The sequence below is a fragment of the Centropristis striata genome, chromosome 19 (assembly GCF_030273125.1).
Source record: "Centropristis striata isolate RG_2023a ecotype Rhode Island chromosome 19, C.striata_1.0, whole genome shotgun sequence".
NCBI classification, from domain to species: Eukaryota; Metazoa; Chordata; class Actinopteri; order Perciformes; family Serranidae; genus Centropristis; species Centropristis striata.
In genome coordinates, this window is record NC_081535.1 from 17,577,489 (window position 1) to 17,721,667 (window position 144,179).

General features: G+C 39.3%; 2 protein-coding genes across 3 annotated transcripts in view; one reads left to right on the forward strand and one right to left on the reverse strand.

The window, feature by feature from the left end:
- Positions 1 to 30,157: 30,157 nt before the first annotated feature.
- Positions 30,158 to 91,933, forward strand: ctif (CBP80/20-dependent translation initiation factor). 2 transcript variants are annotated; one of them, XM_059357760.1, is made up of 14 exons: positions 30,158 to 30,348; positions 41,489 to 41,724; positions 42,072 to 42,143; positions 44,643 to 44,765; positions 45,107 to 45,180; positions 46,647 to 46,751; positions 48,091 to 48,169; positions 63,526 to 63,602; positions 68,340 to 68,420; positions 75,411 to 76,035; positions 77,345 to 77,638; positions 81,536 to 81,691; positions 90,234 to 90,287; positions 91,553 to 91,933. In XM_059357760.1, exons 2-14 carry the CDS (start codon positions 41,548 to 41,550, stop codon positions 91,772 to 91,774), a joined length of 2,139 nt encoding a protein of 712 aa, XP_059213743.1. In that variant the 5' UTR covers positions 30,158 to 30,348; positions 41,489 to 41,547; the 3' UTR covers positions 91,775 to 91,933. The 2 variants fall into 2 exon arrangements, with proteins under 2 accessions (XP_059213743.1, XP_059213742.1); XM_059357759.1 differs by having other exon boundaries at positions 30,158 to 30,322.
- A 50,739-nt stretch (positions 91,934 to 142,672) lies between these two features.
- The window catches only part of smad7 (SMAD family member 7), a 19,723-nt gene continuing 18,216 nt past the window's right edge, over positions 142,673 to 144,179 (reverse strand). The window contains exon 4 of the mRNA XM_059358117.1: positions 142,673 to 143,593. Coding sequence (XP_059214100.1) covers positions 143,055 to 143,593 — 539 coding nt within the window. The 3' untranslated portion in view covers positions 142,673 to 143,054. The remainder of the gene's footprint in view (positions 143,594 to 144,179) is intronic.

Genomic DNA, 144,179 nt, shown 5'->3' on the forward strand with positions numbered 1-144,179 from the left:
GAGGTGATCCTTCAACCTGAGCAGCATAGTTTAAGAAGCCTCACTAGTGCAGTTTTGTAACGGAGTCTGACCTTTAATTATTCCTGGAACAGATTATGCTTCAATAATGTACTGTATCGTGGTAATTACACTGAATTAGGGCCAATAAACAGCAAATATGTAGGCTGTACATTATAAGTACATGTTTATTGATCTTTTTCCATGCAAGATTTCTGCAGTGATTTTGATTTCTGCAGGTTGGGTGACATTGGACCCAGAGGTGGATGGGTACTCGGGCTTGATGCCCAAAACATACTAAAATATGTCATCCATGAGTCACGACAAAGATGGAATTCAGCAGGTGCAATGTCTCTCACACCTTTTAACAAACTTAGGCTCAAGTTTTAGTGTCCATCTTATGAAACAGGAAAACAGTACTAAAATTGTAATTAACTGTATTGCGATTGGTTTTGAAAATATATAATGGTTCAGGGCCTGGCATTAGATCATAGACTGTATAAATAATGGACGTAGTCACCGTGACGTCACCCATTGGTTTGTGGACTGCCCATTTGAGGCATCGAGTTCAGCATTACACTTGTCCCCATCGTGTTTCCGTTATGGGGAGCAGACCATATTTGGACTGTGGAATGTTAGATTTGGCTTGCAAAAAACAAAAGCAAAATGTACGTCACTTACCTAGAATAATTAACAGCGACTCCTTGGAGTGTCTATCAGTCCAACCAAACGCTGAACAAGACTTTTTTAAATGAACAAAATGTTGAAATAAATTAAGTGACTCTCATTAAGTGAGAGTGAGTGAGCCAAACCGGTAACCGGTTATATATATATATATATATATATATATATATATATATATATATATATCGATATATATATATATATATCGTTATAACTTTATTTTCTTCTGATGACGGCTTGCGTTGTTAGCCACCTGTCAATCAATGGTTGCCGCACCCCAAATCATTCGATTCTTTGTCTTCTATTTTCTTCTAACTGGGGCCATTATTTTTACTAGCAGTTGAGACCACAGTGTTGCCCTGAAAAAAATTCTGAGCTAATAAATCAAGTGAGAAGTTTTCTAATTTTGTATTGAAATGAATGGACCGAAATGCTTTTGCAGCCGTCGTCAGCGCCCCCTGTTTTAATTTTGGGTAGAGTGCAGCTGAAGGCCACACTGCTTAGACCCAGAGGTTGCCACTTGCATTAAATTCAGATAGACATTATATTTTATTTTAGCACCTTGCATTGATTGCATTTTTTAACTTAGCATTGGTCTCTTAGCTGCAGCTAATTTTACTGTAATATCACACTTATAAATACATTTCATTTATGTAATGAATATAGTTGCAAATGAATTAATCAAGTTTTGTTTTCATTTTCTCAGTGAAGCAATTTTTAATTAGAAAAACACACACACACACACACACACACACACACACACACACACACACACACACACACATGATATTTCCCCATGCTATAAAAAACCGAACCATGATCTGTAAACATCTCGACATTGTGCACAAGAGACATAATCAGTACTTCCGCGACAAACGCTGAGGTTGAGCCTCACTCATATCAGGTGACAACATCTTGAATAACAAACTGACAATGAGAGGACTCAATGATGCTCTTCTTCTGTGACTGTGACCTCAGACCGTTCTGATAATGTCATTATTGCAGCAGCATAAGCAATACATGCATACAGTGCACAAGGTGAATCGATGTTTCCTGACACACCATTTCCTCTGATTACAATGCAAGATAGGAGAAAACAGTTACATCGTTTTTTTCTTGTTCTCTCTGATATCAAGATCATTTTCATTGTACATTTGTATTCTGCTGTATTAGACTTTAGATATAGCAAGCTGTGGCTAATGCCTCGTTTACACTGCATGAAACGGATCGACTCACTTTTGGTACCAGGTCCTTTTCTCTACTTTATTTTCCACTGCGGATCGTCCCCCCTCAGTGTAGGTGGAAATTTCAGCAGCAACAGTAACACTGTGAAACTGAAGTGATATCATCTTTAGTTTGACTCTCGTTAAATCCTTTAAATGAAAAAATGTGTCACTACCTTGTCTGTTAAAAAATGTCAGGGTTTTTTGCAGTATGTCCACTATTAACAGTTCTGCTCCAGTGTTTTAGTAACTGCTCAACTCACTTGGAACCTCGGCCAAGGGAGACCGACTGGTTTCAGGGTCCGGGTGCCAAAGTATAATCCCATTCTCTGTCAAAACTAAAATACGAAAAACCGGAAACATTGCCCCGAAACGGAAAGACGGATTTTGCTCTCAGCATCAAAAAACGAAATAACCTTTTTTTCATTTTTTCATTTCTCATTAATTAATATGTCGGCGGATAGACCGGAAGCGGGAAAATAAAAGTCCCGTCAAAATAAAAGTAGTGTGCTAACTTATTATCAAGAATAATAAAGTTTCTAAAAAAACAAGTTATCATCATACACTATTATAGGCTACTATTCTCTTTCTACACCCATGCATATACTTTAACTGCGACCGCAATCATTCATTGGTATAAACTATGTGTTTAATGATACATTCAGCCATTTAATTTGGATGACTTACTGGATCTGGCAATAGGGATAAAGTTAGAATACACAGAATAGAGATCTTGGTATTTCCCAGGAATTCTTGTAAAATCTGTTCTTATCTCCAGGGATAAACACCTGCAGGATTTTTCGCTGTGTGTGTTTGGGTGCTCATACAATGAAACAAAGATGTTAAAAGTTTTTTAGTTTGTCAGTGTTGCTTCATGTCCCTGCTTTCCAGCAACCTAAATTATTCCCAAACTCTTTACCTCTTACTGGTTCCACTCCTGTTCACTAGCAGCTCTTCAGTTGATTCTGTTTGGACTTGCTACCCATGCCAGTAAGCTTTTGTATTTTCTTGTTTCTAGTAGATCACTGAGCTCTTCCTGTCTGCCTGCACTATCTGCATTTCCCTTGTGGCCTTGAGGAAACAAGCTATTCATGCTCTTGTCTAATATGTAAAACTACACATACTTTACATGTCAGACTTTTACAAACAGTGCATAGCATGTGTATGTTTCTGATCTCTTATCAATTCTACCCATTTAGCCAGATATATGAGTGCCAGGTAAGAGTTTAAAATGTTTAAAGAGCATTGCCTAAATATATACAATATTTAATGTTAAAAAATCTAGCAATCTACCAGTTAGTCCATATATATATATATATATATATATATGATACTGTTACACACATTTCCTCCATGCCTGCTCTGGTCATAGCTGCTGTCTTGTGTGGCGTGAACAAGCTCTAATCAGCTTACTTCCTTGGGCATCAGCCTCTGGCCGTCGGCACAAAAGGCCACACTGGGACCTTCCTGGGCCTCTCACTGCCCCATTAAATACCACAAACACATCAACCGACACACACACAGGGACCCATGATGATGCACACAAATACAAACACCTTCATACGCACACACACACATTTTGGGACAGCATACTACTGGATAGAGTTTGACAGGTTGGGTCATACTGTTTTTTTTTTTTAATTCTTTAAATAGAGAGTGTAAAGAAATGTATAGCCTTTCTTTTAAAGCTGTGATTGAATAATTTCATCAAATAAAGTTGATTTTACTTTTCTGTTTATCTTTTATGATCTAAATACATTTTTCAGCTGCATATTTTTCTCTTTCCTTTAGTTTGCTAATTGGCAAAGTTTACTATTAATAATGATTAATATTTATTCAAAAGTGCCTGTTTTTTAAGTGATCTAATTTGTATTATTTGGGTATTTTATTTTCCCTAAATTATTAATTATTTGGGGGCAATTATTATTTGTAATGCCTCAGTCAGTAAACAAACTTTTTTAATTTTAATTTTCTGGGCTCAGGAGATTCACAGTGAAAATGCCTGAATTTTACTTTTACTTTTTGTAAGCAGTCTGCAGTAATTTTACTTTAAATAAGTAAACTTTATGATAGCTACGAGTCCCATCACATCTGCTGACTGTTTAGCTCATGTTTGTTCGTGATAAGACCAACGCGATGCAAGACATGCGACTATTCTTGTTCAAACAATAGCAAAGACAGAGATTCGATCAGATTGGACAGATTTTTTTTCTTCTGTCCTGCACAAACTGCTGAAGTTATCGTCAGGAAGTTCAATAACCACCTGCAGATTTTGATGTTTTCATAAAACAGAAATAACGTTCTTTTTCCGAGAAGATCAGTAGAACAGCCAGTGTGAGTTTTGTTATCTGTCTGCGTTTTTGTAGATGGGTGTGAAAGGGCTAGAAGTTTTTGGGTCAGTCCTGTACATTGGTCGTGTCACACCATCATGAGGTGGGCCTTTCCACTTTGTGTCTGACTCACACACTGATGGCAAAGATGAGACAATGTGCGCTAACATGATGACCCCTTTAGATTAGAAAAGATGTACTGTGCAATGTGTGTATGTGTGCACTTTCCTTATTTCTTCATTCCTTTGGTGTGTAAGTTTGAAGTTACTATAACTAAGTTTTTAACTGGCTCAGTTTAATACTGATGCATCGATATGACCTACATAAGCCATAGATACAGCTATTTTTATATAAATATTCTTAATGCTGGAGTGAAAGGAGGCCTGGGAGAACCAAAACCGGGACTGAGCGGGGCTGACTGTCAGACCCTGCTGCAGTAAAATAAGAGGTTTTCTCAAGGGAGTCTGGTGCTTTTGTCCACAGGGGCCGTCAAAACCAACACAAAATAAAAGTTCCTTGTAGGAACTTTACAACATATTCTTAAGAATGGTTTGTATGATATCTTACAAAATATATCATAACGGTTGTCCCGTCGTTGTTGTAAAACTTTGGTTGTAAGATGGAACTTCTTGGCTGAGTTTTGGCAACAAAACTACTTGGTTATGGTTATGAAAAAAAAAAAACAGGGTTTGGGCTAAAACAGGGGTCAGCAACCTTTACTAACAAAAGAGCCATTGTTGGTGAAAATAAGAGAAAAATTGTCTGAATTGAGCCATGAACCTTATTTTGAATGAAAATAAAATATAGCTTCACATTTTTGCAATTGAAGAAAAGAAATTGCTTTGGGCCTACACCAATGATAAATTAAAAATTAAAAATGTAAATATTTTGGGGGTTTTTATGTCACAGCCACAGGAAGCCACTGCAGACAGCCTGGAGAGCCACATGTGGCTCTGTAGCTGCAGGTTGCCTACCCCTGGGCTAAAACAACTACATCAGTATATGACTACTGAACCCAGATACATTTGTGACAAAGAAAGTGACATAGATCGCGTCCTATTTATGTAAAGAAGTTTCCAACGGGACACCAACGCCATCCACCACCCTTCCTGCGCACCGTAAAAGGCCACATGATCTCGATTCAACAGAAGGTTGATTGTCAGTACCACCCTTAACGACCCATATGAGCGGTTTTAAAAATGACCCATTTTTTGCATTTTTGGGTATAGAGCGGAGCCTTCTAAAACTAATGCACACGTCATTTTTACATACATGGATGATTTGCTGTTGTAAAAAAGGCGTCAGTTTTGTTAAATTTAGGCAACAAAACCACTGATCTAGGTTAAGGGCAAAATACTTCCCGGTAATGTGCTTAAATGCCAGAAATCAGGTAGTTAAGAGGACAACCTGACAAACCTGATCGTATTTTGCTTCCTGTACAAATTACCTATGGGGTCGTTTTTCAGGGTTCTTTTAGGCTCCTAAAAAAGAAGTTTGCATTGATGATAGACGAGTGCATTACTTTTTGTAGGAACTTTGAATGACAAACAGCCTGAACTTTATAGTTAACTTCATCTTCAAAAACTTCTTCTTTACTTTTTTTTTTGCATCGATAGGACCCTTTCATAGAAAATTTGGTTCTGACATTTGGTTCTGTAATTTGACTGATGCAATATCTGAATAATGCTGGACAGAACAAACAGCATGTCCTCCCCACTGTCCACCACTCTGAATATCATTACACAGGCCCACTCGGAGTAATTGATTAAGAATTTCTGATTTGGCAGTGGGACATTTTACTGGTTGCCATGGTGCACATGGAAGATTTCATTTGTGCCATTGTGAGGGTGACACATAAGCGCTTCCCCTCTGTGTCCTGTAGCATGAAACCTCACAGTAGGCAACTGCATGAGTGTGTGCGTGTGTGTGTGTGTCCTCATGCAGGTACAGTATATCAGCAGCAGCAGCAGCACTCTCACACTCTAACCAGTTTCCCTTTCCATGTCCTCATCCCTCCACCCCTCCCCATCCGGTGCCTTTCCTGCCTGCCTGAGAAGCAGAGGCTCGGCCTGGTGGCTCTGACCTCACCCTGAGACCCCCCAGAGACACTGACCATTACTGCGCTTCCGGCTGTCTCACAGTCCAGCCAGTTATCCCTGCACAGACTAAAATAGCACCTCACCCTCACATCCTCTGCCTATTAGCAGTCACATATGCCCTCACTACTGTCCCTGTCATTGATTTATAGGAGAAGCGGTTGTAGAGAGTTAATGGCAGCACAGGCTTTACAAAAAGTATCCAGTCAAAATGAAACAGGAACGTGAAAGACAGAGGTGTGATGTCGTTGAAATTCTGCGCATATGGATCTAATTTTCCTCTCATTTTGTTATTCCCATGAAACACTTCAAGTCAATAGTCGTGTTGATGGAAACACCAAAATTCTATAGAATTTCAAAAATGCAAATAAAAGTTTTTCGCTTGCTTTAGTTGTTTTTTTGTTTTTTTTCAGAAAGTAGTTAATGTGCTAAAGATTAGGGATGGGTACCGTTCACATTTGAACCGATACGGTACCGATACCCGGTACCTGGGAATCGGTATCGGTACTCAACGGTACCAATTTTCGGTACTTTTGCGTTTGAAAATATAAACTTTAAAAAATATATCAAAACAATATAAAATCCAGGATGAGCAGTGCTTTATTGTTGAGTGAACGTGCATTTTGTAACATGAAGGTTGGAGTGTTATCAAAGAATGCAGAGGAGTGCTCTCAGGTGGCAAAGCACGGAGGAGAAAAAAAAAAAGGTTGGAAGTGCACGTGTGATTTGTTGTGATGACGTCGTAGCTGTGCGGCGCAGCACCGGTCAGACAGTATTGTGGGCATGGCATGGTTGGAATAAACAAAGTTGAGTCGGGCTGCTCTGGGCACATATCGAGGATGACGCAGGAGTCTGAGGGATTTAATTTCAGCGAGGCAGTTTGGAGTAAAGTGGCAGGTAATATTCCTGAGTTGAAGATCGGAGTTTTAGCGGAGGACCAGAGATGCAGCAGCTAGCTGCTAGCTGTTAATGACTGATCTACAGAAGAATGGAGAAAGCAAACGGAGTAAGGAAGGTCCAATCTGGAGGCAGACTAAGGCCAAGCCCGGGTAGACATTGGAGAGATAGCAGCTGGCGGCTAGCAGGCCGAGAGCCGGCTGTTCGTCTCTGCGCCGGGTTGGAAGACGGCAGCAGCTAGTGGCTAGTGGCCGCGGTGAGCAGACAGGACCAGACGAGGCGGTAAATAAAAAAAAATAGTGCGACCGTCAGCACGCTTGTTAATCAAGACGTCAAATGAAAACAGGTTGAAATCAATGATCAGTTTAAAGGTAACGCCGTTTAGGTACCGAAACATGGTACCGTTTGATTTTACTTGAATCGGTACTCGGTAGTACCGACGGAATTCGGTCGGTACCTATAAAAGTACCGAATTCGGTACCCATCCCTACTAAAGATCGAAATGTTTTTTCCGAATAAGTTCTGACGTACTAAACATTTAACTCGCATAACTGATCAGCTGTTTCCGCTCTGCCGGTCAAGACGAGCTGACATGAAAGAACAACTACAAGTTGTCCAATTTTATCCATTTCCTTTTTTTTTTCTTTCATGGGTGGCCAAAGTTGTCCGTTTAGCAACCTCTTTTTTGTTGTAGTTTTTTTCTCTCGCACAATCTTCTTCTTCTACTGTTTGTTGACAGATTAGCCTACAGCAAAACATTACACTGCCATCTTCTGGCAAAAGTAAGTTTTTGCAGCTTTGTTTATTCACTCTAAACCAGTTGACAGAAACGTCCCTTTGCATTTTCTTTCAAAATTTGGCTTCAAAAGTTGCTTCGATTTTAATTGAAACATGGCTAATGTCTTGTTAATAGTTGGAGATTCCTCTTGAGGTTTTACCAATGAGGGAAAGAAGCACTCAGATCATTTAAGTGCCAACACAACAATGTAAAAATAATACATTACAAGCAAAACTCCTGCATTAACAATCCAGTTTAATTAAAAGTACAGAAGTATTAACAGCAAAATATACTCAAGCGTTCTGCATAGATTGTTTGTGCAAGCAGCTTAAAGTGTTTACATTTTCACTTAAGTACATTACTAAATGTACTTAAGTGAAAATGTACACTTAGCTACTTCCCACCACTGGGTTTAACAAATAAAATGATGCACAACTGTGTTGAAATCATTTTCAGTATTGACGCAGTGGGCTGAGGTCATCTCTGAGTCTGATCTGCAGCTGATCTGTCACCCCTGGACTGTGTTTGTGGGGAGGAGGAGAATGTTATGAAGCGACATGAGGAAAGAACAGGGAGGCACAAGAAGCTTGTCTGGACAAAATGATTTCATGATGTGTCTCTAGCTTAGTATTTCAGAAATCTGTAAATTTCTGTTTGTCTGTCAGGGTATGACCACAGTGTAAGATATTCCCTTAGTCAGTCTGGACAAGTTCCCTCACTAAACAAGATACAAGCTCCATAATTGGCAAAAAGTGTGTTGTTCTTCAGGTGTTGGAACATGTCTTGGGTTTCAGCCAGCAGTATGCCCTGTCCAAGAGAAAAAATGCTGGGTTAAAGGAGATAAAGAACTTTGGTGTCAAAAAGTGGATGAACTGAAATGCTTGTTAAGCATCTGAATAGTCTTGTGGTCATGAAGGGTACGTTCATGATCTGCAATAAGAGTTTCTGTTGGTCGTCTCCAGATATTCTTGGCACAAGGTGTCAGAATCTATAGTTTCTGTGAAGAGCTGGTTATTTTACAGCAGCCGCAGGTGTGTAAAGATGCAGCATTATGAGCCTGGCAGAGAGGATCCAGATATTCATTATCAAGTCACCTCACAAGGCGTGAGTGTTAAATAAGCAATCAGGATATACATTTACTTTACAGATGCATCAGAACAGGCAGCCAGCTGTGAGAGTTAATTGAGAAAAAAGTGAGTGATTCCACTGCGATGTTTTGCCATATACAGTAGATGGAATATATGCAGGAAACGACAGTATTGTAAAAACATTTCTTGAGTGATATACAACACTGACTACTAACACGAGCGGTATTTTAAATCATTAAATTTTAGGACTGAAAATTGATGTGTTTCTAACCTCTCGCTGTTTTATAGTTTTTCTGCTTCCAGTAGCAAAACAGCAGTTTATTTTTAAGAGCAAACTAAATAAGAACCTAGTAGTTAGACTGAGCAGAGGAAACAAACAAGACAAAGGGGAAAAAACTACAGAAGCTTAATTAAAGGTATATTATGTAACATTTTTTGTATTTTGTCTTAAAATGACTAGAGCTATGTTGTCTTTTTTGTTGAGTTGTACACTTTCCAAGTGTTTCCAACAATGTGTAAACCTAGAGTAAATTTAATCAAGCTTATGATCCGTTACCATTAATTTAGTCACCTGTCAATGACGTTGTTTCCCTTTTGGACATCTGTGTCAGAATTATGGTTGTCTGCCAGATGGTTGTCTGTCATAAATATAATTTTTATTTTCTTAGATATTTAGGTTTGTTTTTACTTTATATTTTAACAGAATAAAGGATTTTAGTCATCTGGGATCTGGATCTTAACTCATCAGAGAAACAAGCTGAGTAAATGTTAGCATCTAGGTTGTCTGTTTTTTGCCAAACAGGAAACAATGTATAAAAAGTGTCCTCTCACTTATGTATGTCTACCGGTTTACTCATAATGCAGCTTTTCCTTTGCTTCATTTACCTTCTGTACTTGAAATCGAGAGGATTAACTTTTTATAAACAATTTTTTTTCTACAGTTTTTTGCGCTGGATCGCAGTTCGCACTCTTTCCGCTTGAATAACTGGCTGAATAATTGACTGACTGGTTTCCTCCTGGTAAACTATAACAAACATACATAACGATTTGAAACTGAACCATTAGATACTCAACGCTCCTAATGACAAATGCAGGAGAGAAATTTTGCTGCAGTTAGCGGGGCCCCTAAATCATTCAACGAGAGCCCTACACCCCGAACCCTCCCAAAAATGAATTTAACCAAATCTGTTTATGCATTCACTCCATATACTCTGTGGCACATTACATTCTGCATTGCAAATGGGGGTGCAGGTAATGAAGCTTATGCAGTGTGAAAAGGCCAATTACTCTAGTGTGTGGTGGCTGGGACTAGAGTGTGCTTGGGCTCCCTCCAGGCTAGAGACAGAACCTAGTAAACACCTCATCAGCTGATGAGACACACACACACACACTCACACACACACACACACACACACACACACATAGTCCTGAAGATCCTCATAGTATGGCGATTGTGAGAAACGAAAGCACACACAAAGAGTGCAGGAATGCACATTTATACATGTGCATGTAAACATAAATGCACGACAGGTATTAAAAACATGCATAGATCAGCACTGAAACATTGTCTATACAAATGACAAATTATTATCTCTATATTAACAACAGTAATCTTGCCAGTGGATGAGTTGGGAGGAGAGGAAAGAAGAGGCGGAGAAAGACGAGCCAAAGATCCCGTCTTTGTGCGTTCTAATACTTTAAATCTTTGCTGCCCATTTGTCATATCCTGCATGAGGACTTGTTGTGTCTTGTTTTATGTACATGCTCGCTGCAGTCAAGATTTTTCTTTTTTGCACCAGAGACACAATGAAATCTATCGTTGAGAAAAGCTAAGATTAGTGAAGATGAGAGGAAATTGAGAAGGCAGCAATAGAGGGCAGACGGAAGAGGAGAAAAACAGGAGAGACGGGCAGCAGGAGGCCACTTGTGTCACCAGTTGTAGAGGGTCATGGTGGGGGAGGTGAAAATTAAAGCACGCGGGCGGCGTCTTGCACCTCGGCCCAGACTGAACCCCCTCTCTTGCCCTTGGTGGTGTTGGTGGCCTGTGCATGCATGCATGTGTGTGTGTATCTGTGTGTGGAGGATGGGTTTGAGGCGGGGGGTCACGGGTGAGGGATGTCTCAGGGGCGTGGACATGCACAGGTGAGTCACAGGTGTAGCCGCTGACACACGCTGCATATTTCAGGAGTTTCATCATGGGGCGGAGGGGGCAGTTGAGCGTGGGGAGCGCCATGTGTCGGACAAATTATTCTGATGTCTCATTGTGTGGAGCAGGGAGTGTGGACTGGATTTTAGCATAGAAGGGAGACCTGTTGGTTGTGTGCTTATGAAATGAATTGTAATCATGCTTTAAAAGAAGAAGACCAGACTATTTTGCAGCAGCCAAGTTAAAATGCAAGTGAAAATGATGCCAGTATGTTGTGTTTTAGACCCAGCTCATGTGTGGTGAGGAAGAAAATATTGCATAGAAGAGGTTTCACCTTTAGATTATTATAAATTACATACAGTTTTTCTGGATATTTATGCTGCTGTATTTAATGCACACATATATAGATTGATATGCATAAAAAAGATTAAAGGTTTAATATGCTAGAGTTTCCAAAAAATATTGTATTAGATAGACTCATAGGAAAATAATCCCTCACAATAATCACTTACGACCCACTAGAAGTGTGTGACATGCCTCTATCTGCAGAGACACTGCTCTCTGCATGCATTTTCCTCTTTTCTTCTTATTTTGCTGTTTTGGTGTTTATGGGCGTCAGTGAAGAGTCTTTGCACACGTGGGTGTGTAACTCCCAGCCATCAACAGTGCGTGAGTGTGCAGCCTGTTCCCCAGTCGTCAAATATTGCCTTTGTATTTTTGCACCCTTGCCCTGCAGATACTGTGTCCTAAACCAAATATAAGTATTGGCAAAATTGAACATTTTGGCCTGATCATGGCACTAAATGAAAAGTCAGGTTACAGATATATGACTATAGCAACTTGACACACTGAGCTGCTTCAAACTAACCTTCAGGTCCTTAGCTTTCAGAAAGTGTAACACTTCTATGTGGCATCTACTATTAACTATATGTATATGTATATATATATATATATATATATATATATATATTTTTTTTTTTTTTTTTTTCTGATGAGCTTTTCACAAACATTAAAGGAAGGATTCTAATAAAAAAAGTCAACAAATTGCTTAATGAGACTAAGAAATTAATGTGTTCTTGGCATGTTTACAGCAAACAGGAAGGCTATAATCATGTGAGAAACGTAAAGTATTCCATGTTCATGTGATGAAATGATCATTGGGAACATTTCACTCTGCCCTCTAGCTGTGTGTGCGTGCGTGTGTGTGTGTGTGTGTGTGTGTATGTATGCGTGTGTGTGTCTGTGTGTGTCTGTCTGTCTGTGTGTGTGTGTGTGTGTGTGTGTGTGTGTGTGTGTGTATGTATGTTTGTTTCATTCACATCCTATCTTGACCTATGTGACTCAGCATGGGTTTCTGTGGTCATATAATCGGGATGCCCTAGCTCATAAACCATAATCATCTCCCTTTCCATCTCTCAACATTAAAGGCCACTCATTTTTTTCTACCATGTAATAATAGGGAACTTCCAATTCATGCCTTACAACGGCTTGTAACTTTGTACAAATCACATGCCCATCAAAAAGCTGGCGCTTCCCTGCTGGTGTTTATTTCACTTGCTGTGGAGGCTGCAAAAACTAAAAAAAAACTTGAACATAATTTTAATAGATTGTCTACAAATTTGTCAGTGAGCTGGTGTAGATATCAAAAGGAAGTGACACAGAAATGGAGGGGGAGAGGGAGAAAGGGACAGATAAAAACCAGAGAGGATGAAGGTCAGTGTTGCAGACAGAAGGAGTGACAGGACACGAATCTCTGAGAAACACTCCAAATAAAGCAGCAAGAGGAGAGGGAGGAGGGAGTAATCTCTCTGCCTCACCAGAGGAGAGGAGGGTGGGGAGAGCTTGGACCTCACTGCGCACACAAACACACATATGCACACACACACACAGACGCGTTTCCATGCAAACAACTTGGCCATGCCGGGCGGTTAGGTGGGAGGATGTAAGGGAGAGGGCTACACCCTTGTGCGAAGCTTTGTTGTGTGACACATAGACAGCCCACCCTAGCATTCCCACCCCTATATTTGGCCTTGAATACAATTGCAGGTTTGAGAGTGACAAATCGGACTGCAGGCAGGCAGACTCAGACGAGGACAAGGGCAAAATTACATGAGTAGAAGGGGAAGCCGCTATGGTGGGGAGGCTGTTTTGCAACAATATTATAGATAAGCAAGTATAGTGCTGCACACATAGTAAAAAAATCTATTTTTTAGGTTATTTAATAAGCTTTAAACTCAGAGATGAATGTGTCACTGGTCACTGTAATCAATAAGTGTGAATGAGAGAATTTTGCCATCTGTGGTCATCCGGTGATGGTGTTTTTTTTGTTTTTTTCCCCATTCTGGTAATCTGTGATCCACCCAGTGCATGCTGGGAAAGCTACAAATGCCTGAGAAACTCAGAAATGTAAAGTCAGTATAGAAAGAAATGCAGATTTAAAAAAAACAACAACTTTCTCATAAGATAAGCCTTTGTTCATCTCCAGAGGGGAAAAATTAGGATTTGCAGCTGCACAAAAACAGAAATAAGTACTGATAAATACAGAAGATTAAATAAAAAAAGAAATAGAATAAATAAAATAGGTGGTATATATAACTAGAATAGTAGAAGTAAATATATCAACAAACAAAGAGCAATTCATTTAACACATTGAGGTATATGATAAAAAAAAAAATTCAAACCATTAAACTTTGTGGCTCTAATACAAATGTGCTTATTTTGTATTTCTTTGTTTATTTCTGGGTCATCCGTACCCCAGATGTTCATGTTTGAATTGATATTTGCTGAATTTGCCCAAAAAAAGTATATTAGACTCGATTCACAGACTTAGCCTCTAAAGTTACGATCTGGATTCTGGAAATATAATATGTGTGTGTGTGTGTGTGTGTGTGTGTAAATATTTCACTGCTATAAAATCAGTAGTAGAATTTCAGTAAATTTTACATTTTGATATTCAGCTTTTTATAGGATTCAGATCCTCACAGCCTTTCTTTGCTTCTATATTTCACAAGTTATTTCTTGTTTTTATTAAATGAGAAATACATGTTTCGATTCAGAATATGGAACTAACTTCCACATTTCTGATTTGTTTTTTCCATAGACGGACATAGAAAAACACAATATTCTCTCTAACCAGATTTTAAAAATGAAAAGGCTAAAAATAATGAAATAGCTGAGCTATCTATTTGAATGCACACATACACAACAATGATTAAACCCTGTATGCAGAATTATAACAGAAAAACAACACATTTACACTGAGGATTTCAATTCTGCAGCCATGTTTGTTCATGCATTGTTTTTTGTTTATCTTTCTAGCCTTTGTTACACGTTTTATCCATGTGTGTACATATGAGTGTACAGTAAGTGCATGCTTGTGCTGTGTGACTGTGTGCGTAATTATGTGTGTGTGTGTGTGTGTGTGTGTGTGTGTGTATGTGTGCGTGTGTGTGTGTGTGTGTGTTGGGGTAATTATACAGTAGTGGACTGGTGGTGGGACAGTAAATCAACTGTAGAATGACTTGGATTGGTCTGCTTCGCCGGCAGCACTCCTCGCCCTAACCGGTCATCAGGGAGGGATACACTCTTAGAATAAATACTGTGTGTGTGTGTGTGTGTGTGTGTGTGTGTGTGTGTGTGTGTGTGTGTGTGTTAGGGTGCGGGCATGCATGCCTGTATGCATCTATGCATACACAGAATTCACCGTATGTTTTTGTGTGTGCATGAACACATGTGTCAGTATGAAGTGGTGTACTTGTGTATGCGTCATGCTGTGTGTGTGTGTGTGTGTATATATATATGCACATGCAGTATGGGCGTGTCCGTGCAGGGGTGTATTTGTATGTCGGTTGTGTGTCAGCAGAGTTCCTCACCCAAACAGGTCATGAAAAAGGGACTCTTGACTGCTGCCTTTCCACCGCAGTGGCCACTCGGCCTGCAGCCACACGGCTAGCTACAATTAAAAACACTCTCCACAAACCCTGAGTGAAAGAAATATTTCAGTGCGTCACTCACAATCTAAAAGCATTTTTCAAATTTTATGAGACGGCCCTGCCTGCAGAAGCATAATTTGTTACAGTATATTTTTGGGGGGTTATAATCTAAAAGAGTTACACAATTGGAAATGACAAGAGACAACATATTTCCAGCCATGCAGATAGTTTTAGTTTCATTTATCCAGGTGAGATATCTGTGTGCAGTGCTGGAAGTTCTTTTACTTGAGTAAAAGAAGCAAAACCACACTGTAAAATACTTTGTTACAAGTAAAAATCCTGCATTCACAACTATAGTAAAAAAAAAAAAAGTACAGAAATCAGCAATTTATTCATTCAGTCTTAGGGAATAATGCACATTGATCAACATCACTGTTAGTCAACAGCCTGATTTTCAACCACTGTCCCTCAGCATGTGTGCTGCATGTTAAACCATTAAAACATGGCCATTAAAACACACAACAAAGTTAGAACAAGACTTTGAAGAGGTATCAGCATCATGCAAAGATATTTAAAAAAGCAGCCAGTCAATAAAAACAGTGTTAAACCGTCGTAATTACTTCAGAAGTTAGTGTCACAACATAAAATCACATTATGAAAGACATAGCACCAACAGACAATCAGCACTTAAACTTAAAATATTAAAAGTAATTAGTATGCAGAAGAACGCCCCCTGTGTGTTATATAATTTATTATCGCTTAATTATTTCTGACACTCCAGCATCTTACAGTTGCATTTTGTAGAGTTGGAAGTCATTTGAACTATTTTATATAAAGTTTATTCTTTAATATCCATACATGTTTAAGTTGGTATTAAGTTGATATTTTTATATGGATATATGCAAAGGAAGTAAAGCTTTGAAATATTTGCAGTGGAATAAAAAAATACCCTATTGCTCTCTGAAATGAGGTTAGGCAGAAGTATAAAATATAGGGTTAGTAATGGGAAAACAAATAAAGTACAAGTACTTAAAGTTTTTTGCAGTACTTGAGTAAAGAAAGTTCAAGTCAATCTGATTACTTCACTGCTTATGTTTATAGTTTCAGTGAATCACTGTGTGTTAAAAGTAATTTTTTGAATACTCTGTATGTTGAGAATGGTTCATTGTTTAAACTCGCTGACTTTGTTTGTATGTTTGTTTGTTTGTGTGTGTGTGTGTGTGTGTGTGTGTGTGTGTGTGTGTGTGTGTGTGTGTGTGTGAGTATTCGTGATGATGATGAAACTTCCACTTCTGCCAACACACAGAACGTGACTGACTACAAAACTAAGAAATCTGAAACACAGGCATGTTCCAGCATGAGTCACGCACACACATACACACACACACACAGACTGTCCAAATGATTGGAATCAGTGATTATTGGCAATAAACACCAATCAGCTTGCTTGCATGTCGTGTCCGTGTGTGTATACCTCTTCCTTTACAAAGCATAAATGTGAAAATTGGATGCATGTTTCTGTCTCCCTCCACATTGTGTGTCTTTTTGTACCATTTGTTCATGATGAAAAGAAACCCACACCCCGTCCGTGCTGCACACACGACCCATAAAGCACCATGCCCTGCTGTATGGGGGTGGTTCACTGAAGCCACGGCTACACACACACACACACACACACACACACACACATATAGCACATATATATATATAAGCAAACAAAAATGTTGTGCTCTTGATCACGTCTTTAGCCACAGCCAAAGTGCAGCCCCCAACCTCCCCTCACCATGGCGACCACGGGCCAACCGCAGACACACACACACACACACACTTCTTGCACACTGTCTGTCCAGGGCTGTCATTAGGGGTGTGGGTTTAGGGTGACGCCTCACAGGTGCTTCAATACTTAGTTAATGCTTCGTCCAGACTTTGATAATAGCAGTCATGTCTCTTGTAAAAAAAAACAACCAAAGTCTCAATATTTAATGTATGAATAAGAAAGTATGACATTAATGCATAAATACATTATGTAAATTATATGAAGAAGAATACTTTGTGAAACTATTTCAGTATATATTAAGCTCTTCTCATTATAATATGATCTTTATGATAATATGTGTTGTTGTTTTCCCAAAAATCTGCTTTTCATTGATAAAGGAATTTTCCCCCAATAACACTTTTATTTTATATCCCTTTTGAAGAAAAAAATAGAGCAAGGGAGATTAACAACTTCTACCACGTTTAGCCAGTTAGCTCTTGTTAGCTAAAGCAACAACAAAGTTAAAGTAATCCTGTTATCTACACTGTAAAAAAAGATAAACAATAGCTACTCAATAAAATTGAGGCAACAGATCGCACGCAATGTTATTAATTAAATCTAACTACGTTACAAGTTGAGTTAATTACAACTTAACAGGAAGTGCCTGTCAATTAAAAACGGACTAATTCTATTGTGCTGGATTCATTCAAAATTCTCTTGATTTAGAATTACATACACATAAAGATTATATTTAATGTGGTCAAAATAAGTAGATTCTATCTCAAACATTTTTATATTAAAGTTGCTTAAACAACTGCCTCAAAATCAAGGACGCATTTATATTTAATACATTTTACCAAATATATTAAGTAAAATGAAATGACTACAGAATAATTTATTACAGTGTAGCTGCTGTAAATAAAGACAGTACATAGACAGAAAGTACTTGTATTCACTTAAGCCACAGAAGTTTAGGTACTGTCTGTGTTTATTTATAGCTTCGGTCTCTAGTTTGCTGATTCAGAATAACGTTGGTAGTTTTTTGCTAACTGGCCAGTCTTGTTATGAGTTGTTGAGCTTGCTATAGCTTAAAGGTATATAGTTTAGATGTTTTGAAGTGAGGTTAGATGTATCCATCGCCAGTTATTTTACCTTAATAAATAGCAGTCAGCAGGCCTCCAGTTTGTAGATGCAGTCAGGAGTACCGGCACGAAAACTAAGCAATGTACAGCTGGACAGGAGCAGCAGCAAAACCTATTTTCGCCACCTAGAAAAAGGCCTGCCTAAAGAAATCCACATCAGTTTTAGTGTTTGTTAGCCCATATTTAGAATATTTTCAACACTTTACCTTGCCGTCAGACAGTCCTTTACGCAAGGGGAACTGAAGCCGTCATATGCTCATTTCAAAACCACCAGACTCCATCGACAAAAACAGTGATTTTACCCTGCAGAGCACAGGGGCTGCTGGTCTAACACCGCATTGATTGGCTAGTAAGTTTGTGTTATTATGTGACTTTGGTGAATCTAAACTAACCCCCGCCCACAGCAGTACATGCTGAGCTTCTTTGCCAGTACTCCTGCCTGCTTCTCCAAACTGGAGACATGCCGACAGCCATCTACTGCAGGCAAAACACTGACTATGGATAAGTACCTCATTCAACCATACTTAATAATTACCAATCTAAACTATCCCTTAAAGAGAGGTTATCTCAGTATATCGCACTTCAATTATTTCACAAATTGGTGATTCCATATGTGTAATTAGTTATTTAATTACTTCATTTTTTATTGAATATTGAACACACCGTATACAGGGCTGGCATTCATTTTGAAAGATGTCAGGTTATGTTGTTGCTCCACTGAAACACAACAGAAATCAATGCATAAAGAAAATATAAAACAAATTAAACTCAATTTAAAACTCCTTGACACGTTTGAATTTAATTGCCTTTAAGGAGACATAAAAGCTTGTCGGCTGTTTCTTACAATGACGCATGGACGGTTTTAAAAATAACCCAGACTTCATTAACTAAAGTGAATACCATAGCAACTATCAGCCTTAAGAGCTCACCTGAGCAAGTTCAGTGTGCAAGTGAGCCATCTGATGCTGATGGTTATCTATAACTTTTATTTGCTTTACTTACAGTTCAGCCCACAATAATATATTGAGTGTTATGAAACAGTTGATGCCTGTTCTTAAAAAAGAAAAGTGAGAGAGCGAATAAGATTGATTGTAGCATTGTTTAAAGTTATGTTCAAGGCCTTGGCTGAAAGGATCCACTGAATTTTGAAAATGCAATTTTTTTAACAATATATATTATATAAATGTGTGTGTGTGTGTGTGTATTTTATTTTATTTTATTTTGTAAGTGTAACAATATTTCCTTTTGTTTTTTTGTTCAGTTCTACTAATTGTGTTACCTTCTGCACTTTTTGACCTGTCGAAAGTTTATTAGTTTAATCATAAAACATACTGTCTTTGTACAGTTTTTATTGCATTCTATTCCATGTACATTTTTACAAGCTCCATTTACAGCCTATCCTATGTAAACGGTTTAATCTGAGTTTACTGAATTTTTGTCATGTGACTGTTGGTCTCAGCTGAACCATTCATTGCTTCCCAATTGTGCTGAGGAGTGCAGAATTTAATGGGTTTTACAGAATCTGGTCAGTGCAAACAATTTATTTTTTAGCAAAATTCTAAGAGTAGAATAAAGTTATTTTGATGAAATAACACTATTTTAAGCTTAAATTTGGTTATATTTCATGATAGAAGCCTTTGTCACACACAATTTGTTCCAAGAATGTTGGAAATATGAAAATATGAGAATGATTTCTATTTTTCCAGTTTCTTTCTATGATAAATGGTTTGATTTTGACAATTCATTTTAATGAAACATGCTATTCAAACCCGCCAGTGGGTTGTGGGGTTCAGAGGGTTAATTTGGCAAGCACAACCATAATTACATCTGATTAAATAAACACATAGCAACAAGCTAAGCAACATTACTGTACTCTTTGGCTTTTTATCTATTCATAGTTTTACTAAAAATGAAAAGATTTGACTTCGTTAACACTGCAGTACAAATAACACTTACATGCCTACATTAGTGAAGTCTGGAATAAACATGTTTCAGTATCCGTGAGAACTGAATGCATTAAAATGTTTGCAGCCATGACACATACACATGCTCACGCACAAACACTGACACAGACACACACACACACACACACACACACACACACACATGCAGCAGAAAGTGAGGACTTTTAATTAAAAAAAGGTCCAGAGGAGCCCACAGTCTCTCAGCCTTGTGTGGGATGTAGTTTGGCTGGGCATGAACGCAGTATAACCAGACACACTCCTTTCATTTTCCCCCTCCCAGACAAGACACACACACACACACACACACACACACACACACACACACACACACACACACACACACACAGATGTTATGTTGGATAATTTTAACACCCTGCTCTGACCTGAAGGCACCTCTTGCTATCACTCCGTGCACTGTACAGTTCAGACAAGGTCAGTTAGTGGGCTGAGATTTCTGTTTTAACACCCCTAGTTGGAGTCCTTCTGCTCAACACACAATGGTCTTTATGAACACACAGACACATACACACCAGCAAAGAAGTCAATGTGAAACCATGTAGCACATCATGCAAGGTAATGTGCATGGGAAAGCAAGTTACTGGTGGTTAAAAGCTACTTTTTATCAGAACATACCAGACCTCATTCATATCAGTGAACAGGGAGTTGAAAATCCAAGAATGAGCAGACAGTGTGTGGGATCGCTTTATATGGATTTGAATTTGGAAACAGAGAAAAACTTTACGAGTTATTGCTGTTCATTTGTACGATGTGAAATTGTATTAAATTTAGGTTTAAGCAAAACAAACAAATTTTATAGCGTGCTTCCCCAAAAGAGGTCAAACACATTTAAATTGGAGTATTGTTACACAGGGCTGTAAATTTATTACCTTACATTTAAAAAAAAAACTTTCCTTTTGTCTCCAAATGGCTGAAATGACTCCAGCACTTACTCATGTCCAGACAGCATTAACACCACTACATAACTCATAAATGGGAAAGACTAGACTAGATTAAACTGCCAAAGTTCATTGACACGGGGGAGATGGTATAAAGAAAAGTCCCTGAAGGCTGACGCAAATGAACAGGAAACATGTCATTGACATCTGTCACGAATGCTCAGACTAAAAAGTTAGTGCAACACATGACATCGTATTGGGTAGTGTCTCTTCTGGAAAAGTGGTTACATGAGAATACAGATCTGGGAGGCTTTTATGGTGAAGTACACACTTGACAGCGAGGATGTAGCAGGGGACACTTGGTGGAGTTTTATTAAAGTCCTCTTCCGTTCAAAAACCTGAAATGCACATAAACTGAGAGTGAAATAGGATAGAAATCTTGAGATGAAAATATTCTTTGATATTCACAGATACTTGATTTTTCAATGAGGGAGAGTTAATGTAGTTTTAAGAATTGTTACGTATGGCTATATCCTCCACCAGACACATTTAAAGTGTATTAACATGGACACATAAGAAGTACAGAAAGAACTAAACTCCCTGGATTCTGGATCTGGCCTTGCATTCCGGCCACCACTGCTGCTCACACTGGGTTGACAAGTGAAAGTTTCTTTTATGGCTTTTGATTGGCTTTCGAAGTTGTGACATATCTAATCTAGCTTGGGTAGGGATCGTTTGAATGTTTGATTTCAGGGAAGTGCTCAAACGTCTCAGTCTTTAGTTGAGCAACATAAAAAAAATCCTCTGACACAACAACTTTACACAGATACAAGTCGTTAGAGTCAAGGTCAGACATATTAGGGGACATTAAAAGAAGAAAAACATCTTTGAGTGGATCAGAACCTGAATATTTTTTATGTTTGTGTTTTATTATGTCTGGGCCTGAAAATTTAAGTGTGAACTGATTAATAATATATTTGCACTTTTTATAAAGTACCTTATTTGATTGATTTATAGTCCAAATATATTGTACTGCAGGCACTTTTACGACCATCAATAACAAATAAAATGTTCTTTTTTAAAACATTTTTCTTCAACTCAAGACACCAGAACAGCTCACTAACAAGTTGTGGCCATTCCTTTTTTATGACTTAAATTTTTATTAATTTCCACATTTCAGAAACAAAACCACAACAGTGAAGGTCCACCACAAAGTCCAGTACAATGGAGCAAACTGAAAAAAAGCAAAATACCAGACTAATTGAAAATGAAGACACAAAAATAAATAAATTAAAACCAAGGTTCATCAATAATGGTATTGCCATGACATGTTAAATTCAGATGTCAGCTGTAGTTTTGGCCATTTCTTTATATATGTTTCACTCCAGTTTCCAGTTGCAGCTTTGCTATGATCTCCTCCATGGCGTCACTTAACTTAATCCTTTCTCTGCACTGTATAATATTTGGAGGATGTGGCTTCAACCAGGACACTCTGCTGCTGCTGCTGCTGCTGTTGCTGCTGTTGTTTGTTAAAAGCAAAATGAACAGATGACTTCAGTTATCATCTAGGAAGTTCTTAGGTTGGATATTAAAAACATTAAATCAATCTCCTTTTGAACAGTTTGACAATACTCTTATAAAAACTTTTGGGCAGTCTTAAATAAGTAAATCAGTCTCCTATCAGTACCAAGCAGTGGTGAAAAGTAACAGTACATTTACTTGAGTGTTTTTAATTACTTGAGGTACTTTGCAGATTAAGATATACTAAGTATATCTTAGTATTTTAAATACAATGAATTGTACAGTACATAAAACCACCCAACGGTATTAAAAATGAGTAAAATAAACTCTATTGCATCCACCAAAGAGCCCATTTAGCTGCATAGTCATTTTGCTTTTATATTTTAAGTCCATTTTCTTGATTAAATTTACATACTTATAAGAACTTTAGATGGGAACAGTTTCTTTTAAAAAAAAAATCATGGGATAGGTACTTTTCTTCAAATAAAATGTCTTAATACTTCTTCCACCTCTACTTCCCCTCCAACATAAGTCATGAATAATTATATTTTGGCACAAGACCACAAATACCATGTTTCTGTGTGAGAATATTTATTCTCACATAAAACTATCAAACTATTGTTGAAGGTCACAAAAGTGTCTTTCCCTGCTGTCCTTCCACCGTCCACCCATCCCTGAACCCTCCTGCACCTGATATCATTATCACCCCCCCAAACTCCAACTCCTCCACCCTCCATCCCTACCTGTCACCCTCCCGCCTACCCCTGCTGCTCATCACCTCTCCCTCTGGTACCTGACACATCTCTCACCTCTCCATCCTTCACTCTCCCTCATCCTCTTACCACCCGCCATGCTTTCTCTCTGCATATCTGTCCCCTCATTCTCTCAGTTTTGCCTCCTCTACCTATCACTGTCCCCGTGGCTCGGTCTGAACCCCTCCCTCTCCGTCTCTCTCTACTTTCTGACACTCTATGTGTCGTTGGTGAACTTCCTTCTGTGTTCCATCTGCCCTTTTCCCACCTCTCCCACTCCCTTCCAGCAGACCCACCTACTCAACGGGTGCTCACCATACAGGCAGGCGGGCACACACACGGCCCGGAGCTGTCAAAGCACTCCTCAGACGGTCCACACTCTACTGCAGTTCAACAGCAGGGGGAGTGTCAGGCTGCAGAGGAGAGGACGGAGGGGGGGCTGAGAGCAGAGCGGCCCCTTTGGCCCCTGGAGAGAGAAGCTGAAGGACAAAGTAGAGAGCAAATAAGTTGAGTTTCATCTTTGTTTTGACTGAGCTATTAAAAAATATTTTAAGATTAAGATTAAGATTTGACTTTATTAATCCCACAGCGGGGAAATTTCTTTGTTACAGCCGCAAAATTTTCACACAATTTTTAAGATAAAGATAAAAAATAAACAATCTAAGAAAAGACATTTAACAATATACCATATACTATATACAATTTAGTGCAAATTAATTGGAGAAAGTGCAGAGTGCAAATTATATGCAAAAATGTGCAGAAGAGAAAGAAAGAAAAAGAAAGAAATATCTTGAATAATCCCTGTTTTTACGTACTCTTTTACACACATTTTCACAGTAAATGTATTTTTTACATTAATTTAGAGCTGCAACAAATACTGTAGTCCACAGATTCTGGACCTTTACTACAAAGAGAATTAACCTCCTTGGATTATTTCAGCCTATTTTTTTATGCTTTTAATTTGAAGAGAATTTAAGAACACACATATCAAGAGAAAGTGTTTCACTCTTCGGCCAAACATAGGTGAAATAAATCACAAATTCGGATTATATTAAATAATATAGAATAAAAAATAAAGCATGTAAAAAATATACAATATATGTAGAAATAAATGAATTATAATGTTGAAAAAAATAGATAAACAAAAGAAAAAATCACATGCCTAGACTTGGACTTGAATATGATAGGCCCGTAAAATTGTTCATTATCATGAAATAAATACAAGCTATAACAAGCTTTGCATTCATAATCTTTTTTCATACATTAAATCTGAAATCTGACCTCTGGAGGTGCCTGAACCCCACTGAGAATCAATCGAGTAATCGATTAGTCTGCCTTAATCTGATCATTTTGATAATCAGTTTAAATCATAATACAAGCAAAAAATAAAAGGGCAAAAATGGTTTCATGTTCACAAATGACAGACACTGACTGTAAATTTATATGTTTGGGTTTAAGACAAAACCACCACAAAATCACCTTTTGCTCTCAGACATTATCGCCTTTTTCTTATTTTTCTTGACATCTCAGAGACCAAACGATAATTGATTAATCATGAAAAAACTAGTATATTAATCAAAAATATAAATAATTCTTAGTTGCAGCCTACACTGATGGTTGTGGTCTGTTCTCTCAAAGATAACACTTTGGGGTTTACTGCCTCAGCAATTTTTTTTATTTTATTGTTCTGCTGAAAAATGGGCGACTATGGTCATTGTAATATTGTGATCTTAAAATGGTCAACACACATAGCATGCTAGGCCTTGTGCTTTCATATGATGTGTATTTTTTTGTTTTTGATTTTGTTTTTTTACAGTTGAGTGAGGATTCAGGACATTTTTGTTCATGTTTTATTATTTTTACCACATAACTGTCTAGCCGTCTCAATAAAATGTGCTATATTACAGTACTTGCAGGGATATTGTGTTACAGTAGATTGCATGAGTTCATGATTTTCTATCCACCCCTGTACATGTAGGTTACAGTAGGTCTTACAGCACGTTATAATGGTACCGACTGCTCAGTGTTCAGCGGTCCTATGATCTGTCTACTGCCCCCACCTGCTGGTTAGAAATCATGTTTTTGTTACTCAACAGATTGAACCGTGGCCAATCTCAGTGTGTTTGTTTGTCTGAGTGTTAATGTGTGTGTGTATGTGTGCCTGTGTGTGTTTACACAAAGCAATGTTCAGTCACTTCCACCCACTTACTTTCTCTCTATCTAGTTCACAGTGATCTTTCTCCCACACCTATCTCCTGCACCCATTCGACCCGGCGATAAAAGAGCAGAACCACAGGGGGCCACTGAACCGGGGCCGCTGGCCTAATGAACTTCACATACTGACAAGCACAAATAATCAGCCGCCCTGTTATAAAACCCGCAAGTACAGTAATAACAGTTTTCTGGCCAGTGTTGTTTATATCACACCGTTACTCTCACAAGCCACAGGAGGGGAGAGTCTGTGACCTTAAGAGCTGTGGGTCCTGCACTGTCTAATTCCATGTTTATGGTTTTGCCTTTTATAACACACACAGACGGAGCTGCCCCGGCCACAAGCACACGGAAATATCATCATGCGCCCTCTCCACTGCTAATTGGTGCCTTGGTACCATCCCTCTGGTGAGCATTCAGCTTTGTGCAGGGCGACCTGAGGAGCAATGCCAATTTCAGCCCTTCCTTTCCTTCTCTTCCTCTTTCTTTTTCACTCCACAGACTGTACTGCAACGCCGTCAAACCAGCATTAAAATGGATATTAAGAGCAAAGTTCACAAACACATAAAGAAAACTGACAAAAGGACCTCTATGTAAATGCATATTTATTCATAAACTGTTTGCACTGCATACAAAGAAGAGAATTATACTTTAAAATGACATGACCTTGCTTGCTCACATACGTTTTTGAGTAAACACAGGAAATATTTAAATCATGTCCTCTTCGTGGGCGTTTCTAATATGATTAAATACGTTATTCTAACTGCATGAAGTAAAGATTTTTGTATGAAACATGTATTGCTTGCACCACAGTGTTGACATTTCTAGAATGATGTAATTATATAGCAATTCAACATTATGGTTCCTGTAGCAACAGTGTAAAGTACTGTGACTCTTATCAACTTTTACACCTTTGCTGTGCACAAGCCTCAAATCTGACATTTGAACATTAAACAGAGAGGGAGATATTTTACTGTATTACTGTCCTAGTTTTCAGCAGATTTCAGGATGGTGTGTCACCAGTGGTAGAATAAGTATTCAAATCATTAAATAAGGAAAAAAAGTGTTACTAAAACACTAAAGTACTCCACTACAAGTAAAAGTCCTAGATTCAAAATCTTGCTTAGACAAAAAAATTTTACCAGCTAATTTTGCTTAAAGTACTTAAAGTAGCAGCACGTTCTCTGTCAGTATTTTACTCTTATTTATGATGTTTATGGATTACTATTCCTGCATATGTGGTATTTTACTGATGTAGATGTTTACAGTTTTGCTCATTTTAATACCTTTATATACTGTTTGGTAGTTTAATCTACAGAAATGCATCATTTTCTATAAGATGTTTCTATAATATGTTTGCAGTTTCGCTGTCCTGCGAGAACCCTTGATCTCTAAAAAGTTTTCAAAAGTTTTCATGAGATCAGAAAATTGTGACGATGCATTTTCCAGCTGATCCAAGAGGGCTTTTAAAGAGTGTATTTCTCTTCAGAAGTAGGAGAAATTATAGAAGTTAGAAGTTTATCACAAACATTCAAAATAAACATATCATGAGATACTTGGTTTTCACTGGATGGGAAGGGTATTAAAAATTGGAATCTTAAAAAAAAATCTCAAATAATCAGACAAATAAAGTGAAATGAAAGTATGATTTTACCGCTCAGATGTAGTGGAGTAGAAGTATAAAGTTGCCTAAAATGGTAATTCTTAGGTTCTTGTACCTTTAATTTCTACCTAAGTACTAGGAGGATATGTACTCAGTTATTCCATCACTGCACATAGCACATTTCAAAAGAAGAAAAGCTGTAGGTGAGCTTGAATGAGAGGAGACGACAGGAAAAGGAGCATGTGCGCAGAGAGAACGTACAGCAGTATGGGAGGGAAATGGAGGGATGAATGGCTTGTGGTGCTGCGGGTGATGTGGAGAGGACAACAAAGTAATTATGGGACGACTAAGGATAGATATAGAACTGGGCGAGGGAGTGAGAAGGAAAGGGAGACAGAGTAGAAGAAGAGGAAGAAGGGGGTGGGGGGTGTAGTAACCTGCTGGAGTCTCCATCACGCCATGATAGTTAATTAGCCCCTGACTGTGGTGGCGAACATATTTCGTAGCCATCTGGAGCAGGGGGGAACCGTCTACCTTTCCACTTTCAGACATATCTGCCTGGCTTTAGTTCATCTGTCTATATTTTGTGTGATTCTATCTCTCTGTCTTCTGTGCAGCATGTTTATGTGCAAGTTGATCTGTCAGTCAATCTGTCTGGGCTCCATCTTCCAGCTGCCTACCATATTGACTAAGGACCCTGATAAATCCCTGTGGTGTTTTTTAATATATTCATAATATGTACACATTCACAGAATCACACACAAACCGAGACAGTGGATGGGGTCTTCCTCACACTGCACTTCTCTTATCATCCACTAGGGGTCATGATGACACTGACATGATTCTTCAGCAGGTTTTAACTGTCTCATTTGTGTTTGGAGCCGTACACCTCCATGTATACTGCTTGCATTGTGTTCAATTAACAGTTTCTTTTTCATTATATTGTTATTTCATTCTATTCCCCTTTTGCCTTATTCTTTTTGTCTGTACTTATCTTTGGGGACCAATAAAGGCCTATCTTATCTTAGATTTTTTAAATGTATTTATTTTAATACCTATTTATTTTTTTCTTCTTCTGTGGTTTGATATTTGGGTTAACATTTTTTATAACCTTGCAATTTAACTAACTAACTAAATAAATTAATAAATAAATAAATAAATAAATTATTTGATTAATAAAAAAAAACTTGGCTACCCAGTGGTGGAGGAAGTACTCAGGTCTTGTTCTTTAGTAAAAATAGCAAATATTAAGTGTAGAAATGCTCTGTACAAAATAAAAGTCCTGTTTTCAAATTTACCTCAGTAAAAGTTTTTCCCTCAAAAAATGATTTAAAGTCCCAAAGGCATCAAGCAAGTACTCATTATGCAGTATGGTCATTTCCAGTATTATGTTTATTATTATATTATTGGATTATAATAATTGATACATTAATGTCTACATCACTTAAATGTTAAAGGTCAAGTAACTACTTTACATAGTTTATATGCTTGGACATTTTTGGAAAGTTTCATCTTAATTAATAATAATAATAATAATAATAATACCTCACAATATATTTGTTGATTATATTTTGTATTATTATTATTATTATTATTATTATTATTATTATTATTATTATAACACATGTGACAAATGTAGCAGAGTAAAAAGTAAAAATCTCCCTCTGAAATTCACACTGCAAAGCTTAAATGTAATTTTACAGTGAAATCTGAACAGTATTCAACTGTAAAGTTTTACACTGAAATATAGATATTCAGCCATTTGACAAAACTGTGAACAGTATAGTCTTGAATTTACAAGAATACAGTAATATACTGCAAATGTATTTCTATGAATACATTGAATTTCTTAAATACAGTTAGAAACTGTAAACTGCAGTACTGTAATAAATACAGTACTGCAGGCATAGCTGCTGCCAGTTAATTACTATAAGTTTACACTGAAAAGTTTTACAGTGTAGAGTAGTAGAGTAGATTTATAAAGAAGACGAAACTGAGAATAAAGTAAGATAAGGCACATATAGTATATATATGTAACTTATATTGTAAGTTAACATAAAAAACATAACAGTAGGTGCAATATATTAAAACAAGATAACATAAAGTATAACAAAGGTACAAATAAAAAAACAACAACCTCAATGACATGAGGTGCAGTCCAAATATTTACAATGCCATAAACAGGTTAGCCAGGTATGCGTATACCAACAAATTGTACTTAAGTAGCCTCCAATATACTTAAGAGAATCTACTTTCCACAACTGGGATTATCATTAAGGATTATCATCACAGATCCATGTGATGCTTAATCTTTTCTTCTAGATTAAGATGGTGGATAAATAACATTGTGCTAATATTTATTTTAATTATAATTAATCACGTTGTGCTGTGTCAAAACTGTCTGCCAAGCAGGTAGGGAGGCACCAATACTGGATAGTGAGACAAGTCAAACAAGTTATTAACCCTCTGGAGTCCATGAAAGCGCTGGAGCATGACTTCTTCATGATGACACGACGTAAAAACGAAGCAGCATCAAGCCCTGCTGTCAGTTTTCCTCTAAAGTTCTGGCTTTTCTAGAAGTTTCCATGTCCAATTTAATGCATCAACCCTTTTCCCAGCGAATGTTTATTGTGTGATTTTTGTGTGTGTTTTTTGTGTTTTCTTTTTTTTTTTTTTTTTGGTGTTTTTGAAATTTTTGGTATGGTTTTTCTGTTTTGTTTTGTTTTTTTGGTGTAATTTTTGTGAGGTTTTTGTATTTTTTGTCTGTTTTTATGTATTTTCTTGTAATTTGTTGTGTTTTTTTGTAAAAAAATAAAAATAAAAATTGTGTTTTTTTGTTCACAATGTTGATCCAGTAAGTCAAAATGAATATCATATAGGGGAGGTTGTGCTGAAAAAAATGATACCAACATGGAATGTTGTATGTATGTTGTATGGAATGTACACTTTTTAAGTGTAATATACAGGCAGAATGAAAGAGTCAATAACCGACAAATTGGCCAAAAACTCCAAAGGCTTAATCAAGTATTCTTTCAAGCAACACTCATTTTAATACTAAACTCATTTTCCCACAATGCCTCACTCCTGAGTGCACGTGTCAACGCTGCCAGCAAACCGGACTGAACGTCACATTCCTGCATTCCCTTTTCCCTCAGTTCGGGACGTCGGAGTTCCTCTGTAGCTACCACTAGATAGCTAATCCTCTCCCCCACTTTTTCTTTTCTTGAGAAAAACACACCCATGACACGGCGGATTTGATCTCAGGAGGTGATCCCAGGTTCACCGGGAGTCAGAATCTCTCTTCGGGTGAGGATTTATCCCATTTTAAGCCGGTGAGGGTGTCTGTCGGTTGGCTTGCTAAAGCCAGATAACAGTTTTATAAGATGCGCTGGATTTGCTGCGAGTTGTCGCTGTGTGTTTGACCTGGTTATGGTTTGGCCTCCACTGGTAGACCTGTTGATACAGCACAGCTGACGGAAGGCGGTTTTAAATTCGTAATGTGCGTGGCCTGTTGTTTACACTTAATAGCTAGCTAACGTTAGCCCCGGCTGGTTAGCCGCAAAGCTTGCGTCACCATTGTTACCGGTGGTCCGCGGGCAGACCCACCAGGGTGTGGATGCACCTCCAGATGTGCCTTTGTTTCTTTGATATGGACATTACAATACAGTGAGCTGTTTCCATAAACGTCTTGTCAAGATACAGCACTCGGCTAACGCATACATACAGTGCTAGCATCCCAGACAGCATGGGCGTGGTTATAGGAGTGGGAATGTAAAAAATAATAATTAATAACTTCAATTCAATTCAACTTTATTTCACCATGTATACAGATACTAGGAATTAACATTGGCCTTTTCCATGCAGGCAACACATAAAAAAAAAAGAAAGACGAAGACAAAAAACCCAATACAAGGACAAAGAATACCATTATGAGCAATAAATTAATAGGAATGGAGATAGTGCAGTGTTAAATAAAATTAAAGTGCAACTGGAGGTGGCGTGATGTTTTGGACATAATAGCCCTGTACCGCTGTCCAGAGGGGAGAAGGTTAAACAGACTATTGGCAGGATGAGAGGCGTTAACTCAAAGTTAAAGTAATGATAGAATCGTTATGGTCAGCTGTTAAGGTCATCTTTAAAATCAGTTTGTTTTTGAATAATGCGAGATTGGCAGTACACGAGTATTCATTCAAAATTATAGATGTCAGTGTGCCCTGGTCAGGAGCTGAGCTTGCTGCAGATCACCAGCCTGTCTCAGCTGTTTACTCTAATAACAAAAAGTGGATCACAGCTGCTGCTCGTCTGTGGCAGGACAGGACAGAGGGAAATCACTCCTTGAAAAATAACATTACCAAAGCATCCTGCCATCTCTTATGAAAACTGAAGCTGATTCAAATAATTACGTAGGTAGTTAAGTTTGTATAATGTCTAATTAAATGTGTACTTCTCCTCAATAATAATCTATCTTCTAGCGAATAATCACGCTGTGTTGCTTTGAATTCTTAAAGAAGACTGTTTTTCTCGCATGCCTCCACGGTGAACAGAGAATCTGAAAACTGAGTAAATCCATGATGAACTGAAGTAACTGGGGGCAGTGTTTATCATCAACAAAACTATATCAAAACATCTGTTTAGAAACTCACACACAACACCTGCAGTATAATTCAAGTCTCATTTGTTTGCTACTCACTACCACAAAACTCATACTTGTTTGGATTTTGGTGGCGTGAGTGTTTTAAATAGGTTATAACAAAAAAACATGTGTTTTGGAAATAGTGAACATATGACTGGATATTGAGACTTGGATATACAAATGGTTCTTTTATGGAAGAAGTATTCCTTTAAAAGTCAGTCCATTTCTGTATCATTGATACTTTGTAAGGTAACACTGTAACTGTAAAAACAAGTGGTTTAGCATCCTATAGGAGTCTAGACTGTTATATAGCAGTTATACTTCAGTTTGCTCATAACATTCTTGAGATGCCTGCTGTTCAGAGGCTGATTGGATCAGAGTGACTTTAGTGAGGTAAAGGAATGTTTGCGTGCTATCACAAGTCACACAACACAATAGAGACCCTCCTGACTTGAATGTGACAGGATTTGTGACACTTTGATGCAGCAAGAGAAAGTTTGTGTGATTTATCTTAAACAGACAGCTTTATTTCAGTGAAGATTGGGTTGGTGAGCTGATAATCAAATGTATCAAATCCTGCTGAGAGGAAAATGTGTTCCTTTAAATGGCAGATATCTTCTCCGTGTATGATCTTTTCCCCAGTTTGCCCGCTTTACTGTGGTGCCACGGCTTGAGGCATATGCTAATAAGTAAGTCTTTCTAGTTGTAAGTCCAGTTCAGCCAGTGTCTGTATTCACTGGGAAGAGATATTTAATTTGGCTCAGTATCTGTCATCTAAAGTCTGCCCAGACTGATCAAGACATTTGTCTACCTTGTGTGAATGTGGTACAGTCAAACTCTATTTAAACATTTAAAATCTATGATTCATATATCAATAGATGGAATGCAATCATATCATAGCTCTGTTAAGGTCTAACATAGATATAGACATACTTGTTCCAGTATTGAAAGTGACATGTTTGTGGCTGAAAGTAAACATGAACTTGGGCTTATGCTTGCAGGTAATTGCAGTAAATGTGTATCCTTGTGGGGATGCAGCTTAATAGCCATCAACCTAATACAGAACGCTAGATAATGTTAACTGTGAGATTGTGCCATTAACTAACTGATAGTAACTGACACAGAATAAAACAGTTGCATCACGTTACATCTATTGTCAGTAATCAGCCCTGCTAATGTTGCATATGTGTTGCATGTTGTGACAGTGGCATGCACATTAAGATGTTATGGGTCTCATTTAGATTCACAAACTTGACTTTGTAACAATGCTTTTGCAACTGGCTGCACAATACATAGGACTTTTCTTATTATAGGGCTTAAGTTAGTTAGTAAGTTATTTCTTAAAATACTTGTTTTGTAAAAACTTTTTCCTCTCTCTCAGTATGCGTGTGGAACATGAATGGCAAATTGCAATCATGTTATCTTCCTCTGAAACTGTGAAAAACGTCCAAACTGGTGACAACATATTTGTCTCACTATTTTCTTTCTTACCTGTGTTTATTGGCAGACTGTGAACCAATTTTTAAAAGTGCAGACTGCCACCTAATTTCGCCAATTAAAGCAATTTGGCTGTATCATTGGCTCTTTTGATCAGCTATAATTTAATTATCCGAATAGTGCATAGTATTAGGAATTAACTATTGATCGTGCATCTCTAATCCCATTAATTTGATCTAATCTGTGATCTTATTCTCTGAAACAGATGGTAGTCTTGATCAATAGCTACATCCTTATAATCTACCTTTTCATTTCATTTCACTATCTCATTTACTCTTGCTGGTTCACAATTGAGCAATGAAAATACATAGACTATGATGGTAATGGTGACCCAGTCCTACATAATAAATAAGTATTGCTGATGTTGGCCTGAAATACAGCTTCATTTCACCATCGGGGCAAAGACAGTGCAGTGTCATCACCCCGATGATCTGCAGCCCCAGCACATATGATGGCTGCGCCCATGGGACGAGCGATTGAGACTGAACTCTGCCCTCAGAGGTCAAACAGTGTCAGAAAAGGAAAGAATAATCACAGAGTGACAGTAACAAATAATGATACCAGGGGTTTACATCAGTAGCAGCATGTTACTTCTTACCTGAATGAATGAACCCTTTATTGTCATTGCACAGAGTAACAAGTACAAGTACAACGAAATTAATTAAAAGTAAGAATTGGGTATGTTAAGAGATGTGACGCACACTCAGGTATATGCATGCAGTGTTTTGAAGAATGTGGAGGAGGAGCGCACACAGCTGCATGTTATGGAGAGAGTGGGAGTAGCCTGCAGTAAACTGGAACACCCTGACTCAGCCTGCGCAGCACACATCTAGCCTCATTTCAATGGGAACTGCTGCTCATTACATTGCCTGAAGTGTATGGATGAGTGAGTGGGAAAAGAGACAATGAGAAGAGGGAGCTCATGCAGGTGATTGAGGAAAACATACAGTTAGAGAGAAATATCTGCTGTTTGCTTAAATCTGCAAGGAGAAGGTATTTTAGATACATGTAGCTCTCTCTAGCAAATAGCATAGCCTTTTTTTGTTTGGAAACAAGCAATATGCAGGACTATTGTCACAGTGTTTCTATGGTCGACCTTTTTGTTCTCAGAGTTGCTTGTTTTGTCGTCATCTCGTGATAAACCCTTCAGCTCTGTTGTCGACTAACCTTTGTTGCCTCTCTTTTTACTTTTGTTGCCGTTCTGCTTTGAGGCCTCAGAACTTCTACCTACTCTCCATACATGTTGTGCAGCCTGTGAGCTGAGTTACACAACCTCACTTGTTTGCAAGGCCTCTGTATTTGTGTGTGTGGATCCGGACAGAATGGCATTGTTGGCCTACAGTCCCACAGTATTGCACATGCCCAATCCTCTCCCATTAGGTCACTACAGGGGCAAAGGGGGACAACAGGCCTATTGTTTTAAGTGTACACACACATACACATACTCTTGGACCCCCCTTTGTGTAGGCTTCTTCTAGTGGTCTGATCCTCTAGATTCAGGTCATTCAGCTCAAACTGTATGAGTAAACACATTTACTCACAGCAGCTTGTTACAGTGAATGGGACGCAGGAACTACAGCAGACTTCCTTTGAAGTTAGCATGTAATATTAGTTCAGACCTTGTACCCTAACTCTCCGTAACTTTCATTTTCTTGTTGACGACTCTTACTCTCCCGGGTGAGAACGCTTTATGTGTTTGTATTTTACATCTTGCATGTGTACCACCTGAGTTGCTACATGACTCTAATGTGCAGCTGTTGGTTGAAAGCTGCATTTGATTTAATTTATCGACTGCTAATGCTCAATGCATGTTGAGGATGAAAAATGCTTTCAGTAACCTGTTCATACCCTCCTGCCATGTCAGCTCCACAGTACAGTGACCCTCTGGTTGTCCCGAGACTTCACACAAGAGTAAGCTTGGGGTCAGTTAATGGATTTTTTTATTAATTGATTGGCTCTGGCTTTGAAAAAAACCTGATATTTTTCCACTGCATTGCAAATGAGTGAAGCAAGAAGTAAGACAAGCATAGTGAACGGAGCCACTTTTAGTTGAAAACTTTGCCACTATTGCAGCAACATTTTGTAGATGCACCACCTGTTTTGCTGAAAAAAGTGCAAATGTTTTGTTTATAATAAGAAAAGAGGCTACCAGATCTTGTCCAAAACAACCAAGTTATGCATCTGCAATAACACTGAAATTTAAGGATTCTTTTCATGCAGTGCCACTGAATTTTGCACACAAAGTGTAGTCATAACAAATTTTTCTGATATTCTACAAATTGCAAATGTTCACAGTTATGCTGCAAGATATGTTTATTGCTTCATCTAACCTCTTGAAATAGACTACTCCCAATTGTATAAAAACCCATGTGTGAGTTTGGTAAGCCAGCCAGTCAGTAGTAGACCAGATTAGGTGAATTAGCAGCTCTCGCTGCATGGGGTGAGAACATTGACTTGGACTCCCACTGGGGAGAGCGGGTCTCATGTTCTGCTCTGTTTGGGTTGTGTGGATTATACTTCATACTGTTTGCTTGTTGCATAACCATATCAAAGGCTGCAAATCACTGGTGGCTCAGAGCTTGGTTTACTTGGTTTATGATGTTGTTTTACAGTGCCAGTATGATTTGTTAGGAGATGTCTACTGTAGTGGTATTGTGTCTTTGCACTCAGGGGCTAATGGTTTACAGAGTTCTTATTATGCTTTATGTTGAGTTTCATGCAGAACTAACTTCTTTATTAGGCATGAACCCTGGGAATGTCCTTCTTGTATTCTACTTGAATCTGTGTGACCCATTAGATTGGAGCTTGATCTATGAAGAAATGTGAGATGAGATTAAGGGAAGCATATTCTTAACAGAGGAAAAAGTCCATTATGATTGAGGCCAAGAAACTTACTGGACATTGTATGCATTGCACTAACACTTTCTGATAAGCATTCAACACCCCTTATTCAGTGGGCCTGGGAATGTGTGAATCTACCACATTACCATCTGAGCTTCACTTTAGTTTAGTTTCAAAAGATAACTGCATTATCTGAAAGCTATCATCCACCTTTGTATGCACACATCTGTCTCCCTGTCATTTGAGCAGGGAGGGACACTGCAAGATGTATCATGATCACAATTGAAGTATGGATGGTGTCCATTGGCATTTCCTTCTGCTTCTCAAACAAAGACACAGTGTGCTGTCCAGTGCCACGCTGTGTCTGTCTGGCCAGTTCAGTATCAGCCTGGATGCTGCTGGGCTTTGGGCACTGTCTTCAGCTTGGTATACATTCTGCTTTGCATTTTACAGCCTTGATCTTTCTCTGCTGGCAGCCCGTAGTGTCACAGGCTGTGACAGGTATCCCTTCACCTCATTTTACTGCACCATTCAGTTGACTCTGTCGCCATTACAGTAGCTCAAATACACTCAGCTGCCAGTTTATTGGGTACACATAACTAAAAGCAATGCAGTCTAATCCAACTGCAATAAATCCTACGCACATGAAGTCAATCATGTTCAGTCTTTGTTGAAACTGTTGTAGAGAGGTGTTGACTCAAATATATGGTCATTATGGCTGCTTTAGTTATAGTGCTGTTTAATTGTATTATGTTCAGTTCACTACAACATGCATAAAGGTGTTTGAAGGCAATCACACTGTGATGTTGCTTGAACAAGATATTCTGGAAGGTAAGGTAAGAAGTAAACTTTTGGGAGGTGTTGCATGCTGAGATGCCATTCCTTCAGCTATAGTACAACAGTGAAGCTAAAAATGTGGCAGGCAGCTCTTTGTTGGAACAGCTGGTAGAATTGAGGGAGGGAAAGGGTGGAGACTAGAAAGAGCAGGGGAGGAGTCGGGGTGAGCGAGGCTGAAAGATGTAGTATGAGAAGAGGACAGAGTGGGACAGACGGACAAAGATAGAAAGGAGAGGGGGGATGTCTCATACTGACCCATGCTACTACAGACAGGCCAGTGCTGCAACCCACAGACAACCCACATGAAAATCTTCACAGTGCGATGCCCACTGCAACAAACTGCTGCATCAGACACAACCTTTGTCTGTCTGGCTCTCTTGGTCAGCAGCACTCCACAATTTGAGTTAGGCTTTGGTTCCCACTCACTCAAGACTTGCAACAATTAAATGCATAATCAAACAACATAAAATTAATCAAGGACTATTTTTAAATAATTGATTAAGCATGCAAATTATTTTCTTAAAAAGCTAAAATTCACTGGGTCCAGCTCTTCCAGGTGTGAATATTTGACGGTTTTCTCTGTCTTCTATAATAATATTGAACTTAATATTTTAAGGATTGACTGATGGTTCGACAAAACAAGGAATTGGTCATCTCTGATTTCTAATTGGCCAAATAAATGAATAAACCACCAATTAAGCATTGCACATTTGTAATATTTGTCAGACTCAAGCAGGGCAGTTAAAAAAAAAAAAAAAATCAATGCAGCAGAACCATCTTCTTTTTTACACCACATACACTTCTTTCTTGACTGACTACTGACAGTTTGCTCATAAATTTGAGTGTGTAGCCGTTCGCCTCAAGGCAGAGTTGAGGAGAGGCCTGGTAATCTCACTTCTTTAAAACTCCACACCAATAATTTGAAAACTTGTATTTTTCAGCCCCAACCCCTCAATGCGTCAAGTCATGTAACACAAAGAGCTTAAGATAGCTTTTTGCACATATCGTGTAGTACCATTCCAATAGCTGTAAACAGGAATTGATATGTAACATTGGTACACTTCCTTTTAATCAAGAAAATAATCAAGACATGATTCAATAATGCAAATAAGTTTGTTGCTGCCCCAACTTGTTCTCTCTTTTTGAGTTTGAGCCTAAGGTTAAGAGATTATTACTGCTAGATTAAAATGCAAACATTTACATCACATTTTTTATATCCCTTATCATTTGCATCAGGGTATTGTAATGTGAGAGCCCATATCTTTGATTTGTCTTGTGTATTAGCAAGACCTGTGTTTGTTGAATCTGAGATGCCTTGCGATGCTATTTGTGCTCTCGACCTTGCAGACTCAGTTTCTCTGTTTAGTCAAAGATCAGAGGGGCCTGCAGCCTGCTGTGCTTATTTGTGTTTGTTTTTCTCATGTACGCTTAATACAGTAGCCCTTTCTTCTTGCTTTAGTCCAAACCACAGCCTCAGCATCGCTCTTGAAGGAATGACGGTTTGGGTTGTTGACTCTCACATGATATTTGTGCCTCCCTGGAGCATAAAACTGATATAATGTTAGGAAGGCAAACTTGATTCTCCTCCACCTGAAGAACATGTTATTGTTTCTAAATTAAAAGATAAACCCAGTGTGGAGGCAAAGAAAACATCACCATCACTTATTTAAAAGTAGGTTTTTGAATGGTGTGTTATGAAACACAGCAGGATAGACACTGATGCTAAAATAAAAAGAAATCATAAATACTCAAGACAAAAAAAGAAGGACTAGATGAGAGTTGTGTTCATTGTCGGGTCAATATCTATTGGCAGCAGCTTCCCCTCAGGCAGTAATTCTATACTACATGTCAAGGGCGAGAGTAGGACGTCTGACTGTGCTGCAACACACTACCAATGCATCAAACAAGTGTTGCAAATATCCAGACTACTATTAATAAAGGCCATTCATTTAAACTGTATGAATAATTTCAGTTCTGCTAGTCAACATATGAAATTTGGGGTACAAAAAATATTTTAAAATCCTCTCCACCACTAAGTGCAGCATCAGAAATCACTTCAGTGAGTCAAATAAATAAATGAATGAATGAATGAAGTGAAATGAACAGGCAGTTCAGTCTGATGATCAGGCAAAATGAACTGGAGAGTGGCATGACCTGAATGACTGGGTGAGAGCTTTTTTTAGCTGAGCTGAGACAGATGTTGCGACATAAATGGTCTGATAATGGGGCAGCACATGATCCAGCAGGAATAGGACACAAAATCTGGGTCATTAGTTCAATTTGAAGTTTTCGTATGATTTCAAATCACCCTGAACATTGAAATGCTTTTTAGATTTGTCTATAAGTATCTCCAAGGCTTTATAACAAACAGTATGAATAAGTAAGTGTGTCACTGTGGATATATATGTAGCTGCAGCTGTTTTGTTGTTATACTTTCCTGAATGTTAAAATGTTTTCAATGCAGCTAGTCTAAGCCGTGAAGCTTCTTTAGCCTGCTAGCTGAAAATCACCAGGCTTATCGAATCCCTGGTATCACTGGTTGAATGGATTATGCTATTGTATTACATGAAATGTCTCACATACTGTTTTGGCACACACATACAAAAAGTGTGTAAGTGTGGAATTTTGGACACGGCCTATACTTTTATGTAGCCTAATTATTCTACAACCTGGATTCCATTCGATATCTTGTCTTTGTACTATTCAGTTCATGAAGGATTGGCAAATCATTGCATTCTGTTTTCATAACATTTTTCACATCGCCCCAATTGTTTTGGGAAATCAGTGTTGGATTTCAGTCTCTGATCATATAGTTCTGGCTGGTGTTGCACCAATAATATCATCTTCTCATTTTCCAGGTCGCCCATGTTGACCTTTATTCTCTGCTGACATCACCCACTGTTACCGTCCTGCTCTTGCCCATTAAAATTATATCCATTTTGCTGTTCACTGTCTGCCTTATTCATTGTGAATGAGGCTTTAGTCCTAAATGTACTAAGGAAAAGCTGCAGCAGGCCAAGGTAGTGAACAACAACAAGTATGGCTACTCACTGTCCTTGAGCAAGAGACTGGTTCAGGTTCAGGTCTCTTGCTCAACAGGGGTGCTGTCCTGTCGTTGACCCTGAGGTCTGATCCTCCATTAGAGTATTTCCCTCTTGGTACTTAGTAGTTGTTTATAGTATTTATGGTACTCAAAAAGCAATTTAAATTTTGTTGTTCTGTTAAGATAGATGGCATGATCTTTTTTTTTTTTTTTTTAAACTTTGTTTTTATTGTTGGCTAAGATACTTCATAGTGCAGCAGTTAGATGATGTAAAACATTTGACAAAACAGAGTTTTTAGGATATAGCATTCCTCATTTCCATGGCATGAGATAGCCCAAAACCAAAACAAAGGGTTTGAACTTTTTGTGGCTGACTTGTTGGCTGCAAACGCACAGGGCTCCCCAGCGAGTCCCCAGGGCTCAGCAGATACTATTCTGCGTGCTCCAGGGCCATAAATCCTCTTTGCATGGCTGGTGATCAAGCCATGATGTAAAGGAGCTTAGTAGCAATAGACAGCCAGGCAGGAAGCTGCTTCCCTGTTGGCCGTGAGTCAGGTGATCACACACACAACACTGACAGGATAGAGAGACAGCAGGGAAGAGGGGGAAAAACAAATAGACAAATGGGCATGGAGAGGTTTATGAATGGTGACACCAGAGGGAGTCTGGGCAGAGTTGTTAGCCGAGATGAATCAATGGTTTTTCATAAGATGGATTTGATGTGAATCTGAGTGAAAACACAACCTGGGCCTATTGCAGCTCTACACCAGGACAGTCTTGCAGTTGGACACTTTGGAAGCAAGCAGTGCACATGTTGTTTGTTGACAGCAGTGAGGTTATGTGGCTTCTTTAAGTGTTGGGAAGTTGAGGGGGACCAAGGTAAGAGAAATATCATTATTGAGGGTACTTAGGTGATGCAACTAATATTTCTCATTTTGTTCATATAATGTCAGAAAATCTGGAAAGATTTCTTGTCATTGAAAAAAAAAAATGTTTTATTTATTTATCCAACAGACATTTACTGTTATCTATGAAAAGTGAAAGTATAAAATCATAATATTTCAAAAGCTGGAACTGGAACATGAGATTAGGCTGTTACCAAAATGATTTCCAATAAATATTTGTCAATTAAGAAGCTGGTTGATCAGCTGTACTGGTACTGTATTCAGCAGATTGTTGACAATTGTGTCATTGTTGTTTTGATATTGGAGGTCTTACTTGACGATAGCATTGCTTTGCATTCAGGTTCAATAGCCATCTATATCTAGATGTGAACATTAGCTTTCTATAATTAGACGTCCAATAGCCGTCTAGGTGTAGACATCCAATAGCCTTCTACACCTAGATGTCCAACTGCTTTCTAGACGTAGACGTCCAATTGCTGTCTAGAAGTAGACATCCAATAACCATTTAGACGAAGACGTCCAATAGCCTTCCGTACCTAGCTGTCTAGGTGTAATAGAAAATAAGGTAGAAGACTTTCATCTTTTTTTTCATCATCATTCGTCTAACATGCTGTAAAAAAATTACTTTCTCAGCCAGATGCACTCTCAGTGCATCTGACCCAAGTCATGTTGAATTATTAGCTTACGTCTCTCTCTTTTTCTTGTTCTCTCCACAGCTCGCTTTCCTCCTTCCCTTCCCCTCCTCCCCTTTCCACCTGTCACAGTGCTGGTTGTCATGGAGAACTCTTCGGTGGCGTCTGCATCGTCTGAGGCTGGGAGCACACGCTCACAGGAGATAGAAGAGCTGGAGCGCTTCATCGACAGCTATGTGCTGGAATACCAGGTGCAGGGGCTTCTGGATCCCAAGGCAGATGGAGACTTGGACTTGGACAATGGTGGCAAAGTGCCGCAGGTCAGAACCGTATTACATGAGTGGAAGACATTCTCTCTTTAGTCCCAAATAAAGAGGGAATGAAGCAGTGATTATTTTTAGTAATGACTCTGTTTTTTGTCTTTCAACACACATTGGTGAATTCAGCCTGCATCCAACAGCTGCCCCTATTGTTGTTATGTACCAAAGAACAAATGTGACAAATGTTACATCCACAAAACAATGCAGCTGGAAGGAAAACACCAGATAAACTTATGTGTTTGTTACTTTAACTTTACCTTTTTCTTTATGTTTTTTGTTGACATGTAAACAACCCCCCTCCCTTTCAGAAATGATAGCATATTGTCCCTCTCTTATCTCTCCACCAGTGGACAGATGACTGTAATAACAAGAAAGATGGCAGCTGGACGTCTTCACGGGGGAGAGGCTCAACCAAGCCAGTAAGTGTCTGTGTCTGCTTTTTGCACAGCCTGGGAGGTGACCCTAATTAATGAATTGAATAATCATTTAAAAACTAGTTATGCATATCATAATTATGATTCTACTCAAGGGCTGTAGTGGCATAAAAAAGGTCAGTCAGCTCAGCTGTACCCTACCATCCCACAGGAGGGATGTTATGAATGTTAAGATGGACCTATCTGTGAATTATCCAAATATAGTCTGTATGGTCTTTATCATAGATCAGTATTTGGACAAAAACAAAATAATAAAAGTTAAGATAAGTTGCAGCACATTCATAAGGGGATATGTGTTTTGGTTTGTTTGTAGATTAAAAAAATGAGTTTGATTAAGATTCTGGCAGCGGAAAAATTAAGCAGAAAGTTTGTCAGTCTGGCAGTAGATGCACAATAGAGGTTACAGTCTGTCACTGACTAAACACTGCAGCTTCTCAAAACAAAATTGTGTCTGTTATTTCCAGCTGGAAATGTCAAATGTGTTATTTGACTTGGTTAGCAGCTAACCAGGCTGCATCAAGTATCATTGTGATGTTCCAAGGATTGCTCTTTGTAAAAAAAAAAAAAAAAAAGATAAATGTCTCTTATTATTCCATTTTCTGTTGTGGAAACAGTCACTGTTGCTGTTAGCCATCCATTAGCAATCACTACGTTGTCTTGTGTTTAAACTGTCGACCAATCAGAGGCGGTGTTCTTTACTGGGCATGTGTGAATATGCTCATTTCAAACACATTCCACAATGATATAACATGAGATCGACCCTATGAGAAACATTCCGGTGATGACCTTGGTAGCACCACATGACCATGGTGATGTGGTTATTGTCACACAGTATTTTCTCCGAGTGTCTCTTTGCCATGTCTGCTGTAACATCTTGCATTTGACCCTGTTGTTTGTCTGAAGAAACTATGAGAGTGCCATTTAGTTTTACCACATAAACAGGTGAAAAATATGTACTGAGACTATTTCAGAGTATTAAAGGTGAGGAAACACTGTTGACATGTGTTTACCGGCCAAAATTGCAAATTGTTGTTGTCTTCTTCTGTGCTCATCTGGACCATCTGGTCACTAGAGCTACGCTCTGATGTAAGCATAGGTTTGCTGTGCTCTCAGTCCTGTATGTTCCCGTTAGTCTTTCCCTCTTCATCAGCTGCTCAGCTGTATGATTAGAAGAGACTGTAACACCAGCCGTAAGCGGTCCACAGCGCCTCTGCTTGCTTGTGGTTGCTGGAGACAAAGTATGGTCTTAATGACTAACATGGGATACTGTGAGCCAGTAATTAAATAATCCTAAATGAATTATCAGTCAGTTAGTCTGCTAAATATATGTGTGCGCGTGAGTGTGCTTGTGTGTGTGCTGCTCTGCTCTGACTGTACAGTCTACAGTGCTGTAGAGTATTATTGCTCCCCAGAGATTCATTGGTATGATTCACCAGGAAGTGAGTGGTGAAGCAGCATTGCTGAGAGGTTCAGAGAGATTATAGTGATCCAAAATAAGAGGGAGGTAAAGAGAGGACCTAAAATTTAAATGTCAGTATCTAACAAAAATGGAACGAGTCTCTTTCTGTCCTTCGATTTCATTGAAAACTCTTAATCTGATCAACTTCAAACTTGGTGCATTGATGAGAACAGTCCAAGAAAGAGGTCTTGAGATCTATTGGACATATTAGATTATATTAGATTTGCAATGTAACTTTCAGAATGAACAAGTTTTTCCAGGTCCTAAATATGAGTCCTAAAACCTGGAAACGAGTTAGCATTGTTGTGCTTTCGGTTCCCTCGTCTCAAAGTCAATGGGTTTTTTGCCATTTGCCTGAAATGAGGTCTGTGGTGAACAATTTTAAGAGAGTCGTTGTGGACAGTAAGCTCAGTAGTGGTGATGTTGAAGACATGACTGTGGTGTAGTTCATTTATTGCCAAACGCTAGCTTTTTACTTCTGGCAATTGCATTTGCTCTTAAAAAATCCTAAGAATAGTTTAGATTATTTTGCAGAACCAAATGTGTATCCTGAACGTTTCTTTGCCTCCTGTTGATGCATTATCAGTGCAGCAAAAAACTTGGCAATGAAACAAGAGTTTTGACAACCCTCTTTGTATCTCCTCACTTGCAGAATATAGTAAAACTAAAAAAAAAAAAAAACCAACAGCAATCAGAAGCAATTCAGAGCACAGAAAACTAAGTTGGTGCTGAGAGAACACCTGATTAGTTTTTGTTATTTCTCAATTGTTTTGTTGAACAATTGAATACAATACACCAAACACTTCAACAGAGAGGCCAATGTTGACTAAAATTTGCATTGAGGATACATTTTACGGATAACCATTATAGACACACTTCTGCCCAGCTCCCAGTTTCACTTAAGATTGAACTGTTTTGGAGACTATTACTGTATTGTGGCTATGGTTTATTCTGTGGTCTCTACTGTGACAGAAAATAAAAACAGAAGTCTTCTCTAACCATCATCCCCTCTCTCATCTGTGCAGGACGAGTGGGAGCACAGCAGCAATGGCAGTACAGGTTCCAGGCCCAGTTCAGGGTCCAGACCTGGATCTGGCTCACGATCTGGCAGCAGAGGCAGAAACAACCAGTTCTCATGCCCTGCCAAGGTACACGTACATCTGTGTTTGTGTTTACGTAATGCTGTCTCATTCACTGATTTAGACCCATGCTATTTTTTTATCTCAAGTATGTAGAAAACTATTCATTTCTCCCCAAAAAATACCATGTGCATTGAGTGTCTTCTACTTGTACATATTTTAATAAAAAAATGAATGTGCTTTTTTAGAAGAGTAGTTGTTGTAGTAGTAGTAGTAGTAGTAGTTCCAGTGGTGCACCTGCATGTTGATGTTGAATACACACTAAGTAAGTTTGGCATATCATGGTTTGGGAAGAAATGTTTTTGTAAACCTAATGAAAATAATTTCCTTGTGTCCTGCTGTCTGGGCAGAACGGAAACAGAGACGGCTCCTTTGACATCCTGGGGACAGACATATGGGCTGCCAACACGATGGACTCACGCGGGTAGGTGCCTCGCTGTTTCACAAACCTAATATGTTGTACAGTCTACAGGGTCTGAATTCCAGCCATAGTTTCTCGAGGCTCTTATGACTGATTTAGACACACAGAGTCTGTTAGCTTTTTTTCTCTTTGGCTTTTAATACTTTGTCACAGTCTGCTCCCTGTGGTTTTCTTATTGACAGTCCTGTTTGTTAATGTGAAGTCGGCTGTCCCCTACATCTTGATTAGTTTTCTCGGGACAGTATTTCCCCGCTTTTGTTTTCATGACCAACATCACTGCCGGCATTTGTTTGAGGTATAAAATAATAGATATACATATTAAATGCAATAAGGGACATCATGTTCAAAAAGCTAAGTCAGCTCTGTCACTTCATCTCAAACGAAGTTACACTGTGGTGCTGAACTGTGGAGTTTGTGCTGAGGATGAAAAGTATTTTGTTTCAGTGTTTCTGCCGATAGCCACATTTATATTGCATTTAACCACTAAAGGCCTGACTGCTACCTCTAACAACATTAAACCTCAACACTTTAAAATCTTGTTCAAGTTCAAGTGTGTGTAAAAATACTTCTTAGCTTCTGTGTGAGTTAATAATTTTTCAAACAAGAGCTGGACCTGAAACTTGGGGGGGGGGGGTTGAGTGAGACAAAAATCAGTTTCACTAGAGGGAGGACTGGTTGCCATGGGAACAGCTGCATGGCAGCTTCGGCTACCTAACTTCCGGCCACGTTGGCACACAGTGAAGGAGCAGTGGATGATGTAAGCTGCTCTCCCTCCATGTGGATGGACAAGATGTATAATTGAATATTGAATGAAAAAGAAAGTGACATTGATTCTTCAATTATGAGTCATTTCTGCCATTTTACTTACAAAAACTTTACAATTGAAAGTGTTTTGCTGTAGTTTATAGTCTCGAAACAGAAAATGTAGTTTGAAGATTCAGTTTTAACAGTTTGTATTTATTCTTTATAGGGTAGGTGTTTTGACCACACATTATGAACTGTGAATAGGTAAAATAATGTCTCTTTTGGCAAGGATGTCAGTCAAATGAATGGGTTATTTTTAGGAACAGTTAATTATTTTTTTTCTTAACTTTCAAAGCTTCTAATGAGGTTTTAGAATAAATCTCTTTAATGTTTGTCATCATATTTTATGACTTCATCACCATGGAAGAAAAGAAGAATCCCTCAATAAAAATCTTCCATTTGAATAAAGTCATTAATCAGACTGTATTCTAGCCTCACCTAGTGAGACAAGACTATTGTAGCACCATGTGGTCACTGATTTTGATTAAATGTAGCTTGATTGTTGCGAGGGGTTTACAGCTTCCCACCTGAGGTTAACTTGTTTTTTTTCCTCCAGCAAGTAAACTGTACAAGCTGTCTTGTACTCTTTTACGTCTCCCTGCTCTTTCCTTGTGCATATTCTGGATGTGTCTAACCTGTTATCTGTCTTTGTCTGTTGGTTATAGAGGTGCAGGTTGGGACGTGCAGCCAGAGAAGCTGGACTTCAGCCATTTCCACAGGAAACACTTAAGAGGAACGCCAAAGCACCTGCCACACATTGACAGAGAGGGGTAAGACTTGGTTTGGGTGCTTTTTATTAACAGTACTGTGTGCTAGGGGTGTGCCATATCGTATCGTTCACAATTATACATGTATATTTTTTTATGGGTAAAAAAAAATGCATATCATGATATTGGCAACATTCCCTACTTCTTGACGTAGTGGCGTAAGGATTTCCTATTAATGACCTAGACTGTGGCGGCCCACTATAGTCTCATGTGCTGCGCTAACATCACATTTCAAGCTACTGAAAGTATATCTATAGTATTCATAACATAAAGTTATTTTGCGTTGTGTCACAGCTCAGCAGAGTGTCTGTCACCCAACAGTCAGTCAAACCCCCGACCCACAACTCTGTCCTCCCCGAGACATGCGCGCGCATTCACACACACGCACTGAATATACCTAACTGCCCTCCCTCGCTTCAAAACAAGTACCTACCTGTCTGTAATGTCTCAGTCCCGTCCCCAAGCTCTCTGTGTGTGTGTCTGCGTGCGCACGAGCCAAACTAAATCCTATCAGCCTGTACGGGTCGTCAGAAGTCCAAACACACTGTTGCATTATGCCGTTCGTTAGCCGCGAGCTAACATTAGCTAACAATAAAAGTTGTTTTAATCACAAAAAGCTATTACTTCCTGTCACTGTACAAATGCAGCTTTCAAAATAAGAGCACAGAATCCACCATAGAAATTACAAGAAGACTGTCAAAATAAGATGCCCTAAATAAAACATAGAAGAACCCTTATTCTCCTTTACAATAATTAATTAAAATAGGCAATGATTAAGATAAGTGTATATGATGGAATATGGCATTAGAATGTGTGAGAGGCACCAAATTTGGGCTTTTATGAAAAGGGGGGGGGATGCCCCCAGACCCCCCTAGCCAGCTATTTTTCAACACTGTCTGGATGCCCTGTTGACTGTGAAAAATGTTATCTGAGGTATATGTTCGTATTTAGCTCTCAAAGTGGATGAGATTGATCACATTGTACTATAAAATGTACAAAATTTTCTTCCGGGGGGGCCCCACGGACCCCCTAGATGGTTATTTTTTTTATTATTTGTTAATACTCAAGAGTCAAGAGTATTTTTTTTGTATTTGGCAACTGTTGAGATTTGCAATTTACACTACATTTAGATTTATGATTGATTTTTATTTTGTTGTACCATTTTTATTTATTTATACAGACTAAAAAATAATGATATGATAATCTTTTAGGGCCATATTGCCCACCCCTACTGTGTGCTCTGTCTTAGCTTACCATTTATTATCCCCTATTGCCTCAGTTATGTCTTCAGGATTCTCCCATGTCTGCCTGTCACCTCTGATGGTTATGTCCTCTTTCTCAGGATGAACAAAAACAAGTTTGAGGAAGATGACGGCATAGACATGAATGACATAGAGAGGTTTCTACCCCACCTGCGCTCTGTAAGTCACTGTTTTTCCTTTTTTTTTTTGTTAAACTAAATAATCTTCTTTAATTTTCTCACTGTGATAGGTCTTTATATATATTTTTTTTTATAGTACACCATTAACATCACATAGTTTTGTAAAACGTTTTTCTACACTGATTTGACTGAACAGCAGACAACATAAGAATCTTTAAGTTGTTAGAGAGCGACCTCTGTTGGCGTAAAGGGAGAATAACAGGTTTACCAACCACAGCAATTTTAAGCCTCACATTTAGCAACTTATAATTTTATACACACATACATCTTCTCACTACTGGCACTGGTATATGTTGTGTACTTGAAACGCCTGTGCCACTCTTGTAAATTAGATTTTTAATCTCATTGAGGCCTTTTCTGGTTAAATAACTTTTAATAAAACACTCTAAAATAATGCTGTAGTCAGGTCTATAAAAATAAAATCACCAGAATATAAAACATCTTTGTCAAAACTAAAGCAATAATTGTGCCTTTAAAAAAAATAAAATAATGTGGAGGCTTTTAATGTTCTGTAGATTAATACATGTAAAACCAGTCTGTATAGATTGAGTAAAAGATGAGAGGTTGTTTATAAATGAACATTTGGTGACACCTGCTGGTCAGAGCTTCAACTGACATGAAAAGTCCATGATAATGTTATACTGCCACCTGGTGGTCAAATGAATATACAACACTTACACATTGAGCCAATAATTTCCACAGAAAAGTAAAGTAGGTTGTCTGTTTGTGAGGCAGTGGCTGTTTGAAACCTATTCAACAGCTTTTGTGATAAACCTAAACAATAGATACACAACTTTTCTTTCTCAAAACATAACTGAAATGTTTATATTTACACTTCAACCAACAAAAAAAAACAACCAAGGACTAGTTTTTCATTTGCAGTCTGTTTGCCTGATGTTGTCTGGCATCCTAGAATAATAAAAATAATGCAATATGTAGAATAGGGAAAAATATGTCCTATAACAACATGAGTGCACAAAATCCAGATTGCAGTTGATATGAACACAGTTCAAGCACGCAGGTTAAAGGTGCCAGTTGCCTGAATCTTGACATAGTTTGTTCACCGCAAGCCGTTTCTTAACAGTAACCTCAAATTGCTTGTGGTACTCAAAGAGAATACAAAAATTCCATCTTTTTGTTACCGCAGACACTGTTTCCTTGCTGACCTTGTCTGGTCAGTTAGTAAAACAAAGGGCGAATTTTGTACTGAAAAGGCAAACTAGACTGTCTGAAGGATTGAAGTTGCAGAATTCTTCTCCAGTGAGGACATATGACCTGTCGGTACAAATAATTTATAGTCTAAAGCCTCATTACAACAACAATTGCCTCATTTCATTATAAGGTATTTCTGAACATGACATGTCTGGCGTCAACAAAGTGGGGAAAAAAAGTAGAATTAATTTAACAGCTGTGTGTACCATTCCAGGGTATTACACATTGTGTTTTCCAAGGTGATTTGTGTTTCAGTGGGGTGGCAGAGTTCACTCTAGGTCGCCGATGTCACCCTCCTCTCTTCCTTCCCTGCTCTCTGAGCCAAAATGTCTTCCATCTTTCATCGTGTTTGAGCTGCAGTGTCTTCCTCTTTCCTTCCCCTCTTGGCTTCTGTAGCCGAGCTGCCTCTCACAGTGTTTCACAGCCAAGATGGGCCTAGTTGCGCTACCAAGATGGCTTCCTCATTGTATAGCTCCCGAGCCAAGATTGCCGTTTCCGTTTATTCAGTAAAGGCCAAAAGAGAGATGGGGTCAACTGCGTTTGTCTGGTGAGCTTGGGATCGGATATGTGTGGGCACTGGGACACAGAAAGGTCAGAGACACAGAGCTGGGGAGTGATTGCCACATTTTCTCTTCCTCACATTCCTCAACACATTAAAGAGAGACCTTTAATACTTTAATACTGTGCTTTGTATCATGCCCTGGCATCTTAAAAGTTTATCCAAAAGTTCTGCCAGTCAGAGTCATGCAGCGGTGATGTCAGGCCCCTGTTTTTTTTCTTCTCATTCTAATGAGACCATCCATTGACAGTACCCTCCTTAGTCTGGGATAGCCCCTAAGACAACTGTGAGGGCACGCAAGTTTCCATTTTCCACTTCCAGGGCCAGACGAGAGACCATACTATAACATGAAACACTGAAATCATAACCACTGCAAACTCCAGTTGAAATGAAGTGGTTTACCATTAAGAGTATGGAGATGTTCTTTTTTGTGTCATGTAGAATGTCTAAGTTGTTAACCAGTATCAATCTCACATTTTTATTATATGTGCACTGTGCTGCAGTGTTATATAGGAAAATACTAGTAATGGATAGGTACTCTGTGTGGAGAGGTGGCTTGTGGTAAATGACTCAGATCAAAGATCAGATCATTCACATGCAAATCACACTTTACACAAATATAGAATATGCCATGGAATTTATTATAGATCTGTGAGTGTGTTTTAGAGAGCGAGAGTTTGTGTTGTCAAATGTTTGTGCTTTGGTTTGCTGCTTCGTATTGAGTGTGCTGCCTGTGTATGTTCAGTGTGGCTGTGAGGTTTTCTCCTTTCTGCTGCAACTTTCAGTTTTGTTACAAATCCGTCCTCCTTACTGTAACCAAAACAGTGTTGTTATATGGCTGGGGATTTTTATTTAGTTGCTATTAAGACATATGACTGGCTGTCATGTCTCACTTGTTTCTCAGCTTGAGGTTGTGGTGGAGTACATTTACTCAAGCATTCATTTATTTTTATTTCAATTTTATACTACTTTAGTACTACTAATACTAGTTATACTACTTTATTTATCTACTCAATTACATTTCAGGGACATTTTGCACTTTTAACTGGTTACAATCAACATTTACTTTCTTGATTAAGATTTTACATCACAAAACATATGTAACTCTTACCAAAAAAGCAGTTTTTAGATGGGGCCCATTGTTATGTTTCAGATGTCTGTGAGTTGTTAACAAATCCACTCTCAATTAAATTAATAAACTTAAGTAAAGTAAAATGGCCAAGGCAATAAGATGTGGTTAAATGATCCAATATCATATTATGACATATCAGACATGGGAAACTTTACTGCAGAACTTTTAATAGCATCCTTTCTGCTGCAACTTTCAGTTTTGTTACACATTCGTCCCCCTTACTGTAACCAAAACAGTGTTATTATGTGGCAGGGGATTTTTATTTTGTTACTATTAAAAACACAAGACTGGCTGTCATGTCATGTAATTCACACAAGAAAAAACACTAGAAGATTAAAAAGATTAGTGAAAACAATACACATTTGTGTATCAGGTCTTTTCCTCCTCAGCTTTATCGAGCTAAACTACCTAACTGTATATAAAATAGTTAAAAATAGATGCAGAGTACAACATATTTACACATTGATGAATCTGTATTAATAATCTAGTAATGCAATATATCATAATGTATCATACACAGGACATGTTACTACAGAACCACTACTTTAACCTTTGATACTTTAAGTATTCTTTACTTAAGATGATAGTTATCATAAAAATAATCATCTAACTAAAACCAACACCAACAACACGTCCTTTTCCCCCAGTCACCTCCTCCAGTTAGTGTACGTTCAGGCCACATCATCTCAATTCCCGGTCCACGTTCCACGCTTCCTGCCAACAGTCACCTCCCCTTTCCAGGAGTTGGAATAGATTTACAAATAGCCCTGGGATGTGGAAAACATCTCGTTTGTGTGTGTGGGCGTGTGAGCAGCTCTGTGAGAAAGGGCTTCCTCCTTTTGCCCTCAGACTCTGCTGCACCTCTGCCGGCCTCTCTGGATTGTTAACCTGCACATACAGTAACGCAGCCTTCACAGCCAGCGTCAGGTCAGAATGATGGAAGAATTCAGGGGTCAGAGAGCGAGCTTTTAATGTGGATCAATGCCAGATATGGCTCTTATTCTGAATAACATCAAACATAAACAGCTAGAGTGCACAATTTATTCATTCTAGTCAATAATTATACCAGTTTATTTGTGTGATGTGGTGCAAAACCAGTTAAACAGATATACACAGGGTTGGGAGATTTATTTTTAAAATGTGTTTCAATACAACTAAGTAACCTAATCCAGCTATCACAGTATTTCTTGGCATTGCTTGAACTGTTCTCATGTTTTGCTTTAAATACGAAATAATGGTGAAATTTCAACAAAGTAAAAGCATTTTTCTCACATTAGAGGTCATAATAATGAATTAGTAACTGTTAGTTATAGTTTCACAGGAGACGAGAGTGGTGTTGTGTGAGACTTGTGAAGTGTTAGAATGTGTGAGAATGTGCATGGTATTATAATCCTCCTTTATTTTAAATGCATTTTAAAATTGGAATCCCCCGAAAATAATCCACATTTTTACTTAATGTATCAGTAATCTGATTAAGCTTTTTTTTTCTGTAACTTGACCAGAATACAGTGACCTTTTTTTTGTATCAGAATTATGTAATGTCATTCCATTTATGCTGTTACACCCCAAATATGCATATAACAAGATGGGATCATGGATTAAAAAAAAATAGCATAGCAGAGCATTCCAGAGCAAAACTGGAAATAATTTTCTTTTAATTTAAACACCTCAATGTTACTACTACTACTAATACTCGGTAAGAGATTACAGATGATATTATTTGTTGAATGAATGAAGAATGCGTCCCAGAGAAATCCCCCTCTCAGTTTGCAATATAATAATACGAAAACTGTGTGTAACGAAAATCGCATAAAGTTACGTGTGTGTGTGTGTGTGTGTGTGTGTGTGTGTGTGTGTGTGTGTGTGTGTGTGTGTGTGTGCGTGTGCGTGTGCGTGTGTGCGTGTGCGTGCTTGAAGCATGTGTATCTGGAGGAGTGGTGATAATGTAAGCTTTTGGTATGACAATATAGACTGTAGTGTTGCAAGTAAAGATTATTTAAATTATTGATTCTTTTCCCGCTTTTTGTCAGTTAGCAGAATGTTTAGTCTATCAAACATGCCCATCATGACTTCCCAAAGCCCAAGGAGACTCAATCAAAAAGTTTTGCTGACCAACAGTCCCAAAGCCTACATACATATATTTTTAACGACCTTCTAGAGAGCTTTAAGCAATGTATTCCCCCTCGAGATGAGGATTTTCATATCCCCCTCACCGTTCCCTTCTCTATAACACATACTGCACAGCAATATGGACACTCGAGCTCACTCACGGTGTTTGGCATCATCATCATCATGATCATGTCAACATGATGCTTGCTGTTGTGACAGCCTCGTGTGCATATGTGTGGGTACATGTGGGTGCTCTTACTGTACCTGAAATAATATCAGCCAACGTCTGCTTATCTACTCATCAACAGCTTTTTGCGTGAGCATGTGTTAAAGGTGATGCGCACACATCTTTCTAGACCCATTTGGATAACATGTTGTATTTGATCATAAGACTCTCACCTGTGGGAGTTTTCTCATCTGAAACAGAGTGGGTGCTTCTGTTTCTGTATGACTGTTTTGACCTGATGTTCTTTCCCATGAGGTAATTTATTGGCTGCCAAGCTCATGTCAGCTCAGTGTTAGCAGGAGTCCAGGCAGTATCCACGAGGGACAGCCTCGACTCTGTTATAGCTGAAAGCAATGTTATTAACAGCATCTGGTGTGTTAAAGGAATACTAGAGCTGCACCGGATGTCTTTTTTTAAAATATACATATAAATATTTGAAGCATCTATTGAGGTTTTCAAATGAGGCTCTGAATGTCTGTTGCATGTTTTATTATTTCATCGACTGAAAAAAAATCTGATGGCAAGCAAATGCAGATACATAATTTAAAAAAAAAAGTAAACTTCAGTAACTTACTATACTAGTGTTTGAGCCTTAATATTTTTTTGTTATTGTTTTTATATATTTATATATACATATATATATATATATATATATATATATATATAAATATAAATGGTAGTTATAGTGCTTTAGATTGCTGCTAATACAGGTGCTTGCCTCCCCTTGTGTTAGGAAAGGGAGAGATAGCAAATTCAGTGAGTGTTTTTGAGCTACTTATATCAATTGAAGCAAAATATTTTGTTCGATAAATACATCTTATCAGTTTTGGAAATGATTACATCTATCACTTTTCAATGAATCTTGACTTATCGACTGTATAATGCTCTGGAATTATTGGCAACGTTTTGATCACAAGTCAGAAAAAATCTGATGCAGCAATCACTGGAATCTAATTCTCCAAATAGTATTATTATTATATATTATATTTTATTAGTGTAGGCTTATCTTTATCTGCAAATGTGCAAGGAATAGTTTGGGAAATATGCATATTTGCTTTCTTGCCAAGAGTTAGATGGAAATATTCCAAACACGGCAAACTATTCCTTTAGAACATGGCCATAATAAACCTTTTTTTTTTTTTAAATTTCAAAATGATTCACAGCAAGGAAGTGTTTTTTTCCACGCCGTCAGTGATAAAAATCAAAATATCTTTAAGAATGGAGGGCACCAGAGGAGGAAGAGAAGGTTAGGGTTAGACAGAGCAGAGAGGGAGAAAGCGGCGAGTCATTTGGGAGACATCCGGTCTCTGGTCGGTGAACAAAGCCGTCCAACGAGGGGAACAAAGCAGGAGTCTGGAGCTGAGATATCACAGACTGGTTGGCCCCTCCGTCTGGAAGTGTACGTGCCGCAGAGCAGGACTCCAGTTGAGAAGGGACATTGGAGGCGGGGTGGGCTTTTTGGGCTGTCTGTCTGTCAGCTGTCAGTTTGTCTGAGACCTGCATTCCTCACATTGTATTTACTCACAAACGTTTACTCTTCCTATTTGCTTCTGCTCACCTCGAACACACTCGTTTGTCTTCTGCACGTCTCCTCTATCCTCATTTACCTCGTCTCCCTTTGGTTCTTCCTATTTGCTGTTTCCTTTTTCCTATTCTCTTCTGGCTACCATCATTACGCTCCGTCCCCCACTCCCTTCTCTCCTCATGTTGTCCTTCACTCCTCCCCTCCATCCTTCAAATGTTGGTGGGCAGCAGAACAATATCCAGGGGGTCATGGTGACCGGCAGCCCCCTCCCTGTGGTCTCTTCCTGCTATTGTTCCTGGTCCCACTGCTGCTTGGCTCCTACACTCTATTAACCGCACACATACTGGCTTAATCACCACTGTACACTGTTCTGCTATGGCTTCAATCATGGGAGAAACACCGGAGACTTGAGAACATGCATGAAAGGAGGACACCTTGGGAAATTTGTAATTCCACAGAGGTTTTCAATAATGATGCACGAATGACTCGATCTGTAAACCTCTCACATTTGAATCACAGTTAATATGTACACACAAACAAGATTAACCAAATGTATTCTATTACAAGTGCATAATGATCAAATATGCATTGTAAAACTGTTGATTATGTAAAAAAAGAAGTTGATTATGGTACTAAAAGATAACTTCAGTACATGTCCCTTTTTTCTTCCCCCTCCCCTCTTTTAACTGATTTATATACTTGGAATATTACTGCTGTGCTAAATCCCAAGAAACAAGGTAACCTCCAGCCTGTGCCGTAATTAAATTAATTTTCTATCCCTTGTATGTGTTCATGATAGGTTGAGTGCTGCCCACGGTGTCAATTTATGGCATAATATAGCAGTAAAATCAGCTCTACGGAGCAGCAAAAATGTCCTCACAAGAATTGGGCGCATTAAATAATCAGTCTTTACAAGTTCAATGCAAACCCGGCCACACACACAAAGCATTACGTGATCCTGCTGAGAAGATGAGGTGACTGTCAATGTAATGTAACACAGAGACCACATATGATTTAATTCTTTTTTTCATGGTTGGCCATAATCGAGCTGTAAGCACGTGAAACCTGCTGCTGCAGCACTGGTTGTCGCATGATTACATTTCTATAGGGTACTACAGGTTTTTTCCCTCTTTTTCTCTGACACTTTGATCCCACAATGGCTCCATCTCCTCCTGTAGATAGACCCCAGAGTTCTTTGATGTGCCTGTCTATCTGTCTGTGCTCTGCTCTGGCCCTGGCCTCAGATCACTTATTAAATGAGACACGGATGTCAGGACCTCACATCTTTTCCTCTTATCACAGATCACCCACCATACCTGACTGTGGCAGCTTTAAACCTCTTCTGTTGGCATGCTTTGCAGGAAAGCTGCAGAGTTACATGAAAGGCCTAAAGTAAGGGATCATGAAACATGGAGCAAATCTTTTACTACAGGGATTTTGCAGAAAACAATTCTAAATCCAATGTTAACTTGATTTTTGACATAAGAAAGCCAGGCACGTCCGTGATCATGGCAGTAGCGTGTCACTGCCAATTTCGAATGGTGCAGCGCTTTATTCTCATTGTAGGAATCCATTAAGGTAAATTATTATTAATAAAAAAGAAAATGATCACCAAAAATATATGAACAGACTTGATTATAGTCCCCTGTAGCGCTTATGAATCCTAAGATGTCTCTTTTATATATATATATAAATTCAACATTGTTCAGATTTATTGGCCATAAAATCAGAGAGTGTAACTTAAAGGGTAATTCCACCTCTTGCAGAGGGGAAAATTGTGAAGAATCTTTACATTTTTTTTATTTTTTTTACCAATTTATTAGATATACCTTTCACAAGTATGTACAAGAAAGACTACAGTTTAAATTGATTACATTTTATGTTGGTGCAGCTTTAATTGCTGTTTAGTACAAAGAATAGGGCAGGTTTGGGCACTGTTTAAAAGATACATTGTGGATAAAATTGAGTATTCAGAGTGTATATTTACAAAAACAAAAGTTTATCAGTTTAAAATTATTATTATTATGTAAATATACTATACAATTTTAACCATTTTTTATGGTACATGACTTATTTCCAAGAAACTTAAGAGCAAAAATCTGGTAAACACATAACATAATAAGTGTTGCTTTTGCATTATTGTTTGTGGAGTACGAAATACAATAAACATCCCAATCCAGAATGGAACCTGGGGCTGTGCACTAATGGCATACGGTGTACCCACTCTGCCATCGAGGTGCTCCTAAATTGCCTATTAAAACCGTTGTAGTACCTGTGTCTAATAATAGATGAAAGCTATTTTGTTTCAAAACTCGCCAATATATAAATAGGAGAAAGGTAAATCCAATTTTCCTGTGGACACAGAAAATAGAAAAACAAATCTAAGGCTAGTGTTATTCATTCTGATTTGGTAAGTGGGCAAAATGTCAGAATTATTTCAGCCTATGTACTTCTGCTTCCCTCTTAGTATTTTACGCGCTTGCTATCTTGTATTTACAGTCTGTCTTGTTTTCATACTTGCTCTCTCTCTCTCACTTCTCTGCTCTCAACAACCTGTCCTGTAATGCCACCCCTGGGGCAGTTTTAAATTTATTGCTTTTGGCCGAGGGCCATCGCAACATAAATAAGCTGAGAGAAACAATGGACGGACTGAATGAGCATCATACCAGAATTGTTGCACACTAGAAGCGGCAGGAAGACGTGCACTTCACTTTCTATGCTATTGCAGAGAAAGTTCTATAATCGTTATTCTCCATTTCTATTCTTCACATTTCCATCCCCGTTGGCTTTTCTCATTTCCTTACTTTCCTTCCTTGTTACTTATACCCATTCCATGCTAAAGCAACGTCATTGTTATGAATGGATTGACAATGGTATCTGACCCAGGCCAATGACCCTTTTGGCAAAGTCCTCGGAAAAATAAAAAAACGTTTAAGATACTACTGGGGTAAGTCGTAAAACTAGCTTTCCAAATCTAAATCATGCACTGCTTTCAAAGAAGAGGTGGTGTTGGTGCTTGGGAGCTACGTGGCAGCGTGGAGTTGTTGTAAAAAGCTACATTTCCTCTCGGTTAGCATCACAGGTAGCCTCTCCCAGTGACCTGTGATTTTTCCTGGAATGCAGCACGGTGTGTCAACTTCCTTTCAAGGCAGACGTGCACTCCCAAGCACATAATACAATGCACACATAATACACTAAAACACACACACCCCAATCAGGGTTGTTAGATTCAAACTTGACAGCAAACCAATTTTTTTTCACGATGGTCAGGTGAACTGTTGGCGCACTGTGGCCTGCTGTTAATGCTCATGCTTTTTGTGTGGAGGACCACAAGTGTTGTGGAAATAATAATAAAGAATTAATAAAATTGTTTACAAACTAACGCATTAATCTATTAATATATAGACTAAATTACAAAGTAACTGATTATTTGATATTTTAAAAGCCAGTAAAAGAGGAAAACTAGTAAAACTAATTGATCCATCATTAAATAGTTAAAATAAAAATAAAAAAACATAATTTAAAAATCATTTAAAAATACCTTAATTCATTCATAAATTAAATATTGGAAAAGGAAAATCTAAAAATGCATTTTAAAAAGAGAAATACCTTGATTCACAAATTTAAGTAGGAATATAGATTTTAATCAGACATTTAAAAGATATGAGCATTGACATTCTTTTTTTTTATAATATAAATGTCATGACATAGATGGGTCCCAACCGATCAACTCTGTGTCAGCATTCGACATGCAAGTTTCAGGGCTGCTTTAAATAGTAGGTGGCAACATATTTAAATTTATTTAAATTTATTAAGGATGTAATGATCTGGATTAAACATATTAAACTGTCAAGAATCTGAAGTCGTCATCATTGGTTAATGAAACCCCTTAACAAGCTAAGCTTCTCCCTCTGTTATGACAGCTCCAGTCATCCTCCTGCATTTCCTTCAAATGTTCATTCATTTTCAAACTGTCTTTTTTCGTCAAAAAACATCCACATCCATGGTTTTCTTATTTTCTCCAACTTTTATCTCCTCTTTAATCTCCTCTATGGATTCCTCCTGGATCCTGCTTGGCCATGGCCAATCAAATGCATGCAGACACGAATTGATGGTAGATAACAAGGTAAATTCTAGTGTTTACCTTGTGATTGTTTAGATGGAAGATGAAATGTTTGCGGCTGTGACAGGTTGTTTTTTTTGCTTTAGCTCTATCCTCTGTAGCTGTAGCAACACATCATACACCAGTGAAGCCCCTTGTGTTTTTTATGTAGCTATTGTTTTAGTCTCTATATGACCTGAGACTAAATGTAGATCAAAAGTTAAAGAGACATTTTCCTGTCGTCCCCACATTCTGGATCACTCTTCTCATCATTTTTGCCAACTCAAACGCACTCATCTTGTTTAAGAAAGATCTCAGAAACACCTATACCGTTCTCTTGATAATCTCTACTCTTCCAAATACAAACAAACAAAATATATTTCTCTATCTGTTCCTATCTGCCCTCAGTCTCTCTTCCCACTTTTCACAGCCAGCCCCCCCTCGCCATCCTTGTCACGTCCACAGGGCTCGCTGCCTGCCGCGAGGTGAGGGGTCCCCTGGCTGGGGACCAGGACAGCACACACCTCTCTTTGATCTTTCCCGCACTGGCTGCTACCTGCAGATAGCATATTCACACACACACACACACACACACACACACACACACACACACACACACACACAGCGCTCTCTGCCTTTCAGCCACAGAGACAGCTCTACATCTCTTGCTTCCTCTTTCTCCGTTTCTGCTGGATGCATTGCAAACCATGCACATGGATCTGGCTCTACAGCTTTCCTTTAATGCACTGCAGCTATCCAAAATATGCTTTTGCTCATTTGGATGTAGCATTGAACAATTCAAAAGAGACATTTTTTTCTTATTTATATAGAAAATCTTAGAAATACTGATGGGGATATCCTTTAACTTCAATGGCTTTGGTAAAAATGTGTAGTGTGTGTGTGTGTGTGTGTGTGTGTGTTTGTGTATGTGTGCTCACTGTCATCTGGTTACCATTTGAAGGCAGAATTACAGCTAATGATATCCTAGAGGAAAACTACAGTAGCTAAACATGCAACAGTTCCTCTGTTTCTTTTTTTTTTTCTTCCTCCACCTACTTTTCCTCCCAACCGTTTTTCTTTCAGAGTCGTTGAAGTCTGTAAAAAAAAAAAAAGAGGCAGAATTTCATAGATATGAATACTTTTGTCTTTATGCGTAAATTCTCTGGTTTAAGTAAAGCTTTGTACTTACAGACAGTTTAAATGTGTTTATATCCCTTTTTTTCATATTACTTTGCCATACGAATACATACATTGCCCCCCCCCCCCCCCCCCCACTACACACACACACACACACACACACACACACACACACACACATACACACACACGCACACACTTTCTGCCTCTCGCATCTGGATTCAATCAGGATCCAACGATCCCCCAGCAGCCTTTCTAAGAGAGAAGTAGGTTACAGCAGCAGTGTCAAATATCAAGCAAACTCATTAGAACATTTACAGAATGTGTTTCTGGAAGTCTGAATGTGCAGTATGTTTGTGCAAAAGAGGAACATCAGAGAAATATATAGACACAGAAATATTAGTAGAGTTCCACTCTGCATGTTTGTGTACATGCAAAGCTGCTGTATGTAATGTGTGGTCTGTATGTAAACATGCATGCTGTCATTGTGGATTAGTAAAAGACTGCCTGAAGCAACTACAGCACCAGACCAGTCTCTATAACTCTTATTTTTCCTCATTTTTCTTTCTATATTTATCTGTAAGCCTCAGTAAAAAAACAAGAAAAAATATTTTTTTGTCTTGACTGTACAAAATCGACCGCATCCTCTTGTTACTTCTCTACCAATGGAAACCAAAAATTGCAAAGAAAAACAAAAAACAGAAGTGTGGAGGGATGCCTTCTTTCTTTTTAAATTGCAACTTCTTCTAGACCAAATGAAAAGAGGATTTGACAATTCTATCACAGTATGGTGATAGATGATTTACTAGGAAAATATGCACTAAAATTAAACTCTTTGGTTCATTTATTTTCTTTATACTTTTATCAAGAAAACAAAAAAAGGAAGAAGTGACCAATACTTGCATAAAGCAGTGCACCGAGCCCTGCCTCCCTCTTTACAGACTTTGGTCACCTTCTTGCACAATGCATTGGGTTGAGACTTTGGGGAAATTTGGGGCTTTTTTGCTTTGCCTAAGCCTGCAACTATTTGCTTCACAGTACACACACACAAACACACATGCACACACATGGACTTCTGATCTCCTACTGACAGTGATGCTAACCAGTACAAACTCCATCTTCCACTACTTATACAATGTACAGTACCTGCTGGTAAAATTATGTCTTGGGACTCACTCCGCATTTATGCAGCAACTACGACTGTAGGCTGTACATATAAACAGTGCTGGTCCTAGGCCAGCTGTAACCATGGTAACAGCTGCACATAGTGATGCTGAGCAAAGGGCCAATGTGCTGTTTGATTGACAGGGCTGATGTTTAATGGATGATGGCTGGTTATTTTTTCTTTTCATAGGAACTGAACTGTATACACTTTATTAGGTAAACCTTGCTAGTACCGGGTTGGACCCCCTTTGCCTTCAGCACTGCCATAATTCTTTGTGACACAGATTCAACAAGGTCCTGGAAACATCCCTCAGAGATCTTGGTTCATATTGGCATGACAGCATCAGGCTGCAAATCCATGCATGTCCATGATTTAAATCTCCCATTCCACCAGATCTGGTCACTGTGGAGGCCATTTGAGTAAAGTAAACTTGTTGTAATGTTCAAGACACCAGTTTGAGGTTATTTGAGCCTTGCGACATGGCATGTTATCCTGCTGGAAGTAGCCATTATAAGATGGGTACACTGTAGTTATAAAGGGATGGACATGGTCAGCAACAATACTGAGGTGTGGCCTTTAAACAATGGTTGATTGGTAGTGCCAAAGTGTGCCAATTTAATATGCCCCACACCATCACATCATAACCACCAGCCTGAACAGTTAAAGGCAGGATGAATCCACGCTTTTCTTGTGTTCTGACCCTACCATTTAAATGTGGAGACACATCAGATCAGGCAACGGTTTTCTGTTGTTAGCTGACAAGAGTGGCACCTGGTGTGGTCTTCTGCTGCTGTAGCCCATCTGCTCCAAGGTTGGACGTGTTGTGTGTTCAGAGTTCAGAGATTCTTCTGCATACCTTGGTTGTGGCTGCTCTGACCTCTGCCATCATCAAGACATTTTGGCTCATTGGATATGTTCTCTTTTTTGAACCATTCTCTAAACCCTAGAGATGGCTGTGAGTGAAAATCCCAGTAGATCAGCAGTTTGTTAAATACTCAAAGCAGCTCATCTGACACCAACAACCTTCAAAGTCACTTCTTCATTTTGATGCTTTCTTTGAACTTTAGCAGATCCTCTTAAACATGTCTACAAGCCTTAATGCATTGAGTTGCTGCAACATGATTGGCTGTCTAGATGTATGTGCTAATGAGTAGTGAACAGGTGTACTTAACAAACTAGGTGGTAGTGTAAGTACTTAAGTGATACATTCTATGATGATAACATACCTCAACCCCAGTCAACACATTTCTGTTGTTTATTTACCAGAATAACTTATTTTGATTATGCTTTTTCTAGTTTTTATATCATAACATTTCCCTGTTCCTAGGAATTCCTGTTGCTTACATTGTTTGGCAGCGTCCAGTTTAACAGGAAGCAGTACATTTCCCAAGGCTGTGCGTGCCAAGCGTTTTTAAATCCCGAGAAATGTTTAAATCAGGAGAAAAAGAAACATCACTGATTCCTTTAAGTCTTGAATAGAGAGCAGTGCTGCATCCTGTCACGCAATATCATTTAAACCGTTTTTTCCAGGAGAGATAACAGCACACAGCTTTCTCTCACACACACAGGCACGTTAGCGCTATATTATAGTTACAATAACTATTCAGTTTACAGGTGATAATCGATTAATTGTTAAAGTCATTAATTAAGTAAAGTTTCCTTTTTGCTTCTCCTATAATGTTGGTGCTTTTCCTCTATTTAATATGATCTAACTGAATATCTTTGGATTTGGGACAGTGGGTCGAACAAAACATGTATTGATGTTATCCTCTGGCAATTTCTGATTGGATTGTTTTTATTTGTTTCTGCCATTTAGAAATGAATTATTGTTTAAACAATTGAACGGAAAAGTTAAATAATCATTACTTGCAACCCTAATTACCACCTCTGTCTCTTTCTTTTTTATGTTATTTGATGCAACTTCTCTTAATCTCTTCACGGTTGCGGTTAATAAGACACAATTTTGTTTAATCATAGAAATGCTTCAGTTTTCTCATAAGGTCTGGCATTGATAAACAGCCTTCAAAAGAAAAGGGATGTTCTTTAAAAGCACTTTATCTGCTTTTGCATGTATATTGGTAAATAATTCAGTGGATTCTTTCCACAAAGTGATCTGTATTGCTGCTCTTGACAGGAGCTGTCTCTTATTCTATGATTTGTCCCTAACAGGTCTTCCCACCCCTTCCTAATGAGGCTGAGATCGCACACACCAAAAAGCTCTTCCGACGCAGGAGGAATGACCGACGGTAATGACGCATGCAAGCTCGCATGCACACACACACACACACACACACACACACACACACACACACACACACGTGTCTACCTCAGTGAGAGGGAATGTTTCTTCTGTTGATGTCAGATGTCAGTGCACAGCATAGCCTTAACATCTCTCCACAGCCAGAGTAATGTCAAGACAGGAATGCAGGCTCCACACTTCACTGCAGACAGGAAAAAGAAAAAAAAAAACTGAGGAGACATTCAAGGTTTTTTAATGTTTAATAGGCCACTCAACGAAATGTAAAAGTTATTCAGTCACCCCTGTTTGCCCACAATACTCAAGCTTTCTTTCTTCCTCTCATTATGTATTTTCTCGGCATGCTTTGTGACATTTAACCTATCGTCCTCTCCCTAAACTCTGCCACTAAATTTTATACTGACACATCTTCTCTAATTGTGCACACTCTGAAATCTAATTTCACCCAAGTCTGACTTCATTGAAACCACGTCCTTAAGAGAAAGAGAGAAAAAAATCTCTCTTTCTCTTGCTCCCTGCCCTGATGTCACTGGAAAACTGTTCTTGTGTTGCTAAGAGACAGGCAAAGAGAAAATATTTGGGTTGTATTTGTGGTTTAAAAAAGAGGAAATTTTAGCTATACCAAATGGACAAAAGCACTTTCATCCTTGTTTTTAAGAACAGAGAGTAATTGGTTCTATCCAGAGCTATTGTGTTTATGTGCGATGGGTGCAGTGCAGGACAGAGAAAAAGAAAAGAACAACAATATAAACTTGGACCAACAGCTGTTTGCTTATGTTTCAGTCTATTTGAATTGCGAACCAGAAATATTAACAAGATGCTATCATGCAAAGAACACTTCTGTTTGTATTTGTGTGCCATATGCATACATGTGTGTGTGTTGTGGTATAAGACCTGCAACAACTAGACAGAACCTGAACTCAAGAACCACTTACTCGAGTGTGGCCCGAAAGAGACTGCTGGTTGTTTTGATCATGTTATATGAAGTGAAACTCTGACATAACACCAAACAGACAAATAGGCTGGTGGAATATATTCACGTGGATGCTTCACTCATGTCAGAGGTGGTGACTTGCACAGGATTAGATACACATTGACAGAAGATTCCGAACTCTCTGTTTCACAGAGGAGCGGCTTACATCAAAGCATACCACTTTCCCGCCACAGCCCAACCTTTTGGAACGACTGAGAACAATTGAAAAGCAATAATGTGAAACTTGATTTCACATGATTTCACTGGATGCTCGAACAGTGCACAGGTTCTGTACTATCACATCACAAAACTGTGGCTAAGGCGTACCAAACTCTGACAAAGACCGATCTTAAAGGCAAATTCTTAAACTTGGAAATAGCTAATAGGCTTTAGAAGTGAGTTTTAGTATGGCATCCCTCCAGGCTATAATGTGACACCAACATGCGTACGAGCATCATCTCTTGCATGGCTAGATTTTGGGGTAACAAACAGCTGGGGAAATTCCTATTAACCTCATTCCTCCTTAAACCAAAGAGGTTGACCAAATATATTTGCACTGCAGAGATGTAGAAAGCAGGATGAGGCGGGGATGAAAAATATCAAAAGTAGAGATGAGGTATAGGATAAGCAGCCTGGACAGACACAAAAAAGGGATCAGTACAACTCTGACTTTTATAAAGACTGGAAAGAGAAGTGAAGCTATGCCTGTCCTGACAAAGCAGATGTCAGCAGCTGGCTAAATGATTCATCAAAGAGATCTCTGCTTAGCAGGATCTCTGCGGGAATCGTGGATAGATATATTTACAATATTATACAGTTAGAATGACAAGGGGGAGACAGAAATGAGAAAGGGAGAATACAACTTTAATGTCCATATATTAAATAAAATACAATTTAAGAAAAACATCTTTCGGGTAAAAAAGAGAAACGGAGTCTCGAAGAATTGAGCACGCCAATTGCCTGTGGGATAAATTACTTCCTATTATGTTCTTTGTAGCCAGAGGCACACTGTAGCGCCTAGCAAAGATTAGCTTTAGAAATAAACAATCTGGGCTTTAAGACATGCTTTTTTTCACATGTTGAAAGGTTAATAAAGTAAAAAGAACTCCATTATAGTTGGTAAGCAACCCTGCACACAAGCGGTGTATGAAAGGTAGTGTGGAAACAGGTCATTATAGATATTATATATGGCCTCCACATACTGTTCTTTATGAAGCTTAGCATGTTTGCTTATCAAATACATTCACTGCACATGTTTGTCTATCAAACATGTTAATCCTCTTATTATGAGGCTATAGTCTTGTATTCTGGTTCCCCAACAGAATAGCCTGTGGACATGAATATTCATTGTAATGAGAAACCGCACATATAATGTTATATTTGTGTTATATTTTGTGTTATAATGTATGCGATGTGTCGACACAGCTGAGAGAAACTTAAAAGTAAACTGAAGATGAAATATGGAGAAAAATATTGATTATTTGACTACATGTGCAAAGCGTGACGGTTGTATTGAATAAAGCACAAGAAGAAGAAACAGAGTGAGACTGGTAGATTGAGCAAAAGAAAAGTGTAGGCTGGCTGCGGCAGGAAGGAAAAGAAAGGGGAGGTAGTGCATGTGTTTCTACTTTAGTATGCACGTCAAGCAGGGCTGAAATTAGTTGTGATTTACTGGAATGTGCTGCTTACCGCTCTCTGCTCCAAAACAGAAAAGGGGCAAAGAATAAGCTAATGTGCTGCTTTTTTCTTTCCTTTTAGCTCTTTTAAAGATGAAAATCTGTTTGGGATTTAGAAGCTTTTACACATCTAGACTTATTCTGTCTTCCAGAAACATCTGACCTGCAACTGACAAAAGATGATTTTAACACATAGATTTCCTGCTTGGTTGAACATCCAGTTTCCACACATAAGCTGAACAAATAAGCACTTAAATCAGATTTTTTGAGGTGGGGTTGTATGAAATACACTCCATAGTCAGTGTATTACCTACTGTAGATGGTGGTCTTCACGCCCCCAGTTTGGAGAAGCAGGCAGGAGTACTGGCACTGAAGCTAAGCAATGTACTGCTGTGGACGGGGGCAGCAGCTAAAAATATTTTAGCAACCTAAAAAGCAGCCGTTGCATCCATCTATATTCTCTTCAAAGCCTCCAGACTCCATTGACAAAAACAGCAATTTTACCATGCAGAACACGTTAGTTGCAGTTTTACTGTCGATTGGTTTTGTGTGACTTTGGTGAATCTGAACAAAAACTTTCAAACACCAAAGTCACACAATAACACAAACAAATTACCCGTTGAGTCATCGATAGATCAGCAACACCAGTGTTCGAGTGGCTGATGCATAGTTAACAATGTTGGTTCCCCCCGGTTTGGTTGATTGTTTATTGTTTATTGTTTATTGTATCCTTTGGATCCCCATTAGTCTTCATAGAGATGAAGACTATTCTTCCTGGGGTCCACATTAAATCAAACAATTATTACACAATTACATCATTACAGCATTTACACAGATAATAACATGAAGTCATTCATCCTAACATGATTATAATGTATATTAACATGATTATAATATAAATTAAGTAGTACAAGGTATGATTATAAAAAGAGTTACATGATTATAGAAGAGTATACGAGGTAAGCATACATTTTACCATGACGTTCAATGCAGATGTATTAACATATTTGAGTTCAACTTAACATGATTTCATATTTCATATTTTCATAGAAGACTATTGCAGCATAAGATTATGATTAAACACTGCTTCTCTCAGTGATGGCAAGGTTTATATGTATTGCTGCAGCACCTGTCCACAGCAGTACATTGCTTAGCCTCTATAACGACTGGCATCTATTGTAGGTATTGCACTGACTATTGATGTTTTACTCACAAAACCTCACTTTCAAACTATTCCTTTAAGTGTGAGCTGTTTGAAGGATTATTCTTAAGACTTTGTATGGCAATAAACGTGACCATGCTAAGTACCAGTTCAGATCGGTTTTATGATCAAGTGTGTGTGTGAGAGTTTATGTGTGTACATGAATGTATGCACTTAGGTAGAAGTGCACGGAAGGTCTGCTTGGTTTTTTCTGCAACTACTCTGCACCGCCTGCTTCTGGCTCCGATGACTCAAAGTTATTGACTGCAATCTTCAATCTGCAAATATATGCATGCATTTATGCACACGCTTTCAGTATGTTCCTGAGATGTTGAATCTTGAAACGGAGAAATGTTGCAAATGTTCACTCAGGCAGTCAAAACCTGTTTCCCCACAGTCCATTAAACCAGTGTGTTGTGGCCCATATGAAGCTTTAGCTGAGTTATTGACTGTCTGCCCTGCACCCTTCCCCCCACGGGCCAATCGATTGGCTAGTCTGGGTCAACTAATGGTCCAATGGGTCCATGACTTCTCCTTCCACAGCAACAGCCATGATCGATCATCAGTATCCCACCTTCTCCCATAATCATATCTGCCAAATCATTTCACCTTTTTAGTTACCACTTCCTGTAGTTCTATGCATGTTGTTTGAATGACATAGTTATCAACCTGTAGTTTTCTTTTGTTTGTTTCCCTCTTTGCTTTGCTGCCTTTTTTCCTCCTCTCATCTCTCTCTGTCTACGGTCTCCTGTCTTCTTCTTTCACTCTATCTCCTAAAATTCTCCGTCGTTTTCTACAAATTGTTCTGCCACTTTATTCCACTCTCCATTCTTCCACTTGCCTGCATTGTGGCACACCCTCCTCTCCTGCTTGTAGAGTGGTTGATCAGTTCACCCGAGACCAGTTAACCATACTTCTGCCTACTGGCCCCGGGGGAAAGCGGCAAGTCTCAGCCAGGTCAGTGACAATATAAGACAGATCCTGGACACATAATGGGACCTGGATACATTTGGGACATTTGACACAGTTAATTTATGTATTCTCCTCAACAAAGCCTCGTAACCAAAGGTGTTATTAAAATAATAATGACTTTATTTGTATAGTACTTTGATTTTTTTTTGAGGCGACTAAAATAGGTTTTTCTGCTGCCCCACTACACTGACTATGGGTAAGTACCTCATACAACCGCACACAAAAAAAAATCCAATATATCCCTTTAAATAATTGAATAACTGAAAATAATAAGAAGGGAGGTTGAAAATTGAGGGCTCTAAAACACATGACCCAGCCAAGCAAAATCAAACACTAATTTAAATCTGATTAATACCATAATGTTACCGACTTATCACCTCAACCAAAAAAAATCTACTTTCGCATTTGATTAGATCAGTGGCCCCATCATTTATCCTTAATGCAAACATCTCCCTGGATGGCCAATCCGACACTCAAGCTACTGCAGAGCTCACAGTCATTAAATATGATTAACTTTTTATTACTGTCTCACTCTCAGCTCTCCGCATCACCAGTAGATCAGAGAAAGGCTTATTAGAGCTGAGCCTAAACTAACAGCTAGTGTAAAGATCAAATAGATCATGAGATGAGTGAATGTGTGTGTTAGAGAGAGAGAGAGAGAGTCTGAGAAGGCTAAAGCTTTGCAAAAGATTATAAAATCTCGGCCTCTGCAGTCATTTAATGACTTCTCATGATTTCTGTCAGTCAATTTTAAGCTATTATACTTTATTTTATACTTGAGTCAAATGTTATTTAAAAAAATATACCTTGATAAGCAGCTTTGTTGTAATTCAAAGTTTGCTGTAGAAAAGAATAAAAAGACACTCAACTATGCTGATGGGGACAAAAGGGCGTTCCCTGATTATTATTCGCTGTGGAAGAGCTAATTTTTTGTGTCGTGCTTTTGCACACACAACTAAGAAAGGCACTTAGGTTCTTTTCATGGAGCTGGAGGCAGGCTGTTGGGTAGAGGAGAGAGTCAGAAGATGAACTGTCTGCCAACCTCCCCGAGAGAGTGGAGCTGAGGGGCCAGCCGAGACAAACCAAATGAACCACACACAAAAAGAGACTATAAATATACTTAGACATACTCACTTTCTCTGTGCTTCTGTCATCTCACACACACATTCATATATACAAAGAGATGACAACTTAGGGGACAAAAAACATTTTCATAACAGATTTATCTGCTGATTATATCCTCAATATATCAAAAGTGGGGTAGGTAAGCCATTTCTTGGAAATGGCAACAAAAAAACTGAAAAACACAACATTTTGGGAATGCAGCTCTCCCCTCTCTGTCCGAAGCCCCTCCCACCAGACGAGCACAAACATATGCACATGCTACATACAGTCACCTGTACATGTTTGATCCCGATCATGATTGGGATCCCGATGCTGTTATATAGCAGCAATTCTATGATAATTACCGTCCTGTGATTTGAGGTTCTAGCTAACTACATAAACATAAATATGAACTTAATTTACGATAAGCAGGAAGCTTAACTTTTAGCAACATTCTCTCTGTACCTCTGAGACAATTTGCCAATGTTGACCAAAGATATTGACACATATTTTATTGTGTTTATTTTAAGCCTCTTTTTAAGAATTCCGTCCAACTTTTTCTGCAGCATTTTCCACCATTGAATCAGGCTTTCACTATCTGAAGAGACGTGCATGCTCATCTACATTTGTAGAACGGCCAATAGGAATGCCCTCTCTATACTGACATGTGATAAGCCAAAGTTTCCCATCAAAGGTTTTCTAGATTTTCTAAAGCCCAAAACAGAGCCAAGAGGAGTAGCAGAGAGCCATTTTTCTCTCCGACCACTTAGTTTTACAATATGCTGAAATATTATTAAGTGATTTTTTTTTTTTATTTCCAATTTGTCCACCAATTATTTTCAGAAAGCTAGTCCAAGGTAACATGATCATCACATTTTCTGTTTTGTCCGACCCAAAGATTCAATATACTGTAATGAAAGACAAAGTAGGGAGCAAATTCTCACATTTGAGAACATCAAACCAAATGTGTCTTACTGGCATTGGAAAAAAAAAAGATTTTAGTGTGTAAAGTAAAACTTTCTTGATCAAATAATACAGCTTGAGAAATATATCACTTTCAGCCTTATTTTTGTATGTTGACTTGAACAATAACTGTAAATCTGCATCAAACTCGTCCATGTATGTAGCCATTTTTGTGTTCGTAATGTATTCAGCTACTGTCCAATATGTACAGTACATAAACATACGCATATAGGCTGCTGGTTGCACGGTTCTTTTGTTGTTGTTCGTTGAGACAAACACTTTTTCATTTTCTACCTTTCACATCTCTTTAAAACTCTTAAATTCCAATATGTATTAGTGCTGTAGTCTTTCTGCGTAAATCTGTTAGACCTGCACATAGGAATATATTAGACTTCTTTTAAGCTAATAAAAAGTTTCCAAGGTTGTTCTTCCATCAGACATTTTAACAAAAGAGGTTTACAAAGTTAACTTTTGACTGTGGTAGTGACACACAGCACTCGTCTACACAACGTAGAATAGTTTGTGTGTTTTTGTAACGCAGTCTCAAAAATGTCTGGCTTGTTAATTCATCGTTCATGATTTCGTCTGTAAACCAAGCTATTGAAGTTTGCAAAATTAAAAAGTGTCAGGAAAGGCTTTTGTGAGTGATGATTAAAACCCACATTGCAATCTTGGCATTGATGAACTCCTACAGCGATTAGGAAAGTTGCCTTTCTTTGCTCACCAGTCCAGCCTCCAAGGCTTACACAGCCCAGTGGATGTCACAGATTTTGCTTTTGTGTATTTTTTTTGTACCTTCTCTTTATAAAAATAACCTTGTGCCTAGAATATAAAGAGGGAGAAAAGCTTGACTGCAAGGAGCTCTTGTGCATTCATTTTAACTTATTCAATGACCTTGTTGCTGAGTTTATTTATGTTGCTTATTTTATATTAATATTTTTTCAGCACTCAAATGTGTTTGTAGCTGTCCATTTAGAGACAGACCTATATGATTACTTAGGCTAATATGACAAATGTATTGCTTGATACTATACTTACAATTATAGATAATAGAAAAGTAGTTTAAATTTGTGTAGTACATGTGGCTGGTTTGTGTGCATCATATGTAATTAGGTGTTCATGCAATGGTTTCAAGTTATAATTGTTGAAATCAATTTGGGCTGACGGACAAAGGTCTTCCAACACCGTTAAAGTCCCCCTCCACTCAAAAAGGGGTTTTCTTACCATTTGGTGTGTTTCGATGTAGTACTTTCTGAGTACTTTTTGGAAAGCGGCTGAGTGTTTTTGCTACGCCCACTAGTTAGTTCCCCTTGGCCTCTGTTTCCATACAGGGACTTTTGTATTGGCTAACCAACGGAGTCAGAATGTGACAACAGACCGACGCGGCAAGCAGTGTTGCAACTTAGCATTTAGGAACAATTCAGACCTCTCTAGCGACCTTTTTCAAAAAAACAACTAGCGACAAATCTAGCAACTTTTTCTGTTGTTATTGGAGACTTTTGGAGACTTTTTACTCTTCTTAACAAGTAGCAGGCGCCGTCCAAAAGCACTCACTAGCGTCCTTCCACAGCAGTCTCGCACAGCTGCAGTCAGAGCAGGAGCTGTTAACCCCTCAGCGTCCAGTTGTCACCAGTCTGCAAATGAATCAAACATGCGCGAAGTTGCCGCTAACTGGTTAAGTTGGGCGGATCCTCTCTCTCAAGCCACTCCCATAGCGGCTCACTAGAGGGAAAAGTACCTAATGGAAACGTGCCTTTGATGTCCCCTAAAGTGTCTGAGCTCGACACTGTCTTGCCTCTTTCTCAACATTTGTCACTATAGAGGTGTTTTTACATTCCTCTCCTGGAGAAAGAGATGTCTGAATGTCAGATTTTTGTGCACAAACGTATCCTGGGCAAGCTAGATTTGGTTATAATGCAACCTTGAAAGCAAATCAAAAGCTGTAATAGAAACCTGAACTTGTCAGTATAGAGAGCAAACACACTATTACAGTGCCTTGCAAAAGTATTCTTACCCCTTGGATGTTTCACCCTTTTGTTGCTTTTACACATGAAATCATGGTCAATATAATTTGGCCTTTTTAAAAAGAATTTGCAAAAAAAACATCTTTAATATCAAGGTGAAAAAAGATTTTTACAAAACAGTATCAATTAATTAGAAATATAAAAGGTAAAATAAACGATTGCATAAGTATTCATCTTTAAAGTAACTGACCTAATTCAACAGAGTTCCAGCTAGTTGATACCAGCAGTGTCACAGTTAGTGAAATGGAGATCACCAGAGTACAGTTGATGTGTGTCAAGTGATTATAGTATTAAAAACATGTGTCTGCGAGGTCCAGTCACTGGTTCATCATGATTCCTGCTACAATTGCAACATGAAGAAAAAGGATCACTCCTAGCAAATCAGAGAAAAGATCATTGAAAAGTATAAGTCAGGAGATGGCTACAAAAAAATTAAATTCACTGGACATCCCAAAGAGTTCAGTTTAACCATCATTAAGAAATGGAAGCAGTATGGCACTTGTTTAAATCTGCCTGGAGCTGGCCGTCCTCACAATCTGAGTGACCGGACAAGAAGAAGACTGGCCCTGCAGCCTTCCAGGACCTGCTGCTGAGGAGCATCCCCAGAGCATGATGCTGCCACCACTATGCTTCACGCTGGAGATGGTGCATTTGTGGTGGTGTGCAGTGTTTGGTGTTCACCAAACATATCGTCTAGTCTGACAGAAAGGTCAGTTTTTGTCTCATCAGACCGTAGAACCTTCTTCCTATTGACCCTGGAGTCTCCCACATGCATTTGGGCGAATTCCAGGCGAGATGTCATGAGCTTGTTTTCGCTGCCATACAGCTCCGACTGGTGAAGAACCAGGGCAACAGTTGTTGTATGTACAGTCTCTTCTATCTGAGCCACTGAAGCTTATATCTCCTTCAGAGTGGTCCTAGGTGTCTTGGTGACTTCCCTCTCCAGTCTTCTTCTTGTCCGGTCACTCAGATTGTGAGGACAGCCAGCTCCAGGCAGATTTAAACAAGTGCCATACTGCTTTCATTTCTTAATGATGGTTTAACTGAACTCTGTGGGATGTCCAGTCAGCTGGATATTTTTTTGTAGCCATCTCCTGACTACTCTCCTTCTACTGGACCCCCCAGACACAGATGTTTTTATACTATGATAACTTGACACACATCAACTGTACTCAGGTGATCTCCATTTCACTAACTGTGACACTACAGGCATCAACTAGCTGGAACTCTGTTAAATTAGGTCAGTTACCTAAAGGGGATGAATACTTATGCAAGCACGTATTTTACCTTATATATTTTTAATTAATTGATGCTATTTTGTAAAAATCTGTTTTCATTTTGATATTAAAGAGGGTTTTTATTGCAAATTCTTTTTTAGAAAGGCCAAATTATATTGACCATGATTTCATGTGTAAAAGCAACAAAAAGGTGAAACATCGAAGGGGTAAGAATACTTTTGCAAGCCACTGTACATCGCAGCAGATATTGTATGTTTTGCAACCATTAACGCTGTGTCAGTGACTAGCAGTAACAAGCTAACAAACGGCATGAAAGATGCTAACAACACTTACCATTCTGACACGTCTGCTAGTCGTTGATTTTGGTGCACAAGAGACCCCTTATTTGAAAGATTCTGCTATATATGTTTTTGATGGTTCTTATAATTTGTAGTGGCTTATTGCGTGTTTTAACCAGTAACCTCTCTGTCATCATGCAGTATCACTTCATGCTGGCATGTATGCTATGAGTTGCAGCCCAGCACTGTTTGTTTAAGCGTGTTTTTTGTGTTTTGTTTCATTGAATACATTTGTCTGAGCCCATGTAAAAAAAGGCAGGATATGCTTTCTAGCAGATTTGGCAGCTAGCTACTTTCCATCTGTAGTCTCTGGCTATTAAAATTGAGTAGATTCAGTGTGTGATCTGCATGTGAATGCAGAATCGTTAAGCAACAGGACAAGATTTTTGTATCTTTGTATCTGGTTTCTTTTTGTTGTCTCAGTAGTATTGACCTATCAAGTTTGTGCAGGCTTTGGTTGCACGCAGGTAAAAAGTCAGTGTTGAGAGAAAATGATGCAGAAGGCATTGTCTAGGAATCCATCTGCAATCATCTGACAATGATCTAGTTTTTTATTAGCTTCAGTGTGCTGGTTTTAGTTTGCAATATTTGATGTCCCTTTCCTATCCACCTGTCTTATGAAATGGATGTGCAGTTCTTATCGATACAATATTAAATGAATGAGTTCATTAACCTTGATTCACAAACAGCCATTGATTTGTTATACACATCCTTATGCCCAGAAGATGCTATTCCCTTTTTATTTGCACAATTTCACAGTGTAAAAAGCACTTATAGGTGGGTTGGGTGTATCTGAGCAAAGGTGTGTTGCTCGACTTTGCGGTAGCTCATAGGCTGAGGCAGATAATAGGTCGCCTCCTCTGTGCCAGGGTGACTAATCCCCTGGACCATATGTCAGCTGCTCGTGAAGCCCAGAGCCAGTACAGCAAAAGGACAGAGCTATGCAGGACAGGAAAACATACTGTGCATCCACATGTAAGCAGTCACTGGGCTTTTGAATTTTTAATTACTTGAAGATTGTGTCAGTAGGTTATAGGTTATTGTTTATGTCTGCTTGTGAACTGTTTTAGTATTTACAGAATGTTAGTCACTGTGACTAGAACAGGAGTTAAAGATGAAACAGAAAATGGAACATTTTTACAAAATGATTTGTTTTGAAGGGGGAAAGAGGAGCAGGGAGGATGCTGTGGATCATCATTGGGCTACTGTGACACAGAGTGGTGGTCAGAGTGTAGCAGAGGAGTTTAAGGTTCAACCCAGCTGCTGCTACATCACACTAAAGCTAACTGAAATCTGCTCTCATTCCAGGAGACAGCAGCGGCCTCAGGGAGGAGGAGGAGGAGGAGGCGGCGGCGGAGGAGGAGGAGGAGGAGGAGGAGGAGGGGGCGGAGGAGGAGGGAAGAACCAGCCTCAGCTGATACAACAACAGTCACCACAGCACCAGAGGGATCAAACCCAACAACAGTCTCCAAACCAACAACAGAATTCAACAGAACTGGGAGACAACAGAAACAGTAGTGCTGGTCGGCCGCCCCGCCAGTATCAAGGAGGACATGGGCAGCGCCAAGGAGGACCCCCACACCACGGATACAGCCAGAACCGGCGTTGGCACCTCAATCAGAAAGGTCAGGGACATGGACAGACAAACGCTGCAGGTGATAAAGTAGGTCCCCCAAAAACAACCAAAGACAAAGAGACTGAGAATGTAAGACCGGGGGACGAGCAGATCAGACCACCTCCAGACTGCAGCACTAATGAATCACCCAGACCTGAGTCAACACCCAATACAAATGCTTCCCCACATCAGACAGTTAACAAGGAATCTCCCAACCCAACAAGAAGTGAAAAGGCAAGCGAGGGCCAGTCGGAGCAGCCGAAAATCAGCTTGCTACAGTCGTCAAAGGAGAGGCTGAGGAGGAGACTAAAGGACAAGGTACCGGAAAGCTGCTTAGTGCCTGTCAGTCAGTATTAAGGCAATCAGGACTAATGTGTATGTGTATACACATGCTACCATTTAGTCTCATAATTACTTTCATTATGTTCAAGCACACACATGCACTGTCATTAATATACAGCCACAGATTTCTTACACTGCCTTTCTTTAGTCATTCGTCTACTCAGTTATTTAGCATTCAGATTGGCACGCCCAGACCGGCAGGGAGGGGAGCACATGTTCTCACTAAGGAGGTGAAGAAACTAAAGCGGCATTAGCTTAACAGTTTTTGATGTTTTCCACTGTGTGCACTAAACTGGCAAGTCAGCCAACTGTGTTGCTGCTCTCAGCTTCCCCTTCCTCCTCTAACTCATTACCACCAGGGGTGGTTTGATTTGACAGCGCGGGACTCCCCAGCAGGGCAGCGAGGCAGGAATTAAGAAACAGCGACGTCAGTGAATCAATGAATCGAGTCTTGAGGCCAGCTTTTGCTTTATAAGGGCGTACTGAACTGCAGAAAAAAAAAATATTTAGTTTGCAACTTATTCAAGTAGCATTTTTCAACTCACCTTTCCTTTCAGTGTGATAAGTAAAAATGTGGTAATATTCATAAATATCTCTAAACCAAAATAGGATCAGCACACTGGTTACATATCGCAAAGTACTGATTGGGTTTTTACATGATGGTGATTATGCCATGTGCTATTGAAGGGGGGGCTTTTACCCCAGGTGGTATTTCTGCAGTTGCTTTTGTAAGGTTGTCACATAAAATGACAACCTGAAATTATAATTTTATTTGAAAAATATTTATATATTGTCAAGTCAGCTCTTACACCTTAACACCACATATTACAGTTGAGATCACATGAAAACTTGGAGGAAGTAAAGCAACAATCAAATGATAATCAAATGATGAAATAGTTATTAACAAAGAGTCCAATAGATAGAACAAGGTCATTGATAAATGTGTGAGACGTCCCCAGTTGGACAGTGGAACAGTATATAAAAAAATGATAACACTGAGCAATACACACTTTTGTTTAATGAACAGTGTCAAACAACCTGCAGTTTAAAATCAATTCAAATTGATTCATTTGGAACATGACTGTTGGTGTCCAATGATGTTGGTGAAATGTTAAGTGTAAAGAAATAAATATCTACTGTGTATACCGACGCTTTTCTAACAAAAGCAGCTACTTCATAAGGAATAGACAGTCAACGTACAAACTATTCAGTGAATAAAACCACCTTGTTGACATTGAATACTGTCCACATTCCACTCATGTCCTTTTCCATCTCCCTGCCTCAGGAAGAGGCACGAGTGGAGGCTTCAGGCTCACAGAGCATGGACCGGCTGGTGGACCTCCTCAACAACATGAGGAGCAACAGCAGCGGGGTGGAGCAGCAGCTGGCCTCCTTCATGGAGGAGGCGCAAAACTCAGCGCGGTCTGAGGAAACCCTGGCCCAGGTGGTCAGCACCATCTACTCGAAAGCCGTGTCCGACAGGAGCTTCGCCGCCACGGCCGCCAAGCTCTGCGACAAGATGGCGCTGTTCATGGTGGAGGGGACCAAATTCAGATCGCTGCTACTCAACATGTTGCAGGTGAGAGAGCTTATTTTCTTCACCATTGACCCTACCATGCTCTTTTTAAATAAACACCACTAAAATCACAATCCGCTTATATTTATTTGATAGATTTTTTAAAATTATAATTCACAAGTGATGAGAATTTGCAACAGTTGCAACACTTCAATAAAAGGTTTAAAGCGATTTGCAGCAGCTTGTTTTTCAAGATTTTTTTTTTATTTTTGATTTGATTTCCCCAACAAAAAGTTTCCTGTCTTGGTTCGGACTACGGAGCCTCTGTGTTGTTGTTTTAACCCTTTCATGTGACTACTATAGTTTAATTTTGTCGTGATGATTGTTCCCACAAAGTGATTGTTTGATACCTTAATTTTGGTGCAAAAGTTCAGAAAAATTACCCTGTTCTGATAAAAAAAATTATGACACTATTTTACCACATAATGATCCCATTCCATGTAAAAGTATTATTGACAAAAACAATAGTTTGAAAAAAATCTGCGCTGTGTGAAGACCTTTATACAGTCTTCCTGACACAAATCCCGCCTTTCTACTTTTACTTGAGTAAAGCATCTGAGTACGTCTTGCACCACTGTTTTAGGAGACTGGCTACTGATTGTGTAATAGGCTGTTGTCTTGATAATGAGCTGACAGAGCAGCTACACCACGGTCAAAAAATGAACTCTGTGATATGACTGTCTCCTCTTCCTGACTATGCTGCACCGCAAGAGCTGTCTTCTGTAAATATTTTTATGCACTTAGATATTTTTATTTTTTTGTCACATACCAATGCTCGATTTCTGTTTTTGTTTTTTTGGAATCCAAAGCTCCATTACAGCTTGATGTGGGATCTTTCATGGGACGTGTACTAGTCTGCAAAAGCTGATTTATACCATTTAGTCCTGAAACGCTGTTGATCAACGGAAAATTATTCTGTTTTGAGATTGAAAGTCATTTATCTAGCAAAAGGTCACGCATGCTCTTGTTCCAGCTACTTAAATGTGAGGATTCGCTGTTTTTCTCAGTTTTTTATATAATGGAAAATTTAATATCTTCGGATTTAGGCTTTTCGTCAGACAAAACAGTCAATTTAAAAGATATCAAAAGTGGGATCTGGGAGATTCTGAGTGGCATTTTATGACATTTTACGGACGAAATTGATTACCATAATCTTCCCATTAAGCGATAATTACCCAGAATCTTTTTGCTAAAATTACCTTTTATTCTTTCACTGGAGTCTTCTGCTTTACTTTTTTTTTTTATCCATGTACAGCTTTCACCAAAATATCCCAACTAATAACAGTAACTACTGTTATCAAGCTCTCAAAATGCCCTTTTAAAGATCCTTCTCAGCACATCGTGCTTGATAATAGAGTAGATGGGTTTTTTTGGCAAACCAGTAATTTTTTTTGAAAATCCTCTGTAATTTTCAGTAGTTTCATTCATGAGGAAGCACTTTCAGGTGGAAGCCAACTGTGTGTGTGATATTTTAAATGTCAGTGGGCAAGTAGCTAATCTAAACACCCAGGGGAGAGAGACCTGTCCCCGCCTTCACCCTCCATCCCTTCACTTAACTGCATAGTTCCAGTCTTGCACCCATGATGAAAACATCCTCTCAGCCGTTGTATATTTCACAGCCTCTCTCTCCCCCTCCTCGTCCCTCATGAGCTCTCTATTACCGCGCTCCCCCGTCTTATCGCCTCCCCTCACCCAGAACGACACGGGCCAGTGCCTCGCTACTTCTGCCTGCACACTTCCCCTCTCTCCCTCCTGTCTGTCTCTCCCTAACCATGCTCTTCCCTTTCACCTCTTCCTCCAGCCTGAGAGTCAGACGAATCTTGCCACAGCGGCAGACAGTCTAGAAGTAGGCAAACAAGACATGCACGCTGTCTTCAAGGTCTAAATGTTAACCCACCTGCCGCCTTCTTTGCCCTCCCTTCACTCCTACCTTGTCCTGCACATGCTCTTTTCCACTGCACTCCTACACTTTTCTTTTTTCTCCTCCCTTCTTTTTTTCCTATTAAACCTCTGTTTCTTTAGATGTTGAGATTTTTTTTTTTATCCCTGAAGCAGCAGCAAATCCCACCTTAATCTTTCTCACAGCTGTGTGGTCACCTCCTTTTCTTTTATTTCTCACTTTAATTCCCACTTCTCAGCTAGCATGGACCCCCTCCTTGCCTTTGACATTTTGGCTTTTTGCTTTAAAACATCTTAAATGTCATAAGTGGGCTCATGAAGGTTGTCATTAATGATTCCAGACCCCTGGCTCTCAATATGGGGGCAATTAGTGTGTGACCGCTGCGTGTATAAAAAGAGAAGCATCAGATTTTGTTGTTGCGTTTACTTATGAAAGATGCTATTCATTCACAGCGGAGAAAAGCATGTGGCCATTTGTTGTTCGGTCGTGCAGTTGGCGCCTGAAAATGACTATTGTTATGTTGTGTTCACACAGGGCGTGATGCAGATTTAGTCAGCGTGATTACATACGAAATGATGTTTTTTACATTAAAAAAAACAAGCATTTTAATAGTTCGTTGCTTGTCGTCATGAAGACAGACCTGACAAAGCATGAATTCAGACTTCTTACACATCCACATAATGTTGCAGTTATTTATAATTCAATATTCTGTATTATTAAATTTATATAATCTTGACATCCATAATCATCTATATATCAATTACTCACTGCGTGTTGCCATGAACTTGCAAAGACAACTTTGCTTTCCTCGAATGCCTTCACAATGAACAGAGAATCCAAAACCGGCAGAAAATTCTTCTTGAATTGAAGTCATTGGAGGCCAGGTTTAACAACAGCTAACCTATATAAAAGCATCCATTAACACTCACACAACCTGTGCAGTATAATCCAAGCCTAATATATGCAGTAGTATGCAAACTACTTCCCAAACATGCATTTTTGCTTAAATTATGCTACCTGACCTCTGTTTACTTCTTCGAGGAATTTACTACATTTCACCATGAGTGAAAAACACATTATTTTTCAAGATTTCAAGGTAACATGCAGTGTGTTTTTCATTCATTTCTTTCATATACAAATGGTAATTAAAACACACAAAAACAGCCCTAAATGAGCTTGTCTTTTCTGTTGCTTCAGTCGTCCCTTTTGCCTGCTTTGCTGTTTGTGTGTATCCAGCCATTTTGCTGGCTTGTTGTGGAAGTGTCAAATACTGCGGCAATGTCCTTGGAGCTGTACGAGACGTGTAGGTAGTTGTTTTTGAGTGTGTGTGTTATGTTTGTTTTTGACAGTGTGAGGCTCTACTTTTCCTTTTTTTTCTTTCTTTGGGGGGATCCATTCAAGGCCGCACATTTTGTGTATGTTTGTGTACAAGCAGGCTTTCAGTGCAGTTGTACGAGTCTGTGAGAATATAAGCCGCTCATGTTTCTAGTGCACTTCAGTAACAGGCAGCACACACTGGAAAAGCTGAGTGAGTCGTTCTGACTGTTATTAAAGTTTCAGTTTAACCTGCCGTGTAACATCTTTACAAGTGTGCATTACGCATTAACCCTTATTAACCCTGACACTTTTACAGCACTGACACAGTTCAGTACTCTTCACTTTCAAACCAAATTAACATATTCTCCTCTACTTCTGCCAGATAAAAGAAACTCATGAATTTGTTTAATGTGTTTTTCAACTGCTTTTTGGCTTTAAGTACTTTAAGCTGCGAGGTTAATACGTGTGCCACCTACAAAAACTCCCATCGGGGAGATAGCAAAGATTTTAATGGTGATTATGCTGATGAATTTTATGAAACACTTAAATATCCACCTACCTAACGCCTACTTAGAACTTGTATTACACATTTACAAAAGCTTAATAGACTGTAGTGTTTCAGTGTATTCTCCCAAACTTAATATGTATCTGTATTTTTCTATTTCTTCCTTTTCTCCCAACAGAGGGACTTTGCCCGTCGAGATGAGCTCCAGCAGTCCGATGTGGAAAGGTGGTTAGGTTTCATCACCTTCTTGTGCGAGGTGTTCGGCACCATGAGGAGCAGCTCAGCGGATCCATTCAGGGTGCTGGTGTGTCCTATCTACACCTGCCTACGAGAGGTCTGTATCCAGATCCCTACTTTTTTTTTAATCAGTTCATATTAGGCCTGTTAACTGTTTAAAAATGACAATACCAGTACCCTGACTGTGCAGTTTGAGACTGCACAAACTGTACAAAATTTAAAAAAAAATTTAAAAAAAATTTAAACCGCACAACCAACATTCTCAGTCAAGCCACTAACCAGTTAGAAGGTTGCTTTTGTGTCTTTATTATGTTATCAAAAATAGATTTGAGAGAAAAACTATTGGCCCTTCAATCAAAGTGATTTTTGATGTGTTGTTATGGATCAAAAAGTTTTGTTTGCGAATCCAAAAGTTTAGCTTGTTATTGAGCTGAATCTTGTGGGCGGGCCTAAGCTGAAAGCTGTCAGACACGTCTCTATGGGCCAGTTTCCATCGAAGTGACAGCTGGGCAACATCCACTGAGAGTTTTCAATTCCATGGAGAAGACAGAGAATCAATGCTTTTCTTTAACGATCTCAGATATTGGGTACATATTATTTTGTTAGCCTGTAGCTGCTAAGTTAGCCCAATTAGCTAGTCACTCAGGTGTCATAGGCACATTACCAGACCGTTACCACAACGGTCTCCATGACTTGGTGCATGTAGTTACCAGTTAACAATGTTGCCGAGCTGTCACTCAGATTGAGTGAGGTCCCGCCCACAAGATACAATGTGGAGAAAAATGTTTCGATTTGCAAACAGGAATTATTGATACTTTTGATCACAACTTTTAATGACTTGAAATAAAACAGTTTTGACTACATTGCAAAGAGCAAAGCTGCAAGTTTGATTGCATGATAAAGACACAAAAGTAACCTTAGGGCTAGTCTGTATGGACTCTAGCTGCTGGTTATAGTGAATCACATGTCACATAAAATTCAAAAACGCTTGCAGTTAGCTGTAATTAAAACCATATATATATATATAATGGTCAGTATTTTTTAGCTCTAGATACAAAAATAATTGATTGCAGGTATGTTTCGACGGAAGAAGTTCTACTACTTGGTACTGGGATATTTCGGTCAGTACCTTAAAGGTATTGAGTTCCGATACCGGCCCTAATAAGTATGTCAATAACCAATTGATCAACACCATCTACGTGTTCCAGTAAGAGGAAAGCGCCTCGCTGTGTCTGTATATCTTGTCCGTTCAGATCGATGAATGTACCAAGCCGGAGTTTCCTGTTTTTGGCCAGACCTAGTCTAGACTTTAGACACCACAACAGGGTTTGGTTAGTGGTGTGTACAGTCAGGAGACCATCAATTCCAGGAAAATGCGTGACCCCAGGTTCAGTTCTCATGCTCAGTTACGCAGACTCCCTTGGTCGCCATGGGAACCATGTAGGGTAGCCACAGCAAACTCACTGCAATACAGAAGTGGTTAACGACAGATGGAATATTGAAAGGGGAAGCGAGCGAGTGAAGGGGGGGGGGAGAAAGAGAGAAGAGGTGAGGGGAAGCGGAGGAGACTGTGGTCAGGTTGACAGTTACTGCAGAGGAAGTTTACTGATGGCATGACAGGTAGAAGAGATGACAGAATCTGGGAGTAAAAATCAATTTTAATTGCAGTTTGAGGGGTGAAGAAGAAATAATGTCAGGTTTGAGGCACGTGACAGGTAGTCTCACCGCCCACGTTCACACCTCTGCCTGTCTGGCACCAAACACACACCCGCGTTAACAAACACCACATCAACACACAACTAATGCCATCCACACCCTGTCTGAGTGTACGCCAAGGGCATTATCTCAGCTCGTTTGAGGGCGACACAACGTGACCAAGGGTGTGGACGCACAGTGTAACACACCTCCACACTCAAGCATCAGCAGTGTCACATTTAGCCTGATGGTGCTTGAGGTCGGAACACAACTGGGAACAACGCCAAAATATTTGTATATTTTGTGTGTGTGTGTGTGTGTGTGTGTGTGTGTGTGTGTGTGACAATTTCCCACAGCCATTGTTCCTGATTTTTATCCATCTGCTGTTTTTGTCCGTCCTGTCGTAACATGTAGCTGTCAGATTCCAGCTACAAGCCATGTGCCATAATGTCTGCATGCGTGTGCAGGCACATATACTTTTATATGCAAATACACAGTGTGTGCGGCAGTGCATTTTGCAGCGGCTGCCTCTGTAGTTGTAGCCAGCAGGACAGGATTCGGTTACAACTGAGGTGTGTTAGGAAGTGTGTTTGAGTATACATGACAGCTGTACATAAAGTCAGAACAAGTCGGCGAGCGGTGATCTCATTCATTCATGACTCACAAGTAATAAATAATATCTATTAAAATGCCTCAATCCAAACAGAAGCAATTAGTTACATAATCCTTAATAAGGTGCCTCGAAGCACACATTAAAGGAACAGTTCATCCAATAATCAAAAACACATATTTATTACTTACTACTTACCTGTAGTGCTATTTATCGATCTTTTGGTGTTGGAGATATCTGCCTTGTCTTGAATATAATGGAATTATACGACACGTTGCTTGTGTTGCTCAAAAACCAGAAACCAGAGTTCATCACTCTGTTACTGAAGATAATCCAGAGATTTTGTTTTAAGTGGTTTTATTTACTGTAGGAACTATTTTCTTTCTACCAAACTACACCTGCCAACCGTATAGCTCACCTGAGCAGGTTAACTTTACAGCTCAGCCAAGTAGATACCATTAATGTTTACATCTTGTGCTGTCACAAGCACGTGCATGCTTACTTCTATGGGGTAATATGGTTGGCCTATGTAGTTCAGTAGTTCCTACATTAAACTGCTCACGAGAGGATCTGTGGCTTATCTTGAGTAACCAGTTCATGATTTCTCGTAAGAGACATTGCTTTTGCTTTTGTTTTTTGCACTTTTAGCACCACAATCGTTTGAAACTTTTATTATATTCCAGAGACAGCAGACATCTTTACAGCTGATATCTACAACACTCAGCAACTCACACAAAAACAATCCAAATTGATAAACTATGGTTAAGAAAAATAATAGGTATTTTTCACTTGGGGGTAAACATTCTCTTTAAAAATAATTATAACATATTCCCCATGCCCACTTGCAACAAATATTAAACCTACATTTATTGATTTTTTTTAATTTTTTTAATTTTGCAATTTAGGAGCAGAACAACAAGCTGTAAAGTGACCTTTTAGGTTGTTATAGCAAGCCTGTTAACAAAAATTGAAAATGGAAAACAAAGTTCTTCATTAAATGTTTCAGGCTGTGAGGCAAAAGTTTTCCTATCTTTTATTTTGTTATTGGGCTACTGTTTCAGCATGTTACTGTGGTTACACAGGTTGTTAAGAAACTTTGAGGTGACTGAGTATAAATTTAGAACAGCGAATGAGCCAACAGCACGTCAATAAAACACAGTTTAAATACACCTACACTGGCAGAAAATCAGAAATGAATATTTACCCAGACTATTGTATAAAAGTATGTAAAGCACAGCCTGTACTAAACTGCACAGGCAAGTACTATAATACTCTCTCTTTAAAAAAGAGACAAAAGGAACATTTCTTAAATAAGGAACTACAGTCCCGCACAACCAGATGGTCATGTGAAATCAGAGGACACGTAGCAGGGCTCAGATTAACATATAAACCCGTCTTTTACCAAATCAAATGACCTGCATGTGGCCCATAGACGCCTTCATCAGGGTATTGGTTTGCAGTTGCACACTGCAGAAAGCATGCACTCACACTGTGTCTGCTGGTGACCTCAGGAGCTATTTATATTGTGCCTTGGTATCCTTCTTTGAAAGTCAGCACGGGCCTTCATCGTCTCAGACTGCCAACTCAGAATTTACAGCATTATTATTTATATTTAAATCTTTTCAATATTTTGAGCATTAAGCAAATTTAAGTGTTCATATTTTACTTTTTGTTTTGTTTGCAGAGCTTTTTGTCAGTAAGTTACAGAAATAGGGTTATATGCAGCATAATTCATAACTTTATTTATGATAATTAAGCTGTGCAATACATACTTTCAATAGAAATTGTTTGCAATAATTCAGTTTGTCACTTACACTGCTGTCACATATGTATATCTGTATATTTATATTGTCTATATCTTTATTAACTTAAAAATGTATTTCTTCATTTACATATTTCTATTGTTTTTCTATGTGTACATACAGTAGTGTTCAAAATAATAGCTGTCCAATGTGACTAACCAGATTAATCCAGGTTTTTAGTATATGTTTTATTGCTACATGGCAAACAAGGTACCAGTAGGTGCAGTAGATTCTCAGAAAACCAACAAGACCCAGCATTCGTGATATGCAGCTCTTAAGGCTGTGCAATTGGGCAATTAGTTGAAAGGGGTGTGTTAAAATAGCAGTGTGGCATTCAATCCGTCATCAATTTTGTGAAAAAACAGGTGTGAATCAGGTGGCCTCTATTTAAGGATGAAGCCAGCACTTGTTGAACATGCATTTCTCTTTGAAAGCCTGAGGAAAATGGGTCGTTCAAGACATTGTTCAGAAGAACAGCGTACTTTGATTAAAAAGTTGATTGGAGAGGGGAAAACTTATAAAGAGGTGCAAACAATTATAGGCTGTTCAGCTAAAATGATCTCCAATGCTTTAATGGAGAGCAAAATCAGAGACAAGCATCAAAATGGATGGAAGAATAACCAGAATGGCAAAGGCTCAACCAATGATCAGCTCCAGGATGATCAAAGACAGTCTGGAGTTACCTGTAAGTGCTGTGACAGTTAGAAGACGTCTGTGTGAAGCTAATCTATTTACAAGAATCCCCCGCAAAGTCCCTCTGTTAAAAAAAAAGGCATGTGCAGAAGAGGTTACAATTTGCAAAAGAACACATCAACTGGCCTAAAGAGAAAAGGAGGAACATTTTGTGGACTGATGAGAGTAAAATTTTTCTTTTTGGGTCCAAGAGCCGCAGACAGTTAGTGAGACGAGCCCCAAACTCTGAATTCAAGCCACAGTACACAGTGAAGACAGTGAAGCATGGTGGTGCAGCATCATGATATGGGCATGTTTCTCCTACTATGGTGTTGGGCCTATTTATCACATACCAGGGATCATGGATCAGTTTGCATATGTCAAAATACTTGAAGAGGTCATGTTGCCTTATGCTGAAGAGGACAAGCCCTTGAAATGGGTGTTTCAACAAGACAATGACCCCAAACACACTAGTAAACCAGCAAAATCTTGGTTCCAAACCAACAACATTGATGTTATGGAGTGGCCAGCCCAATCCCCGGACCTTAATCCAATTGAGAACTTGTGGGGCGACATCAAAAATGCTGTTTCTGAAGCAAAACCAAGAAATGTAAATGAATTGTGGAATGTTGTTAAAGAATCTTGGAGTGGAATAACAGCTGAAAGGTGCCACAAGTTGGTTGACTCCCTGCCACACAGATGTGAAGCTGTCATAAAAAACTGGTCATACAACTAAATATTAGTTTAGGGATCACAGGATTGCTAAATCCTAGAAACAAAAAAAGTTTGTACAAAATAGTTTCGAGTTTGTAAAGTCAACAGCAGACACTGCTATTTTTATTTTAACACACCCATTTCAACTAATTGCCTAATTGCACAGCCTTAAGAGCGTGCATATCATGAATGCTGGGTCTTGTTGGTTTTCTGAGAATCTACTGCACCTGCTGGTACCTTGTTTGCCATGTAGCAATAAAAATATACTAAAAACCTGGATTAATCTGGTTAGTCACATTGAACTGCTATTATTTTGAACACTAGTGTATCTCTATTAACTTAAGGCTTGTTGCATTTGATATTGTTGTACATTTAGTAGAGCATGCTTTTTTAAAATCTTTAATTTATTTCATACAGCCGCAACTGTAACAAAAGCAATTTGGAGTTCAATTCCGTATTTCTGATTCTGATATTATGTGATGTAAATAGGGGACATTCTGGTCCTGACACTAGACCTGCTGTTGCCATGCAACTATTAGAAACCCAAGTTGAAGTGGTCATAATTCTTACTTTGAGCACTCTGCATGTCATTAGTACCCCGATAAAAAGTCTTATTCTCTCAGCAGTCGAACATCATTTCCTGTCTGCCAGCAGTATAATGACAGGTTTGAAAATAAATATACACAAATATACATCCATCTGAGTAATCGGGTCAAACTGAAGGACAGATGAAGCCTCAGTAGAATATTTAAATACACAAGGATGTTTTTCTAGTTGACTTCACTGAGTCATTCAAGGTGTTGTTGTCATGTTGGATGCATTTCTAACATTCACTGCAACAAGACAGTCACGGCTGTCCTAGTTTTTCTTGCTTTTTATGTTCCTGATCAAATGTCTTTTGAATGAAAATACAGTAAATGGAAATCACACAGAAGCCCAAGGTTTCCCTTTGCAGTGAGCTTTGTTTCTCGATGATGTAACTACCCAGAGATCTGGCGGTTTCTCAACTTCAGCAGAGAGACTCTGTGTGTTAAGTAGTCTCACAGAGACAGGTATTTTTCCACAGCTTTTCCTCTTCTGCTTGCAGGTAATATGGAGCAATTTAATGTATGTTACAGTGTAATAGTGACAGGAGAGCTATCGCGTTGGAGAACAGACAGAGGGGAAATGAAAGCTATCGCAATGGATAGGAGAACTGATTATAGATGAGTATAGATTAGACCATTTTAAACATATCGAGCAAAAGCTTCACCCTGGGCTCCCCAGAGAACTCATTATGAGCTAATCCTGCTTGTCACATAGCTCTCCTACTCCGGGAACGACGAGACTTCACTTCCCACATCAAACAGCCACACTGTCACCGAGCCCGTCTCAGCATACTGAGGAGCTGACGTCTGCGCAACTGCGGAGCCTGAATGATAGGTGGATGGTGGAATACCATTAAGCTTACAGTGTGGAAACAACAGGCCAGCTCCTAGTGGATCCTTGCGTCAGATGGCGGAGGTCCTCGTTTGTTTTTCAGTTAGAAACATTCAGACATCATTTTCTTTGAGCCCTTTTTTTTAAACCGTTTAAGCGTTCATTATGTTTGTGTTTTAAATTTTATTACAAGTGTTCGAATGATACTGATTGGTTGAGTTAATTGGCTTGTTTGTGGGTAGTAAGGCTGCTCAATTACAGCAAACATCCTAATCATGATGATCAGTTGACTTTGGAAACACAAAACAACAAAAAAAAACTTTTTAGCTGTGGATTTAGGTATAATGCAATTGATAAAATTACTAAAATAATATGAAGTAAAAAAAAGCTGCTCCCAAGTGGCCAAGATAATTCTAAATTGACATAGAAAACCTGAAAATAAATGCTGCTTATTTCTACATTCAGATCTTACAAAGCAACTTTATTTGCAGTCATGTCTCTGACCACCTGGCAAATTAAAGCATAATATTCAATCTCTTTTAGCTAAGATTTTGGTTTCTAATAAGGTAAATATCTGGCTCTTTAGCTGCCAAATGCTCCATTATGCTCACCAGTTACTAGCAGTGTGGCTTTTTAGAATCTTTTCACTGAAAACAGTTGTCTTTGTGGCATAAAACCAAGCTATTAGCATAAAAAAATCAATAAAGTTGTAGATCAACTAAACTAAAGAACAACTAAAATATTAACCAAAATTTACTATAACGCTCCATAAAGTGGAGCTGCAGGTTTAGGTGATTATTGTCACTATGTGCAGCCCCTTTTACACTGTCAAATTAGCCAGGTTTCTATCTAAATTAATCTCCAAATTGATGAAAACTTGGCTATCGTCACTTTATCATTTAATACATAAATATAAAAAACATTGATCATAGCGTCTTCAAGTCGCCTTGCTATCGCAGATCCTGTTTCTAAACTGTATGTCTGTACCCTGTATTTATACCTTTGTGCTCATTGTGCAGCAAGTCTGCACTTCCCAGGTTTAATTAGACTTCAATCCAGCAAAACAACTCGCCCGTTCCTCCCTGCTACTTCCTTTCCCTCCTTCAGGTCAATCAGAGTAGCACTTTGGAAACAGACTTGTGAGGGGTTTAGAAAAAAGAAGAGGTATTTAACCAAATCCCTCCCTGCTGTAATCTGACACTAGATGTTCACAGTCTGGCATGGGAGGATCTCTGTCATTTTACCTCCCTTTGTCGCCACCGCTCCCTGCATTGTTTCAAAGTGCCAGTTGTATGCCCATCTGTGCATGGGGCCAGGGTTGGGGGTGGAAAGCCAGCTAGCATGTTTACCAGCTCCACGGTTTGTTGTTGGCTACACTGTGTGTGTACGCGGATATACAGTGTGCATGAAGCCAGCCTTGATGTCTGATGGTTCGCTAGCCTGCCAGAATGAAAGCCTGGTCTGTTGTCTTCCAAGATTTAAAATGTTAATGTAGAAAATATTTACAATTGGGATTAGGTCTCTTTCCTTTTTTTCTTCTCTTGTGAACTGATTAATGCACACAAACACTTGCATTTGCTTAATCTCCCTATGTGGCCTACATCCAAATATACATTTATTTATATATCTGCTGGGCCCTGTTAGGGTTTGCTCGCCCACTTTCTGTGCAGCTCTTGTTTTGTGAAGTCCCTGTATATTCACATAATGTCTGTTCTCTTGCCTTTTAGCTGCTGGAGTCCACAGATGTTAAAGAAGATGCAGTCCTGTGCTGTTCCATGGAGGTATGCATGGACCCTGCATGCACACTAACACACAAAGGCTGATTAGAGAGCCAGGCAACAAAATGAAAAACAGTAAAACAACCAGGCATCAGTTTTTGGTTGCCAAAACTGAAAATATGGTTCACATTTTAAGTCAGCGTATATTTTGAGCAATTAAAGATACCGTACAGTTATACTGGAGCTGAACTATAGTTCAATATGATAACTTATTGTCTTTCAGTTAAATCACAGAGATATCATGATACACAATTGCATGCTCTAAAATGCTCTGTACTTTGTCAGGAAATTTCACAGACAACACAACACAGAGTTGTGTACAAAAATTTCTTTTACCATGTATCTTATGTAGAATTACAAGAAAATATTTTATATTGGAATATAAATATATTTATTTAGAAATGACCCATATTGCTCAGCCTTGAGTTATAAATAAGATTAATTGTGAAATTGTGACAAAGAATAAAAGCTTTATTCCAGTAGGTATTAGTAAGTATTACATATATATATTTAAAGCATATATTTATTTATAGTATATTTAAATAGCACTAATGCAATAAATATTAGGAGTTTTATTTATTTTTGGATTCACGTTTTTGTCCATGAGGCTGAGAAATGGTTGCCAACTTCTCAAAATGCTTGCCAATGGCAATCTTGCAACTGTTACTGTAAAGCCCTGAACTATATGCAAGACATACATTCTGACAACAGACATATTGATATCCATTAAGCCCATGTTTTATTTTTAACACACAGTACATGCTGCAGTAGTCTCCAGCATGTACAATCTCAAACACATATCTTTGATACTCTGCCAGTCTCCTGAGGTTTATGAATAATAAAATAGTGCAGGTGAATTTAAGTAGAACTATGGATTTAATCAGACGTGGGTCTTTGTAAAAGAGCAGCAAGCTCTCACCAGCAATGATCTGAAAATAAGACAGAGAGATAAAGACAGAGAGCAAAGACAGGTGAGCTCTGGTTGGTAAACTGGTTCCCAGATGCTCACACAAACAGCCGCATCATTTGCTGCTTGATTACACGTGCGCGCACACACACACACACACACACACACACACACACACACACACACACACACACACACACACACACACACACACACACACACACACAGAGCCAGAGGGTGTGTGAATCTCTGCTGTCTGACTGCATCCACAGTAACAAGGTGCCAGACAATGTGTCTTGCTCTCTGTATAGGACACACACTTTCTCTGACCTCCCGTCTCCTCCTTCCCTCTCTCCACCAGTTGCAGAGCATGGGGCGTCTCCTGGAGGAGCAGGTCCCAGAGATGATGACAGAGCTCCTAGCAGCCGTCAGGGACAAGATGCTTAGTCCGGCCGAATCTCAGCTGACCCGCTCGCTCCTCATGGAGGTCATTGAGCTGCATGCACACCGCTGGAGTCCCCTGGAGGCTCTCACCACCCAATACTACAACCGTACCATCCAAAAGCTCACCACCACTGCCTAGGTGCCAGCTCCTTCAGGAGGAGAGGAGACAAATCCCCCCGACACCCCGAGAAAACATTTTCAAGACGAGCATCAATCTGCTCATCCAGTTTGACCAAAACAGAAGAAATCAAAAATACTGTCACTCTCTTAACCTAAATAAATATGTGCTTTATGCAGGTATTGAACATGATTCACTGATTTCTCCAACAAAGGTGACCACTGCCTAAAAGAGACCATACACTCTCTACCAAACGGGTAGCCCTGAGCCACCAAGACAACGCTGCATGTGGCGTTCAAACAATGAAAGGCATATCTGAGACACATTTGAGAAAACAGCTGCGTATATATGGCCAGTAGGGGCATGCTTGGCCACATATAGTCCAGGAGCTCGCTTGGCTGTGGCCGCTGAGGGATAAAGGAGGGAGCAGACAAGAGAGGGGTCACACAGGGGAGAGGAGGAGAGGGCAGCAGCCTGCCCGTAGGGAATAGAGAGATCCGTACCCAAAGATGAATGGAGGAGAGAGGGGGAGGTCAGGGTAGTCTGTGTCAGTCTCTTCATTGTGTTCACTTGCCCACCACCCTCCCCTTCTCTCTGTCTCTTTCTCCTCCGCCCTCCTCTGTCTCTCCGTCAGCCCCTGGGGTCTGTGTGGCTGATAAAAGAGAGAGCAGGAGGAGGAGGCAGGGAGTAGACACGGTGCTGTCTGTCTGGACCGTCTGCCCCGCCGGGGCCAGGGACCAGGTCAAAGGGCCTCGCTGTGGAGCTCCCCAGCTCCCACAGCTCCTCCCCGCCTTTGTCTCCCCAACTCCCCCCCCCCCCCCCCCCCCCCAGCAGGAAGCCTTTTTGTGGGGATGAGACAGCGGGCCTGCTGGGCCAGGCTGGGCTGAGGATAAGGATCAGGCTGGCTAGAGTAGGGTGGCAGATGGCTGCTTGAGCCCATGTGAGACGACACACCCCTCTGGCACCCCAGCTCCCTGAGCTCGGGCCGGTGTCACCAATAGAAGCAGTAGAAATACTGCAGTTTCGGGGGGGGGGGGGGGGGGGTGGCATTAGAAAAGCATTAAAACAAACACTGCTGTCTGATAATTCTTTTGTTTTTGTCCCACAAGGGAAGGTCTCTTCTCCTCTGTTAAGCCGTGCATGTACATGCTTTGTTAACCACATCTTTGATATTATTATTATTATTATATTATTATTTTTTTAATCATTTAGTGTTTTTATTGTTGGTTCATTTTAAAGTCTTGTGTCTATGAGAAAATGTATGTATGAGGTGTTAGTGGTAGGCCTTATTGCACAGGTTTGAATTGTTTTGCACTGTTTTTGCTTTAAAATTCAGAAAAAAAGAGCAAAAGTTTGAATTTGAATCAGTGCTTGTGGATTAATATGAAATATCCCAGTAGTGAGACAAATGGGTTGAGCATAGTGAGGTATTTTAGGATGTTTTAATGGACTAGTGGCCTTGTCATTTATCCATCTTTATAGGAGCTCTCTTGTTTGGAGGCCTGCAGGGCCTGTGGCAGCAGAGGGCATGCTGAGGACTTATTCACATCATTATGAAGAAAAAAAAAAACACATTTGAAGGTGGAAAAAAAGTGATGTGACAACAACAAAAAAATAGCATGGCACACAGAGAAACAGTAAAATTTCTCTTACTCAAGCCATTCTTTGCAGTGGACATTTTGCAAGTGTTTAATATCGACTGTATTTGCTTTGTTTTTGAGGAAAATGACAACTATTAACCTGTGTATTTGACAATGACGAAAAGAAGAAATCTTATTGTATGACCTCATTAGCTAGTCATATGTGACCCTTATTCCAGCTAACGTGTGTACTATGATATTGACGTACCAAGCCAATCACGTACCATTTGTAAATGGGCTCTATATATAATCTGCATACAGTATATTTACAAGTATTTAAAATCATTGGAATAGAGGGAGATAGTGCAACAGAGATGTTACACACAGGAAGACTGTGGTTGTTTGGCTAGAGTTCGGCCTTCTCATGCATTTCTGTCAGGAATTAGCTCTTTGTTTGGGAGTCACACACACACACACACACACACGCACACACATACACATACATGCACATATACGCACATGCATACTTAGTTTCCCATTGAATCTCTGTGGGCAGTTTTAAGTGTTTTTTTATATTATTTTCTCTGTCTTGCATCAAGAATTAAATTCCTGTGTGGTAGAAACACACCCAGAAGATTAGATAGATGAGAAGATGAGAAGGGTGATTTAAAGCTCACAAATGTTTTTGGAGTTGCAGCCTAATCGTCTGTAAGTGTGTGTCTGCTTAAGATGTAATTTGTTTTTTTGTTGTCTTTATTTTGTTTCTAGGTTTCTATTTAAATTATATTTAGCTCATTTCTATCTATTTTCCCATCTGGTGGGTTTTGAAGACATCTGAAACAGTTGTGATACCTAGCTTGCTGTGTAAGTGTGGTATTACCGTGTTTTAGTTAATGAAAAGTTCAAAAATAAAAATACCCATCGGTGAGTTTCCATTATGCAAAGAGCGACACGCTCTCACAGCAGATGGGGGCAGGTGGGGATCGTCCCCCCCTCGTCTGCGGCACTGGAGCCTCCCCCACCCTGTGTGCCCTTAGACCCCTCTGCTCGGGTCACATGACTCACTCGACGATTGAATGAGACACCCCTTCATTTGCATATTCTCATGAATATTGAAAAACAAGGCTCTGGTCAGCGCACAGACAAGCTGTACATTGGCAATAGTGGGTCATCTTGTGAGCTCTTGTTTGTTTTGTTTTTCTAAGCAACTGAAAAATAAACTAACAGGAAAAAAAATGATGTGACGGAACAAACTGTGGTGTGTTTTTTTCTGTCTGCTCACTTATCAGCACAGTCACATGGAAGTCAGAGTGGCACCATGGAGATATACAGACATCACAAAGGAAACACAATAGTGCACACACTGTTTCCTCTGCCATTACCAGATAGACTGCGTAACTAATCTTGGCACTGCAGTGGGTCATTATACTAACAATTCATACATGCGCACACTGGATCTCCTCATTTACATGACTTCGCCTTTACATGGTCACACATTAAACACACCACACTTCAGAATTTTAACTGTGTGTTGCGGCTCGTCCTTGGCTGGTGATTTGCCTTTGGTTAGCCCTGACACATGCCTGGGGCTCCCCGACTGTGGGTGTCCCAACGGGTGCGCTCAGTCAACGGGGTTGCCTCCCCACTGAGGACCCCGTCCCTAGAACCTCCAGGACGTCCTTCAGCACTCGTCCACATCAATCAAAAATAATCCCATGCATCAGAATATTTAAATCCATTTGACACTGTGATACACACTTTGAATTTCCCATCAACACCATGTGAAGCTGTTTTCTTATTCTCAGTTATGTCCTTGACAGAGATGGATTAATGACGATGGTTTCTTTCCCCCAAACAAATAACAGCAGAAGTCTTTCCAACACAATACAAACATGGACAATAGTGAAGTTATTATACAGCAAAAAGACCTACTCATGCTGCATGAAGAAAGAACGATTCAGCCGCTGTAGTGGAAGAATAGAGCGAGAAAATAAGTGGGAAGCAATGGTGACAGACGAAGTGAAATAAATGTAGGAGGAGATGAAGTGAGGAAACCTATATATATGTATATATATAGTAATGGCTGGATGTATGGGGGAGCCTATTGAAGAATAAATGCAAATAGTGGAAGAAAGACAGAGCTGGCCACGGCTGACAATTAGCATCACGGTTAATTTGGCTCTGTGCAGTGAAAACAGACAGTTGAACAGGCATGTTAGCCCTGAGGGAGAATATCTTGCTGGCTGGCTGTGCTGCTCGAGCCCTACACTGGAAAAATACAGTAGCTGTGTCTCCAATTTAGGATCAGATCACATTACAACAACATGGTGTTATTTGTCTGTGAGCAAAGTGACACAAAGAGGGAAAAATTAAGAGATTGGGAGAAGTGACAGGACTGGAGGGTACTGTATGCATTGATGTAGGCTGTTTTTGTAAAAAAAATAAAAAATAAGAATGGACTACAGCTGAAGTGTTTCAACAAATCAGAAAAATCATCAACTACTTTAACAATTCATCATTTCCAGCAAAAGATAGATACAGATATTTGCAAGTTTCTATCTCTCATATGTAAGAATTTATTGGTTCTCTGTGTTTTAACATGGGTCTTAATACTACAATACCAATAAGTCTTGGCTGCCGCTGCTATAGAGAGAATGCCAATCAGAGGTTCAAATCAGACTAGGAGTGAATTCAAAGCCTTTTGTCAGCAAATTTGTGGATACAACATGGCAATCATAGTTCTATATATATTGTAGTTTCTCCAAAAGTGCCAAAAAATGCTTTAGAATAGCGTGTTGATCATGATATTAGTATAGTATGTCCATAAACAAACAAAAAGGGGCCATACTATACTGTTGGGGGTGAAGGGTTCCATTTTTGGACATACTATTATATGGTGGGTTTTTTATGTTTTTGGACATAGTATATAGTATGTTGAAAAAGTAATTTGTAGTGTCCACTCTCCAAAAGTGCCAAAGAATAAATGTTTTAGAATAGTGTATTGATCATGGTAAAGTTTAGTACTATGTCCACAAACATAACAGAAACACCATATTATAGTATGTCCAAGATGAAAAAAAAAACAACAAAAAAACGTAGTATGTCTAAAAAAAATGGTTAAAGTGAAGTTTGTTAAAAAATAAAAATAAAACATAATTTTATAGTAGGTCGGAGTAAAGAATGCCATAAAAATGTGATTTAAAAAAAGTCATACTATAGTATGGCATATCAAGAAAATTGTCACAGAAATGATCTTTTTTTTCTGATGGACATTTAGACAGTATTTTGACATTTAATAGACAAAACAACTCACTGTTAATGAAAACTATGGTTAGCTGTATTGCTAACACGGACTACAGGCTAAACATGATCATGCGGCTTCGTGGCACCGTATAATGACCGGAGCTTTGCCTACTTTCTCTGCTGGCATTGATGGATGAATGGATTTGTGTGTGTGCTCAGGGTGACTCACACCAGTAGCATTCATTGTTTGAGCCAGACAAAAGCAGGCTGGATCTCAGCTGGCCTTGATGACGAACCAAAGACGAGGAGGGAGGACACTCGCACCAAGTTAACCGCTTACACACCTCACCACACACACACTCACCCACAAACTTAAACAACACAGGCGCCAGCAGATCCTGCGCTCAAGTATCTCCTTGTGGATGTGCCCCGTATCTTCAGTTGTCTGACAGCTCACACATTGTGTTTTTTAGACCTTTCTTTTTTTTTCTTTGTGCCCTCCCGTCTGCACAGTGTGAGTCTCTCCGTGTTTGATGAGCACAGAAGCAAACTAGAGGAGAGTACTGCAGAATCTATTCTGTTTGGTCCGAGGGGTACAGAGGCCAGTTATTGTGTAAAACAAAGTGGAGTTAAAACACACAGAAGCATCCCCAGATGTTTTCCTGCAGTACGTTTGCTGTGGGAGAAATCAATAACTGTGGGCTACGAAGTGGTTTTAGCTCGCTCTCTTGACCTTTCCATCTCAGCAGCAGCTACTGTGCTGTAGTTTATTCTGCTGCCCAAAAAACACATTCAATCTCAACTATATTTGGATTCAGACATTTTAGTTGTATCATCTATGGATCCTGGAGTCTAATGCTGAGCACTGGACTACATTTTTTTTAAATGAATAGTATTTTTAAGTGCCGTTATATCTTCAAGGCTGACCCAAATTAAATGGGCACCATTTAAACATTTACACCATACTATAGTATGTTGAAAAAAAGGTTATTGTGTATTTGTCAAAAAATACCCTAAAAAGCTCAAGATTAGTACCTTTGATCATGGTAATAGTATAGCTTGTCCAAAAATATTTTAGAAAACAAAATCAAAAAGGATGAAGTAAACGCTTTAGAACAGTACGTTGACCATGGTAATAGCATCGTATAGTATGTTAAAAAAATATAAATAAAACACCATATTATAGTATGAGAATTAAAAATGGTCAGTGTAGTTTGTTCAAAAATGCCTAAAAAATCATGGTAAGTATGTTAAAAAATGAATTAAATAAAAACATTTCCAGAAATTAAAAAAAAAAAAATGACCCCCTCAAAAAAAGGTCATACTATAGCACCGGGTCGAATTTTGCCAAAAAAGGTAATTTTTTATATAATATGCGCATATGGCCAGAAATTACAGAAAAACACCATATGTCCAAAAACTGAAAAAAATACTATAGAATGTTGATTTTTGTCAAAAATTATTATATAATTATAATTATGGTCTGTTGATACATATTAAAACATAATATGAAGAAATGAAAGAAAGACATCATATTATGTGATGTCCAAAGATTAAAAGAAGAAACACCATTTAATAATATGTGAACAAAAATGCCAAACTATAGTATGTCGAAAAAAGTCAATAAATGGTCATAGTGTAGTTTCTTCAAAAATTCCTAAAAATGCTTGAGCATAGTACGTTGGTCATGGTTATAGTAAACTATATCCATGGTATCGTACGATATGTCCAAAAATAAAATAAAAAAACAACTGCAAAATGTAAAAAATGTATTTATTAGTTCACTGTGTTAAGGCCAAAGAAACATTGACAGAGAAACATTGACAACTGCAGAAGCAGTGTTCGACGTATCATATATGTGCATATAAATAAAGGTAATTTCCAACACCAGTCCCTTTATGGACACTGACAGTTCAAGTAATCATTAAAACCACACATTATAGTTTAAACCATTTTAAACATAATGTTGCCCATGATAAAAAATAAAGGTCACATGATACAGCAATAATCAATACACTGCAAGACAACCATCTACAATTTATCACAATGTCTGTGCAGTCGAGGAAGGCAAAATACCCCTAAAAGGGCAGAAAGCAGGATTTATTTATGTATCCACTGTACTCTCTCACACTCACACACATACACACACACACACACACACACACACACACACACACAAACACACGTCTATGTCCATGTGTGCCATCATTTCAATGTAAATTGGCCAAAAACTGCCAGAAAGCAGCACAGTTCTGGGGTTAAAATGTTAAAAGGAATGATACAACAATGCTTTGCAACAATGTTTTCAATTAGTGTAAATAAAGTTTACAGGACACAAAAAAATACTGTTGCTCTCTGATCTGTTCACTGTGGGTTGTGTCTATGAACAGCAGTATTGTGATTGTTGTTTGTGCCGTTTATTGACCCAATACTCAAACAATAAAATTGAAAAGACAAAAAACATCCACTTTTTCATGGCGAAAGTTTTTTTGAGGAAAAAAGTAAAAACATGATCTCAACCCAAGCGGAAACTGGAAAGCTGTATTCCTGTTTCCTGGACTGGCGGTGGAGGAAATGATGTCATGACCTGCTCACTTCCCGAATGAACTGTTTCAGTGGGTCTTTTGGTGGGATACCTGCTGAGTCAGTAAATCAACCAAATCATTGGTTTTCTTGGGTTGTGAGTGGATTTCATCACCATCAGTTCACCTGCTCTGTCCGATTTTGGATGGATCCATTTAGTTTAAAAAAGATTAATGAGCAATTTCAGGCATCTATCAGTGTGAATCTGCATTCAATAATATAAACAAAATATAGCCAACATATTTTCACAACAATTTACTAGTAGCTTAAGCAGGCCACTAAAGTATGTTAAAAATGTCATAAAAGTTATTATATTATAATCTGTCAATAGAAATGTCAAAATATAATATTTCCTTTGAAAAAGTGACAGTATAGTATGTTGTCCAAAATGGCATACTAAAAGACATTGTATAGTAAACTTAAGTTCCAGTTTTGGCAACTTGACTTTAGACAGCTGACATAATTATCACATTATCTGTCTTCAGAGGACAACTAAATAAATTATTTTGTATATTATTATATATTTTTAAGGTGTGGATCCCGTCTTCATTTTTATCACATACGAGTATTGTCAACATTATTTAGGCACTCTATATATTTTTTTGTTATATTTTTCTTTACCTGAAAGCCTGAAGAACTGCCCAGGTGTCTTCTTCATCCCACCATGATGGAGAACCTGCCTTTACATGTTTTACTCTTAAATATTGTCCACCTTTTTGTGTTTTATGTCCCATCATATTTCAATAAATATATTTACATTGCGCTTAGATTTATAATATACTATATATTAATACAACACAGATAAAACCTTTGGCATTCATGCTCAACTCTTTTTTCAATACTCATACAACTCTTTACAAATATTAACTTCTTTCATTAAAGCCTGTTAGTTCATGTTATGGTGCTTTGCAGAGTTCCTGCTGAAATGCAGGAGTAACATCATATGTCATAGTCATACTATAGTATGTCGATTGTTGTCACAAATGGTCAAATTTTTAAATGCCTAAAATGCTTAAAATTGGTCAATTATGGTCTGTTGATACATAATAGAGCATAATATAAAGAAATTAAAGACAATCACCATATTATGGGATGTCCAAAAATGACCCCCTCAAAAAAAAGTCATACTATAGCATGTCGGTTTCTGTCAAAAACGGTCAAACTTTAAAACGCCTTAGAAAAATGCTAAAAAAGGCCAAATTATAGTCTGTTGATACATGTAGCAGTATAGTTTGTCAAAAAAGTAGCGAAAAAAACAACAACATTTTTATGGAATGTCCAAAAATGACCCCCTCAAAAAGAAGTCAGTACAGTATGTCATCCAAAATTGCATAACAAGTCATAGCATAGTATGTCATACAAAACCTTCATGAAGTAATAGTAGTAGGTCATCAGACAATGCATGACAACACACCAACAGACAAATTAAACAATCCTGGGACTCAATAATAGACAAAAATTACTTAATAAGATGCAATTTGTCTACACTATATGGTTCAAATGTGGAAAATACGTAGTGCCTTCAGAATTACTCCAGAGACAGAAAAATGGTGGAGGGACCAAATGACTCAAGATTTCGATATAAGCTGTGTGACATAAAACATTTTTTTCATTATTTCAACAATAGTGTATCTGAGAGAAGCGCCAGCCATTTTAGCCCGATATATACATAACACACCACGTTATTTTTGCTGCAGAAATGTGAAATGCACACGTTCATGTATGCCAGTGACAGGTCTTAAAACAGCTTGCTTTTAGGTGAGGAAACATGACGTCTTTGTTGTTCAGGAGCATGTGTGCCCTAGCAGTGGCCTGGCTGAGAAGTGTGTTGCAGTAGGCTTTTCTCACTTGGTCGCTGCCAGCAGCAACACACACACACTGCCAACGTCAACAGACGGATCTTCGTACGCGGAGAGGAGAGATGAAAGAAGGTGAGTGAGAGGGGAAAGTAAAGAAAATGAATAAAGTTCAGAGGAGAAGACAACAGAGAGGAATCAGTAGTTTATGTGGAGAAAACAAACAGAGGGGAATCATTAGATCATTCTTCCTCTCCGCCTTTATCTCTCTTACAAGGTTCATCTCAGCTAAATGCTGTTATTTATGAGGGATGGCATGTGTGTGTGCGTGTGTGTGTGTGAGTCATTTCCGAGCCTGACCAGACCAGCCACCCAGAAGTGTGTCTTCCTTTGTGGCTGACAAGCCGGCGTGAGCAAAGCTTCCGCTGTGAGTTGCACTCAGTGGCTGATCGCTCAAGCAGAAATCAACACACAAACACACACTCACTCAAACACACACACACACACACACACACACACACATGTACACGCCATAATTAGACATGAGTAGCATCAGCAGAGACTCTGCTGCTAACTGGAGCAGAGGTGAACACACACATACTGTACACACACACTCACACACACTGCAGCCGTTGGAGGTCGATGGAAGTGTCCGCAGACAAGCAGTGGGAAGTAACACCTGATGTCTTTGTTGCCAGGCTCCCGCCTAGCGACTGTCATTGTGGCAACCCGCTGCGACAAGCACGACCCTGTTGCTAGGCAACCTGAACTTCTGTGACAGAGAGTCGGAAAGTTCTGTGGTGAGAGCGAAACCAAAAGACAGGAAAGGAGAAATCTGAACAAAAAGAAATGAAATAAAAAAAAAAAACAATAAATAAAAAGAGCTACATGACGGTCTGTCAAATGGAGCAGGGGAGGCAGAAAAGCAGCAACAACTGAAGTGTGTCTTCACCAAAACTGTTGCATCTGTCCGCCTCCTCCTGCTTTTACAGACCCGCTGCCCTGCGTGCCAGCAGTCCTTTGATTTGTGAGGTGGCATGCTGTGCGAGGCGTGTTCCCAGTATACTGTGTGTGTAAACACACACATAAAAGAGCTCTGCACACAGCCAGTGGATCACATGGACTGTACAAGGTACTGCTTTGTCTGTGACCATGTAGACTCTAAACATATACACAATATAAACACATTCCCCAATACACAAACACATGAACTGAATACACTTCATCTACACAGCCTGCTTCTTCAAAGTCCACCATGCTAAATCATACTTGTACATGTTGTGTCGGGTGTGTGTTTGTGTGCCTCGCTGTTGCCCCAGTTTGTACAATTTTACAGCAACATAACTAGCAGCGGTAGTACAAGCATCTTTTTATTATGCACAATTACAGGCCATAAAAGTTCTGATATTAAGGGAGAAGCATCTCCATTTACAAGCTGCAATTTATGACCTAGTTTAGTCATCAAGTAAGTGATTTATTTGTCAAGAATGTCAAGAATGATAAAAATGAGTCACTTAATGACCAAATTACTATCTTAAAGTATTTTCTTTTGGCTTTGTTCCAACCAAGCCTAAAGAAAATTTCATGCATGGTGTAAATACATACAAAGTCAATGTAAATATGTGAAAAGACAGTTCACACCAGGAAACTTGAATGACATGAATTATGCACCATGAATACATGAAATTTGCATCATTTATATGATGTTATGTTGCATCAGTGCTATCCAAGCATAGTGTTACCCTGATTGATCCAAATTCCATTCAGAAAACAAGCTTTTTAAAAGTTGTTTGCTTGTCGTCTTGCAGACCAAACTGACAAAGCATCAATTCAGAGGTTTTACAAATCTGCATCATGATGTCATTTCTTCAGCATACTTTTGATCAGTTTATTGCCATTAAATCGCAGCAAAATCTTATTTGATTTGGGCAAATAACGCTGTAATAGCAGCAGTCATCAAGACACAGTTCCTGGAGAAGGAGGTGAATTTCCCTGAGCTGTGCACACCTCTGGGTCATGTTATGAACCCAGACTCTAGGCTCTCCTATGTATGTTGGACAGTGGTTATTTCGTTAAAAAAACTTGCTTCCCGTTGGTGTGAACAGACCTTAACATGAAAATGGGGAGAGCAAAGAGTACATCCTCTGATGCTCTAAACTCCAAATGTTTTGATATATACTTTACTTTATATAAACTGGTTGTTTAATGATGCGCAGCTGAGATGTGTTTACTGACTTCAGATTTCAGGACAAATAAGGTGAAGGCTGTAGCAGATCTGCGTCTTCAGACCTTCGTTTTGTTTGTTTTGATCTGGAGATTTTTTAATAATGCCTGGTAGACAGTTGTCATGGTGAAACAGATGCATGTTTCTATAACCAGAAATCAAATAATGGCTTGAATGACTAAGGGTAAGCTATTGATGTCAGTTCCTACACTGTACATTGAAATGTGCTGTAGGTCTAAAGCTGTGTTAACACTTCCAAAGACATGTTTTATACAGTAGTGGTAAGAGTCACTGATATTTCAAGTTGTTTTAAAAAAAGTCAGTATACCCTGACATGCCTAATAATGGCCCGGAATGATTCAGAGGGTTAGCAGTGGCAATGCTACACCACTAAATATAACTGTTGGTGTCCAAACTCTATTAGTATTGGCATTGTGTGAATACTTGTGATGTGTGAGTCAGAGCGATTTTGACTGCTGAGTGTCATACTCCCACGAGTTCCAGGCATCACTGTAGTCTCTCTGTCTAAATGATGCTGCGTTATAGTGTTGTACTACACAGCCCACTGGAAGTGAGGCTGAATTTATTTGTATTTATGCATTTGTCATCCTACAGTATGTGTCAGCCTCAATCTTACATGATCAATTCTAAAAAGAGGCTACAGTGAGTCTGAGCAGCCTTTGCTCGGACAAAACGCAGGAAACAACCTCTAGTGAGGTGTACTATTTGTCACACTTGTTACAATATCTTTAAACTGTTTGTTGGTATTTTTATAGGTGTTAATGTCTATTGGAAATGCTTCAATGTAGCATAGGAAAGTCATTTCAGTTACAATAGCTAAAGCTTTAGCGGCAAATCCCCTATGTGTATGGAAGTGATAAGTGTTTTATTGCCTATGACTTATTTGTACCTGGTAAGACCAGAAAGTAGCATGATGAACTTTATTAATACATCCTCACAAAAAGGTGTTGCTAGAAGCTTTCTGTCAGAGTCACTGCTCCTGCAGAAGGTTGGCTTGTAATTGGAAAGCTAGCAAATAAAATGCCAGTGCTAGTCAGTCACATTAATAAAAAGAAATTGTGAAAAAATGGGATGTTCCCAGTGGCACACCTGGTAGTGCATACCACAAAGGTGCAGTCCTTGTAAGCAGGCAGCCCGGGTTCAAATCCGGCTCAGAGCCCCCTATCACTCTAAATATCTCTTCTGTCAATAAAGCTGCAAAATGCCCAAAAAATACCTTTAATTTTTTTTTTTTTTAATTCTGTTATTTTACAGATAATTTCATTAAAAATACAGTTAATATACAGTTAATATCTAGCCTGGGTATACCCAGACTGCCTTGCGCGCTCAAATTTAATTTCGAACCTCCAGGCGGTCTGGAAACCACGGCAGTTTCTTAGCCCTGTTTTAGGGATCCAATCACAGAGCGGGGGGGGGACGGTGAGACGATGACGCGTACTACTCGGCACTTGGAGACTTGCGAGATCACCGGTAGCGGGGCTATTAGCGCCGCACCGGCGGTCTCGGCGGCTCGTTGCGCCGAGCCGGCGAGACCGTCCGTCACCACCGGTGATCTCGCTAACAGCCGGGGGACAGCGGAGCCGCCGAGAGGCCCGCAGCAGCTTGTTTATTGCCCATAAAATCAGTGGATGTGTGTGGCTGAATGACATGAGGGGGAATAAAGCGTGAAAATAAATAAGCTTGCAGAAAGCGAGAACTGGAGAAGCAAAGCAGCAAACAACACTCTCTCACAGACACGCACACAACAACCATCCATTTCTGTTGCTCTACTACGTCATCTGGTATAACTGATCTGATTGGCTAAGAGCTACCTACAGACGCTTTTGATAGACATTCTAAGCGCCCAATAAACGGCTCTGGAGGATCGTAAACCACACCTCCTCTACGGAGAAATGAACGGCAGGTGTCCAGACCTAATCTCAAATGAGATTTGGTCTGGTGTTAGCCAGGCTAGTTAATATCTGTATTCATATATTAAAATTATATATTTATATGTTGTGGGTTTTTTTTTTTTTACTTTAATGTGATGGTGTTTGGCAACTTTTGCTACCAATTTCTTTTTTTGTTTTTGTTTTTTTACATAGAATTCACTGTAATTTAACATTCAAGGCATTCATAATGTCCCATCATATTAATTTACAGATTGCATTATATGGTTAATATTTGTAAAAAAACAAAAAAACAACAACTAATAAATAAATAAATAGATAAATAAAAAATATGGCTTTTGCACCTAATGAAGAATACATAAGATAAACCCTGTAAAATAATACGGTACATTTCTGGGAAAAATAACTTTTTTAAATTGTTATTATTTTTTTACAGTGTCGCCATAAAATATGGTGGATATATTTGTTGCACTCTTTATCAGCTCATTCCAGTTTCGCAGGGAGACAAAAGCTTTTCACAGCATGAAGTGCAACAACCTGGACAGGTGACCTCTCCATCACAGGTTAATACAGAGAAACAATCAAGCACTCAGAGCTACTTTCACCTCTATCACTAATCTAGAGTCCACAATCCACTTGATTTCGGTGTCTGTGGGAGGAAGATTTGATTGATTTATACCATCAGCCTGAGAATTTGGAAAACATAATAGTAATATCCAGCAACACAGAGACTGTTAATGAATGCCGTGGCTCAAGGCCAGCAGAAAGAGAATAGGTGGCATAATTACACCGAGCTGAGAGCTCAGTTAATTCATCTAATTAAGAGTATTGTTGCAAGCGTATCAGCTCACCATAACACGCTGGGTTTATTTGTACTAGCTGAGCTTTGAAGTCTGACAACAAAAGAAGAGTAAAAAGTGAATTAATAAACACAAAACAATTGGCCAGTGTGTGAATTATTCACAATGTCTTCATTATTTTTGTCTGTTTCCACTACATCAGGTTAACCGCTCTAAAGTCTTTTATCTTACAGTAGATCCAACACTGAAAGAGATGTTTTCTTGTGTTTCCACCGCCTTCATCTTCACCTTCATCTTACAGTAAATACAACATTGAAAGAGGTATTTTCTTCTTGTTTTCCCCCTTCATCTTCACCTTCATCTTGCAGCAGATACAACACTGAAAGACTTGTTTTCTTCTCGTCCCCACCCCCTCTTTCTCTTCCCTGTCTTTTCTACTTCTACACAACAACGGCATGCCCACTTGGCACCTACAAGCACAAACACACACACAGCACACATACAAACACAAAAGGCACACACAGACATTAGGTACAGTAGGCGTCTTTACACGTTTAGTCTTCTGGTCTCCTAGTAACTAAAGTTGGTGCAGCAGCAGAGCAGCTGTCTGCTGGTTTATGAGCTGTCGTCTGTCTGACTGACTGAGACCATGATGCCCACATTAGTGTGAATACATTTGGAGACGCATCTCTTTCCAAACAAAGCTGACTGGCCTGTGACGAGCCTGTAACTAACATGGCCGACTAGGGGGGTAAATCACGGGTTTCATCATGACATGATATTAGATGGATTCAGTGTTTGCCGATATAACAAAGTATCGAGACGATATCATCTACCCATTTAACACAACCTGTTACATTTATATCAACTCACAAAAAAAACAACTAAAATATGATTTTACCATTTTATTTCTGAGCTCTTCAAGATATTTAAATGAAAAACAGTCCATTCTTTTTTAATACAAAGAATAAAAATAGATCTTCTGTTCACTATAAAGTGCTACATTGAATTTAAGTGCAAATGTTTCTTATGGGTTAACTTAAAGAGCCTGTGATGATCTTTCAATTATGAACATTCCCAAGATAGGTTATATATGTGTGCTCAGTTTACTTCTGGACAAACATTGCTGTTAGTGGTGTTTATGGAGTGACATATTGAAATAAATGTAACATCAAATGAAAATCAAATCAAATCAAAAAGCCTTTATTGTCATCATATAGTCAACTATACAACAAAGCCACTGCTTAAGGTGCATAGTTAAAGCAATCATAACACAACAAACATGAGTAAAACAAAACACAAAATATGTTAGAACACTGAGCTAAAAAAAAAGGACAAAAATAAGGACAAGGACGTGTGATGTAATAAATAAATATAAAAATAAATAAATGACCACTAAAAATGGTACAAAAGTTATAGGCGAGGTAGATAGTATATCCTGCACATATTAACTGTATTGCACATGTCCGTAACCCCCTTTCAGACTGCTGTTTCAAATAGTGAAATTTATGCCACTGTGATATTTTGCCTTCAGTCCGAATGTCCCGGAGGCCTAATGGGGGGACCAAGTGATCCCAGCTCTGTATCGAGTACCTTAGGAGGTAGGAACCGAGGTGTTACATCGGTGAGACTAACTGAGACAGAAAGACGCGATACGTTATCTGGGTAATGAGAAACGATGTGGACCGTATCATCAGAAACACGGCCCTCACTTGAGTCCGACAGTAATCGAATCATGTTGTGAAAAATGCAGAACAACTTTGCTCGAGTCTGTAGAATCTCTACACAATGTGCAGTTCTTCAGCCAGCATTGTTCTGAATGAACTCGCCGCTGCAGATGCTCATTGTATTGGTTCTGCCGCTGCTCTGTTCCACAGCACTACCAACTCCTTCCACTTCGTTCCGCAATGCCGAATTACAATATGAATGGACACCAATATTACGCCATTGTAGAATCGGTATGATGCTTGTAACAACACTTTGCGGAAACTTATGAAAAGGGCTACAGATTTAAAGAATCTATGTTAAGGGGCATTGAAGTGGTTCTGTTCTGCTCATAGTGGTACAACTTTTTTGTTCCAAGACACTGTTTTGATAAATTTGTCATCTATTTACATTTTTTCTCAAGCTGCCCTCTTTCTGCAGCTTCCTCCTCTCTCTGCCCCAGCTTATGTTGCATTTCAGTGCAGCTGAGGCAGTAAAGCTTTTGTGATGACCTATTTTCTTTTTGGTTGTCAAAGCGCTGATCAAATCACAAGCAGTATGTTGATATTAACTGTGATACATAATTTTTTTGACATTCAGCGCCGACAGAAAACTAAAAGATCTACCATCGTGAATACAAAAACCATACAGGTGGTTTTTATTCCTCACTTGCATGCCAATGTCAGTGTTTCCCGGAGGCTTCCCACTGACATGTTGATCCTCTCCCTGTGTCCCCAACTGTGAGCTCACATGACAGAAAACAGCCCTGATGCCTTTCGGGAAATCCAGACAACACTGGCTGTCCAAAAACCTGACTCCACCTGACTGAGTCTGTCTCACATCCTCCCACACAAACCCCAACACAGTGTCCCTGGAGCCCGGCGGGCTGAAGCTCACCTGTCATACACCCTCTACAGCGAAAGGGTCATGGCAGCCACTCAGACACACGACTCGACTGGCTTTGTCTCATGTCAGTGGGTGGTCAGTGGGTCACCCTGTTAGTCATGCGGTGCCCAAACAGTAGCCAGTTTGGGAGGGGGGTGGCAGGCTTGGTGACAGCTATCTGACTATGTTGCTTCCTGGCTGTGAATGCCCCATTGTGTCGAAAAAAATAATTTGCGCCTACAGAGCAGAGATATCCACACACCATTCTTTTTCTTTGTATCTCTATTTATGAAATCCTTACTTTCTCTGTCTCTGAGAGTCTCTCTATACTTAGGTGGAGCAGACAGTTCATCATAAAGTGTCCTTTTAGGGCACTCAGCGACAGCTGCGAAAAAAGAATAATTTTCTCCCTGAATTTTATTATCATGGTGAAGAAAATAACAGTATATTTTCAACAAGCAAAATTCTATTTCATTATCAACCTGCTAAAGGCCCTTTACTAAACTGATGTTAAAAATGAGATTTGTAGTGAAGCGTTGAATTTCCATTACAGCATCTTTATGAGTCCCAGAGGTAACGATGTATATTACTGCTCCTTTATGACAATAATAACATGCTTAATGAGATCAGATATGATACACACTCTATATGGCCTGGTACTTCCCTTCCAAGAGCCGCGCTTTTCATTAAATATGTACCTTTTTTTTTTTTACACTGAGCCATGAGTGAAATGCCAATACAATATATATGATAATTACGATGTGTGGGCTGGAGCATCTCTCACCTCTTTAAAGTCATTCATTATCCATGTCCCCAGGTCTCCTGTCTGTGCATCTATGTATGTGTGTGTGAAGAGATGTGTGTGTGTAATACACTGGTAAATGCTTCACTTAATGTGTGAAACACAGACGTAATATTTCAGTCTGGCCTCTAACCTACCAAAAGTATCTGGTGGATGAGTGGGTGTTACAATAGTGTGTGTGTGTGTGTGTGTGTGTGTGTGTGTGTGTGTGTGTGTGTGTGTGTGTGTGTGTGTGTCAAGCCTCCGTGGCTGCACTTCAGACACGAGGCCCGCAGACAAAGGACCATTCATCAACCCATTCAGCCGATCTCGAGGCCTCTCTCGGAGACACTGGGGCTGACGCCGAGATTGGTGGCACCGGGCGGCTACAATAGTGACATTATTTGGTGTCAGCGCAACTATACGCCACGCTTCTTGGAAGAATGACTCAAGGCTGGAAGCACAGACACAAACAGACGTGCACGAGCGTAGGATGTGTTTGTGAATCGGGGCGGTGTGTGTGTGTGTGTGTGTGTGTGTGTGTGTGTGTGTGTGTGTGTGTGTGGTACAAAACTCGCTGAAAGAAAGTAAGACACTGCCATCCAAAGAGTGCTCAGCAGTCGTGATGGTGCTGCTTGTTTCTCTTCCCAGGAGCAGTAGGTGTTTAGAGGCATGTTGTCTTGGTAACGGCATATTTTCCATCTCAGTCAAGGTGATCGGCTCGGTTCTCACCTCTTCGCACATTCTCACAAACACTCATTGTTATTTTATGGCGCGCCGGTGAGGAGCACATGGTACGACTCCCCAGCTATTCACAGCCTCCGTGTTGTTTCCGGTGTGTCAACATGCTCTCAAAACTATGGAACAAGTTGTTTTCCGCCACAAAGTGAACCCTGAATTTAAAATAGCTGTGGTACAAAAGATAACCCTTCACAAAAAAATCGCAGGAAGCTAATGAGGAAGGATCACAAAAGGCGAAAAACACTAAAGATTTGGGTGGTTTGCTGAAGGGCTCTACTTCCAAAAATAAGACAACCAATGCACAAAATGGTCATGTAGAAGTTTCCAGATGGCACAAACTGAAGCCCTGTTAACTCTTGGTTTAAAACTATGTTTCGGGGATCCAAACACAAGTGGACAGCTGAGACATCAGCGTTCACTCCTGAGCCTATCGTTCTCCTCTAGCTGACCACTTCTGTTCAGATTTCATCACTGCCTATGTCACTTTCGCGACAAGGTCAAAGGGCCCCAACGTAATCATTACTAGAGCGAGACCGATATATAATTTGACCGATATTGGACAATCATAAATAATTATGCATCTATCATTATTGCCGTATATGTTGTCTGATATGAATACTTCTTTTTACAGAACATAAAAAGCAAAAAAAATGAATGTAAGAACAGGAACCAAAATGAGTTCTTGATGACACTGTAACCTATCAGATGTGATTTAGGCAGAAACAATGTTCACAGTCGAGTTATACTCATGAAGGTAAGATGATAAAACGGGGGATTTGTAGTCCGAACTAAGATGGCAAATTCTTTATGGTCAACAGCCACTTGTAATCTAATTGCCCAAGATACATTTTAAAACCAAGTGTAAACAGGCTCCAATTAGTTTGTGATTGCTTTGGAAAATTGTCATTGACTTTTGCCTTCTTATTGACCTATTTGAACTGTAAACCTCATATGAGGACGATCTCATATATCGACGAACCCTTTAGACAATCAGATAGACTTTAGATTGATTTTTCTTTCACCGATTTGTGTATTATTGATACAGTCATGCTGTGCTAGTTAAGGTGAGATGCTGTTGGACTTGATTGCTCATCATCATTCGTACCTCTCCCAGACAGATTGATTAAGTTATTGATTGGTCACTATTAGAGCTCAACCATTGTTCTGTTACATGTCCTCTGGCATGTTTTGTCTTCTTATAATGGCTCACGCTATTGATCTTACTTATGAATACAGCACATATCCAACATGTGAATGTTTTAACAGCACGATATCGGCGTGTGGTGAGATGTGAGAGGACGGTAAAAGAGGAATAAAGACGAGGACAGATCAGGCACCGTAAATTACCTCGCTTCTGATCTCCAAGAGAGACAGACGAGGACTGCTTACTTTCCTCCGTGTGGTACTTTAATCCACCTTTTCCTCACACGTGTATTTACAGTGCAGTCTAATGTGTGTGGGGAGTGATTGCCCTGCCAGTGATTAAACTCTAGTTTGTCTTAACACTCACCTCAGAGCCAAGGGAAACACCAAAGTGTCAGAATTAACATACAGGTGTAAAAACCTGTTCTGCCCTTTGACCCACAGGCATGGCTGATATATCAATGTCAACACACGTATCTTAAACTGCAGCTTAACGAACAGAGGCTGACGTGTATTTGAATGTGCTTTTAGAAACATTTTAAAGTCAGCTGACCGAGAGGTGACCTGAAATCAAAAGACAAACAAATATGATTGAATACCAGATGCAGAAGCAGGTAAATCAAGTTCGACTCTGTTTTAACTTTAGTGGTGGTTTTAGTGCATTGACCTTAAAATGTGTTTACTTTACACCAATACCAAGCATTTCAAAAGCATCTCAAGTTTTTATTGATTTCCTACCTTTCATGGCTCCACACAGAAGAGTAGCAGGCAGGAGTCGAAACAACGACCCTCTAGCTGTGAGGCAAGAGTGCTAACCACTGTACCTACTTAATTGAGTAAGTCAGTAAAGCTGCAAAGACTAATCACCAACTACTGAGATAAATCGATCAATCAGCATTTTTTCTCTGACTCCAGCTTTTTGTATGTAATTTTTTTTCTTGTTGTGTACACCTTCTGTGTCTATCTTTGAGTTGTGGACGGAACAAAGGTATTTAACAATCTAATATTGGACATTGGGAAACACTAATCAACAATTTCCAACATTTTATAGACCATAAAACTATTCAATAAATTAAGAAAATAATTTTTCAGATTCATAGTCAATGAAAATTAATCAGCAACTGCTTTAATTATCAATTAAAGTACTTTTTTCAAGCAAAAATTGTGCTTTTCTCTGTATTTATATCATTGTAACTCACTATTTTCGGACCTCCTACAATTTAATAATTGATCAATGAATTGAGCAAATAATTGGCAGATTGGTTGATAATGAAAATAATTGTGAGTAGCAGTCCTGGCTATAGAGCGATGAATTTCCATTGTGTATTGAACGCAATAGAAACTAGCAGGGCACTCTAGAGAGGGCAGTGCCAAGGCCAAGGCCGTGCCCTATTGCAATGTTAATGAAAGTGAAAGTTGTTTGTGTACTTGCTCCTCGATTTGGATCCACTCCAAAATTTAATGAGTTCTTCCTTGGCCCTTGCTTCACCTTTTCACCAAGTTCATGAACATAAGGACGGAAGTTTTTCCATAATAGTGCTTACAGAAAAACAAACCAAACTGAAAGCATAACCTCCTTGGTGGAAATAAGCAGTAGGTGCCTGGAAAGTACGAAATTAGTCCTAAAACGCATGGTATGCTTTGTAAAAAAGAATGGCAGAAGCGCAAAATATGCTTTTTTTATAGTTGCAGTGCCACAGGGCTGGTCCATTAAATAAATTGATAAAAAATTTCAACTGAAAATGCAGTTTGAGATTTTTAATCTGACACACAAGTTTGTTCAAATGGAATTCTTCAACATGATGTCAAAGTTTTTTTTGCCAAGCATCAACTTTCCATTTAGAAATTTTAAACTTTTGGTAGGCGCTTGTATCAAATACAGCCAAATGTAATCAAAGACAGCCAATCTGGAACCAAAGCCTCACCCATCAGGTGAGAATTTGTGAGAAAGAGTCTAATGGGGCGGATCTGTTTACGACACTGGTGATGAGCTTAGAGATGCTGCCTTTTGGAGGTTAGGTTTCAGGTAGTTACGAAGTTAAGAGGAGCACAGATGAGTGGAGAGAGGAGAGAAAATTGAATTTAAGTAAAGTGTGCAACATTAGATTGAGAAGAGGGAGAACTTTTCCCCTTAATGACAGAGACAGACATGATGTAGGAAGAGGAGACAACCAGAAATATCCTCAGACAGTTAAACACCTCAGACACCTTTTATTTTTTCACACTCTGTCTCTCACCCTCACAAACACACACAGACAAAACATAAACATGAACCTTCCTTGCAAAAAAAAAGTCACGCCTTTCTTGCAAAATGAGCTCTATGTGTGTGTGTGTCTGTGTGTGTGTCTCCCCTTTTCTGCCCTGCAGCTTCCTGTTGACGAGCAAAGCAAGAAAAAGCACACACAAAAAAACTGTGAAGCAGAATGCGAGACACGCTGGATGAACTGGTAACTTCCTCAACCCAGCCCCCAAACATCTCACCCACACTCCCTGCTCTCTGCTCTTTGTCCCGGCTCGCTCTCCCCTATCTATTTCTCCACTTCCCCCCTCTTTCTATTCAGCCTCTTTCCTCTCAGTCACTGCCTTTGACCTCGGCAGCAGTATAAAAGCTAACCTCACACGTCAGAGGAAGGTCACTTGCACACAGGGAGGTCAAGGAGAGGTTGCGTTCGTGCCCCGGGGCGCTGCTTCTGTCCCAAAGGACTGTGGGCAATGTGACAAAAAGGGAGGTGGGGGGTTCCCACTTGACCTCAGGGGGGATGTGCATGTTCTTCTACACGTATACAGCTGTGTGCTTCCAAGAGTTTTATATTGTGCTGACTATGAAACCACCAGTCATGTATTTGAAAGACATTTCTATCTTTTTTTCAGTTTAAGGGATGAACAGCAGAACATAAAGCTGCAGATTCACATTTAGAGTGCATGTGTTTATTTTGATTTACAGCATCTATAGCCAAATAAAAATGATTGCAGTGTTTTCTGCCCATAGGGAGAGGCTATTTCCAACTATATCTACATATTATAACTCAGCCTGTCATGACTGTTTTATACTTCACATAGAAAAATCATCCTTACTTTTCTCCATCCCTCATTTTCTGAATTATCCTCATTCCTTTTTTCTTCCCCCTTGTCTCCGGGGTGTGTGTGTGCGTGTGTTTGTGTGTGTGTGTGTGTGTGTGTGTGTGTGTGTGTGTGTGTGTGCGTGTGTGTGCGTGCATGTGTCCATTGATTGTCTGCCTCCTACAAACTGATCTGTCTTCCTCAGAGCGGTGTGACAGGTCCCTCTGTGTCTCACAATAGACAGACAACCCCCTCACACACACACACACACACACACACACACACACACACAGAGTCACACTTACCATACAGCCAGATGGGCTTGTGTCCCCCATCGCCAGACAAATTAAGTTTGGGCCCCCAGATTAATATTCAGGCAAAGCACTGGCTCTATATAATTGAATCATGGTGCCATGAGTGTACAACAGGGGCTACTTTAGATGCAGCCACCATGTGCGCATGCACACACGCAGACGCACACACACACATCAACACTTGGCTGCCAGCTGCGCTCACTATCCTGTCTGCTGGTTGGGGGCAGGTCATGAATACAGAATCGCAGCTCTCTGTGCACCACACATTGTTTTATGGTGGATTTTACCTTTAAGTCTTGTTTATTATTCCACCACCACTATTCTGAAGAAGAGCAGAAACATACACATGTTCGTGAACCACATTTTGCATCATCGTGAGGCATTCCAGCAAAAAATTAAACAAACAAAAAAAAAATAGATATGTTAATTATAATAAATTGGCCAGGCAGATATATTGGACATTTTTCTGTATAATTGTAGAAATCAGCTGATGAATTACAAGAAATTGTCGGAAATACGAAAGACATCAAAAACAGTGTCACCACTATTGTTTGTCCACAACAAAGACTTTTTTTTTCAAATTATGCTCCACACATATCAGAGTCCTACATCTTCAAATAACCTAATTTTACACAATATTATTATTTTTATTGTTACTATTGTTGTTTATGTTATCATCATCATCATTATTATTATTATATATAATATATCTTGTCTGCCTTCATTTTGTTTGTATATTTTATTATAGACCAATATCCCAAATCTGCCTAGGAGGGCTTTACAATATGAGCTGCATACAACACCTCTGCCCTTTGACCCTTGCCTTGGAGGGGGAAAAACTCCCCCCCAAAAAACCTATTACAGGGGGAAAATATGGAGGAACTGAGGAGGGATCCCCCTGCCAGGACAGACAGATTTGCAATAAATGTCATTTGCACAGAACAGATCAACATAATACAATTACAGTATGGACAATCCATATGACAAAATGAAACACAACATGTGAATGTGAGAGTAGAGAGAGTTAGAGAGAGGGAGACTTTGTGTTGCAATCTGATGTTACACACCTATTAACTGAAAGTGTGAAAATAATAGGATTGTGTTCACAGAAAGGCTGTTAAATGGTTAATTACTTTGTGTCACGATTGTCTAGTCATAGGGACAGACTCAGAGCGCTGTTACACTACATGTTAGCATTCACCAGCATGCCCCCCTATTCAATCATTTTCAATTAGCACTCTTCTTTTTTGGCAAAAACTTATAAGAGCTTAAAATAATTAATCATTTTAAAATGGTTAATCAGTCCATTCCCGTCTGCTTATTCAAATCCAGGCTGTGTTTAATAATTTAATCATATTATGAGGATTTATACAAATTAATGAAAGAGAAGTAATTTAAAAAATGTGATATAAAAATAAATAATTGTGGGTCAAATTGCCTCCCCTGGTTTCCCATCACACTTTGGAATGGTATGATTTAATTCTATGTGAAGATAGGTAAAACCTTGAAAATATCAGATAATACATTTCTTTATTTTTTTAAAACTCAGACTATACTACTCATCTCTATCACTGCTTCTGCATAGACATTAAGCAGCATTATGTTTTAGTATAATCCTATGTGAAAACAGGGTCCACTGTGGAGACACGTCTTCTGTGGTGTCTGGTTTAAGCTTGTTCCTTGTGGCTCACTCAGCCCTGATTACTTCAGTTCGTCTTTATTAGAGAAGGAACCAGCTGGCTGAGAGAACTGCAATTACAGGACTCGCAGCTTCACTTAATGTCCCTACATCAATACTGCAATCGTGCCACCTTAGAAAAAACCTTCCCTTGAACCTGTGATGTGTTCACGTATGCTCCGCACGTATGCGGTGTATAGCGAGCGTATGCTATAGGTAAAAGAGATCAAATATTGAAGTTTCCTTTTGATAAGGATTTCTTTTTGATTAAGTATGCTTTTTGAATGAAAGTTTTACATTGTTTTCCTGTCTTGCACTTTTTAACAAAAGGCATTTTCAGCAACATTTTTGGTGTCGTGCACAAGCTTACAAGCTAAATTAAATTACCTCCAGGGCTTTACTTGAAAGAATAATTTTTTTTAATCTGTGGAAACAATAGTGTGGAGACTTATCAATGGTGCAGTGGCTCACTTTCTTCAAAGGCATATGTTTGGTTTTAATTTTTAACTGGGAAGGCCCCTCAGTAAAAAGTAATTTGGACCCACAGGGAACAACCAGGTGCTTTAGAGGACTCGTATGGGATTTCAAATACAGTATGTGGCTGTCACAAAGTCGTGTCTTAAAGGAAAGACACTCAGAAAAGATGCTTTATTAAAATAGAAGAAAAAGGACATCTTCAAGTTAACACTTAATCTGGATAAAGGAAAATCTTGCCAAAGGAACACTTGATGCACAAAATATATCAGTTAAATTGCTCTATGTTACCATTTATTCTTGAAGAAAATTTAGTTTGTATTGAATGCCTCCACAGTGAACAGGAGAATCGCAAAACTGAGGGATGAGCAGTATGTAAGCACAAGCCAGGAGATGGGAATCAATAACCGGTTGTTCCAGTTGACAACCGGTCCCAAATTGTCCACTCTATCAGAATCATGTGCCTCCGAGCTTATCAATTCATTTTATCAATGCGCTGATGTTCTCTGACTGCGAACTGCAAAACAATGACGCAAAAATGCATCTACGCTGCTGGAAACTGGATTCAAAGCAATAATGATACAAAACATTAAAAAACTTTTCTACATTGAGTTCAAAGTAGGGCTGGGCAAAATGGCCTTTAAATATACACGATACATCTTAATATTTTAGCATAAAAACATTCCTGTTTATATTCATCGGTGGTTTCTTGAAATAATTTTAAACAAACAAGTTAGATTTGACAAAATGTTATTTGTTCACATCAGGCAGCTTTTAACAGCTGTTAAATGAGAGAGAATAAAGACATGTTGTACTGTAGGACTGTAGCTGAATACACTTTGTACTTGATGTTCACAATATATTTATTTACTACATTGCATGTAGAACAAGCTGCAATACAAAAAACTATATTCGATATATTGCCCACCCCTAGTTTAGAGTCAGAAATAATCAGTTGGGGAGGCACTAGGGCTGCAAAGGGGTGGAAAATTTGGGAAATATTCCAAATTAAATCTTGTGAAGGCCTATGCTTTCCACCAGCCAAAATAAGATCAGGAAACAATAAGGGAATAAAGGAACGAGTCGGGCAATAAGCAGATTGATAACGGCATTGGTAGCGATAAAATCTCATCAATTCTCATCGCCATGTGAGACAGTTTATGCTTTAAATAGTATTGTTTTAGCAAAAACTGATCAACTAATGTCATTTTGGGGTGAAATATGCCTTTAAAGTGAAACTTTTACTACGTGATGACTGTTTATTTTGAATTCAAAAGCATTAATGTAGTTTTTACTTCCTTGACTTCTGGAGATACAAAATGTTGTTCCTAATAATAGAACAGAGTGGTAGTCTGCTCAGCTAGCTGCTAGCCTGCCCACTCATCTTTTACCCTCACACACACACACACACACACACACACACACACACACACACGCACACTCACACCTCCACGGTCTCCTCTGCTTCCTGTTCTCTCACAGGCTGTCGCCCTCACAAGTTGTGGTGCAGAGAGGAGGAGGTGACATGGACACACCCGCACACATACACTCACCACTTCATTTCTCACCAGGCTTTTTCTGTCGCTCCCACACCACCACCTCCTCCTCCTCCTCCTCCTCCTCCTCCTCCTCCTCCTCCTCCTTCTCCTCTCTTGTCTCTCGCACTCTCAGTCACACTCAGGGTTCAGTCGTGGGTTAGCTGGCACAGTCGCCACATATTGGATTTCATGTTGACTATCCGTCTGATTTCTACGTTTGTTTTCATCAGTGCCGGAGTATTTCGTTAAGGTTTCACATGATGTAAGGGGCAAACACTTTTCAGTACTCAGTATTAAAAGATAAGACTGCAATAAATGCCAACACTTGATTCTTTCACAAACAAAAACAAGATCAATTGAAAAGACCTTGCATCAGTAAAGAATGCCGATTTCCCATCAGAACCTCTCTGGTAATTTCATGGCTCCTCTTGATATCTCTTGTGCCAAAATAAGCAGGGAGGACACAAGAGATGAGTGAAGGTACCAATCAGTGTCATTTTGGCACAAACACCGCCTTTGCTTCTCCAACTATTCAAAGCCAGTCTCAGCACAGACAGTAAGACATGCTAACCAAAGCTGTGAAAACAGCTTTACTTAGCGAAGGACGCTCCCACATACTGCTCTCCAAAATCACATCAATGCCTCCCTTTGTCAGTTTGATATAAATTCTTCAACCACTAGACACAACTACATGCACATCAGTGGGTGATTAAGGCCGTAATGCCAGTGAGGCTGAGTCGGTCTCTATGGTGGAGGGGTATCTGTCATCCACAGCTGTTTGTGTGCTAGTGAGACTCATCACTTCCAGGTGATTAAATCCCCACAGTCATGTTATCTGAAGGCAGCAGGACAGGTAAGTGCACTTCACTGGCAACCGTTTATTTGAGGGATGTGCTGCACATTTTTTCAAAGAGCCACCCCAATTATACACACCACTTCCTGTGTGGGTGCCTTGGTAAAATGTTGCATAATCAGAACCAGACTTAACTTTTTCTGCAGTTAATTTATTGTCTGGGGTCCTCGCAGCTTCATTTATAGAAATTATTAGGGGTGAAAGAGCATAAAATGTGATTTTCTCCAACACACAAGTGTACATAGAAGCCTAATGGAGTATGGATGTGTCCAGATTCATGATCTTGTAAACCTGCAATAACTGATATTTTTTATTTTTTTTATTTTTTGTGTGTGTGTGTGTGTGTGTGTGTGTGTGTGTGTGTGTGTGTGTGTGGGGTGGGGGGAGATCTTCTGCGCTTATTTGTAGGAACATGGAAGTTCTACTGTTGAGAAAAAGTAGTGCCAAATGAAGCGGATGTGGATAGCAACAGACATCGGTGGACATATCGTTAATATAGCGTAGACACAAACGGGAATAACATTTTTTAGGGTGGACCTTTATTTAGGTTTTGGTTTAAATACATTTTGTGACAGGCCCCGTCTGCTGTCTGTTTCCTCCTTGGAGCGTGCACCTGTATCTCCAAACTGGGAACGCGCAGACCATAATCTACTACACAGAATACATTGACTGTGGGTAAGTACCTCATACAACCTTTCTTAAAAGAATCTGAACTATTCCTTTGAGAGCTACAAAACAGTTACTTATTCACAATGTATGAATAAGTTCTGAAACTGGGGTGAAACACCAGGACAAAAGTGTCGACTGTCTGGTGTCGCGGTTTTGTCTTCAGTGTCGCAGTCTTGTGAATGCTGCGGCTACACAGACATATTCTGGCTGCACATTCGCTTATCAGGCGGGCAGAAACCTCGGGAGGAACGGTAAGAAGACAGGAAGGAGAACAACAGTTGGTATAACCCCGGGTACATTACGGTTAAAGAAAGCATCTGTAAACCAGATATCAAACCTTTAGTAAAGTGTCTCCATCCATCTTATCTCTATCCGCAGAGTGAGTTTACATGCTCCATCTTTGCTATTATTGCATAAGTTTTAATATGTTCATTGAATGTCTGTTCAATGTGAAGCACTTCTCTCTGCTATACTTTTTAATACTGATTTTATGCTACCTTGCTACACCTTTATGTGACCTCATGTATTCGTACTTATTCATTACTCTGCTGCACTTTTAACCATCTATATTTTACTTTTATTTTATGAATTGCATGTTTTTAATATGTTATAATATCTTCATTTTATGTATGTTCAATGTGAAGCATTAGTGCCTGTAATGTCTTTGTTATTAAGCAATTTGTGCTGCATTTCATGTGTGAAAGGTGCTTTACAAATATATTTTACTATTATTATTTCTATCCCACCATCATCGCTTAATAGACTCAAATCCCAATACTTTTCAGATAATGACCCACCGATATTAATGAAGAATCTGTCGGTCTGTCGAAAGAGCTGTACAAGTATTACCTAAGTCAACTGTCAACAATGTCTAGACAGGTCCTCTTTACTTAGCTCATTTATGTGAAATTAATTCACAGTTTATGTTGTAGGTGATTGCTGAAATCCCTCACGTAAAAACAGTGTGGACCAAAATAAAAAAAACTCAAAGATTGAGGTCTGAACCACACCATGGATTTGCAGGATTGTTATTATTTACATATCTAGCAGTTGTGGAGCAACATTATCATTTGCTTGAGGTCTTGTTCTTGTTCACCTGGCGAATGTGAGTCCAATATTCACTATCACATTTTTGTTATCTCCCAACTCCTGAGGAACATATATATCTATGTTCACCAGCTTGTCACTAACTGTGCCTGTCTGCTTTTTGTTGCGGAGCATGTAGTGTACAGTGGGCTTTTAAGAGATTTCCCAAAGAAAACAGCCGCCTGCGGCCCTGAAAGCGACACGATGAGAGCTGTGAGAGTGAAGCAAAACAGTTCAGCTGCAGGCCGGACGGCTAATATCACAAGTTGTCAGGGATGTTTTGATAATATTTTGCCACCATGACTACTTGTCACCACTGGCATCCATTATAACCAACATGTATTTACTGGCCAGAGTCGCTGTTGGCCAAAGGTGGGTTTAACAAACACACATGCAAACACTGAAAATGAGCAGGCCCAAATCAACAGCAACACAAAAAACAAAAGAGCAGACTTTGCTGGCTGCACTATTTCCATCATAGATGCCGTACACACCCATATAGACAACCCTATGATCACAATAACAGAGCCACTAATGACATGCTTCATAATGCCACACCTTTATTAACTCTCACCACAACATAACTACCCAGGAGAAGAGAAACAGAGGCCTTTTAACTGCAGCACACTCGTCACCCCAGACTCAACCTCTCCCCAAGGCACGCAGCTTTGCCACTGTAATCTACTGTACTCTCTCTCTGGCCAGATGAGGGTATTAGCGGCATGAATAATTAGGCCAGATGTCCTGTTCTGGGCCAGCAATACCCAGCTACTTCCCCAGAGTTCAATGCAGACGCACAGAGGGAGTCCTCCTGAGAGGCGAGCACAGGATTGTCAAAGGCAAAGCGAAGAGAGAGGTGCAGATGCAATGCCGTCATGGCCACACAAACCACAAATGGTTAAATATCATCAAAGAGACGGGAAGAGAAGACCCAGATATCACTGCAAGCCCCTGCAGTCATGTTTTTCAATGTCTGAACCACTTAGCGAATGAGAGAGAGACGGAGACAGAAAGAGGGAGAGAGAGTGACACACACCACATCTTTCCAACACTAATGCAGCAGGGACAGCGGCAGTTCTGTTGAAAAGCACATGAAGCCCCAAGGCAGCTTTCTGGTCCTTGGTAATCTTCTTCAAATCTCATCCCTTAATGCTCACTCACACCCAAACACCCATCTGAAATGTTCCAAAAAAGGCAGACCAGCCGCCTGGATGACTGCATGGCGGGCTGGATGACTGACTGGCCGGCTAATTGACTGGGTGAGTGAAATCAATGTTGTGAACTGGATGTGCTTTTCAGCTCCACTAACAGCACACTGGTTCAGTAAGAGTTCAGCATGCCACAGTAAACGGTGGGGGGATTTGTCCGTAGGTCAGCTGGTACGACAGGAGGCAACTCAAGCCCCAGACAAAAAAAAAAGAAATTCCAGCCCTGTTTTCCCATTATTAATCAGATCAACGTACAACCAGTTAAAAAGCTAAAGCAGCTGGAGAGTCAGCTAAGCTCAGTCATTCAGCATCTCTGTGAGAAGTCTGCTTTAGTGGAGGTGTAACAGCAACAAGTCTTCTGTTTCTCATTCACCTTCACACAAAGTGGAGAGTCTTACAGTGGAAACAAGGCCACTAGTCTTTGTAAAGCATGCACAGTAGTACACACACCAGAGCTTTCCATAAGCGCCGGCTGCCAGCCAAACAGTCCACTGCGCATTAAAGTCGAGCCAACTCCTTTATCACATCAATTCTTGATTGTAGTAAAACCGTTTTGACTAGCGAGATGCAATTTCCATGTACATTTAACGACCACTAGCTTCCGCTCCAAAGCAATGTAAGCATGATGATAGAATAGCGTTCCTATGCGTCTGTATCAGTCCCGCCCCCACATGTTCTTTATGAATGTGTGTGTGTGTGCACTCAGCTGCACAATCAGCATTAAAAACACCACTGAAATCACAGTTTTTCTTTCTATATACGCCACACAGATGTTTTCGGCCTAATGAACACACAAATTAATAAATTATTTATATGACACTTTTTATAACTGAGCCATCTCCATGTCTAGACCGCAAACGCATCAGACACATTTTTTTCCACATGCATGGCTCACGCAATGCATAGGCTCTCATTTAATGTATGCAGTTTTCTGCACTGGCTGCATCACGGGCAAAGACACATTGTGCACACACTAACAATACACAGTGGTCAACAGAATTTACAATAATAATTTATAATAATTATTGTGATATTAATTGAAAATAATATATATATATATATATATATATATATATATATATATATATATATATATATATATTAATATGGATAATGCCATCAGTCAAATTCATTTTTGGGAAAATTAACTATACTCAAAATATGAGTGTAAGGAGGTTTGTTTGTTTGTTTGTTTGTTTATTTGTTTGTTTGTCTAGATCCCCATTAACCTCTGCATCACAGCAGCTATTCTTCCTGGAGTCGAAATAATTTACATTGTGACAATGCAAAGTGCACATTCACACATCACAGTGCACTGACATACAGATTATTATACACATCTCAGTAAAACTGCAAACATTTCACATAACGTAATTAACGCAGACCAGCTCTGGAAGAGGTGGAGAGTCTGTAACCATAATAACATAACAAGGTCTAATGAGTCTTAATTACTGAAGTTCTGATCAGTCAGGAATAGGCGTGGTTTCAAATATTAATAGCTATTCACAGACCGTGTGGGCTAAAAACGTACAAGAAGCCTGATTCTCCTTTATAATAAAACACAAGCTTTTTAAAGTCATGCTGGCAAACTCAATAAAATGAGCATTAAATAAGGTACAGTATACAGTGGTGGAATGTAACTAAGTACATTTAGTCAAGTACTGTACTTAAGTATCATTTTGAGGTACTTGTACTTGAGTATTTCCATTATTACGAGATTTAACATAAAAACCATGATCACTTTAAAATGATTATGCATGTTTATAAATAAACCACATATCAGTATATACATGTATGTATAGTTAAGATGACCCTACCATGACAACAGTAAAATGCTGCTTACGTACTACGCTTGTAACTGGAGAGTCGTCGGTTCGAATCCCGGTACTGACAGGTCTAGGACTGAAGTGCTCTTGATGAAGGCACCTAACCCCCCTGTACAGCTCCTCTTCTTTTACTTTTGTACACTTTGTATACTTTAAGTACATTTTGATGTTGAAACTTTTGTACTTTTACTTGTAGTGAAGTAATTTTACAGTGTGTTATTAGTACTTTAACTTAAGTAAGGGATCTGAATAGTTATTGTGCAATATATCTATATGTATAATAATAAGTAGTCTGCTTATTTATCTGTTATCAGTCTTAACTGTTTATATCTTTTGTAATTATTTAGTGTTTTTTGTAATCTGTGAGCTTTGCTCGTAACTTAATTCTACAGTGCACTGTGGAATGGCAATTAAGAAATCTTGAATTCTTCCACCACTGTCAGTGTATATGATGGAATAATAGCATTACATTAAAAAGGCCCTGACACACACACACACACACGCACACACACGCAAACACACACACAAACACTTGGCCTTGCTGCTTTCTTTTGGCCTCCTCTCCTTCGCTTCAGTGTTACAATGAGACTTTCTTTCACCATATAATCGACCTACATGCACATACACACAGGAGCACCTACACCTGGACACACACATTGCAGTTCAGGCGAGTTTCCGATCTCACGTCCGAGGCTCCTCCGAGACAGGCGCGACGTTGAAATCAGTCCCCGGGAAAATTGGATCCCTTCCACTGTTTAAATTCCACGGACTTTGAGGCATGCAGTTGCTTAGCAACAGCCGAGCTGTATCCCCCTCTTGCATATTCCAGCTTTGACTTAGACCCAAGTTAAGGATCTGAAATAATTCTAGTATATGTAAATAAACTTCAGAAGCACCAGACAAGCAAATAAACAACTTCAAATTAAACTATTTCTTGCTGTGATTTGTCTTGTTTTTATTTACAGCGCACTTGGAGAATACAAAATAGTTTGAATTGTAGATGGAACAGAAGGTCATAAACAACATCTCTGAATGCTGAGCGATTACTCAAAACATCTGCAAGTATCAAAAGACATTTTACTGCACTGATATCATACATAGACTCATAATCAATATGGTGGTGCTGTTTCTGTTGCAATAGTATGCTGACAAAAGTGTGCTTCTGCTCTGATGGAAGTCACTGCTTGTTTTGATTTCACATCTGAAGGGACTGTAAAGAAACTGTGTGTGTCTGTGTGTGTGTATGCTTTGTGTGTCTCCAGCTCTAATCACTATAATAACTTCTGCTGAACATCACAGTCCCCAAGGGTGTTGTGTTTGTGCATGAGAGACTGGTGCATGTAGGTGGGGGCTGAAATCAACGGGAATGCTAGACTCGTTTTTTCCCCCACTGTGGGTTATTTTCTGTTTGGAGGTCCCTGCACGTCCCTCTTTATCCATGCAACTGTTTTTTCTCCGCTCCATCTCTCCATCATGGTCACACGAATCAAAGAAGCTCTGTCTGGTGTATTGCCAAATATTTGATAAGGCCTCACATTGCCCAGATAGACCCTGGACCCGTGGACAAATTCCTCAGCTAACAAAAGGGGATTTCATTACATGAACAGGATTTGCTGTGCGTGTGTGTGTGATCCGTAGAGCGAGGGACTGAATCGAGCCAAGAGTGGTCCAGTTAATTCAGTGTGTTCTCATCAACGCTGCTCTCTACTCTCACCATGTCTGCCTCTGCTGTTTAAATTTTCATGCTCTGTGTTTGAGACATCATCGGCTTCAGAAGTTTGTTCACAGCCAGCGTCATACTGTGCTCTTACTATCTCAGTGTTTCTGTCTTTGTTACACATAGATTTAATGGCCTTTCTGTTCTCTGTTTACAATCTTCTTCAGCTCCCCTGCATTATACAGTATAGTTGTAATTATGACAGCAGTCCCATGCTCATTTGGATTGTGTCTCTATGCCTTAAGTGTCTGTCGTAGCTTTGGACATTCAAAAGAAGAACCTCTCACCCCACTCGTAAGGAAACAAACACCGGCATTTATTGTGGCGTGAAGATAAACAAAACATCCTTTCGACGCTCACCACTGCTTAAAGACTGAAAAATCGCCCACCAGCATGATGTATGGAAGCTGTGAATGGTTTAAAGCGATAGTGCAGGAATTTGGAAATTAAGTTCTATTAAGTATTAAGTCTGGTAGAATCTCTTGAAGAATGAGACAGCCTGATGGCTCTAGGAGCGAAGGATCTTTTGAATCTTTCTGTCCTGCAACAGAGAGAGAGGAGCCGTTCACTGCTGTTTTTTTGGTCCATAAAGGTTTTGTGTAGCAGATGATCCGGGTATTTCAGGATGGCCTCGAACATCTTGACAGGTCATCTCTCCACCACCTCCTCCAGTGTGTCCAACCAGGCTCCAACCACAGAACCAGCATTTTTGACCAGTCTGTCCAACTGCCTTGCTACTCTGTGTCTGATGCTGCCTCCCCAGCAGACTGCAGCATAAAACAACACACTTGCCACCACAGACTGATAAAAGATCTGCAGCATCTTACTACAGATGTCAAGAAATTTGAGCTTCCTTAAGAAAAAGAGGCTGCTCTGCCCCTTTTTGTAGAGTGTGTTTAGGGACCAGTCCAACTTATTATCCAGGTATACGCCTAGATACTTATAACTTGGCATTTCCTTAGTCTTTGAGGTGTTCAGTAGGAGATAGTTCTTGTGACTCCAGTCACTGAAGGCTTTTATCAGATCCCTATATTCTGATTCCTGTCCATTCCTGATACATGCCAAGTGTCGTCAGAGTACTTCTGGATGTAGCAGGTGGATGCTGCTTTGGAGATGTACACATGTTGAAGAGGAGGAGGAGGAGGAGGAGCAGCAGCATTGGGCAAGACCTCTGTATTGAATCTATTGAAGAACTGGTTGAGTTTATCAGCTCTTTCTACATCACCCACCAATGGCTGTCTTTTCTTGTTGTTGTAGCCAGAGATGGTGTTGATTCCTCTCCACATTTCACGGATGTTGCTGTTCTGTAGATTTCTCTACAGTTTCTTCTTGTATTCCACCTTTGCCATCTTTAATCTCTTCTTCAACTTATATTGTACTAGTTTGAGCCGTGCTTTGTCACCATCTCTAAAAGCTGCCTTCTTCTCATTGAGGATTGCCTTTAAATCACTAGTAATCCAAGGTTTGTTATTGTGGAAACAGCGTACAGTCCTAGTGGGTATGGCTGTGTCTCTACAGAAGTTGATGTAATCAGTAAAGCAGTCAACCTGTCTGTCAATGTCCATACTGTTCTCCTCTGTTTCCAGCAACACATTCAAGTCTGTACATTCAAAGCAGTCTTTTAGAGCCTCAGTTGTCTCTGGTGTCCATTTCCTGACTGTGAGTTTAGTTGGAGGCTGCCTCCACACATAGGGTTTGTAACAAGTCTCCAGAAGAACTAAGTTGTGGTCCGATCTTCCTATCGGGGGCATGGCAGTAGCTCTGTAAGCTTGTTTGACATTAGCATACAGCAGATCAAGGGTTTTATTTTCTCTGGTGGGACAATTAACGAACTGTGCAAATGTCTTTATGCTCGCTTGAGGTGGTTGTTTTTTTCCCGAAAAAAAATAGTTAATGTCCTAAACAGGAGATGAGAAGACGGGCTGACATAAAAGAACAATTATAAGTTGCCCAATTGAATCCAATTCCTGAAGACTTCTCTCCATTTTCTCTGATGGTTGGCCAAACAGTTCCGATTAGCAACCTCTTTTTTGTTGTTGTTTTTCTCTGTCGCGCAATCTCTACTTTGTCTCCTGTTTACTGATGGATTAGCGTACAGAAATACATTACACTGCCATCTTCTGACCAAAGTACGTTTATGCAGCTATATTTATTCGCTCTAAACCAGTTGATGGAAACGTCCCTAATTTGCATTTTCTTTAATGTGACATTTCAAAAGTTTACTTCAAATTTATTGGAAACACAGCTATTGTTTTTACTGGATCTTTCAAGACTTTCAACTTAATGTTGGCAAGGGAAGTTGGCTTCTGATATTCACAAGTGTACATATAGGTTTGTGGAGTAAAACCTTGTTGTTTCAATCGAAACCAGCCAGAACTCAGACCCTGGAGCTCAGAAAGTAAGCCAACAGCTTCACATCCACTACACTACTGGAAAGTATTTCATACAACTTAATGTCCAAGATCCTGAACTATAACATTTATGCAACCTGGAGACAACCGATCACACTTGTTAGTCTAAACAAAGTCTCTTCTACTTTAATTAATTGATGTGAGTGTGCACCTTCAGTTGCATTTGCAAAATCAGCCTGTGCACCATTAGGTAAATCAGGATTGTTACTTTTAAGCGCTTAATAAATGCCACCGCAAACCAGTGCCCAGGTGTAGGTGTAGTTGGACTAGAGCATCATCCATCAGTCCGTCCCTCGCTAGAAACTGGGTCTTATCTGTACAGCCAGTTTATGCTACTACACAGTCGCCATCATCCATCGACTCACATGTTTACTCACATATTTCTAAGAACAAAGAACTGCCATCACAGTTTAACAAGGAAACAACATTTTCACAACTGAACCCAGTCTCTGAACACAGATGACGTTAACATTACATTTCTCCATCATAAACAGCACAATTGTATTGGACGCATCATTTTCACCTATTCATCAGGGGAATAATTAAGCTATTGATTCACGTCAGTAAAACACCTTTTCCTTTAAGCAGCGCCCTGACAAGCGATCTGTCTGTTTGCCGTCTTACTGGGAGTCCGACCAGAGGATCAATATCAATTTCATCTCTGTGCAGAAACAGGTCTCAGACATGTTTAGCCTAGCTTAGCTTAAAGAGGGGAAGCAGTTTAAGGTGCCTTCTAAAGCTCAGTTTTCATCTCTGTGGTTTTTCTACTCAATAAAGGGATTTAAATCAAATACAGGGAGTTATTTGATTGAACGTTGATGTGAAAACTATTCCTAACTGGAGCTTTACGATATAAAACAAAGATCCGACCAGTCCAAGTCTTGATTCCTCTATACATCTTTTGGGATATTTCAATACTTTTGTTAATGTTTTTCTTGTTGCAGTAGACTTGTGCATTTATCTTATTTGGCTTTCCAATAAAATGTCTATTTTCCTGTAATGTGAGAGCCTGCACTAAGTAGCAGTGGCAGAAAGCTGGAATGAAAAACATTTTCTCAGGCTCTTTGCAGAGGGAGACCTACACATCATCGCCCGTATAAAGCTTGTCAGAACACTTTTCTCTCCGTCTGTGATTGTTCTCAATAACCCCTGTTGCCCAGATGAATGATGGCAGGTACTGGATAAAAGCCAGCATCTGCTTCACTTCAGCTAAAAAGTCTTTCTCCAACGTTTCATTCAGTACCATTCAATATCAAGCATCAATACACAAACCGAAAAGTGACGTGTAATAGAGAGATAAAATGATTAAAGATGAAAGAGCACGCAGTTGCTCACGTATGATTAGCTCCATCGAGTGTGACCGAGGCAATCTAAAGTGAGCCGTTTGTCAATATGCTGTTCAAAAGCAGACAAAAAGACTTTGAGAGTGTGAGGCAACTTTTTATGTGAGCTTTTGAAAGCAGTCTCATTGTGATTCAACCACTTATCTTGAACAATGATCAAAAAGAACGATTTTCAAATTTTAACTAAATCTATCAATGCAGAACTTGCAAAAAGAACTTCTTGATTTTTACCCTTTTACCACCAAAATTAGCATGTGTGGACAGGTTTTTTTTTTCAAATATTGGAAAACCAACCAAAAAATATTGATATATTAGGGTTAGGCGACTGTGTTTATTTACAGGTCAACCAACTGTGGTACTTGAGATCGCAATCGGTGATCAGGTCATCATTCTGACACATGGACAGTGCACCGGTCAGCTGTTGCAAAATTCAACTTCCACTCACTGGCCCTCATTTATTAAACGAACGTAGAAACAAGCGCAAATCTAAGCATACATTTCGTCTTACGACCGGGTTCAATGTGTGATTTATCAAAAGTTTGTATCCTGCCAATCACAGCATAAGATCGGACGTTGATAAATGAGGCAGCTGAAAACAAGCGTCATTTGAATGTCACGCCCTAAAGATTATGACACCGAAGGACGCAATATGGCCAAAAAGAGGATTTTTTAAATTTTCTTTTTTTTAAACTCACCTTTATTAGCAAAGTGCACCGTTACAAATAACAACAGGAGCGATATAGACATTTTACAGAAATACGCAGCGAAAAAAGAAAACACAGCAGAGTTTTATCCGCTCCAGACATCAATACAATAGTTTAAGAGCAATTCTCTGACTCAGACGTGTGGAATTCACGCTGACTCAAATTTGCGTACACATCTGATCGTACCCTCCGCTCACGTTCAAATTGATAAATGCAGAGCCTTGTGTAGAGATGATCGTACGACCACTTTAAGCTCATTTCTGGTTTCTGATGCTTCTGGTTACTGTCTGATATCGTATCCTCACTGCTCTTACTGAACCCAGCTCGCCTTATTTCAGCATCTTTCATGCTAATGTTTACATGTTAGTCAGTTACAACAGTTGCTTCAGCTCACCCGATCACCGGGTGCTCACTCTTCTTTCTAGTAAGTTGTTATCAGCCCTGTGTCGATATATCTTCAGAACAACATTCGAGCGTTGCTTGAACAGAGAAGGCCCAAATTTGTGGCTGAGATGACAAAGAATCGCAGAAGTTACTGAAAAAATAGTAAAAGAGCTGAAAATGACTGGCCACCTGTTTCCATCACTACCAGTAGCTGCTAAAGCCTATAAATACCTGAGACTACTGCAGAGTTATTTGTCCAGGGAATTATTGCAGATTGTAACCTTTTCTACTAAAGACAAAAGCCAGATGTTAGTGGGTGTTAGTGGGTTTTCTGTCCAGTGGAAAAGGAGCTTAAGCTACTGTACAGTTGTACAGAAGCATAGTGTTTCCTCAGAAATCAGGCTATTCTCCTGTGATTTAATATAAGAAACTTTGGGGAAACGTATCTATTTATTCTGCTGATAACGTAGCTTAATATCCAGCACAATATCCCTATCTGCCTGTGTAGCACGGAGCATACAGCACAACTAAATCAAACTGTCTTTTTCTTTCTTTGGTATCTCATTTTGACAAACAGTCTCTGCCTGGTGGTCGTTTTTTCTTCCCTATCTTGATCTTCTTTCTGCCAGTGTGTCTCTATTGGCCCCAGTGTGTTTGTTTGGAGAGAACAGCTCGCCCAGTACGACATGGAAGTACGTCAGCGTTTTTGGCTCGTGCTTAGAAAAAGGCAACAGGAAGAGACCACTCAGAGAGAAAGGAGACAGGAGGGGAGGTGAAGGAGAGAGGGGTGAGGTGAGGGAGACTGAGAGGTGATGCACAGTACAGGACATGATAACCTATTACATCTTAAAGATTTTTCTCTTGTGTCTACTGAGTGCTCCTTCAGGCTTCTCTTGAAGACATTAATTGCTCTGACCATCATCATAAACAACAGTGGATGTATATGTGAGTCAATTTCTAAAAGGGTTGGTTCACCCAAATGACAGAAATGTGCCGTTTTGGCCTGAAAATTAGGTTAAATAAAGTCTTTGGGAGGTGAAGTATACCAATATCTTTGAGCTGGATGGAGAATTAGGATAGAAAAACTAAACATGGCAACCATATCTTCAGTTTTGGCAGCCAAAAGCTGCTGCCTGGTTGCCTGCCTGGCAAGCATATTTAAAAGTTAGTGTTGATCCCTGCTCTATTCAAGTCAGGAACGTTTTTCTGAGAGGAGAAGAGAGTCTGCATCCTTGAGATCTTTTCTTCTTTTAAGTGCAACATACTCACATGTCTTTCTCAAATGAGACCCTCCTCACTCCGTCTGCATGTAACTGGACTAAAACGCAGTGTGAAAAGGGCTTATGACAATATCAAATTTAAAATTTATTTAAGTTTGAGCAGTTTGTACGGGTAGTTCGTGTTTCATGACGAACACAACATGAGCGTTGCACATGGTCAGAAAGACTGCAGCGATGCAGGCTCTCTGTTGGAGGGATTTAAAATCCACTTTCCTGCTAATTTGGGATTGGGGACAACACTTAAAGTGGTAGACCCTGCCTTGCAAAAAAAGTAAACAGGGTGGTGGACTTGGGTAAGGAGAGGGAGTAGGGGGTCGTTTGAGAAAGGCTCTAAAGAACACATTATTAACAGACTTTGAAACTCGCTGATCTAGCAACATTAAGGCTACAAACAACCCATTATACAACCCTCTCTTTCGGAGCCAGAGCAATATCTGCTTTTATGAATGCATAAATGTCTAGTACTCCAATATAATACAACCCAGACATAAATGTAGTTTCCAGAATATATCTTACATACAGGGCATTACAGCATTTAATTATATGGTCCTGCAGATAGTTTTGGTTTTCAGAAATGTGTCCCTGAGATTTCTTACTCCGCCCAAATCATACAATGGAGCTGAATGTAATGTTGAAGCACTGAACCCTTTTAATATTTAATTTAAAAATGAAACCAGTTTTAAAAACTGTCACCCAGGGTGATCTACAGAAATCGCTAATAGTTTTCTAAGTAACCCCTTTTTTCCCCCCCACATAAAGCTGTTCATGGCGATGTCTGTGGATTATCTGAAGTATCAAGGACGCCGTTTCTGGAAAGAGATGTTGCCTTTGAATTCATTAACTGTTAAGTGTCAAGCATGTGAGTGCCTCAAAAGAAAAACTCTCCTTTGTATGAGCTGGAGGCATAGAGGTTAAAACCCAAACTTTCTCCATGCCTAACCATAGAGGTGCATGTCTGTATTGTGAGTATAATGAGTCAGACGCACTGAAAGTCAGTGAAGCTGGATCTTTACCAAGCTCTCAGTCAAGTGTTAAGGACGAATAGAGTGCGCTACTTGTGTTCTTCTGGCATTGAGGGAGGAGATAATTAGAGTAAAAGCAGGAGTTATAGAGGTCTCTGCATTAATCCCAGGATGTTCATTCTTTCTCTCTCTCTCTCTTGTATCTCTTTTTCTCTTTATCTTTTCCTCCTGCCTGGATCAGCACTCCTGCTTTGATCTTGCTCTTCACATAACAAGCCCCCAGGGTCTACTGTACAAGACAGTAAGAAAAAGTCCTAACTACAGTGTGTGTGTGTGTGTGTGTGTGTGTGTGTGTGCGTGCGTGCACGCACACGCACACGCACACGCACACATGTGTATCAGTATACATACTTAAAGTATGTGTTGAATATCTTCTTGCTTGTGTCAGACACTCACCAAAGCTTTCCTCAGGGATTAATTCTTCTCAAGGTTTTTTTTTTTCTTTCTTAAACGCTCACTACACTTTTATTAGTGGTGGGTATCTCAGTCTATTAGTGAGGCTGCTTGGGTGATTTTTTTCCCCGTCAGTTCAGTTCTGTGGAAGCTTAATTGGCATGAAAGTGGGATTCTCTAAATTGCCATTACAGAAAGTGATAAATTGAATATCATTATGTTTCCCTACATTAACTGTAGAAACGTAACCGTAATATTCGGGCAGGGTTGATCATAAAAAGTGGTTATTGTGTTTATTGATCATTTTCATTCCTTTGCTGCCATAATCTGCACATTTTATAACTACACAGGCTGTTCTCTGCAAACAAAAATCATCATTTCAAGATTTAGGAAATTTAAAGTTTGGGCTTTTGTAGGAGAAAGCAGAACAAGGACAGTATGTTCTCCAGCAGTTAAAGAGCCAGAACTATTTCTGTTCACATTTTTTGTTCCTCTTTTCTGTTGCAAATAACATCATATACCCCATCTTGTTTGTATCTCTCTCTCTCTGGTCAGACAGGATGTTTTGAGGAGGAAGACAGCGGGGTCACGGTCTGATCCAGAGAGTATGATAAAGATCAACCATTTCCTTTGCATCATATGTGTGTGTGTTGTGTGTTCCTGTGTGTATATCCTCCTCCATCACAACCCAAATGTTTGGGGTTTTTTTTATGTAAAAGGCTTATTACTGATCTATAAAGCATTGATAATTGATAAATAAACCATAGAAGAAATTGTTGCAGCCCTAAAGGCCTCATTAGCAAGTGGTACTGCCTCATCTAAATGTGATTTTTAGTTGACTTCAGCGCAACCATGCAGTTGAAATTAGGCGTTAAGAGGCATTTTCTGCCCAAGTCAATGAGAAGTACCACGTAGGGCTACAACTTATGGATATTTTCATAATCGATTACTTTCTATATGTTCTGGTTATCATGTGCCCTAAACAATATCAAATAATCATGTGAAAAAAACTCAACTAACAACTTCCAAAAGTCCAAGAACAGTCCAAACCCCAGAAATATTCAGTTTACTTTCACATAAGGAGTAAAAGGGATGGGTAAAAAATATTCTACTGAAAAGTAACCAAAGTACCCATCTACTTCACTCCAAATGTGGTCACAGTAGCAACCAACAGAATTAAATCAGAAGAAGATGTTACAATAACTTTTTTGTTCAGCTTGTATAACATGCAGCTTAATCAACAGGTCTCTGAGCTGCTCACTTGTGCTTCTGCACTTTAATATTAAATTTCATTTTACTGTTGTGGATCAACAGCTTTTATTTGACTCACTGTTTATTCACTCACTGTGATCAAATGTGTTTTGGGATTTTATGATTATATTGTGGTCTTATTGTGTACGCTATTCTTTTGTTTTTATTGTGGATTTCATGGTGCCCTTATGTCTGTAACACTGGACTAAACAAAATGTCCCTGTGTGGGATAATAAAGTTGATCTAAATCTGGCAATAGACTTTCTGAAAACTGCATAATTAAGAGGCTGTAATCTGGGAATTGTTTGTTATTTTTGCTTGAAAAAATGACCTTAAAAATTAACTGTTTGTCAAAATAGTTGCAGACTGAGTTTCATTTAAGCCAATAATAAATTAATTGCTGACAGATTCAGCTTTAAAGTAGCATTAGTAGCATTCGTGCAACCACATGTGCATGTTAGGGTCAGTAAACACAATACACAAACAAGGACAAGAACACAGAAATGTGTCTTTTAGAGTGGGGGGCGGGAGGCTGGACACTAAGGGCCAGGTCTGGGTTAAAGAAGGGGGGGGGTTAAGGTCCCAGCCAAAGTGTCTCCTGCAGGAGGTGGTGTGTCGGCACGGAGGGATTCCCGCTCCTCTGAAGTCTGGCAGACGGTATCTGGTTACTCCTGTAGGTCTGCCATGATTACCCTCCACTCACATTCCACAGCCCTCATTTACTCCAATCCACACAGGAATCTTACAGAGTCTGCAGTACACACAGAACAAACACACACACCCATAAACACAGGGACCAATAACAGATCTCCAGTCAAATGTTAAAACCAACTTTTAACTCAAAACATTCATCTCATATCTCATATTACCTCTACCTATCACAAACTCTTTGTCAGTCAAGAAATGCAATGATGAGTTCAGACAACGACTTGGACTGTGGCTGAGGTTTGTATTGCCGCTGTAGTGCTAACCTGGTTGTAAAATGCCAGAAATACTGTAATCCACATTGAGGCGTTTGTCACCTCACACCAAACTGTGAGGGGAGCAGCGGTGATGTGGTGGTTTAGCCCTCGACCTCGTCTGTTACCCTCCTGCTGGAAGGAATGCCGGTACACACGGCGCCCAATCAGCTGCTCATATGACCGCACGTTGCAAACTTCTTCTGTGATACTGCAGCAGGACGTTATGTTCTCTCACACGCAGCATCCAGCGTATGACATCAGTGTTTGTACACATATCTGTGTGTGAATAGCAGCGCCGTATCTCTGTTGCATCCGGCCTCGTGCCTACAGCCTCGTATTTGAGAGCCTTGTTGTCTCCACACGCCGCTTCCTTCCTTTGAAAATGAATTTCCCATTGCTTTATTAAAGTCAGCTCTCTGTCAGTGAGTCTGACATCAACATTGTTCCTCTGTGGGGGTTTTTGGCCTCTGGGAGGAAAGCCCAATAGGACAGAGGACAGTGCAATTCATAATCAAGAGGAAGGCAAGGAAATGGCTCTTCTTGTGTAACGTAATTGAAAAAGAAAAGCGAAAGGATATTGTAGTAATCTCGAGCTTGTCTCATGCTGATATTGCACCTATCAATCATATTTCATAGGGTATGTTCTGTGTGTTCACTGACATTTCTCTTGATTTATCATAGTAATAATACGCTCATTCTGTGTGTATAAATATACAGAAAGAAAAGGGGCAGCGCAGAAGGAGCTGTTTGTGATTTAATGTGATGTGATGTGTGTGGGGAGGGGCGTCGAGGGTAGAATATATATAAGTAAGGGTGTCTATGGAAAAATAAAGACATCCGAACATCATGTTTTAATCAAAATGCATCTAAAGACAAAGCTCCCTCCGGATTTGAGCCTGTGAAACCTTCAAGCATTTGATATTTAGGTGTCGGCATCGGTTAACAAAATATTAACTGAAGAGTTGTTCTCTCTTCGATTGCTTAAATAAATCACAAATCACTGAGCTGGATGGGATTGTTTACAGATTGGGTTCTATGACTTCAGTAGCTCTACAGACTTTAAAGTCAATACTGAGACGCTGCAGCGGCTTCAATTAACAGTGAATTTTAGATACTGCACAAGGTCTTATCCTCAGAGTGATAAACATCTGATGAAGACAGAACATCTTGTTTCTTTCAGCAGAGGTTTGTGGTGGAGATTGTCCACATTACAGTCTATTGTCCAGAGCAAAAAAACATCCTTTTTTCACAGTTTTTGACTGGTGTTCATGCTGCATAAAATCCATATAGAATTCACCTTTTTTCACTAAAGACATAAAGCTGAAATAATTAGTTGATTAATTGATCGACAAAACAATCTGCAACTATCCTGATAACTGATTATGGCTGCAACTGACTGCTGTCATCGACATTTAATCCGTTGAATATTTTCTCGACTAATCAATTACTTGTTTGGCCTATAAAATGTAAAAAATAATGAATTAATTAAATAAATCATTTAAAAGCAGTGAAAAGTGTAGTTCAAAATGATTAAGATTTTAAGATATGAAAAAAATATTCACATTCAGTCAGCTAAAATCAAAGAGTTTTGACTTTTATGGATTATCAAATTAGTTTATGATCTAATTGCTGACAACTAATTGATTCATCTTTGCACCTCTACAGCCCCGACTTCAAAAAAAGTTGGGAAATTGTTTAAAACGTAAATAAAACTGATGATTTCATCATCCTTTTTATCATATAGTCAATTGAAAACAATACAAAATACTTTATAGTTTCACACTGTCAATTATTTGACTGCAACCCCCCCAAATGGTTTTGCATCTTAAAAGAGGCCTTCTTCCTGAATGTTGTCATTCTGGTTTCAATAGCTGACAAAGTTGGCAGGACGCAGTAAAACAAACTTTAAGCCTCAGAACATATCAGCGATGCTGCGTCCGTGATTTTCCACGCTGTATGTGCAAACACGTGCGGTGGCTCAGTAGCAGTTGGCATGGAGATGAATAAGTACTGGCATCTAAACTCACAAACTCTAATTACAACTGCAAACAGTGCACAGAGACGCTGTTCCAAGCTACAGATCAATATTGGCTCCAAATTCATCACATGGAAAATGCACGACTTGAAACATTTTCCTAATGACGATCCGCCAGCCGTGTTCCTGCCACTGTCAGCTAATCCTGATGACATCGGATGATATAAAATCAGAATATTTCTAATTAACCGCAATGCAGTTTTCACTAACTACCTATAGAAACTTAGCAGAGATCAAAGACAATCTAACGTACCTACTTTGTGCATATTAAAGCCACTGAGTGTGTATGTTGTGTTTGAATTTTACTGGGATCCATTGAGGATATAGGAAAAATGACTGCAGGCCATGCTGGGGCTAAATAAGCATAAGAATGCCAGAAGTGACTGTCCCCTTCTTTCAAACCCCCAACCGACACATCTAGCCAGTAAACACGGCTAGACTGTCCCCACCCCACCACCTCCATAATCTCCCATCCTGGGCCCCAGCCCCCCTCCTGCTGGGAGCCAGCAGATAGACAGACTGTCTTATCTCCCCCCCAGGGTAGAGGAAGAGGGGGATGGGGGGGTCTGGCTTTGTGTCTACCGGCACGGACGAGGACTTTGTGTTGCATCCTACATGCATGCATGCAGGCACGTGTGCAGGAATACATGGACATATATACACATGAGCAAACACCCACGGAGGCGAGCAAATAATATATGACACACAGCATGCAAATGCAAGGACAAATCATACAGCCCCCTGTGATCTATATATACTGCATATATAGGATGTCTCGAACAATAATGCAGTTTAAGATGACTCACATTCCATGCAAGTATACAACACATTATTAAAACAATCAGGAGGATGTTTACATCAGATCCTATGTCAGACAACATTGTAATTAGGAAAAAAATTATTCCTGAAGTGAAAAGGTCAGAGAACATTCCCACACAAAGAACAGGCCGACACAACCCCCCAGATACCCCACCTAGACAGGCTCCACCTACACACCACAGCCCTGAGCATCGCCCCAACCCCCTAGGTTTGCACACACAAACACACACACACACACACACATAAATATACATACAAACACACACGCACAGCGGCTAACCTGCTATAGAGAGCATGGGTGTGTTTACCACAGACAAACCACATGTAGGTTAGATTTTTACAGACTGTCCAGTAAGCAGAGGCTGTTAGGAAATCATTATCTCACGGAAAAAGAGATTGGAACAAACGTGGCATATTTAGTCAACATGATGTGGAAAAAGTGTAATGTGTAGTACACTGTCAGTTTTGAAGAACAGCAGGACCTGTACTTTAGAGGATAGTCAACTGGTTCATCCAACTCAAACTGCTGAACCCCCGTTAGCTTTTACTGGACTTTAAATTGGTATGAAACTAGAGCCTGAGACATTTTTTTACGCAGCATAATTCAGAAAATGATGGTTTTATTCATTTATTTCATGGTTCAGTATTTGACTAATTACTTGACATAACACTGATGCTTATTTAGGTGTTTGTATTCTTTATTATTTATTTTCCAAGATTTAATTTCTAGAAACAGTTGACAATGTAATAGATACATATACAATACATGTATAAGGTATACTTATACATTATGTATTTCCGTTTCAGTTCAAAAATTCACTATATCAGCAGGCATATTGGTAATGTTGGGCTCCAGATTAAACATGACCTCAAGCTCCATATCAATGATTCTGTCCTCCATCTCCTAAACAATGCCACAGAGTTATGCATAGGAGGCAATGGAGGCATCCAATAACTTTTAAGTGTGTGTATGTATGTGTATGGTCATGTGTAGATTTCTTTGTTCCACTTAAATTTAATCTTTATCTACAACTATTTGAATAATAAGAGGGAAAAAACCCAAAAAGATTCCTCCAATCTGAATATTTGTTGATGTTGATTACTTGTTTTGAATATTTGAGGGTTGTGGCCTGTTTGTTGGCCAAAACAAGCAGTTTGAATAGATCAGTGATGGCCTTGGGGACTTGTGATGGGCATTTTTCACATTTTTCTTACATTTAATAGACCAAACAACCAGCCCGGATCATGTGGGTATTCTATTAAGTCAGAATAGACTTGACAAACCACTGCAGCCAGGCATTCCCCTAAAATATCACAACATTTCTTATTGAAGTCAGTTATGCAATATAAAACAACACTTAAGGACAAAACAAGGAGGGGTTGAATGTCACAAGCATTGGCCAGGACATATGCACTGAGAACCAACAACACACAACAGGTGACTGGACAGCCAATACATGCATGCAAACTCCTGCTCAAACACACAGTTGAGGCACAATGCATTAAACCAAACAAGCTTCATAACATAGACAACCACACAGCAAGAGGATAAATACATGTGCAGACATTTAAGAATAAAAATAAAGCCTGCAGTGAGCAATGACAGAGACCCACAGACATGGAGGGTGAATTTGACTCACCTCACCTGACAGCGATGCCCATTCCTGCAGATGCCATTAAGGTGAGGTGGTCAGTATCCAGGTGATAGCCACGTCCCGCTGCACATGATGTTGCACACCTCCTCCATCGGTGTACGGAGGCTGATATCCACGGCAACCCTAGGATTTTTTTTCTGATCGTCACATTTAAATGTTGCTTAAAGTATAAAATTGTTCTGGTGTGAGGCCTAAGAGCGGCTGCTTCAACGTTCACTTAATTTTCCAGACAAAACAACTTTTTTTTCATTGAAGGAAGCCAGCTTCACCTAGTGTGTCATACCCCCTTTTCACCACACACTCCGAATAACATGGGGCAGCCGTTGGAATCCAGAGGGGCGCTGTTTCCCCAACTTGAGGAAACTCACATTTGTGTCCAAAAACGATTTGGAAGGAAAAAAGCCACATTTGTTCCGATTGGTCTAAAGTCTTAAAATCTGGTATGGACTCACTTTGAACAAGTATCTAAAAGTGCAACTTTGGAACTTTTAGATCGCATAAAAATAACAATTTAATAATTATTAGTCAAAGTCAGGATTTTTGTGAAAAATATAAATAAAGAAAAATGTAAAGAAAAAAAATCATGTTTAGACTGCATATGTGTACATATCTTTAATATCCAACTTGTTATGTGTTTATAATGCTAAATACTTGATTGTGCTCATTGCAGTTTCTGGGATTTTCTGCCATTTACACATCAGACTACTGTTTTTTCCTTAAAAAACAAACAAACAACCAAATGGTTTTACCGATTCTAAAAGCACAGAGCACACATAAAAGGAAATAAACATTTCAGCTACAGGCACAAATGGGTTAAAACAGATAGACAAGATAATGAAATAATAATTAGTATATATTTAATTAAAATGACCATGATATGTTAAATAATAAAGGAGTCTTAGTTCTGGAGAGAAAATGCTATTGCATAAAATTGAGCATAGGATCTAAGTTTTTTTCATTATACCTCAGTTTTTCATATTTTATTTATGAACGTAAGTGTTAAATTATCATTTCTGTGCATCAAAACAGTGATTCAAGGCCTTTTTTCACACAAACAATTAATTATTTATTTATTTATTTTCTCGGCCTAGAAATAAGCAAATTTAATAGTCTAATGACACTGGGAAGAGCGTATTAAAAATTCTCCAGTGTTTTCTTAGAAGCTTCTCACTAAAACAGCTTTCCTGTGTAATATGCATGTTCGTGCCGACTAGAGACGCTGGTGAAATCTGTAATAGTTTTAATGGAATTATTACTGGGCAGAATCAGGGTCACCCTGTCTGAGGGAAGTCATGGATATTACGCCATCCCTCTCTCTCTCTCTCTAACGCACACACACACACACACACACACACACACACACACAAAGCTTCGAGCAGCTTTAGTTGTATTAGCAGGGTTGGGGATTATTGTTGTGAGGCCATCCAGGCAGCCATGACTTTAAAGTCCATGATGTCAAGGAACAGGGTCCCACCATGTGGCTCCTCCCCCCTGTGGTCTATATTCTAATGGGCTTTATTATAATCTATCTTTTATCATCCATAAAGTTTTCGTTCTGGGTTTTATAGTAAATACAGTGATAGATACAGTAACGTATGAGCTGGGCACAGTCATTAATAAAACAGAAGGTAGAGAATATGAAGTATCCTTGGACAAGCTTTTACTCAAGGAGGTTAGCCACAAATAGCGGCCGCAGAATTCCTAAAAGTGGATTTATGGTCATTATTTTAAGTTTGTTTTATTATATATGTCAGCTAATACCACACAAATGTCTTATTCTTACATATTGTGTTTTTCTGTCATGATTTTGAAAATTTTAATATATATGTATACAAGCAATTGGAATTATGCTGGGTATTATCTATTTCAGGTGCAAGAATTTATTTTTTTATTCATCTCTTTAATAAAAAGGGTTAACGAGACAGGGATTGTTACTACATTTGTTGTTTTGGCGCTATAGTCTAAATAAATTCATGTTTTTTTCAAAGAGCTGTTGAACAGAGCGGAGGATGGGGGTTGGATGCCGTGGAAAGTGGGTCTTGTGAATGTAGGTCTTTGAGACAGTGTGTGTGGGTAAAGCAGGCTTACAGTAGTAATCCTCTTCACAGACACCCATCTGACTAGCAACAGGACGCGGTCCAGACAGACACATGCACGCACATACACACACACACAGAAAGGTTTTGTTAGAAGGAAATCTATTTTGTTTTTAGTCTACCGTCTCTAATCGCATATTCATCAGATATCTAAGATGTCTAATTGAAATCTTCCACTGGATTTTCCAGTACGTGTTCATTTCCTCAGGTGTGGCACTGAATTCTTTGCGTGATTGTTTGATTCGTAACATTCCCTTTGTTTGCTTTTTTTTTTTAAATCAACAATTAAAGTAAAGGGAGCTCCTCCAGGAAGCTGGACCCTCTGTTGACTTTATTGGTTCCTGAAATTTGTCATTACTGCTTCCTGGCTGTGATGTCATGAGCCGGTTAATGACAGAGAGGAAGAGGGACACTAGTCTGAAAATAACTCTGAAAAAACAGACAATTTTGAGGGACGTAATGAGCCTGTGAGGACAGGGACAATGAGTTATGACTCTGTCACCGTCTGACTCATTTTGTCTGAGGGAAATGCTTTTACGAACCACAGCATCAAAGTCTTTCAGTGCCACAAAGTTAAGCCAATGTTGACTTTGGTAATAATGAAGAGACGTTATTCTTCACCACAACCAAATTAGAAGGGTTTGAGAGGAATAATCCGATTTGGATTATGCACAAAAAACCCTAAAAATATTGACATTTTCTTTTAAAAAACACCACAAACCTAAAGATAAAACAAAGACCGGGCAATGAATTTTATTTGTATTTTTATTTTTATTTTGGCATTTCTTCGTTTTGCATTTATATTAAGCAAAGTGCATCTTATTTTCTTTTTCTCATCAACACATTGCACAATACATAAATAATGATGCATATAAAACGTCTTCATATTTACAATTAATAATATATTTATATATAACATAAAATACATTTTTTCGCTTCTTATTTTATTTAATTAAATCTTATTCATTTATTAAACAAAGTCTTTCAGAATTTTATACTTTCTTCTTCTTCTTCTTCTTCTTTTAAACCTTTTTTTTCTCTGTTTGAACCTCTGGAACAAAAAGGAAAAGTGGGTGAAGTCTGTTTGTGAGGGGGCAAAGAGGCATGGAGGGTGAAGAAGAGGAAAGCTGCTGCTATCGGGTGTTGAAGATGACTTCCAACCAACACGGGCAGCTACTGATGAATTGTCTGGTGTAGCACTGTCCCCAGCCTTTCACAAAGCTTATCTGCACCGTGAAGCCCGTGCGAGGCTGCTGCGTGAACTCATGGTCGTTCGGCCTCTGCAGGCTGCCGGCTTTGTCATAGTCAAAAGCTTTGATGGAGAAACCGGGGAACACCTTGTGCACCAGCAGCGTGCGCGAGTCCGGGTTGTCCAGTGTGGCCGACTTAATGAAGATGGGGTAGCAGCTGCGGTTGTAGACCCACACCCCGTCTGGCTCACGCGTTAGCTGGATGCCATAGCCGATCTTGGCCCGCACCATTTGCACCAGCTGGGACTTGTTGTCGGAGCAGAGCTGGCCCAGGCAGAAGCCGTTCCCCTGAGGTAGATCATAGAAGATGTCCAGAGAAGGCTCCTGGACTGAGTAGAGGCGCCCGACGCGTGTCTTCTCCTCCCAGTATGCCACCACGCACCAATGGGCCCGATCGCCAGACTCCTGCAACGCCAGGGAATCTGAAGGAGACACAGAGAGAAGGAGATGGTCAGACCTACGTGAAGCTGTATAGTAAAGACGTGATGACACTGAAACATTAGACAGGAAAACACAAAGATCAAGCATTAAAGGAAATGAGAGGAAAGGATGATGAGGCTTTCAAATGAACAGAAAAAGCAGGGTTCCTACAGCTTTTTAAAAGTTACATTCAAACACTTTTCAAGGGGCCTAAACCAAAGAAATCCAAACTTTCTTCTCATCACATCTGAGCTGTTACTATAAATGCAATTGCAATTTATTGAAAACAAACCATTTTTCAAGGAGTACACGTGCACATTCCTAACCTTGAGAACATGAGACCTAGACAGTTAAATGCAAAGATCAAGAGCTAAAGAAAATGAGAACAGAAGAAAGGCAACATGATGAGGCTTTCATATAAAAAGCAAATGCGGCACCAAATGTCTCACACATTGCTACTTCTTTACAGCGTCTTCCTTATCCCCGCTTTGGGAATCAGAGAATTTGCTTTAGTCGAGAGCCAAAACTAAACTGTCATCCTCAATTTCTGCCACACAGGAAAACCATGTTGGAATTCCTGGACTTCAG

Coding starts and splice junctions, on each gene's coding strand:
- ctif (XM_059357760.1), top strand. CDS start 41,548: ATGGAGAACTCTTCGGTGGCGTCTGCATCGTCTGAGGCTGGGAGCACA. Junction 44,766..45,106: donor AGTTCTCATGCCCTGCCAAG/GTACACGTACAT, acceptor CTGTCTGGGCAG/AACGGAAACAGAGACGGCTC. Junction 45,181..46,646: donor AACACGATGGACTCACGCGG/GTAGGTGCCTCG, acceptor TGTTGGTTATAG/AGGTGCAGGTTGGGACGTGC.